Raw genomic sequence first — 144179 nt, forward strand, 5'->3', positions numbered from 1 at the left:
AGTGATGTTATCTACGAAGGAGATATATAGAAACCATCTGGACTTAGACTGGAAGAACGGGAAATTCACACAGGATTATTATATTTGCTTATCGGCTTAAGGAGACTAACAGAAGAGATCGTAAAAGAAAAAGAGAAATTATATGAACAAGATATGATGTGGAAACACCAAGATAAGACTGGATAGAATTATGAACTTTGTCTGGACTGATTGGGACTGATTTGGACACTAACGCAGTAATAAGAAGATGATTTGAATCCCCCTTTGGATCTTGAAGTATGGGTTCCCCCAACAAAATTTAAAAATTTGGCTTTGTAATTTGGAATTTATGTGATGTGATTTAATTTGATGTGATTGGCCAGTTAATAAAAATTATTTTTAAAAAAATAATAATTTCTGAATCAACATCGTTCTAACATTCAATAATTTTACAATGTTTCTTAAGATAGTCCTTAAATTTCTTCCAATCTTCTTCCGCCGTCTCTTTTCCCTGGTCTCGGATTCTGCCGGTCATTTCTGCCAGTCCCATATAATCTATAACCTTCATCTGCCATTCTTCCACGGTGGGTAGATCTTCTGTCTTCCAATACTTTGCGATGAGTATTCTTGCTGCTGTTGTAGCATACATAAAAAATGTTCTGTCCTTCTTTGACACCAATTAGCCGACCATGCCCAGGAGAAAGGCCTCTGGTTTCTTTAGGAAGGTATATTTAAATACCTTTTTCATTTCATTATAAATCACTTCCCAGAAAGCCTTAATCCTTGGGCATGTCCACCAAAGGTGAAAGAATGTACCTTCAGTCTCTTTACATTTCCAACACTTATTATCAGGCAAGTGGTAAATTTTTGCGAGCTTGACTGGAGTCATGTACCACCTATAAATCATTTTCATAATATTTTCTTTTAAGGCATTACATGCCGTAAATTTTATACCGGTGGTCCACAACCGTTCCCAGTCCTCAAACATAATGTTATGACCAATATCTTGTGCCCACTTGATCATAGCTGATTTAACTGTTTCATCCTTTGCATTCTGTTGCATCTTTGCATTCTGTTTGTGGGTTTCCAGGAAGCATCTGGCTAGCCAATGTTGGTAACAGAATCCTGGACTAAATGGACCCTTGGCCTAAACCACCAGGGTTTCTCATGTTCATATGTTTTATCCATTTCAATAGAACTGCATCTTTTTTTACAATTTCCTCCAGCTTTTACCCCAGTTTTTCTTAAATGTCAAGCCGCTGCAATAACGTCTGGCTGCTGAACCATACACTCCACTGAGTTGCCTTCTGTGGTTTTATTAATGCTTCCCATTTCTCATTCTGTTTGCCTGCAGATGAGTCTGGCAAAGCCCCTCAAGTTCTTTAAAAACACCCATCGGAAATCAGCTAAGGAATTTTCACGAATCAAGCTTCAATTGTCTTTTGAGTGCTGTGTGCGGGCAAAAAAAAAAAAAATCAATGAAGAAACCAAAACCAAAAATAAGATGTTATCACTTGAGGTGCCATACACAGAATGGGAATTTCCCTTTTTCTTTTTGGGTAGTACAGAGGAGACAGTCAATTGAAGGCAACTATAGATAATAAACCAGGCACTTTACACTTGGACTAGAACATCTCTGATTGGCTCAAGCACACAAAGTAAGTATAGGGTGATGAAGCAGGGAAAAGAGATAGGTACTTTGCTGGGAGGAAGCCTTTTACAGCAAGTGACTGCTGAAAAGAGCTCCAACCAGACTGTAGAAGCAAGCAAAGATTTCAGAGTTTTGGATGTGGCAAACCCCAAAAGCATCTTCCAGGCTGGGTGTCTGTGTGCTTTCCCCGTTCATTTTCTGCCAGTCTGAGCTTTCAGAGAAAAACAGAAGCCACACGTTTATGCATGATTACACCAGGGGTAAGATAACTTTTCAGTCAGAGGACCATATTCCTTTTCAAATAAAATTTCAGGAGCCACTTTTCAGTGGCGGGCAGGGGAGGGGTGATGGACAGGGATTTAACTCTTAGGCTACATTTCAACCATGAAAAAGTAATAGCATTCAACACATATACCCTCACCTCTCCATCCTCCAGACAACAGAACACAGTGTCATATATTCTGAAGATAGCATCAGTCTGAGTCTACAATATGGAGCTAGATTCACCAATGGCCTGATACAATGTGAGGCAGCTTCATATGTTCAGTTGTCCTAAATATGCCTACCTCCACGTTGGATTGTGGCCAGTAGGGTACATGCCCCAATGCCAGTGGTTTTGCCCCTCCCCCTGACTTTTTTTGTTTTGTTTTGCTCATCTGAAATCATGCAACCCAACAGAAATGTTCAATAGGACTTTGCCAAGATGAATGCCCTGAATGGCTGTCGTTTTCTGGTAGATGCCACTTTTCTCGCAAATTATATTTCTGGACAAATTGAGTTACCAATCAAGCCAGCAATAAATCAATATCAGACTAAATATTTAAAAATCCAATTGTTGCTTTGATTACACTGAAGTGACAAGGCATGTGATGCATTGTTTTGAAGAATGGGATGCATTTCACCAAAGAAAATTGAACCAAATTCAGTGCAGCCAACAATCTGAGACGAATAACTGCAGCTTTTATTAACTTGGTGTTTTTAATTTTGACTTGCATTTTATCATTACTTGAAACTTCCGAGCTGATTTTAGCTCTGGCTGAGTAATGAAGTTTGGGAAGAGACTTTCTTCAGGATTGCAGTTATGCTTGAATTGGCAAAACAATTCTGAACGAAAGGAGGAATATAGGCACAAACAAATCATTCATAATTTTTCTCCTTCAGCTGCGCAGTGACAATGAATAATACAGCCCACTTTTCAAGTCCCATTTTGTTAATGGAATCTTGTTCTTGATTTATTTGAATAACTGACTTTCTTTTTACTCCTGCTACTCAGTTTAAAAGGCAACAGATGTTGCAGCCCGGAGTCATTGGGCACAGTCTACAAAGCACTGTTGCTAGGCAGCCTCCATGAGCATTTAAGAGTGTTTCACCCAGTGTATGTTGAATATAAAGAGAATGTAGGGTTCTACCAGCTGCACATAATACATTCCTCCTTGGATAGGCTGATCCTATGGCCCAGTTCAGCATAGTCATGATCCAATGCACTCTCAAAGTTGAAAGCACAGGAACTGCGGTATGAGGAAAAGTGTTAGCCCAATAATGATGACAACATCTCCTACAAAGTCCTTGACAGTGCTTTCTGCGCAATCATTTGTTGGTTGGAAGCTGTCTTGCACTGAATCATACCATTGGTCCATCCAGCCCAGCACAATTTTTATAGTGACTGACAGCAGCCCTCCAGGATTTCACCTAGGAGTCTCTCCCAGTTCTATCTGGAGATGCCAAAGATTGAACCTGGGACCTTCTGTATGCAGAACCATTGTTCTTCCACTGCACTCTGCCCATTCTCCATCAACACGCAGCAATGATCAGAGTGATGACATCACAGAACCCATCCTCTACTCACTCTAAAAATGGATTCCCAGAGCAGCCTACAGACATTTCCAGTGTTCAGGAGGGCAGCAAGTGACATCTGTGACCAAAAGTTGAACCAAGAGAGTGTTTTTTCCAATTCTCCTGGCAGTCCAAACAAGTGTCGGCATCAGCAGCCTGCAAACAATTCTTCTGGCCAGGGAAACAGCAAGAGTTGGACAGGGAAGTTGGCAGTTGCAACTGTCAGTTGCAGTTGCAACATCCAGCCAACTCCATTGCCCAGTACTGAGAAGACCTGCACATGGAGCACACAAGTAACACCCCCTCACCAGGAGAAGGGTTCAAATCCCACTGTAGTATCAGGTGAGTCTATTTTTTGATGGAGACATGTCGCTTTGTGTGGAGAAAGGCTTTGACACATCCGCATTATAGTTTTGTGCAAACATGGACTGAATATGATGGCAATTCCTGCTATTTAGGCCGTTACCCAATTTCATCTAAAATGGGATGAACATTGGAGATCCACTAATGTGAATTTGGGTTCTATAATGTCGGAGAAGGGAGTGGGGAGAAAGAAGTATGACAATATGTATTTCTTCATCCAGTAAAAGCCCTATGATTGTGGAAGACTAATGAGTACATTGACATGATGTGTTGAACATATGTACAAAAACTTACTTATTAGTTTTAAGATTACAAATACAGTATTGCAGTGCAAGTGTGAGCTATATAGGTATATGTGAAAGGATTCAGGGTCTGCCAGCTGAATTGAGCAAGGCAACACTGGTGTGCAAGTCAAAACCTGTAAAGTTAGCAAATATATCAACCATTGCTCATTGGCAGAGCTTCTGCTTTGCATGCAGAAAGTCTAGGTTCAGTCTCCAGCATCTCCAGAGTCCCAGTCTGAAGCCCTGGAGAGATGCTGGCAGCCAGTACAGACAATGGGGAGATGAACCAATGATCTGACTCAGTATAAGGTAGCTTCCCTTGTGCCCATGTTCCTAACCACACACATCCTTTTGAATGTTTGAAGCAGGCTTATGTTTGATGCTATACTAGTAGACTTACATCAAACGGAATAATCTCCCATTATAGAACAAGTGGATCAACTTAAAGACACTCTTTCATGGATAACAACAGATCATCACAGGTCACCAGAATGCTCATGTTATATTCTATCATGCAGAGTTTCTGTTTCATTTTAGCAGGGCTGGTAAACTTTTGTAAAACTTACGCTATAGAGGAGCTGCAATTGAGCAAAGTACTCCTCAGCATTTGCATTGCAAAGCCTAGCTTATCTTGATAGCTTGCACAGCATTTTCAATTACAGTGATCTGGAACTTATAGAGAAAACACTGACAAAAGCTGACCAGAGGTTGAGGAAGCAGGTCATGGTGAGTATTATTAGTGAAATAGACTATCCCCTGCACTGAGCCGGAGAGAGCAGACAAATGTCAATCCAAATGTATTGTTTGTTTGGCATGACCCCTGAGTAGTTTATTTCCTGTGTGGAAGATAGAAAAGCACTGCAGATTTAAGAGGCATAAAACCTAATAGGAAACAGTGATATTTTGTGGATTTACTTTTATTATATATGCTATAAAAATCGAGGCACAAAATCCATCTCCATAAACACTCATGTTTAATTTACATTGCCCTGTACACTGTAGTTCAAATGCAACATCTGTTTTTAAACAACGTAGCCCCTGTTGCTTCTTGTCTACTTCAAAGTGCCTGCATCATAAGAGATTGAAGTATTTGAGTCTCTCTTTCTCTCTCTGTGTTGCTAATATTCTGCTTGCAATTCATCTCCCTGCAGGACACTGAAGGAGATGTATTGGCTCTTGAGTGTTATATTCATCTGAGCAATGCCATATATGAAGAGACAATTCGCATCAGGTCAGGCCCTCCCTTCTGTGCACAGGAAAATGTGCAAGCTGTGAATTTCCTAGGCAGAGGACAGGAATCACATTCCTTATCTCACTTTGCTCTGTTGTTTCGCTGCTGAAGCAAGAAGGCCACTCACACAAGCAGGTGTTTGCTGAGCTTACCTGGTCACAGTAACTTTGTTACTGTCTCATTAGCAATCCATATGCAGGTGACCCTGGGTGCTTCTGCCACTTGTGAGAAGTACCTATGTGAGTCAAGTGAGCCAGGTAATGTCACAAAATTTCAAGTGTTAATGAAGCTATGTAGGAGGCAGTACATAGTTAATTTTCTCCTATACAATAAGGTGATGCTCACTGATGTAGATGACTTTAAAAAGTGGATTAAACAATTTCATGGAGGTGGAAGAGGCTCCTAGTGTCTACTTATGCCCCCAAATTGTACATCCTGATTGAACCTGATTGTACATCCTGATTGAACCTGATCTGATCCAGACTCAATCTACCCTGGCGCAAATCTGAATCTGACTCATGATCCGGAAAAACAGATCTTCGGAAATCCTTCGCCTTTCTTGTTATACAATTTGGTTTAAACTGATTTTAATATTGTAGTTTTAAATTGCTGTAACCTGATTAGGTATTCTAGGGATTCCAGTGCTTACCTAGGGTTTGGTTTCCTTGGAATGTAGGTCAATGGAGATTGTGGTGTCTTTAGGTAATAAGCATAAAACCTGAGCATAGGGTGGATGGGCTCACCCCATTAACACTCCAACAGATTCTGCTTCCCCATTAGACTTCCAGGGGAAACCCCCTCCCCAAAGCCATAGCTTTGGATTCCAAGAAAAGTCAAGCCTATCTGTCCAGCTTCCAGCCCAGCCAAAAACCTCATACACCAAAAGTAGCCCCACCCCAGCCAATTGTTCTCCTTCCTAGGATGACTTGGCATCCAGTCAGGTGAGCCGGGAAAAGACCAACCCCCTCCTATTAGAGAGCATCACCACATAGTCGACACATGGTTCACTCTTTAAGATGCTGAGGAGAGCACTCAGTTGGCCAGCTAAGGCCATCACCTTACAAAGAGACAGGTTTGACCAGTTCAGCAGCTTCTCTTTTTACTAGATTCTTTTCTCACAGATACAGAATCACAGGTTTGGAGGGTACCCCTAAGTACCATCCAGACCAACCATACAATCCAATAATAAAAATACATTTTACAGCACGTTTAGTCATCTTGTGGTAAGTTAACTTAGCTTGTTGCACGTCAGAGTCTGTAGACTCTAAGCATGGAATCTGGAAGTTTATCCTTCATTCTTTCTACTTTTTTAATGAGAAGGTAATGAATTTCTTGAAATTGCCAGCAAATCTGTAGTGTGTTTATGTTGGCTCATTTCCGACACTGCACATATTATAAGCATACACCCATCCAGTTGATTATTATTTCTTGCAGAGTAAACAAGAATTCAGCTGTGGTCCATTTGCAGCAATGATCCAATATCAAGAAGGGAAATGACTTTCCTCACATCAATTTTCAATAATCCCTTTCAGCGAGTCCAGTGCAAGTGACAAGGATGCAAATAACCTCCTTGGCTTTGTTCCCTATCAAATATTAAGTGAAAAAGGCAAGCCTGAGAGGGAAGAGAGAGAAAAGCTCAATGGCACTTTAATTTGTGGAAATTCTATAATCAGGGCTATCATCAACCACTGAAGTAGTAGATGGAAGGATCATTTTGTAACTCAAGGTTAATTTGTAGATTGTAGCTGAAAATATACCTATAAAGTTGTTGGAAGTCAGATTTGAACACGATTAGTAAATTATGCACTATTATTAAGGGCAAACAAATAGCCTCGCCTCAGTGTGGCTGAATGGAAAAATGCCATTTCTCAGGGCACATTGTAAACAGAAATAAACCAATTGTGAAGTACTGCTTTTGCATGTAGGGTAAGTCTTCAAAACTCAGTCAGCTCCCCCGCATAATCCAGATAATCTGGCTTCTGACCTGCTCTTTCTACAGAATCAAGAAGTCCAGCTCATAACAGGCATTTGACCCATCTCTTAATTGCCTGATATATTTAGCAAAACAAAAACAAACACAAACAAACCTATGGTCATGTAAAGCATCCTCAATAAACACATGAGACGTAACCAGCTGTGTTCTTAGATAAATAAGGTATACTATTCATAGTATCAAATTGTAAATTTCAACAGAAGTAACTCATAAAGTCCAACAAACGAACAAAGCAGAAGACCCAGTGGATCAGATCATTCTCTAGTCAGTTCATGCATAAGGTCCATCTGTGTAATGGTGTCTATTCTACCTGTCTGTTCATAAAGTCCAAACAATCCACATGAAAGGTTGTTACAGTTCCACAAAATCCTTTCACAGAGTCTAGACAAGGATTACCGGAATATTGGGCTTGTTTCGCCATCCTGGGCTTCATCAGTAGTTAAAGCACATGTGTGATATTACAAGACAGTGGATCTTATAGCATAGTAGTAGCTGTCCCAAGGACAGTGTTTCTGGAACGATACTGTCCTTGAGACTTTTGGGACGTCTTCCATTGGAACTTTTGAAAAACATTTGAGAAAACCTTACTTTTTAGACTTTTGAGATGTCATTTGTTGAAACCTTTGAATAACCATTGTGAGACTAACCTTTGACGCTTATCTTCAACACATGGCTTGACGTTCTGCGCCACTAGTCTGTTACATTGTATATATGAACTCCAATAGATTTATTTCTAACTTTTGAATGATATCATTATTCTATTACATGTGATTTAACAGTTATTAGCCTATGTGTTGTGTCTATATTTCTGCGAAATATGTCTTGTCAACTCACGGGACACTCCTGCAGATACAGATACATAAAGCAATGCAACTTGATCCTTAAAAGGCTTCTGCTTTTATTTTCCCAGTCCCACAGGACATCTCCTGCCCTTTCTCTATACCTGTCCCCTGGAGCTTTGGCTCTGAGACAGGATGATATGCTGCATCTTAGAACTTCCAATTCTTTCACATCTTCATTGCACATATTTAAAAAGACCGCGGTCTCTACAGTGTTGCTGGCATCCATCTGTCATGGGAGACAATGGAGGAGTGTGCCTTGGTGGGGTCAAACAACTGGAGAGTTATGGCATCTGCTGTGGCTGTAGAGACCAATACGGGAAAGACATGTTTTGTTGCTGCTGGGGCAGATGAAGGCATCCGGTTGTGCTTCTGCAGATGCACCATGGCGTTTCTTTTCTCCATGGCTCCTCCCAGCAATCATTCCGCCTCTGGCCACTACTGTGGATATAAGATCCGACTGTCTCCAGGCACTGCAGTTGTCTGCAAGGGATTTCCACACCGTGGGGTTGATGTTGCCAGCCTTCGTGTCTTGGTTGCAGACACCTTTGTAATGCAGAGTTGGTCTGCCAATGAGCCGAAGAAACTGTGCGTAAGCTGCTGTTCCCTTCCCCAGCATGGCAAAAGCCTAATTTATTTGCCATGGTTGTTAAAATCAGAACAATTCTAATGGTTCTTTCCTCTGTGGCTCCCTTTCAAAGCAGAATGAAAAACCAAACGCAGTTGCAAGTTACACACCGCAAGCTGTCTGGTTAATGCATAGCTCCAGGAAATGAGCAGAATCATTTCAGTCACACTCCTCATTGGAACAGTAATAACCCATGAGTCCATTTTCCCTAAAAGCCTTGGAGGCAGGAAAAAAATATCCTGTCAAAATACATCAATGTAGTAGAACTTTTTTCTTTTTTTTTAAGTATATATGATCAACTGAAAATTCTCGGACGATATACTTTGTCACTCTCCCCACCTTCTGTCTCACTTATTAAGCATATTTTACTTATATGGGAGCTTTGTTCCTTGTATATTGTGTGTCAACTTAAACAGCATTAATTTCAGGACACTATCATGAGGACAAAATGAAAAAGAGGGGAGTTTTCTCAAACATGGGTTGAATACTTGGAACAGGTTGCTAATTTTTCTCCTCTGTTGCAGAAATCTATCCTAGTCTCCATTGCTCTTTAAATATGTGCTTTTATGTTTCCTGCTTCTCAGAAAGTAGTGGTGTTCAAAGCAAAAGTGCCCACAGGAATCTACGGACTGGGATCCTTGTTCGCTCTCTTGCTAGAACTGCCAATGAATTCTATGTTGCTGCACTGCTACTCTACTTTAACAACAACAAAAGCATCCAAAGCTCTTCTGTGGGCAGCATTTAGACAGTCTCACTTCTTCCAAATCCCATGGACCTAGAGTAGAATCTATAAAGAGATCAAAAAATACAGAAATATAGCATTCAGGGAAGTAGAGAATATAGTAAAACATGGTAAGACTAGGCTTTGGAGGGGTCCTGATCCAACTTAGGGGTGTTTTGCTGACATTATGGTTTGATTTTGGGAGGGGTAAATTCATTCTGAACCACCCTTGTTCACCTCATCATTTGGCCCCATCACAGAGTGGTGGTATACTCCTAGTATATACCATCACTTTCTTGGGTTCACTTTTGTCATATGGACAAGAAAAAGGGCTTCATGAGTAGGAGTGGAGGCTGGGCATTCTGTTTCTGGATTACCAAAAACTGGAAGATTTGACAAATACGGTCTTACAGTAGTAAGTAAATATTTCGACTAACATTCTACTGAGGGAGTTCCACAGTTGTAGAAAACACTTTATTTTTTTATTTTTAAGTCTGTCCTTGCAGTATTGATTTAGCATTCATCAATATAATCAAGAAATCACCTTATAAACATATGGATCTGCTTTTTATGGATTCAGGTCATCTACCCAAGATCCTATAACTACAGTTGTCAAGGACTGAAGTGAAGTGAAGTGAAGCTGGAACCTTAAGGACACAAAGCCTACAATTGGTACCGTAGGCGATGGCTTCAAGGGGGCTGAGGTTCTTTGGCTCCCCCTCTCTCTATATATATTTAGAGGAGGCCAGGTCCCCCATTGTTGAGGCCGAACACGGAGCTGGGCATGGGGTGACATCACAATGTCATGTCAGGACTCCTTAATGTTCTTTGGAGGATAACACCTCTGCTTGATACTGATCTATGGGCCCTTGCAGCAGAACATGAGGAGACCACATATAAGTTTAGCTTGGAGGAACCAAGAAAATCCCTGGATATTGCAGTGCCCTGAACAGGCTGCTTACTTTGCTTTTTCCTCTAGCCTTATGGCTTTATATAATTCCCATTTGTATCTTTCCCCTCTCTTTAGGCAAATCACTATGCAGTGGGCATATTATGCATTACCAGTAGGTGGACCTGCTGTAGCAAAGAAGAAGGAACTAACTCATTCTTTGAACTTTCCAATGGAGGCAGAAGCTTCATGAGTAACCAAAAAGTACCAGTAACCAAAAAGAAAAGCATACCAGGTTCTCTTAGTTCTTGCCACGAACAGCAACATATTGGTTTAGATATACTGTGTGCACTCACTTTGTTTACTGTGTGCAGACTTTTAATGTGCTTTACTCTGATCAATGTTAACTGGTTTTGTGTTGATCTTCAATTACCTCCTCTGCATGTGAGAGCTGCACTCCCTCAACAGACTGTGTTTCTTTGGATGAGTTTAAATGCAGATTTGTTACCAAACATCTGTCAAGGCCACTTGTGTATGCCGTGCATCTTTGAATTAAGTAAGCAGAGGCAGATGTGCAGCTCTTGTGGGCTTTTCTATTTTTCTTAATGAAAAGTAAATTTCCCCTTCTTACTTTAAATAGTAAGGTCAAGACATTCTGGTACCTGTGTGTTCTAGTCAATGCTGTTTAATTTTCAACACCATTGCTATACTTCTGAAAACCGTCTTGTGCTTGCCAGATGTTTATGGTATTCTTTGAATCAATGGAAGTAAGTACGGTTTCTGTTTCTTAAGTTCACATTTCAGCATTTACGATATATTTGAAATCTGCCTTTATCTGCATTTCCGTGGAGAAGTTTCTAATAGCTCACCAGTACCCTTAAAATAGGGTTTCAATTCACCTGCTGATTTGCCCCACACAACAAAGAAACTGTAGGTGACCTTTTACATAGAGCTTCACCTCTCCCTTCATGTTCTGCAAGGAAAAAAATAGAAAGAAGGTCACAGCATAGTGTAAGAAGCACTTTGATAATGACCACCTGTCCTTTGACCCCCAGTTTTCTTACAAGTAGTCCTGTGAAGTGAAGCCTCCAGATTGAACTTTGAGGAGTGAAGACTAAATTTCTAGACTTGTAACTCCAGCAACAGCGCAGTCCTTTTGTTCAAAAGATGCATGTGAGATCTTCACTTCCATACCTTCACATATGCATCGGACATTATATTTATTAATTCAGGAGAGGGGAAATATTAATTTCACATATACACTCATTTGGTCTGAACTGGTGGTGACTGACCAGGAACGAGATCTTGGGGTTGTAGTAAACAGCATTTGGGACTTTGTGATTTAGAGAAAAAGTCAGTAAGAGGTGGCACGATATACATTTATTAAAGTATGTATGGCATGGAGAAAGTACATAGAGAACTGTTCTTTCTCCCTCTCTCATAAAAGTAGAACTCGTGGACATTCATTGAAGTTAAATGTTGGAAGAATCAGGACAGATAAAAGGAAATATCTCTTCATGGAGCTTGTAGTTAAACTATGGAACTTGCTCCCACAAGAGAAAGGAGATTAAATTAATTCATGGAGGACAAGGCTATCAAGGGCTACTAGGTGTGATGATCATACTCTGTTTCCATGGTCACAGGAAGTTGCTGGACACTGCAGAAGGGGAGAATGCTGTTCCATTTAGGTTCTGCTTGAGGGTTTCCCATACATATCTGGTTGGCCACTGTGAGAACAGGAAGCTGGACTACAGTAGATGGGCCATTGCTCTTCCTTCAAGACGACAAGGTGGAGCACACTCCAAGAGACATTAGAATGGCAGAATATAATAGAGCAGGATTAAGGGAATTCCCTGATCCTGTATCACCTTGTGATTTTTTATTTATTTCTTTAGTTATTTTTAAATCATCCTCTCTTTCATTACCATTATCAGGACCTCAAGAGCTGCTTTAAACTAGGGTTTGGGAGGGTATTTTGTTTGCATTTTGATGAGAAACTACATCGTTTATGTTAAACGAAACACAATTATCCTACAAAATTAAATGAATTTTGCAGTGAAGTTCTCCAACAAAACAACGTGTACAAAAATGAATATATTAGTGGATAGTGTGCATTAAAATGCACATGTTTGTAAAAAATAACATACAAAAATATATTAGAAGAAATAGCTTTGCAGAAATGTGTATATTAGTTGGAACTGCATACAAAATTTGGATGTAAGAAGATATTTGCAAATAAAAGGATGAATTGTCATGGCATTTACCCATGTGAAAATGCAGAGCTGGTCAGTTTGAGAGAGTTAAAATGGTTTCAGGACTGTCTTCCTGTGCTGCGTCAGATCTTTAAAAGACACCTGAAGGCAGCCCCGTTTAGGGAAGTTTTTAATATTTAATGCTGTATTGTTTTTAACACTTGATTGGGAGCCACCCAGAGTGGCTGGGGAAACTCAGCCAGATGGGCGGGGTATAAATAATAAATTAATAAAAATAATAATTTAAGATGAGGAAAATAAGAAAGTGGGAGGAACAAAAACAAGATTAGATGTCTGTGGGTTGCAGTAGTGGTTCTAGATAAATATCTTAGATTTAACCCACCTCAGACACACTACAAGTTGGGACTTCAGTCACTACTTATGGAATAATGAATCAGTGGAACTCGAGGTGAGTGAGCTCCTCCTAGCACACCTCACCATGAGATTCAATTTATATGATTCCCAGGGGCAGTGGGCAAGGGAAAGAGAGATTAGGACCTTTCTAAGAGTTCTCATTGGAAAGACAATTCCTGGGGGAACTCACCTGTACCTTCCAACCTTCCCTACCCCTCTACTTTCCCCAAATAGCTTGGCAAAGCCATAGACACAGAGAGCAAATGCGCTTAATGATGGTGACAGTGATGGGGCACTTGAGAGAAGAGTGCAGTTGTGAGAAGCATTGAAAGGACACAAGATGGCACTTCAGAATCTATATATATCCATAGTTCTTCAACTTAAAATTATCACCTGAGGTGACTTGTAGGCATGAGGTCAGGAAATTATTTCCATTAAAATGGCACCAAAGAGTTCAGGTCCTCATTTTCATTTTGCTGCGTACCAACACTTTCCTGTGTTTATTTAATTACAATCACACGTGATTGGGAAGGGAGCACAGTCTCCTGTAGGAAGCTGTCAATGAGATGGATGAAATTAGATGGCAGGCCAGGCACAGTGGTGCATTGATAGCTAAGACAATAGCTTGCATATTTTTAAAATTGTATCAAGGCATACCTATTATTTAGCACTCCGCATTACTGTCACTGTCACAGCGGCTGACATTATTCAAACAAAGCATTGTTTCAATCCATCAGTCTCTCCTTCGCTGTCAAAGATGCAAATTATGATTCACGTTGCAAACTCATAATCAGGGGGAAAGGTACATTTCAGGGATGGCTAAACGATACAGGATACAAAGCCTTTGTAAATTTGCCTACCAACGCCTGATCTATGCTGTCAGCTGTCATATGACTGGCTTAGCCTTTGGCTGCACTGCTGAAAGGAAGGCCTGGAATCAAGTGATAACATCTTTTTTTCTGGATGAGACCATTTCAGACTTGAAGTGAGGTGGCTATACCGTAGTTAATGCCGTGCACCTATTATGTGTTTTAAATTCTGGTATTTTGTGGGTTGCCATTCATACGACTCATTCAGCTCCCGCTTAGAGGCCACTGTGTTGAACTTAAAAGCGCATCCCATGCTGCTTTCATGAGACTATATGACAATCCAGCCTATGCCTTTTATTTTCCCTGGCCAAAGCAAAATAGCTTAACTGCAAGCAATCCTGATTGATCTCTTCAACATGAACAAGTGTTAAAATAATTCGAGAAGTCACTGTGAATGGCAGCAAAATGAATTACATTACTGATACGTTTTCCAATGGCTCGCAGGCTGGCCTGCCTCAAGTTCCACCCACAATCATCTGTGGATCAATGAAATGTGTTATTTATGCTCACTCAGTGCTTTCACTTGTCAGTGATGATCTCTTGTTGCGCACCTTGGAGGGGAGATAAAACGGACACAATGTGGCACTCAATTAGGCATGCATGCCAGCCAAAAGGCACTGGTAGATAGAATTTGTCGGCCACATTGCTTTTAGCTATAGATAGAGGCCTTGCATCAAAGCTGTTTACTGTACGCTTGCTTTTTTAAGAGAAGCCTTTGTGATAATCCCAGAAGTATTAACTAAATACAGCAAGGAGAGAAACTCCAGTCTTCTTCCTTTCTCAAATCTCCACATTTTTCACTCTCACATTATAGCAGATTCCATTACCCATGCCGCCTTTCAGCTTTAAAGTTAGTGGAATGTAACTGTCATGCTAAATCCACAGAACAGGCAAAATAGGTATGATGCTCAACTTCTATTGAGCTGATGTTTGAGGGTTTACAAATACAGTCATACCTCATGTTACGTCCACTTCATGTTATGTTATTTCAGGTTACGTCCTGCAACGACCTGGAAGTACTGGAAAGGGTTACTTCCAGGTTTCGCTGCTCGCGCATGCACAGAAGCGCAAAATGATGTCATGTGCATGTGCAGAAGCGGCGAATCGCAACCCGCGCTTGCGCAGATGATCTGCTGCGGGTTGTGCTCTTTTCATGTTGCGAACGGGCCTCCGGAACGGATCCCATTCGCAACCAGAGGTACCACTGTATGTGTGGCTGAGATGACTGGCAGAATCCACGACCAAGGAAAAGAGACGGTGGAAGAAGATTGGAAGAAATTTAAAGTTTATCTTAAGAACTGTTGTAAAATCAATGAGTGCTAAAATGTCATGGGTAACGTAAAACAGAATTGCAGCGATAAATGATTGGGTAAGAGAAAAAGGATTAAAGAAAGTGAATCATAAGTAATTGAAATTAGGGGTTGCTGAAAAAGTTCAAAACAGGGATGCAGGAAAGGGAGGTATGGGGAAGTCGTTGAAATAAGGCTTAAGAAAAAAAGGTTATGAAATTATACGTGTTTATATGTTTGTTTGTCTATGTATTGTTAGTTGTAATGTGTTTTAATTCATGTTGAAAATCAATAAAAATTTATTAAAAAAACAACAACAGAGGTACCACTGTATGTGTTTCAGGAAACTGTTTTGAGTAAAGGCAATTGAATCTGCCCAGATAGGTTACCTGTATTTTGAGCATCTCAGCCAAATAGTAAAGGCATGTTTAGTTAAGCCTCTCCTCCTTCCAGAGGGGAGGAGTTGTGAGCGGAAGCCATTCCCGCCTTTTGCAGGGGGCATTCCAGCCCCTGCTTGGCCGTCCCTTCTGCTGTGCCACACCCCTGGGCAGCCAACCAATTGAGGGGAATCACAACACTTGGTTTGTTACTGATGTCTTGTGGTTGCCATGGCCTCAGAGATCATGATCTCCTAAATCATGTATCACAGAGGGAGAGACAGAAATCGATGGGTGGGTGGAAAAGGAAAATACAAACATTTTTTTTTTTAAGTAGAATTTAAGGAAATAATTGGCATGCACTTTTCTAACTTTCTGTATTTTAATGTTCTTACTAGGTAGAAACTGGAACCAGAGGAGTATGGTTTCTAAACTAGAAATCAAACTATGGGATCTAGCATGGAAACGAGGAAGCAGGAAAAGAATTGCAACTAATTACACAGGTCTTTTTTGAGGGCTTACCAAAGGCATCTGGTTAGCAATTGTGAGAAAAGGCTGCTGAGCTAGGTGGGCCCTTGGCCTGATCCAGAAGAGCTCTTCTTGCATTTGTAATGTGATTGGCTGGATCTATTACTAGTCTGTAGAGTCACTTTCACATGTGTTCACTGGCTTCACTCACCATAAACCTGTTCTGTCCTATTTCCGCATTAATCTGCAAATGCCTAAATCCATTCAAAAAGCCCTATTTAAACAGAGCCCTTCCCTCCATCCTGAAAATGATAACTCACGCAAGATATGTACTTGCTGCTGGTCTTTTTCAGAGGCAGAAGTATGAACACTCGCTGCTAAGTGCTCCTGGGCGCCTCCTTGACATTAAGGATTCTGCAGGCATCCTCTTTCTGCTTTTGCATCTGTGCAATTACACTCTAAAGCTTGTATCCTCACAGGCCTCAGGGGCTTTTGCTTCTATCACTCTAGATTCACTTCAAAGGGAGCCTGCAGTTTCTTTTGTTCAGGGCTTTCTTTGTTCTAGGAGTTTACAATCAATTAGTCAGAGTCTTCCAGCGTCCTATACAATACAGTGGTACCTCAGGTTCCATACGCTTCAGGTTCCATACGCTTCGGGTTACAGACTCCGCTAACCCAGAAATAGTGCTTCAGGTTAAGAACTTTGCTTCAGGATGAGAACAGAAATTGTGCTCCGGTGGGGCGGTGGCAGCGGGAGGCCCCATTAGCTGAAGTGGTGCTTCAGGTTAAGAACAGTTTCAGGTTAAGAACAGACTTCCGGAACGAATTAAGTACTTAACCCGAGGTACCACTGTAACAGGAACATTTTTCTCATTCATGAGAGGTATAAGAAGGAAGGTCTATATACCTAACATAACTAATGAAGGCCGACGTCCATTTATGCCAACCTGGTTCCTAACCTGGTTTTGGACTAGGATTCTCATCAGCCTCAGCCAGCACAGCTGACAAAGGCTAAGGTACAGCAATGGTGGCCATCTGCAATCTTTCACCACCACCACCATTCAGTATTTTTTCCTCTCATTCATCCCAAGATATACAGAATACACCTTTGCTAGAGGTGTTTAAAGAGAGGCTGGATGGCCACCTGCCAATACTTCCATCAGATCCTGCACCAAGAGAGGGGTTTGACTAGATGACATCCAATATTCCCTTTGACTCTAAAGTTTTGTTATTCTGACAGCATGGGAGGAGGTGCAGCTAGTATAGTGTCAATTTACTGTATTTCCCCATCTATAAGACACCCACCCCCATGTATAAGACGCCCCCTATTTGGGGGACTTCGATTTTAGAAAATGGGGATCAGCGCTATCCGTGTATAAGATGCCCCCAAATTTTTGACATTATTTTTAGGGAAAAAACCTAGTCTTTTACAGTGGTACCTTGGGTTAAGTACTTAATTCATTACGGGGGTCCGTTCTTAACCTGAAACTGTTCTTAACCTGAAACACCACTTTAGTTAATGGGGCCTCCTGCTGCCGCCGCGCCACCGGAGCCCGATTTCTGTTCTTATCCTGAAGCAAAGTTATTAACCTGAAGCACTATTTCTGGGTCAGCGGAGTGTATAACTTGAAGCATATGTAACCTGAAACGTATGTAACCCGAGGTACCACTGTACATGGAAAAATATGGTATTTGACTGGCATTTGAAACTTGGCTGGTCGGTTCTGTTTTCTTTTTCTAGCTAAGAGTCCTTAGTGTATTTTTTAGGATTGCTTGTGTTAATTTCAAGGTGCATATAAGGATGTAGTACATAAATATGTGAGCTTGTATTACTTTTAAGACCCCATTCCTGGTTTTACAAAATAGACACTTCAGTTTTATTTGAACCACAAGCACTCTTGCTAAACTGGAAATCTGAGTGGTGTGTCTCCACCCCTTGCTTTTTGTTGTCTTTTTATGGTATTGCTAAATGTGAGTTCCCATGTTACTGACATGACCAACAAACCAAGATATAATCACTCAGTATGCTTTTTGCTAGGGTTATAGCATCTGTTGGAGCGTCTATCTTCGCGTAAGCGGATTGCTATCCTTTGAATGTCAGTATGTGATTCATTTTGTCATTCCTCCTTTGCTAATGTAAACCATTAGATGCAGTAAATGTTATTTCAGATCAATTTGTGCAACCATATTATTATTAGGCTTCGGGTTAGTGGAGTAATATAATTTATTACATTTTCGAGGTCACTTCCATTCTCTGTCTGTTGCAATGTTGGTAGGATTTTTCACACGCCAGATGCTTTATAATCTCCATTACACTTTCCCATTTCTCATTGCATCATCTTCCTTCTTGACGATAGCAGAGTGGTGTCCAGCCAGGCTTATAATATTGGCTCAGTATCCTCTGCAAATATTGCAAACACTTTAATGTGCAGGTGCTCATAGGGTGATAAGGTGAGAGACATTACTGACCTGCAAGCACAGCCAGCTTTTAAAGTTCTATTTAATCTGCTACAAACGAAAGGGATTTTCACACATAACACTCGGTGTGTTTTCCCCACATCTGTGGGGAAACCAGAATTTATACTAAATGTGTGGTTGCCACTGAAAATGCCAGCTCCACTATCCCCGGACTCAGCTACATTGGCAAAGAAAAGGCACTTTATATACATTGTTTATGCATTCTAACACTGTGACACCAGATGGCGCTGTGGAATTCTGTTTTTTGCTAACCCGATTTTTCATACAAAGTTTGCAACACATTTAACTGAAATGCTTCTTTTATGTGTCTAGATCCAGCCCCCGTCTCCCACTGAAATTTATGCATATCATGACCCCTTGCATCCTGATGTTTCCTCATCTCCACCAGCTTTGCAACATCAATAATTGGGTAAGCTGCTTCAAGAGCCTGTTTTCAGGCTAGTCAGACAGGATATTAATGCATGCATGCCTTACTATATAAATTAATGAATGGCAGCTAAGCATGGGAGTCTCTCTCTCTCTTTTAGCAATAGTTGCTTTAGTTTAAAAATATGAAGGTTACTTTAAACATTAGAAACCTAGGAAGCAGTCTATGTTAGACCATTGGCCCATCAGACTCATTCTTGTCTGCACTGATTGCTGGGAGCTTTCCAGAGTTTCAAGGCTCTTTCCCAGTCATATGTGGAGATACTGGGGAATAATCCTAGGACCTTTTATAAGTAAAGCATGTACTAGCTCTACCACTGACCTGCGGCCCTTAGAGATATATCTAGGCTTGCCATACCTGAAATGTCCTGGTTTTGGGGTGTAAAAATGGCATCGGGGGGAATTTTGCCGAACTGGCTGGCAAAATGTTAGGGAAAACCTGGATGTATGGCAACGCAATGGAAAAAGAAGCGGAAACAGCTCAAAAAGCTTAAAATAGAGACCCAGCACAACATCAGGCTAAGCACAATATCAGGATCTCTAGGGTGTGTGCCTTAGAGCCCAGTGGATCTTATCGGCAGAAAAAGCAACTTTGTTTGCTTACTGGAATCTTTGTTCCTCAGCAGTGCTGTGGGATGGAGATTCCCATTAGCAAACACAGTTTCTTCTTCGTGACAAGATCCTTGTGGTTACGCTCCTGCTCCTGTTCAGGAAAGGAAGCAAACAATTTTGCAGTAAAGGGCTTTATGCATTTGGAAACAAAGGTGCAGACGATCCTGATGTCTGGGCTGCTGCCAGTTCGAATTTTAATTGCTGGTTTTAGATATATTGTGATGTATTTTAAGTATTGTTTTTAACCAGTTTGCTTTTATTATTTTTTATTCTATGACTGATGTTTTTAAATGTTGTAAGCTGCCTTGAATTTCGACTTGGCAGGATATAAATATATTACATTATAAATAAAGTAATATGAGAGGCAGCTGGGTGGAATCCATATGCATTATGAAATATACTGGGAGTCGAGAGTGGATATAATGCTCTTTATTCAGCTCATAGTGGTGAGGAGGAATGGAATGGATCCTATTCAACTCAGTACATAACACATTATTTTAAGTTTCTTGGTGGATAAACACTATACAGATTTAGCAATTAAAGTTTAGTAAGTTTGTTACAGGGCCAAGTTCAAGGTGTTACTTCTGGGTATATAAAGCCCTTAACAGAACAGTTATATATTCTCCAGAAATCTTTAATGGTTTAGTTAAGCATTTACAGATAGGTAGCCGTGTTGGTCTGCCATAGTCAAAACAAAAAAAAAAAAATTTTTTTTCCTTCCAGTAGCACCTTAAAGACCAACTAAGTTAGTTCTTGGTATGAGCTTTCGTGTGCATGCACACTTCTTCAGATACACTGAAACAGAAGTTGCCAGATCCTTCTATATAGTGAGAAGGTGGGGAGGGGTATTACTCAGAAGGGTGGTGGGAATGGGTGATTGGCAGATAGCTGTGATGAGCCTGTTGACGACTCTTAACGACTGCAATAGGTCTTACAGGAAAAAGCAAGGGGTGAGAAGGTGAAAAATGGCTTAGTCATGTATAATGAGATAAGAATCCAATGTCTTTGTTCAGACCAGGTCTCTCCATGGTTTTAAGTTTGGTAATGAGTTGCAATTCAGCAGCTTCTCTTTCCAGTCTATTTCTGAAATTCCTTTGTAGTAATACAGCTACTTTGAGATCTTGTATAGAATGTCCTGGGAGATTGAAGTGTTCTCCTACTGGTTTCTCTGTCTTGTGATTCTTGATGTCCAATTTATGTCCGTTTATTCTTTGGCGTAAGGTTTGGCCTGTTTGTCCAATATAGAGAGCTGAAGGACACTGTTGGCATTTGATGGCATATACAATGTTAGACGATGAGCAATTAAATAGTCCCGAGATGGTATGTGTGATGTTGTTGGGGCCAGTAATGGTGTTGTCCGGGTGTATGTGGCAGCAAAGTTGGCATCTGGGTTTATTGCAGGCTCTGGTGCCAGTGTCCGTGTTACGTCTGGTTGTAGTATTATTGTGGGTTAGGAGTTGTTTAAGATTGGGTGGCTGTCTGTAGGCAATGAAAGGTCTTCCTCCCAGAGCTTGAGAAAGAGAACTGTCATTGTCCAGGAGAGGTTGTAGATCTCTGATGATGCGTTGTACTGTTTTAACTTGGGAGCTGTATGTGATGACTAGAGGTGTTCTGTTATTTTCTTTTTTGGGTCTGTCTTGCAGCAAGTTCTCTCTGGGTATCTGTCTGGCTCTGTTGATCTGTTGTCTAACTTCATCTGCTGGGTATTTTAGTTCTAAAAAGGTTTGCTGTAGATCTCTTAGGTGAGAGTCTCTGTCTGTAGAATTGAAACAGATACGGCTGTAACGTAGTGCCTGGCTATATACAATGGACTGTTTGGTATGTTTGGGATGGTAGCTAGAGGCATCAAGAATCACAAGAGAGAGAAACCAGTAGGAGAACACTTCAATCTCCCAGGACATTCTATACAAGATCTCAAAGTAGCTGTATTACTACAAAGGAATTTCAGAAATAGACTGGAAAGAGAAGCTGCTGAATTGCAACTCATTACCAAACTTAAAACCATGGAGAGACCTGGTCTGAACAAAGACATTGGATTCTTATCTCATTATACATGACTAAGCCATTTTTCACCTTCTCACCCCTTGCTTTTTCCTGTAAGACCTATTGCAGTCGTTAAGAGTCGTCAACAGGCTCATCACAGCTATCTGCCAATCACCCATTCCCACCACCCTTCTGAGTAATACCCCTCCCCACCTTCTCACTATATAGAAGGATCTGGCAACTTCTGTTTCAGTGTATCTGAAGAAGTGTGCATGCACACGAAAGCTCATACCAAGAACTAACTTAGTTGGTCTTTAAGGTGCTACTGGAAGGAAAAATTTTTTTTTTGTTTTAGTTAAGCATGTTATCATTGAGTAAATTTTCACTTAATTAGACACATCAAATTTAGATCCCCCCCCAACATTTTCCCAGATTATTATAAGCTCCAGCCTTATTTCAGACATCATGGTATATCAAGACATCGCAGTGTTTAGCTGGTGATGTATCGTGATATTAAAAACTAGATACTGCCCAGCCCTAGCTGCAACCTTTCCTTGCAGGCATCACTCAAACCCCATGATCATTTTGATGCTCCATTTATGAACCTTTTCCAACTGTGCCCCCCAACATTAAAACTCTCTCTCTGTGTTAAAAATAAACTCTCTCTCTCTCTCTCTCTCTCTCTCTCTCTCTCTCTCTCTCTCTCTTAAAATAAAGCCTGTTCTGTTTGGCAGAAGATTGTAGCAGTCAATCCTATTGTATAAACCTGGATGAAGCTAAGCAGGATTTTAATTTCAGATGTCGTGTGTGTGTGTGTGTGTGTGTGTACAAAATCCTGTGTTCTCTTCCACTAACCCCCCCCCCAAATGTGTACTTGAGGCAAAGGAAATGAAGAGTCATCTTCCTCATCCCAAGGACATGGAAAGCATAGCCTATCAAATTGAGTATCAATAATTAAGGCCTTTGATGCTTTGAATCATTTAGATAATAAGATTGCTCTGAAGTAAATAAATAACAAATTAGAATTTGTGGCAGTCACAGGTGTTTGGCAAGGCCGGCTCATAATCAAAGGGAAAATGAATGCATTTTAACTCTGTGTAATTAGAAAAAGAAATGAAGTTTATATGCAAATCGTACAGCACTTTAGTAAGAGATAACCGGTCAGATGACTTTTTTTTTGTAACTTAAAATTTCATTCGAGGGGAGAATTTGCAAACTATCCATTTCCAATGCAATTTGACTACAGCTGGTTGAGCTGTCTTAGTTACCCTGGGAGAGAGATTCAGACATTGCTGGTAGGATGCCAAGCTTGTTATGGCACAGAAAAGACAACATATGCATTTTAAAACTCATCTCTCTTTTCTCCTCTCCCAGGCTGGTAGCAAACAGGCATCCCTGAAGGTTAGAGAGAATGCTCTATGCCAGGAATTATAGCAAAGATCTAGTGCAAAATAAATTGGCAACAAGGAAAAAACATAGACAATGCAATTTATCTAGAAAGCCAGTTTGCAGTGTAATGGCTAGAGGGGTTAGATTAGGACCTTAGCTGACCAGGGTTCAAATCCCTGCTCAGCCATGAAACTCAATGAGTAGGTCAGTCACTGTTTCTTACCATAACTTACCCCACAGGTTTGTTCTGAGGATAAAATGAAGAAGGGGAAACAGTGTACTCCCTGAGCTCCTTGGAGGAAATTCAACAATAAAAATTACAATATGCATGATTATTTATTTTACCTATAAAAATATTTATAGATGGCCATTGGTACAAAATCTCAAGGCAGTGTACAACAAAAGAGACAAAACACTGTTAAAAACAATACAGAATTATTATAAAAATGGTTCGCTCATCTTTAAAGCTTAAAGGACTGAATAGGCCTGTTGACACAGACATTCTGCAAGAGACACCTGAAGGTTAGAACTGAGGATGTCTGCCATATCTCTGCTGGAAGAACATTTCATATCCTAGGACTAGTGGCACTAAATACCCAACATCCAGTTGAGGTCAATCGTGTCTCTTGTGACAACCAACAGTTCTCTTTCATGGGATGTCAGTGATCAAGCTAGGATAGAAAGGCTCAGGTAGTCCTGAAGGTATCCTGCACTCAAGTTGTTCAGGGCTTTGTATATAAGCACAATAAAGTATCACCTGACACAGTAGTCTATGGACAGCCAGTGCAGAGCTGCTCCATACTGAAATGGAAGCAGGCTTCTAAAGGCATAATCCTAGCAGAACAAGAGCTCAGTGTGCAAAAAGGGCATGGCATATGCGATTCTTAGCCTCATTTAGCTCTCAGGGCTACATGAAAGTCACATTAAATTGAAAACCGGGGATATACCTAATCAACTCTTAGGATAATGCACTGTGTTCCCTCTTCCCCCTTCAAGAGATGATTGGTGCTGTTGTTAATTGTCTAGTTGGGCCTATGTATGTGTTGCTGGGCATTCATACACCTGGGTGGGAATGAGATTATTGGGATCGTGGCAAGAAATCATGGAACACAAATAGCTCATTTGGGGTCAGCGCCATTACCGTGCTCTCAAAGGACCATAGGTGCCTGGTACAAATTTGCATAAAATCTGCATATGCTGCACATATAGATGCTTCTGGGAAATTTAAATGGTGGGGTCTCAGCAGCAGTGCACTTTTGCAGTGACTCCAGAAGCCCTAGAAATATTTTTTGAAATGTTTTAAAAGTGGGGGGCAGGAGATCTGGGATCTACCTTTAAAGACCGGGGGCTCAGATCACTTGAACAACTCCCTAAGCACCCCCCTGATTGAATTCCATGTTGCCTATAAGCTGTGGGAGCAATTTAAAAGCACAAATCAAGTAGATCAACATGCTCTGTCATGTTCATCTGCCTGGCAACAAATCCACAAATCCACTGGAAAGCATGGGGTGGATGAATGAATGATGTATAAACAGCCCACAAACAGATCAGAGCCAGTGCAGTGGTTAAAGTGTTGGACTCAAACCCAGGAGACCAGGGTTCTAGTCCCCATGCAGCTGTAAAGCACACTGGCTGACCTTGGGCTAGTTGCTGTCTCTTAGCCTAACCTACTTCATAGGGTTGTTGTGGGGGTGATATATGGGAAGGGGGAGAACCATGGACACCACCTTGAGCTCACTGGAGGAAAGATGATGATGATGATGATATTTATATGTTTATTTGCTTGTTTGTCACCCATCTGACTGAGTTGCCCCAGCCACTCTGGACGGCTTCCAGCAAATGAAACACATTAAGCACAATAAAACATCAAACACCAAAAATTTCCAATTGATAAGTTATAAATGTAATAAATACTGTCTAAAATAAATGCTCACTGCAGCATATCTACTCCACCAACAAAACAGAGTGAATGCACAACAAAAGACAACAACAACAACCAGATTATAGTTTAACCTCCACAAAAGCTTTTTGCAAGCAAGTCTGGATTAATGCTCAATAAACCAGCAGTTTAGAGGGGCCCTAGGACTTTCACTGAAAAGTACTTAGTAGAAAAGCTTAGGGCTTTCTTTCTCTTGGGTCCCTTACCCGCCTTCAGTAGTAGCCAGCCCCTATTGTTTTCCTCATTGTTACTTCTCCCGTGTGTGTGTAGTGATGCATCACCATCGTGAACCATTCAGCTGCATGCGGCTCCTCTGATTTGTGCTGTTAACTGTTTTCCACAGCTATATTTCCCTCACCTCTGCTGATTTTCATGCTGGCCAGTCACCTTGCCTAGGCAAAAAGAGAAAGACAGCGAATGAGAAATGCAGTGTATGTACTGAGCTGTAATCTTTTGCTTAATTAATGCATGCATATTTCATAGGCAGGACACTTAGGTGATTATTTATATCGCAATAGGGGGTGGGATATCCAGAAAGACCTAGGTATTTTTCCTTCTAAATTCCACTTTGAATATTCATTGCTACTTTAAATCCTCTTTGTTGAATTTTAAATTGTCCGTGGCATTATTCCAGGGGTGAAAATCCTTTTTACAGAACTTGGTTGTTAGCTTGTACAAAATTCCTAAAGGCACCCAGGAACTCTTTTAGGGCATTTCACTTCTAGAGATGGGTATGTCCTCTGTCTAATTGGGAATGTGTCCAATTTTATTGAAGCTAATTCAGAAAATATCTACTGGACAGCTGAAATTAATTTAATATAAAATCTAATCAATTCCAAAGGGACCCCTAGGGACCAGCAGAGACAGTACTCAACCACCAGTTGACTTTGGGCATTGTGCTGCATCTCTCAGCCTAACCTACATAACAGGGCTGTTTTTGGGGTGGAATGGGTGCAAAAGAACCATTGCACTGCTCTGGCTTCACTGGAGGAACTGGGTGCATGGGAGGTAAAAATGGAATGAATGAAGGGGGGCACCACCTTAGCTAGCATTTGCCTCTTCCCAATAAAATATGGTGTTTGTGTGCCAGGACGATAGGGGTTCCTTACATACTGTGAAGTTCTCACAATTAACATTATTGTAGATATTAATGTTGCACAGCTTGAAGTGACTGGGTGCCTAAAAATGGACACCTTTTGGAATAAAAACTGTCTAGGCCCATTAGATTGATTCAAAACCTTACTTGCAGAACTTTCTCCAAAACAGAACAAAAACCAGTAAATGATAATAATAGTTCCATACAATATATTGTGCAAGTCCACCACAGGTTCTTCTTCTCATAAATAAAAGATAATTCCTAGAAGCAGAGGTCTCTCTCTTCCTGCAGCCTCCATTTTGCCTGAGGCTGTGTGTTCCTGGAGAACTTCATTACATCCTTATTTCTACAGAACCTGAGAACAAAGACTCAGCCGCCACCCTTCCAAGATGGTGAATTTGCAATTCAGTAGCCTCTCATGTGATCTAAGGTTAATCACTCATGTGTTAGCTTGCAGAGAATAACAGTTAATTATCAACTCAGAGTTCAGAATCCTATTCTTTGTTTCAGTATAGTCCCATGGAAAACCCCCACATTTAAACCTTTAGTAATACACATAGGCATTCTCCATTTCAGTGTGAATTAAATAATTATACTTAACAAACAATACATCTAGTTTGGCCCTTTCATGTGCGACCTACTCCTGTGTTCACAGGTCCATCCTTGGGATGGCCTGATAAAACCAATAAAACCAGAAAGACAATATGCCCATTAATATATGAAAAGCTGCTAGGCAAGGATATGTCTAGGTTAGACCCAGGTGCCTAGCCTCTGTCCAATAGGGACCTATAAAAATGGCCGGCATCATTGATCTTGCTGCAAGTGGCATGATGTTTCTGTTTTCCTGTCCAGTCCCTTCACCCAAGGGATATGGTGTCCTCTCCTAAGAAGTATGGAATTCTTTAGAGTGCATTTCATTACTCAGCCAAAGGTCACAGGTGACTTTGCAGGGAAACATCATTAAAGTGGTGTAGATGAATTCAGATAGTTTGCAGATAAGCTTGAGTCCCCCGTTCCCTGTCAAAATGGGCTGCATAGAATGCAGTGCCATGGCTACCTTTGCGTGCCTTCCCCAGGTCTGCTGAGGAGAAATGAATCTGGAGTGAAACTGCTTGATCAGCCCTGACTTTGAATTCATTGCCCAAATTACTCGTACGGCATCTTGAGATGAGAGATGGCGTCATTTATAAATAGCAGGCCAGCTGAGAGGAGGGAGGGAACCGTCTTGGCGGCTGTTGCAGCCTTATAGGTGCCGGGGAGAGAAATGTTGTGCACCCTTGACAGAGCTGGAGAGTGTAGGTGGAAGATAAAAAAGAACATGCTGATCGGAAACAATTAAGGTTAAAGGAAACTTATTAAAGAAGAGGAAGGGAGGGTAATTCTAAATAATGAATTTCATTAATTAAAGCAATGTGCTTGGCTTGCTCCATCCGCTGAATATTCTATCACCGCCCTTAATTTATCCACATTGTGCACGATCAGGTGCACTGACTAGCAGAGCACTTTCCTGTACCTCAGTTTCCCATTCATGTGGAATGGAGGCTGCTATCCTATCTAGTGCAGAGCCAAGAAGAATTCTTCCATGTTTATCCCCTTGACCTTCAATTCACAAGAAAAGAAATTGCATTTGAAAACTGTCAAAGGGGGCGAGGCGGCGTTGGTGAAAGGCTCATGGGTTGAATGTGGGATTTTTGTTGTTGCATTTAACAAACTTTTGGCAGAAATTGACAGAGAGTTCCAAGAATGGAAATGAGTCAAGCAAATGTGGCCAGTGTTCATTCATATCATTGTTTCTGCATGTGTTCTAAGTTTGCCAGTGATACATAATTAATAGTGCTCTTTATCATTTCTCTTCCATCCCTAATGTCGAAAGAGGACGGTAAGCTCAAGGTGAAGGCAGATTCCAAAATATGTTATCCTGCAGCTCAAAGAATTATGAACAGCTCCTGATGCTCGAAGGCAGCCTCAACACTGTTAAATCTCCCCATATACAGCAAGTCTTCTTTGTATATAGGTATTTTTAATATAAAAAATAAATGCTAGAATGGGAAATAATATGTCTCCAGTGGCTATGCAAATGTAAATGACTATATATCAATGCTATAATTATTGTGACCAAGCTTCAGTGCAGGAACGAAACCACAAGAAAGCTTAATTGAGTCAGTGGTTTCCGACAAAGATTTGTTTTCATCCAAATTGTGATGTAGTGTTGGGTAAACAAGCTTTTTGAAAACCTGCGACCAGCTGAAATGTTTCCATGACATTTTAAAATATCCAAATGAAACAGATTGTTAAGCAAACAAAAGAATTCCCTTGCTGCACTTGAAATGCAAATATTATGCATCATGGAAACGGGTACGGCAGGAAATAGGTAGAACTGGTTTTCTTCCTAATCAGTTTCTCATCAATTTCCGTGAGAGAAATGGGATATGAAAACCAACCACTCTGAATGAAAAGGGCATAATAAGGAATATGAAGCTTTCCCCCCAATATTTTTCCATGATTAAATTTAAAACTCTTTTTCTCTCTCTCTTGTCTCATCACCATTGAGGGAAATTTCACACTGAGAAATAAAATATCCTGAAAAGTTTGAGATGTTGTTGTTGTTGTTGTTATTGTTAACATTATGATTATCACAATGTGACCATCCTCTCAGCAATTGCTTGGCACTAAAATTAAAAACAGCAGATGTCCTACCTACAAGCTTATAATATAAAGAGGTTTAACTAAGGAACTGCAGTTCCTCAGCTTCAACAATAAGGATGTACTTACAAGCTCTGTAACTGAAATCCACACCAGAGAATAACTTAGGAGTCATTGGTGTTACGTACTGAAGTTCTCACCCTGGGCCAGCAGGGGGATACTGTAGATAGTTATGCAAATGAAGGATCGAAAGTGACGTTCAGTGATTGGATAGTTTTAGAAAGTTGTTACAGTAACAAGGTACTGGAGCTCTATATAAGCAGGCTGACTGAGCCCTTCAGTTCAGTTCTGTTCTGGCATCTGAATAAAGAAGAGCTGTTTGAAGAATCACTGTGTCGTCTGATATGTTCACCCACAACTTAACAATTACAAAAAAGGACTTAATAGTGATTCTAGGCCCTCTCCTATCATATTCTGCCCTGGATCTAGTCCCCCAAAAGGCCTGGTTATGCCAAAACCTCCTTGACCTCAGTCGATACTACGAGGACCAACTGGTCTTGAATAATGTCCTGCTGGTTCCCCATGTACTGCATGGTGTGAATGATTAAAGAGTATATTAATAAGCAGTGCATTCAAAAAAATAAACAATAACAGGAAGATGAGGCAGGTTTTTAAAAAATGAAAGAAATGCAAAAACTTTGAAAAGTAAAGCCAAAGATCGATCTGTTATAAAGTTTTCTCACCATCTTCTTCACAAGGTTTATGTTTTTTTGTCAATGAGGCGACAGCCTTGGCTTGTGTCAGCATCATCCAATGAGAAATTCAGCAGTCAGTTTATACTGAAAGATAAACGATCTCTAAACTGATGTGATTTCAACAAGAGAAAGCAGTGCAAATTATGAAATGTCGTGATTTTGAGTACATTTTTGAAAAAAGAGCCATGCAGCTTTTGGTGCCTGGATATGAGTTGATGTTTATCTCCCTCTTGGATTGATGGAGCAAGTGTCACGAATCCATAATGGAACCTTGTGAGATGTTGAATATATATATATATATATATATATATATATATATATATGAGAGATCAACCTTTTCAATACTTATCTCATGGGATTTTAATCAATCAATTTGTCACTGTAGTCTGATCTGTGTCAGGAGGTAGATTTCCAAGCAGGGGCTTTCTTCCAATGCAAGAAAACATTTTGCAAACTGCTGCTCCTTGTGCTACTGCTACTGCTGTGCCAAAAGAATTTCTCCAGCCTTCCACTGACAATTATCCATCAATTGGTGAGAAAGGAAATTGCATTGGAAACTATGAAAGGGGAGAGAAAATCATGGGTGGGGTGCATAGCTTTAGTTGCACTTACCTAAGTTTTGTGATGGCCAAGGATGTTTGTGAGTGTCCTTTCTTTCATTCTACATCTCCTCTCACCATTGGTCTGTGTTTTGCAGCCTCCCTGGGTGTCCATGCTTCAGTTAAAGCTCATGGGGAAGATATCATAAGATAACTTATCTCATTCAGTAAACATGGGCAGCCTGGGAGGCTGCAGAATACTTGGGGGGGGGGGGATACTGGAAAGAAAAAGGACATACCCTATCATCAGCCACCACACAATGATAAGGTAAGCTCAAAAACCTCAGACCCACAGAAATATGGAAGAATTCCTACAGGCTCTGAGAATGAGGCAGAAGAATGGAAGTTTCTTCCGCAGTGGAATTTTCTTTTCTTCTTCCTCTTCTTCTTTGAGAAAACAGAGGGCAGATTTTGGCATAGCAGTAGTTACTGCTAGAAGGTGTTAAAAGCTGTCAAATCCAGACTGATGGGTGCAGGGGGAGGGAATTGCAAAGACTTAGGAGGCAAACTACTTTCCTGGCTAATACTGAATAATAGGGCGTCACTGACACTGGGAGCAGCCAGCTAAAGAACAGGGGCTAGCAATTTTGTGCCACTACACTTGAAAACAAAGAAGCCAAGTGCCCTGTTTAATCTCTTTCCTCTTTGAAAACTTTGAAGTATTCTATGCGGTTCTTGTAATCTCCTCAGCCAGCAGGAATTCAAATGCCTTTAATTCGGTAACCTTTTACTCTCCATCTTCTAATTATATTTCCACCTCTGTTTATCAGCTCTACGCATCCCCTGATGTACACAGATCCTTTAGGAGGCTGCAAAAGGACCTTTCAAGAAAAGAAAAGAGGATGCTTTAAGTCTTTTTCAAGAGCTTTCCCTGTCTTTGCTTATTTGGCAAGCCATTCTTTCTAGCTTGCTTGTTCATTGTTATCTACAAAAATAAGGTTTTGAGGACAAAACAGGGGAAGTTCTTCTCTTTACTTTGCACTCAGACACATGAAAACGAGCTGCTTTATGTGGACCTCCAGAGGTATGATAGACCCTTCTGCATGGTGCTGTCTAGTGGGCTGTGATGAATGTTGGACCCACATGGCCAGGACCGATTGCACAAGGCTTCCACACTTGCATGTCATCTCAGGGAAAGGCTAACAATCTGATGAGAAAGGAAGGCAATGATTGGATCACTCCCCAAGGGTATGGAATTCATATACATACCACAACTATATGTGATTGTGCTATGTGGAAATGCAGTGGTGCACATGCCAATGTGAACCTAAATGGAGAGAGATTGGCCACTTGGGAGGCCTTGAGCATAGCTAAATTTTTGAAAAGCGATACCTTGGTTCTCAGGGGATGCAGGTGGCGCTGTGGGTTAAACCACAGAGCCTAGGACTTGCCAATCAGAAGGTCAGCGGTTTGAATCCCTGCAACGGGGTGAGCTCCCATTAATCAGTCCCTGCTCCTGCCAACCTAGCAGTTCAAAAGCACGTCAAAGTGCAAGTAGATAAATAGTTACCGCTACGGCGGGAAGGTAAATGGCGTTTCCATGTGCTGCTCTGGTTTGCCAGAAGCGGCTTAGTCATGCTGGCCACATGACCCGGAAGCTGTACGCCGAATCCCTATGCCAATAAAGCGAGATGAGCACCGCAACCCCACAGTCGGTCACGACTGGACCTAATGGTCAGGGGTCCCTTTACCTTTACTTTACCTTGGTTCTCAAATGCCTTGGTACTCAAACAACTTGGAACCCAAACACTGCAAACCCAGAAGTAAGTGTTCTAGTTTGTGAACATTTTTCGGAAGCCGAACATGCTCTGTTTTGAGTGTCGCACTTCCATTTTGAGTGCCACACTTCTGTTTTTAGTGTTACACTGATGTCTGTCTGTTTCTGCTATTTATTTTGCATTTTTGTTTTTGCGGCTTTTTTGTTTTGTTTTTGTGATTGTGTGGAACCCAGTTCAGCTACTGATTCATTGTGTGACTGCAGTACATTGTTTATTGTTTTCATTTTATGGATTAATGGTCTTGTTCGAGAGTAAAATTCATGTTAAATTGCTGTTTCAGGGGTTGTTTTAAAAGTCTGGAATGGATTAATCTATTTTGCATTATTTCTATGGGAAAGCGTACCTTGGTTTTGGAACTCTTTGCTTTTGGAACGGACTTCCGGAACAAATTAAGTTTGAGAACCAAGTTACCACTTTATCTTAACACAGTTTATACAGGTTGCAAAGCTCAGCTTTCTTTAATGTAGAATTTGGGTCACTTGCTGCAGAATGTTTCACATCCTTAAAACAATAACAACAGCAACAAACAACAACAACAGTCAGAACATTGGTCTCTATAGCTCACTTTTTTTCTATGTGCATGGCGGTGACTCACTAGGATTTAAGGCAGCAGTATTGCCCATCCCTTCCTGGTGATGCTAAGGACTGGAAAAAAGATGGAGCTTGGTTTAATCTACCTGGGACTACAAATCCTAGATATTAGCAAATCCACATTGCTGAAACAGATTTGTGTGCAGGAGTGGTGGATAATTTCTATTCTGTTATCATTTTAATGAAAAGCTGCTTAATTTGCACATTTCAAAACAATACGCAAACCAAAACACAATTATCATTGGAAATTCACACTTCCCTGAATGCAGTTCTCCAGCCAAACAATGTGTGCAAAAGTGCATATCTTAGTTTGTAAAAGAATGCATGCATTCATTAAAATAACAAAGAAAAATGCATTGCATTATGGAAAATTGCTTGCAGCAATGTGTTTGTTACTCAAAACTGCAAAAAAGAGCAGCATGTATAGGGAGAAATTTGCACTAAAATGCTGATGAATTTTCATGAGGATTTGATTTTTAAAATTGCAAATCATTGCAGAAAGGGGGAGAACTAGAGTTATGATTGGGAAAAGAAGAAACTGAGAGAAGCAAATTGGAAGATTCATCCATCCATAATCGTGAGCTAGCAGCATTCCATTGTTCCCCAAATAATATTATTTTTATATAAAGGTTTTATAGTTTTTCCTTCATCAATACTGAGGCTAGGTTGAGATGCAACATAAAATATATAAGGATTTACTTTGGAGAAGAAGGGTGGATCTCCTGAACAGTTAAAAAGCTTGACTGCCGGTTACTTTGCTCTTAATCCCTTTTCTGATTCTGTCAAATAAAACACCTGAACATCATCACTCCTCACTGTTCTGCAGGTAGCCATTACTTTTCTTTTCCAGCTGGCATGGAGAGTATTTGTTTTCCTGAATCTTTTCCTCTGTCTCTACAACTCTATGAGTTTATTCTGTATATTATTTTGCTAAGATCATGGCCACTGGTCCCATCACCTCCTGGCAAATAGAATGGGGAAGAAATGGAGGCAATGAGAGATTTTACTTTCTTGGGTTCCATGATCACTGCAGATGGTGACAGCAGTCACTAAATTAAAAGATGCCTGCTTCGTGGGAGAAAAGCAATGACAAACCTAGACGGCATCTTAAAAAGCAGAGACATCACCTTGCCAACAAATGTCCGTATAATTAAAGCTATGGTTTTCCCAGTAGTGATGTATGGAAGTGAGAGCTGGACCATAAAGAAGGCTGATCGCCGAATAATTGATGATTTTGAATTATGATGCTAGAGGAGACTCTTGAGAGTCCCATGGACTGCAAGAAGATCAAACCTATCCATTCTTAAGGAAATCAGCCCTGAGTGCTCACTGGAAGGACAGATCCTGAAGCTGAGGCTCTAGTACTTTGGCCACCTCAGGAGAAGAGAAGACTCCCTGGAAAAGACCCTGATGTTGGGAAAGATTGAGGGCACAAGAAGAAGGGGACAGCAGAGGATGAGATGGTTGGACAGTGCTCTCGAAGCTACCAACATGAGTTTGACCAAACTGCGGGAGGAAGGGGAAGACAGGAGTGCCTAGTGTGCTCTGGTCCATGGGGTCACGAAGAGTCGGACACGAGAAAACGACTAAACAACAACAACCTGAAGGAGTATCTCCACCCCCATTGTTCTGCCCTGATGCTGAGGTCCAGCACTGAGGGCCTTCTGGCGGTTCCCTCACTGTGAGAAGCAAAGCTACAGGGAACCAGGCAGAGGGCCTTCTTGGTAGTGGCGCCCGCCCTGTGGAACGCCCTTCTATCAGATGTCAAAGAGATAAACAACCATCTGACATTTAGAAGACATCTGAAGGCAGCCCTGTTCGGGGAAGTTTTTAATGTGTGACATTTTAATGTATTTTTAATCTTTGTTGGAAGCCGCCCAGAGTGGCTGGGGAAACCCAACCAGATGGGCACAGTACAAAAAATAAATTATTATTATTATTATTATTATTATTATTATTATTATTATTATAAAATGAGAAATGTAGGTATTCCTATTTGTTTTCTGCCTCAAGCAGGATATGTCTTTTTCTTTTTGGAAAGGTGGGATATATACCTCAATAATAAATAAGTGAAACATGCAATAACTCCACTTCTGCATGAGGGTGCCAGAAAGGAATATAAGAAGCTGCCTTATACTGGATAGCTCAGTTGGTTAGAGCCATGGTGCTGAGAATGCCAAGATTGCAGGTTTGATCCCTGTATGGGACATCTGAATATTCCTGCATTGCAGGGGGTTGGACTAGATGAACCTCAGGGTTCCTTCCAACTCTATGATTCTGTGAGTCTGACTATGGGTCCATGTAGCTGAATATTATCTATACTGACTGGCAGCAGCTCTGTAGGATTTTAGACAGGAGTCTCTTCCTGCCCTACCTTACATATGAAGGATAGAACCTGTGACCTTCTGCGTGCAAGACAGATTGTTCTACTGCTGAACTACAGCTCTTCCTATAGGGAAGAAACAGTTAGGATCCTTCCTGTCCTAGCCAAGCTGTGTTGTAATATGGCTGGAAACACAGCCATTTACCCGAGTTCAGTGCAAGTATGCATGTGCGTGCGCTCGCGTGCATAAAAAGCAAACACCATTGCAAGAATAGCAAATTGGCAGTAACCTGTGGCTGCCAAACTGCAATCTCAGTGAATTAATCTTTCATTTCATCTCTGGATTTACCGTAGCTGTTCAATCGGGAATAAAGTTATGATTGAATTGAGATCCGTTTACATTCATTCCTCATGCTGCCACATAATAAACACTTTTATTACCCAAGTTTCCTCAGTGTATATATTATTAGGAATCACACAATTTGTCTCTGTGTTGACTGTGGGAAATCAATAAGAAGGAGCTGTATTTTTTTACAAGCGCAGAGGGCCTGAAGGAGTTTGAGGAGAGAAACCAAAGTATACTTGGGAAGAGAATTTTGTTCAGACCACATTTCTGAGTGACCCAATCCAAACCTCACCAGGGCTGGGCCGCCCATGAGGCAGACTGAAGCAGCTGTCTCAAGCAGCAGAACCCCAATGGGGAGGTGCCCCATTCACCAAAAAAGTGAGGAGAACCAGCTGCAGCATTGGCTTCTAGGTTCCAGAGAGATCTCACTGGAACCTGGCACCCACTGCCACTCCTCTTGTGGTGAGGGGTTCCACTGTCGAAAACCATTGCTGCAACAGCATGACCCTAGTAAACAAGGCTTTGTCACTGCAGGAGGCGGGGAGGCAGCAGCTGCTGCTGGAGGAGGTGAAACATTAACATTTTGCCTCAGGCAGCAAAACAGGATGGGCCACCTCTGACCCTCAGCTTCCAGGTTAATGCATAGATCTGAACTGCAACCTTCTCCAAATTTTATGATCCATTTTTAGGCGAAAAAACTGCACAAGAAATTAATTTTTTAGTGGCCAATGAACACTAAAATGTGCATTTTAGGGGAGATTCACATTATTTAAATGCACATGGCTGGCCTCTGTATTCCATATCTGAAGGAGATTTGAAGTGTGGTTGCACAAGAAGGGGTCTTTTCAGTGGTGGCCCCCCATTTCTAAACTGTTCTCAAGGAATTTCATTTGCTGCTGCCACTGTAGATTTTAGGCAACAGGTGTAGGGAGCACCCTGTTGCAACAGCTTTAATAAAGATCAGGCTTACTAGCTGCCTTGCTTCTCAATATTCTCTGGTTGGCCTCTCTTATTTTTCTCCTACCGATAGAGAACCTAAAAAGAGGACTCTATATGGGTTCTTGGGTACCCCATAAGGGGAAAAGAGCAGTTTTTTTTTCTTCTAACAGTTACATGCTTGAATCATTCTTGGATTACAGCAAAAGAAACATACCAGATTCTTAGTTTTTATAAAAAAAATAGAAGCATCAAGTTAAAAAGTAGATTTTTTTAAAAAAAAAAAACATTAATGAAAACAGGCTGCTATAGGCACATCTAGTGTGAGATACTTGGTTTGGACTTATTTGCACTCATATCAAGCCTTGGGGGAAGACATGATCTTCTTGCATTTGAAAAATAAAATAAAAACAAACAAAGGATAAAGCTGTATTCTTTGCACAGAAAGAGTTAGGGTAAGATGAGCTGGAGAGAACGAGGTTATGTAAATAATTAACCTTTTGAAAATAACTCTTCCCATTCGAGTGTGCCTATCAATACAATATAATTACAAGATTTTATTCACTCTTTGCGGTAGGTGACAAAAGGTAATTTAAAATCCAAGCCTGTATTTGCATATTCGGTGGCCCTGCTCCTTCCTTGGATACCCTGACATGAGAAATGTGCCAGCTTTTCTTTCATTTACATGTTTTAAAATGGATGTTAAGCTGAAAACGAAGGCCAGTCTCTTCCAGAAGGTTTGCTGAGCTGCATCACCCCTGTCAGTTTGGTAATGCCACGATCATGCTGAGGTATGTATATAACTGAGCTGAAATGTTGATTGACTCGACTTTTAACGCTGAATATGATGGATGGAGGAAAAGGAAACTTCTATTGAGATGCTCAACCAAACTACAGAGATTCTGGCTATTTCCTGGTTCACTGTTTTAAGCACAATCCTGCTCTGATGTTTGTTTGTTTGTTTATTAATTAGCCAAAGGTCTGGGAGAAGAGGAATATTTTTGCATGGTAGCTAAAGATATGTAACAAAGGTATCAGGTGACCCTCCCTGAGGAGATCATTCCACAAACAGGGAGCCACTGCAGAAAAGGCCCGTTCTTGCATTACCACCCTGCAGGCCTCTCACGGAGGAGGCACATGAAGAAGGACTTCAGATGATGATCAAAGGATCCAAGGATCCAGGCTGGTTCATTTGGGAGAGAGGTGTCCTTGATGTACTGCAGTCCTGAGCCATATAAGGCTTTATAGGTTAAAACTGCAAGAAGATCAAACCTATCTGTTCTTAAGGAAATCAACCCTGGAAGGACAGATCCTGAAGCTGAGACTCTAATACTTTGGCCACCAGGGAGAAGACTCCCTGGAAAAGACCCTGATGTTGGGAAAGATTGAGGGCACAAGGAGAAGGGGACAACAGAGGACGAGATGGTTGGACAGTGTTCTCGAAGCTACCAACATCAGTTTGACCAAACTGTGGGAGGCAATGAAAGACAGGAGTGCCTGGCGTGCTCTGGTCCATGGGGTCACGAAGAGTCGGACACAACTAAATGACTAAACAACAGGTTAAAAACAACACTTTGAATTAGGCCTGGAACTAATTGGCAGCCAGTGCAGTTGGGCCAGGATCAGTGTGATGTGCTCAGACCATCTTGTCCAGTGAGCAACCTGGCTGCTGAAATCTACACTAGCTAAAGTTTTTGAACGCTCTTCAGAGACAGCATCACATATACTGTAACCTACAGGTTACCAGAGCATAGACAACACAAGTTAGGCTAATCCTGTCCAGATAGGGGAGCAGCTGGGCCACTAGCTGAATCTGATGGAAGGTACACTGTGCCACCGAGGCCAGTCAAGTGACAGCAATGGACAGCAATGGATCCAGAAGGACCCCAGAGCTACATACCTGCTTATGCAGAGGGAGTGTAATCCCATAAAGTGTGGGCTACCTCCCATTCATCTAGTCTAGGGAACCACCCAATAACAGTGCCTCAATCTTATCTGTATTGAATTTTAGATTATTGTCTCTCATCCAATTCATTATTGAGGCAAGACAATGGTCCAGCATATCCGCTGCCACACGTGCAGATCTAAAGGAGAAGAAGAGGTGTGTATCATCAGCATATTGCTGACAACGTACTACAAAACTCCAGATAAACCCACTCAGTGGTTTCATGTAGATGTTAAACAGCATGGGGGATAAAATTGAACTTTGAGAAAGCCCACAGTGAAGGCTCTACAGAGCCAAAGAGTGCTCCCCAAGCATCATCCTCTGAAAATGACCATCCAAGCAGGCCCTGAACCACTGCTTCCCCAACTGAGACAGCCAGAAGGATACCACGGTTGATGGTGTCAAAAGCTGCTGAAAGGTCAAGGAGCACTAACAAGGACACATTTCCCCTGTCCCCCTTCTGACAGAGGTCATCATACCAAAGCAGTTGCTGTGTCAAAACCAGGCCAAAACCCCAGTTGAAATGGATCTGGAAAATCAGTTTCCTCCAAGAGTGCCTGGATTTGGATCGAGACCTGGATCTAACAAGGACTACATTACAGCAGGAGTGGCCAACATGGTGGGGTGCTGCTGCTGATCCACTTTCCCAACACTGGTGTCACTGTCATGGACCAGTACAGTGCATTACAACAATGGTGAGGTTGGGGCTCCTCAGATACACCACCAGAACCAATCTGGTCCTCCTACTGGTGTCTGGGCATTTTCAACATATATATATATTTTCAACATATATAGTGTGGGGAAAATTAATTCCCCCCAGTCATGAATCCCACCCCCTTCGGTGAACCGGAAATTCCTCCTGAGGTGTCTTTTTTTCATTCTGCTTGGCCCTGGTTTACATTTGGGGAAAACACAAAATGCAGCTTTAGATGCTATTTGTGTTTTCCTCCAGATTTTGTGATTTAGGATTTGCCATCCTGTTTTAAGCAAAAGGTATGTTTATGCAACCCATGTGGCTTAATTAGGCTGCTTACTTTAAGGAGGTCAAAGACTTCAAGCTCTTGTGAGCAGACTGGGGAGGTGAGGAGGCTAGACATTGGCTTTATAGCCCTGGCAAACCAAACCAGGATCACCCCTTAATTTCTGAGCATGTCTATAGTTGCTTCTTTGCAGAGATGCCTACTGAGAACTAGGCAGCTCATTCACCGCCTGACAAGTAGCTTTTTGCTGCTGTTATTATTATAGATTTGACCAGTGACAGATATTTGGAGGTGCGGGGTGGGAGTGAGAGTGCAGAGATTTTTATTATTTTGTTGTGATCCCATTTTATGACATTTTAAAATGGTGCCTGATGAAGATAAGGGCTCTTGTTAAAATAGCACCCCAGCATTTTGCTCTGCTTTGAAGCCATGAAAAGGCCCATTGACTTGAAGAGACCATAAGGGCATGCATGCCCTTTATTTCAGAGGGGTTTCATTGGTGGTTCCAACGCCAATGTCTATGGCTTTTCCAGCCCTACTTCTGATATCCACGAGAGGAGTGTGGTTGGCTGAAGTCAGGAAGCCTGCACATCTAGAACTGCAGCTCCTATATGTGAAGGCCCCATTCACAAGACGAGCGAATGGATGAATGGATGAATGAAGGGGTCTCATACAATTAGAACTCAGGCACACTGGCCCTCCCACTCATGCCAAGTGACATCCCTTCATTCTCAACTCTCCCACCCTTAAACCCTAACAATCAGGCAACGACAGCATGTGAGAAATAGCCTAGTGGCACAGTGGCACTAGCTTTTTATTGCTTGCGAGCACGCAGAGCCATCAGTTGTATGATTGACACATAATAACACCCTTCTCGCCATAAAAGCAGCAGTTTTGCCTTATTTATGTAGGTTTTGAGCCAATAAGCTGGTTTCATAACACACTAATGTTTGCTTGTAAGCAATAAACCGAGTGCCTGTGCAATAATTCTGACTAGGAGGAAATTATTATGAGATTGGAGGCGAAGTTTTACCGTGAGCTCTTTGTAGCTGCACACCACCCCAAACAGCGAGTGAAAGATAACATTGCAGATCTCTTAAAATAATGTCAAACGTGCCTTCTCTTCTGAGCATAAAGAATTTAAAACTCTTATTCTATACGCTTATCAGGTGATTTTCACCCATTCCAGTAGCAAGCAATCTTGTGAGTGAATGACGTGTTACTGAAATAGGGATGTTTTGTATTCCAGATTCCAAATTGATGAAAAAGAATATATTAAAGGAAACATTTCTTCTAGCAATGTGTAGAATTTGTCCTTTACTACATTGATTCACCACCACCACCACCATGGTGTTATTCTTTCAGTTTCATAAAAACAATCTTCAAATGGGCACTTATATTCAGGTTCTTAGACTTTGAAAATAAATAATATCACCGAAAACTGGCTGCCTTCAGATGAAATATTGGCAAAAATGGTTTAACATAGATGTGTAGAAAAGCAACTGTTGAAAATGAAGGTGAAAATTGGGTTCCACTAGTGGAGAAACTAAGTGTACCTATGGATTCAATCACCCTCTTTAGTCGAAACCCCGAGGGCCAAACTAACCATTCATGTAATCAGCTATTGTGTTATCCCCCTCCCCACCAAAAAATTGCTTTCCATTGTTATGAATGGGAGTTCCTTTCCAGTGCAGATAGCAGGCTGGGGGAGCCATTCCAGTTCTGAAGGCAAAGGGTTAAAGTTGTTCCAGATTGTGGGTGGAGGGACACATCTGCTGTTTACATTTTCAGAACCCTTCATGCAGTTTCTAACATTGAAAATGGTATCATACTTAGTTTTCTACACATTACTGCACTGGGATGGGGGAAAATTCAGTTCTCATTTTAATGGGAACCTACCTAGCATGTCCTTTATGTGCAACTTTGTTGAATTTTGTGGTGCAGTTTTCCAACCCCCCAAAATGTGTATATTAGGGAGAAATATGTATAGAAAAGCAAAAAAAAAAAAGGGGAAATAGTATAAAAATGCAGTATATTAGGCAAAATTGCATTCAAAAATGTGTATATTAGGAAAAATGCACACTAAAATGCTGATGTTCATGGTTATTATTTTTTAATCAGTCAAAAATGGATGCAGATATGTGGCTGGCTGACCTTTGAGCTGTTTCCAGCAACCTCCAGTATTCATTCTGATTTGTTTGTGTGGAGGTTAGATGATGTTGCATCAAAGCAAAAGGTAACCTCCACTTCCATATTCATATTCCCATCGCTTTCCTTATTTCAACAAGTCCAATCTTTTGAAGAGGCAGGTTTGCTGCACAAGACATTACAATAAACTACTGTTGTGCAACCTGAAAACAGTAACATTCTTGAAGTTCCTTAAGAATGTGGGGTGGGGGGAATAATAGACTGGTTTGTCTACCCATAACTAGGTGTGCTGTCTGGTCCAAATGAGGCAGGCCCAGAATAATAATTACTTGTGCAAACATGCAACATAGCAGCTAATTCTTCAATGTGTTCTCACTCTCTGATTGAACAGTCCCTGCCAGTTTCATCCTATGGTCGGTGCTCTTTTGTAGCATTAAACTGATTGTGCAAAGGCATCTTCCTGCAAAGCACCTGAGAGTGCTTCTCATTCAGCTACTTTTTTTTTGGGGGGGGGGGTTTCGGCAAGCATATGGAAAAGTCAATAAAGTGCGAGAAGGAGATATAACTGCTGAATAATTACTTGGTTCTCTCCCACTAAGATAACAAGGGGTGGGGGAACAATCACACCCCTTATTCAAACGTATTTCTACCCTCTGCCTTATTTATTTTATGGTAATTTAGGAAACAATTTGCAAATGCTCACCTCCGAAACAACTGCTTTGGTGACAGCAAAGAGTTATTGACAAGCAATTTACTTTCCACTCCACTGGTTTAAAAATAGAAAGTAACCAGAAAGAAAGGACGAAAATCCCCGCCTCACATATTGCCTGGGGCGTATGGGAGATATTGTAGCTCAGGCCATCTTTTTCCAAAGCTAATTTAAATTAAGAGAATCGACATCCCACCTGTTATGCGGTACCTGAGTTTCAGCTGAAACCTGAGAGAGATGAACCTTAGGACTACCGATGTGTGACTCCTTCCATCCCTCGCATAAGTGGACTGTTATTACCAGCATGGTAGAATTTAATCAGCAATGTTTTCTATTGTCTTGGCTCCCGGAAGGTGTTTTGTGATGCAAGGAGAGAGCAGATTATAAGTTTATAGAGGAGACTTATTTAGATTAAGTTGCTGTTTAAGATCCAATAAAGCCAAACGAGGAGGGACCCATGAAAGTTTTATGAGTAAATAGAGGAATGGGGGCTCAGCGGAAGTTCATCCTCTGAGGTTAATTTCTTACTCTGCAGTCTTTTGAACTATAAAGGTGCAGCCCCTCCCTGCAGCTAAAAGAATCCTCAGTATCGTGGAAATGGGCTTTTAGAGGATATATGCTACAGTGTTCATGCACACCCATCTTCTGAACCCAATTCACTTCTCCCCTTTAGGTGCCTGTCAGGGACTGACTGAGGAGGAATGGTGGAGACCACCCCCCTCCTCCTGCAATTCCCAGAGAAGAGGGAGAAAGTGTACATTTACAACAGTGGTTTGCAGAAGGTCCCAGTTCAGAGGCTGCAGAGGGGAGAAACTGGGAGAGGAGCAGGAAGAAGAAGCAGCAGCACCAGGGGAGAGACAGCTGACAGACTCAGTATCTTTAGAAAGCATTCCAGATCCCCCCTCTTCCAGGACCCGGCGGGCATTGAAAGCAGGAGAACAGAAAGCTCTGAAGCAGACGGCACAGATCAGCCAATGTAGGGATGACGTATAATAGGAGAGATGGAGGGGGTGGGGCTTTACTCAGAGCAACAGAATTATCCAAGAGATGGCATTTCTATGTCTCTCTCTGTGAATATTGGATAAATAGCTTCTTGTCGTTTCATTACTGGCAGCCTGCTGTGCGGGAGGGGGGTCAGTTTCCCTGAAGCCTGACAGTGCCTGACAGAATGGAAGCAATAGGCAAGCTGTTGGCTTCCCTTTCACCTAAGAATGTTATGAGTATTGATGGGTAAGGCCAAAGACCCATTGAGTCCAGCATGTTGTTCTCACAGTGGCCAAACAAAATGCCTAGGGGAAGCACAAGTGCAGGACCTGAGTGAAACAACACTCTCCACACTTGTGATTTCCAGCAACTAATATTCAAAGGCAAGACAGCCACCAATAGTGGAGGTGGCCACCAATAGCATTAACCTCAGGTCCAGCCAGTGGTGGGCTTTACTGCTTACTGCTAAATAGTGCATTCAGCTTCTTGGGTTTTGGTGATTTGAAGAGAGGAGGTATAGGGTTGTTGTTGCTTTCTAATTTTCTGATACTTTTCTGCAACATGGCTTCCCATCCAATTAGGACTGCAGGGTATTTGCAACTGGACAGCCCTCATTACTGCTATAGTGCATGAGTTGAGCTGTAGGCAGTCGCCAAGTGCAAGTTGGGTACCATGTGCTAGGAGCTGGAGGCATCAGGCAAAAACGTTTCTCATTAACATGACCTTTGGCTGATTAACATTCTATGTCCTTTGAAATGTGTTTGCAGGAGGGGGTTATTGGTTTGTTTTTGTTCTTATTATTTTTGTGTTCCCATTTTGTATTTATATTTCATGAAGCACGCTATGATCTTCAGCGATATACAATTATTATTATTATTATTATTATTATTATTATTATTATTATTATTATTGCATGGGCTTGGACTAGAGGACCTTCAAAGTTCCTTCTAACACTATGATTCCTCCCCCCCCCCCATGTTTCATTACACAATAGCCCTTCTCTCATGGCACACTTTTGGAATTACAGGTGTATAAAAGTATGGTAGAATAAAGCAACTGAAGTGTACTGTACTTCAGCCCTTGGGAGCTAAAATAATGGCTCAAATTTGTCCTTTCCTTACCAATCTAATCATTTTGCAGGCATCGTGTTCCCTTAAAAACCTGCTTTTTGCAATGTTTAAAAGCCCATCGATCATTTTGCTCTTATGCCGCTTTGCAATTGAAATAAAGTACCGAACACCAGAGCGTCTGCATCACAGCATTTGAAAGGTACAACATTACATTCAAGTTATTGTATTTAATAAGCCATGCAACAGATTGAATGGCTGACATGCCAAATGGCAGCTTGCAGAGCTACTACATGCAGTTTTTTTAAAAGACCGTCTATATAATGCCTCTCGGAATGAGGGTTTTCGTGACAGCACCATCTCTGTTATTATTGCCATAGATTATCCCCAAAGCCATACATTTTCTCTGAAGCACCCTTGCAAAGTGACTTCTGTCTTCCACATTCAGCCGCTAAAAAACCAAAATGAAAATTTTGAAGGGCAATGTATGCATGCAAATAACTTCCTGCTCTTAAATATGAAAGAGAAAGCGAGAGAGACACACACAGAGAGAAATCCATCGGCCTAGTTGTTTTTCTACAGTAACACCCTCTACTTAAGGGAACTAATGAGAAAAAATATATTTCAATCAAGTTCAACTTGAAGGGAAATTTTACATTCTGATGGGACTGGTGGCAGCGGGGCTGGCTTGAGTTGAGAAAAAGCCTGTTGGCTATAACACGCCACATGTAATTTTCAAAGCATTATCAAAGACCTTGTAAGAACCTAGAAGATTTGTGCCTGCAAGCCTTCTTTTCGATTCCTCCAGGAAGCAATTTGACTGCGAGACTAATAAAGCACTTTGTATCCTGTCTATAAAAGCCCATTTTGAAGCTATGGCCTCTTTTTGTTGCTGTTGTGTATGCTTAACATACCTCTGCTCCATCCGGTCGCTGAGCCTTTGCATGTGGGTAGGAACGGCGCAGTTTAGACAGACCGAAAACAAGGAAGGCACAGGAAATTGGATATTACAACCATTGTTATTATTTTATTATTTATTATGATGGCCATAGCTGAAGGAAATTGTTTAATAGGTCTGAGAAGGGGGGGAGTAGCTGCGCCAATTTCCTCTCCATCTGCTTGACAGCCTTGAGGCCCGTTTAGACATTTGTCAGAATGCACCGCTAGCACTTTTCCTGGTTAGAACTTCTTCAGGCTGCCGTTCGAAACTGTGTGTGTGTGTGTGTGTGTGTGTGTGTGTGATGGTGGGACACTTTATCTTTGCTGTTGATACTACTGCTGTTGTGCAGTTTGGGGGCAGAGCACATATGCCATATAGTGCCCTGCCCCCTAAAGGGCTTACAGTCTAGAAATACGCACAAGAGACACAGAGGAAGTAGAGGGAAATGCAGAACTCGCTTTCCACAAGAAGCAGCTATGGCCTCCAACGTGGATGGCTTTAAAAGCTTATTTGACAAATTCATGGAGGATAAGGCTATTCATTGAGGGACGTGGGTGGCACTGTGGGTTAAACCACAGAGCCTAGGACTTGCCGATCAGAAGGTCGGTGGTTCGAATCCCCACGATGGGGTGAGCTCCCGTTGCTTGGTCCCTGCTCCTGCCAACCTAGCAGTTCGAAAGTACATCAAAGTGCAAGTAGATAAATAGGTACCGCTCTGGCGGGAAGGTAAACAGCGTTTCTGGTTCGCCAGAAGCAGCTTAGTCATGCTGGTCACATGACCTGGAAGCTGTACGCCGGCTCCCTCGGCCAATAAAGCAAGATGAGCGCTGCAACCCCAGAGTCAGCCACAACTGGACCTAATGGTCAGGGGTCCCTTTAACTTTTTAAGGCTATTCATGGCTACTAGCCATGATGGCTGTGGTCTGCCTTCATGGTCAGAGGCAAGTTGCTGGAATCCATAAGAGCAGAGAGGGCTCTTGTGTTCAGGTTCTGCTCCCTGGTTTCCCACAGGCATCTGGTTGGCCACTGTGAGAACAGGAGCCTGAACTAGATGTGTCATTGTCCTGATTCAGCAGGTTCTTCTTATGAGAATTTCTCCTCAATAGTCTCACCATTTTTTATTTCTTGGGTGGATGACACAATTTCCTTCCTATGTTGCTCCAGAACAATGCTAGGTTTATGGCATTGTGGAGGAAGCAAAACAGAGACCGGCCTGCTTCTGCCACGAGTTCCATGAGGGGCAGTCATGTTTTTTCTACACAATTCATGCTGAGAGCAATGGCACATCGTCAGGTATCATTGCAGCAAGCAAGAACCAAAGGCAGGAGCCCCATTGAGACCACCTATCATGGGATGATGGTGGGAAGTGGGAATGAGTGACAGCCCCTCCCCACAAAGAAAAAAGTCTCTGTCTGTAGAATTTGTTCATGGCTACTGAATCTGCACAGGTCAGGGGGAAGAGCCAGGCATCAAGATAACGACTCCTCTGTTTGCATTCTCTTGGCTTGCTGTTTGTCTGATCAGGTTCAGACCCTCCAAGTGTCCCTGTTTTCCAGGGACATCCCTGATTTAGAGAAGTCATACCAGTTTCTGATTTTATCTCAGAATGTCCCACTTTTCTGTAGGATGTCCCTATTTTCTTTGGAGAAATGTTGGAAGGTATGCAAGTTTTATGTAATCACTCTAGGGACACATTTATACCATATGTCACTATTCCCTTTATAGAAGAAGAAGAAGAGAAGAGTTTGGATTTGATATCCCGCTTTATCACTACCCGAAGGAGTCTCAAAGCGGCTAACATTCTCCTTTCCCTTCCTCCCCCACAACAAACACTCTGTGAGGTGAGTGGGGCTGAGAGACTTCAAAGAAGTGTGACTGGCCCAAGGTCACCCAGCAGCTGCATGTGGAGGAGCGGAGACGCGAACCCGGTTCCCCAGATTACGAGTCCACCGCTCTTAACCACTGCACCACACTGGCTCTCGCCAGTAGAAGTACAATTCTCAGTGTTTCATGTGAAGAGGGATTGACTATTAAACCATTCTGAGGAGGGTAGCTCTCTGAGGGGAATAGGGGTCTCCTAACAACTTCCAGCCCCTGTAACAAACTGCAGCTCCCAGAATTCTTCAGAAGAAGCCATGGCTGCTTAAAGTTGCACCATTGTCACTGCTAAGCTAACCCATTTTGCTGCCTGTTTTAAGTGGTGCCAAAATGCCCAAACTTAAAATTGCTGTATCATTCAGAAACCAATTATTGCCATAATATATTCTGCCCCCAATGGGACCTGATTATTGTTCTAATGTATATTTTTAGAATCAAAGGGACAATCCCATTAAAAATCCTTAGGCAGCCTGGACATTCTCAATACAGGTAAACAAACTATTCAAACCCTGGGCTGGCTATTTGAATATAAATATTTTCTTCTGGTTGGGGACAAAGTTCCACATTGAATCTTCAACATGAAGAAAGGAAGATTGTTTCCAAATGGGAGAAGAATACTAGTTGAAAAGCCATGTTTCCTTTTTTAGAGACTAAAGAACACTTTGAAATGTAAATGTTCAGTGTGGAGCTCAGGGAACCCAAGGTACCAGTGATTGCTATTAAATATAATAGGTTTTTTTTTCTCCACCTGACTCTATACTTATAAAGCCATAGTTCTGAAAATTTAATAAAGTCTTTAACCAGCAGGAATAAGCTGGTTCTGATGGGAAGGGCACAATCAATGAGATAATCATGCTTTTTACATCTTTTCCATTCTCTTAAATTTAATTCAGTCATGACTAGGGATGGGCAAATCTGTCAGTTTCAGTTTCTCATTTTGCCAACCTTAAATCCACTTCTCTATATTTCCACATCACTTTGCATTTTTATTAGTAAAAAAAAGTCATGAAAAAGCATCAACATTTTAGTGAGCATTTCTCCTAATATATATGTTTTTGTATGCAATTTTGCAAAACAATTTCCCCTAACATAATGCATTTTTGTATGGTATTTCCACAGGCATATGCGCATTTCAGTGCACACTTTACCCTAGTGTGTGTACACACACACACACACACACACACACACACACACACACTCTTGTGTAACATGGCTTGAGAACTACACTGCAACATACAGGGAAATATGTACAGTGGTACCTTGGGTTACAAACGCTTCAGGTTACAGACTCCGCTAACCCAGAAATAGTACCTAGGGTTAAGAACTTTGCTTCAGGATGAGAACAAATTGTGCTCTGGCGGCGCAGCCGCAGCAGGAGGCCCCATTAGCTAAAGTGGTGCTTCAGGTTAGGAACAGTTTCAGGTTAAGAATGGACCTCCGGAACGAATTAAGTACTTAACCCGAGGTACCACTGTATTTGAAGGATAGTTGTGCTTTGGTTCTTGGATTTTTTCGGGAAGTGTGATTTAGATAGGTTCACCTTTCAATGCAAAATTGGATGGAATTCCCTCCTCATGTCTAGCCATCACTTGATACTTAGGAGGCTACAGTCAAATCCTTCGTCAGGGCCAAAATTAGTTCTGAGACATCTGACATGACAATGAAGGTTTCATACACGTTCAAGACACACTTTTAGATACAAAATATCTAGTCTTTTGCCCAGCTACATTTTTACATTCAGAAATCAGGAGTGTTACAGTGTCAAAAAAGAAAAAGCTGAGTTGAGAATCAAATCAAGGACTATGTTTCTCTTTATACAACCAACAGGGAAGGGAGACGAAGTGGCTTTATTTATCTATTTTAAGTTCAGACTGGCAATGGCAGCCCCGGAGGGTTTATGGGGCTCCCTGCAGGCTTGGTTGTCAAGCCATTGTTCTCTTGTTACCTGGCTTTTGACTCACTGAATGTTCACCTGAGGCAGAGATACTGACTCCCCCCGCGCTATGGTCCTGACTTCATAAATAGAAAACTACTGCTCACCTGCAACATTTATAATGACTTTAGCAGCAGAAGCAGTGTTGAAGCTGTGGGTTGCAAGAACCTTTCTAAAACTGGTAGAAAGGTTGAGCTCCAAACAAGACTTTCTTTGAAAGGCGTTCATTTGCTCAGATTACCCTCTGGAGTGCAAGGGTTTGCTTAACACTGGTTGGAGAGGGCTTGGTGCAACCAAGACTTTCTTGGAAATTGGCTTCATTTGCTCAGATTAGCAGAACCTTGGCAGGGAAATCAGCATGTCATCTAATACAGTGGCCTCTCTGTGGCTACAACTGATGTTGTGTGACTCATTTCTGGCTAGGGAATCATGGGACTGCTAAAGGAATCATGATTCCCGAGCTGGAAAAAGTCATATTCTTCACTGGCTACTTTCAGACTTCATAAAATTCCACCTCTCCCCACTTCTCTCTGGTGAGTCTTTTCTGCTATTCTTGAGCAAAGAGAGAGTAGCAGGGAGAGGGGACTGACACCAGCAGGGAGGGCTCATACTAACTCATGGGGATTTTGCAAATCTGACTATAATTGAGCACTCACAAATCCCCGCAAGACTTTGTGCTGCTCAAGGACTACGCTCAACCTTGTTGGGTTCGTGAACTGAGGAGGGTGGTGAAGGGCTATAGTCCAATGGTGGAGCATCTGCTTTGCATACAGAAGCCTCCTGGTTCAATCCCCAAAAACTCCAGGTAGGAATAGGAATGTTTTCCTTCTGAAACCTTCAAGAGCTACTGTCATGAATGAGCCAGCTCCCAGGGAAGGGTTACAGAGAGAGTTAACTGCCATGCAAGATGAGCATCAGCCAGTGCCAACTCCCCTTGGAATGCCGGCTGATAAGGGAATGGCTGAGGGCAAGCCAAAACGAGGGCAAAGCTCACCCGAAGCACAAACAGGTGGGAAAGAGTTAAGCAACAGCCTCTCAGAGAATGGGGAAGAGGAGGGAGCTGACCCACTCAGTCTGAGGTCTTGATGAATGGGAGGGCTGCAAGATAGGAAGCAAAACAAAAGAAGCATGAAGTGAATGCTCAGTTGCTTCTGATCACACCGGAAGCAGTCCTCAGAAGGGTTATCTTGATTGATGATGGCGGAGGCTGTTTTAAAGCCATCCAGAGCTATCTGTTTGTTTGTTTTGACAATAAAGTATCTTCTTTAATTAACTACGCTCACTGTGTTATCAAGGGGGGAACTGGACTCCTGACAGCTACTGACAGTTAATATAGACAATCAGAGCTAGGTGGAACAGATGCCTATGTTTGTATGTGTTCTGTTACCCCTGCTGATATTGTGGTTGGGAAAGAGATGCAGATGAACTGAAGGAACTGAAAGCTTCAGCAAACTGTGTATGTTCTAATTCCAAAACTAATCTGATAAATTCTCCTAGTTAAACCAAAATATAGGAGAGAAGAGTTTAGAGCAGTGTGAAACCAATAGACGGAATAAAACAGAGCAAATTCTTTAATCTTTCATGCTAGCATTAAAGCAGACCTTCCACATGTTTTCTATCTGCTTTTTAGGGTGTCCACAGCACCCTAAACGCCTGATGAAAAATCCTTGCTAGCTGTCTAAGCTAATGTTGAGACTTGGACTGCTTAACCACCCAGGAGTTTTAAAGCAGGGGGCAAAATAAAGATGAGAGGCAAATAAATTAATAACACCCTCATACTGGAAGAAAACCAACTTATTCCAGTTGACACAGTGGCTAACTCCCTCTGCCTTCTCCTACAACGCTTTGATTTTTGACACAATAGTTGTCAAGAGGACAGGTATGCAACATTGTGAAGGTTGTGCCTTTTTGTGGTCTTCCCTTTGCAGGAATATACAGCCTCAATATAGAACCTGCCTTTTTCTCCTATCCCTGATAACCGTGGATCTTGACAGCTTGCTGATTCTCCTACATTTATTTTCAAAAGCATAACTACATTTTTTTTTTATTTGCTAGCTAAAGGACCAAATCTAAATACCTAGTAATTTATCTCAGAAGTGAAATCATATTATGAGTAGTGTTTCCTATAATTGCTTGCACTAGAGGGATTTATGCAGGTGTAAGGTGGGCAAAGAAAGCTATTAAGTATTCAATGATAGTGATTTCGTATCAGGCAGGTAAATTGTTGTATTTGCATTTCTTTTTCTTTCCTCTGAATACCCAGTTTCCCTAAAAATTCCTTAAAGTAAATTTGCAGTTGCAGATACTTGCAAGCAATACAACTGGAATACATTGGAAGGAGTTTTTCAGTGTATCCTTTGTCCTTTTAACACTAAGGGGTTATCTCCTTTTAATATAAGGTAGGAGAGGGAAACCTCAGGCCTGGGGTTTGAATATGCCCCCCCCAATGCCTCTCTATCTGGCCCTTAGGTTGCACCTCTTGCTACTACTGCTTTGCACCCCACACATTTCTTCATAGGGGAAATGTTTCCTTTAACCCTGAAAATGTATCTTGCTTGTTTAGATGGAGAATAGAGGGGGATGTATGAGTGTGTGTAGAAAATAATAAAATTAGCAGTCATAACATTAACATTCTATACTGTTCCACTTGCACTCATTCGGCAGAAAGCTGAGAAATGGGGAAAAGCTTACGTTTTAGTAAGCAATTGGGAAGAACACTACCAGCATCTGTTCTCACCACCCCATTTTTTCATGGAATACTAGAAAGATAAAAATTCAAAGGGACCTCAACTATTCCTAAGGGGGCCAACTCCCCACCCATTGCAATGCCCTAGAGTATTTTGGGGTTTTAGGTGAAACGCCATCCTTGTAAAATTTTGCAATGGCTCAACTAAGAATCAAATCACACATTGAATCATTCATTCCTATTAAATTCCTTCAAGGTCATGGTCTGAGATCAGACATGAAGAAGGACTCAGAATCTGCATCACACCTGAGAATCTTGGGCAGTTGCCAAGGCTCCTGTATCTGGCAGAGCCCAATGCTCCCTTCTGCTCTAGGCCAATGTTTGAATTTTCTTTTTGGCCTGCCAAACCACCATTTTAATTTTCCATAAAAGCTCTCAAGCACCCCCAGGACCAGCTGGTGGTGGAGGGGCTTAGCAGAGGGCATTTTCCCCAAGGAATGAGCATCTGGCTCTGTTACCTGCACTGAGGAAAGCCTGAGGGACGCATGGGGGAGGGAGTTTCAGTGTCTCTCACTTTCTCATTTTTCCAACCTAAGTTCAGTGCTCCAGCTTTCCACATCAGTTTGTACTTTTTCCCAAGTCCTCGTGAAAATCCACCAGCAGTTTAAAGTGAATTTCTCTTAATATACACATGTTTATATGCAATTTCTGCAAAGCATTTTGCCTCATATAATGCATTTTGGTGTTATTTTCGCTAATGTATGTCTTTGTATGTACACGTCCCCTTAGTAGATGCAACCTGGTACACAGGCTGAGACCCTACGTGCCCGCGGACTGTCTCGCCACAGTGGTGCATGCTCTAGTTATCTCCCGCTTGGACTACTGCAATGCGCTCTACGTGGGGCTACCTTTGAAGGTGACCCAGAAACTACAACTAATCCAGAATGCGGCAGCTAGACTGGTGATTGGGGGCGGCCGCCGAGACCACATAACACCGGTCTTGAAAGATCTACATTGGCTCCCAGTACGTTTCCGAGCACAATTCAAAGTGTTGGTGTTGACCTTTAAAGCCCTAAATGGCCTTGGCCCAGTATACCTGAAGGAGTGTCTCCACCCCCGTCGTTCTACCCGGACACTGAGGTCTAGCACCGAGGGCCTTCTGGCGGTTCCCTCATTGCAAGAAGCAAAGCTACAGGGAGAGGGCCTTCTCGGTAGTGGTGCCCGGCCTGTGGAACGCCCTCCCATCAGATGTCAAAGAGATAAACAACTACCTGACATTCAGAAGACATCTTAAGGCAGCCCTGTTCAGGGAAGTTTTTAATGTATGACATATTAGTGTATTTTTGGTATTTGTGGAAGCCTCCCAGAGTGGCTGGGGAAACCCAGCCAGATGGGCGGGGTACAAATAATAATTATTATTATTATTATTATTATTATTATTATTATTATTATTAATGGACGTACAATTTAATTGCTGAATGGGGAGAAGTGGAAATTCTGTCTCAAAGCTGTGGTTTGGGTCACGTGTTGTTTTGCAAAGCACAAATTAGGTGGATATGCTTTTAAATATGAACTGAAATGAATTTCTGCCCCAGCCCTCTGTGCACATAAGATCTACTGCAGCTCTAAAATAGTGCAGCATGGGGGTAATACTGCCTGTTATTCTTCCATGATTTGCCAGCTTTGAGTATGATACTGTCTGCAGAAATCTCTTCCAGTTTTGATAACTGACAGGTAGCAATGCCTAACCACCAGTCCTTCTTTCAGGGAGGCTCTGGAAGGTATTGTATTGTAGTCTATTCCTGGCTACTAGTTTTTAGTTTTAACTGTGAGAGATGGAAAGCCAGCCCCCTCCCTTCCTCCTGGTCGCTCCCTCTGAGACTGTAAACTGTTTCCTTTTAACTCACCTCTCCAAGATTTGAGATGGTGTTGAGTGAAGGGTGATTGAGCTCATTTATATGCTTGCTAACCCATTTTTGGTCGGCATGGGATTAATGCACTACCTGAGAAAGAACCGCATTTGTTATTGTAGGGAGAAAATGCAAACTTGGGGAGCCTCTACAAGCTGCTCTTTGAAGAACCTTTGTTACTCCCTTTCTTTGTAGTGTGGAGAAAGGCAAAGAGGGGAAAAAGCTTCGTGCATCATGATTGCTGGGTTGGGGAATATGTTACTGAAAGGCTGTCATATGTTTTAAAAAATGGGCTTAGAAACATTATCTAGGAAGAGGAAAGTGGACAGCTGAAAAGAAGAGAAAAGATAGCAATGGTATAAATGCACAAAGAGTATTCTACACCCTTTTTATACACCTGAGAAAAAGAGAGTTCTGCATGGAGCAAGAAAAAGGCATATTCAACAAGCTGCTTATTAAATGGGGAATAGTTTCAGCAGGTAAATGTTTCCATAGCTGGCAACAATAAAGTTTGAGACGAAAAACAATGTTTGTGTTAATTAGGAGGACTAGAATACTGCTTTCTGAACACCACCTTGCTAATCCATGTTCTTTAAACCCATCAACTTTTACACTCAAAGCATTTACTCTGGCACTGTTCTGAGTAGGTTTTACTCAGAGTAGACTCACTGAAATAAATTAACATGACTGAGTTAGGCCCATTAATTTCAAATGGTTGACTCTGATTAAAACTTAGTTGAATGCCACCCATTTTGTTGGAAGTGCAACAACAGAGTTCATTCAGATTGCAATTTAAGGGTTAACATCAATGAGCCAAGAGAGGGGACTGGTGGAAATGTTGCTTCGCAACTAGACTAAGTAGCATGATGTTTACTGAGGCAGCATGCATTCTAATTGGCTGTGAACTTCTGAAGGAGGTTTTCCCTGCTCTGAATATTTCATTCAGTATGACCCTGCTGTGTATGCGTGAAGGAAGACAAAACCTCTCCGTCACTTTCCCATCACATACTGTTCAGTTACCTTAAAGAATTGCTTACCCCATATATGCCAGCCCAACCACTTCAGTTTGTGGAACTAGCACTTTTACAAGTGCCACATAGTGTTCTTTCTTCACTTGTGAGCAATCACTATTTTAGTGTGGCAGCACCTATTGCTCCCTGCCTAATAATATGGGGCAAAGAACTTCATCGTACTGTTCTCAACGCCTACTAAAAACTTGTTTGCTTTGGCAAGCCTGCCCAGACATGTAATTTCATTATACTCATATATTTATTCTTTTTTAAAAAAAAATTAAAATCCCGTTGATTTTATCTATATTCCGACAATTTTATTGTGTCTACAGCTTTTAACATCCGTTTCTATTGCATTTTCATTTATATTCTATACTATTATGTAAACTGCTGAAAGATATAATGCTTAATAATATGTAAGTTGCTTTAAATGGTTTTTTTAATATTGTGCTTTAATACTGTAACCCACCCTGGGACCTTGGGGTGAAGGGTGGGTAATTAAGAAATAAACTAATAATAATTCATTGATTAAGCAGTATCTAAATGTTGCTAAATAAAACAAACAAAAAGATAGATAAATAGATTCTACAGGTCAGCGATTGCATTTTTTCTAAGTACACAGGGTAACGGCACCTTTGCAAAATACATGGGGTGTTTATCACTTACGCACTGTGTGTGCACTTGGTACTCAACAACCTCTACCCAATATAACACACACACAAAAACACATATATGCAACATGGGAAACAATCCTATCTCTCACTTTGTAAGTTTGACCTTCCATAAAACTCAGAGTCCCCCCCACCCCATTCATCTGTGATAAGAAACTTCCAATTTTATTTTTTTCGCTGTTGTCAACTAGCTGGTCTCTACCACGTGATGAAACATATTCGATATAGTTGTATGATAGGATCTAATCTTTAGATTAATATGGAACTTTCTATTTGTCAAGACGTTACACACCCTCCAATGGTGGTATTTGCTTTTTCTAATCCTATCCTCATTATTACAGTCACCTTCACAGCACCGTCCTCAAACAGCAGGCCTCAAACTTACCTGACCCGGCCAGCTTCTTTCTGGTCTTGTACGACCTTAGCTTGCACTACAAAGTTTCTTATTTTTAGAAATATTTTAAAACAGTATTTTTGATTTTTTTAGAAACAGTCAAAATAATAGTGTTTAAATGAAACAAACCCTGCTTTGGAGGGTAGGACTCGAACCAATGGCTTTTAGCTACACGAAAGGAGATTCTGACTAAAAATCAAGAGCAACTTCCTGACAGCAAGAGCTGTTCAAGAGTGGAATGGTCTCCTTCAGAAGGTTGTGGACTCTCCTTCCATGGAGGCTTTTAAGCAGAAGTTGGATGGCCATCTGTCATGGATGCTTTAGCTGAGATTTCTGCATTGTAGGGAGTTGGACTAGATTACCTTTGGGATCCCTTCCAACTCTACAATTCTATGATTCTATGAAACCAAGAAACAGATGCAGATAAAACAAGTTGAGAAGTTGACCACAATAGTACAGCAGCAACACAATATTCTGTTTTGGAGTTGGCTCATTAAGGCCACATTCACACCACAGATTTAAAGCACTATGCTACTATTTTAGAACCATCATGGCTTTCCACACACACACACAAAAATGGGAAGCTGAAAGTTGCTAGGACAACGCATTCCCCTCAGAGCCACACATCTCAGAGTACTTTAACATTCAATACTCCCCCCCCTCCAGGAAGTCCGGGAATTGCATCTCTGTAAGGGGATTAAGGGTCTCTCAGCACCCTTAACGAATAACAGCTCCCAGAAATCTTGGGGGTAAGCCATAGTTGTTTGAAAAAGCTCAACAACTTTGCCCAACTTTTGTGTCCGGATTTTCACTTTTTGAAATATGGCAACCCTAGTGAATGTGGCTGAAAACTACCATAAGCCTGGGGGAATGGAACTATTGCAAACTGGTGACAGGAGCTAATCAAAGAGGCAGCCCTCAATTTCTCCAAAGAAAGGGAGTTCCACAGCCAGGGTGCAACCACCAAGAAGGACCTAGTCTGTGTCCTCACATCGTAAGCAACACTCACCCTAGGGACAGTATGAAGAGCCCGCTTTTCCAGCTTCTATGCCTGAATATATGGGAAGAGGTGCTCTATCGGATACCTAAGTCCGATGTAATTCAGGCGGTTCTATGTTAACATCAATGTCTTAAACTGGGTAACATACAGCAGCCAGTGCAGATCCTGCAAGTCAAGTGTCATTGACTTTGACGTGCCAGTCAGGACTGTTGTAGAAGCATTCTTCCCTAGCTGCAGTTTCTGGAGCATTTTCAAATGTAGCCTTACATGAAGCACACTGCTGCAGTCAATATGGGAGCTTGCCTGATCAAATAATTCCGGACCACCTCTCCATGCTATTTCACTGAGGTACTTAATAAAACACTGTTGTTAAGCTTGAATATACTCTTCTGTCCCATTTCATGCTCTCCTTGGTGGCTTCTTGTTTTTGTTTCCCACTTTATAAATCAGTTGCCGATTAGTGCAAACAGAATTGACAATTATGCTCAGCCTGCCTCACCTCATTTATTCACTCAGAGCATTCGCTAAGACTTGTCTGGCCATGCATCATAACACTCACCTATTACATTGACAAATCTGCCACATAGACTTGCAGGATATCCACTGGTTGCACATAGAAAACAACAACCTAAGCAAGGTTTGGTCGTGTTAATTCTCCCGACAACCGCACTTGTGAAGCTATGACTATGAATGAGACAGTCAAGGTCCCCTTTGCTGCTCTGATGTGAGCTTAAAGCAGGCATCCCCAACCTTCGGCCCTCCAGGTGTTTTGGACTACAATTCCCATCATCCCTGACCACTGGTCCTGTTAGCTAGGGATCATGGGAGTTGTAGGCCAAAACATCTGGAGGGCTGTAGGTTGGGGATGCCTGGCTTAAAGCAACACCACTTGAAGTGTGATTGGGGGCCTGGGGGCCAAATGATGAAAAGGAGTTTGTGACTGTAACATGCATTGGATGAATGTGCATGTATGAATCAGGCCTAGGACCTGTGGTGGTTGGTGTCCATTGGGAGGGACAGGGTGGAAGGTTAGGAGCCCAAAAGCAGGAGAAGCCAGAGTAAATGGCATGCAGCGTCAAGAGGGTTGTGGCCAGAGGAGAGTGCTGAGAGTTGGATAGAGAGGCACAGGTCAGAGGATTACCATCTGGGTGCTATGAAACTAGTTGTAGAGCAACCTACACAAACATAAGAAGAGCCTGCTGAATCAGGCCAGTAGCCCATCAAGTTAAGCATCCTGTTCTCACAGCGGCCAATCAGGTGCCTGTGGAAAATCAGCAAACAGGACCTGAACAGAAAAACATTCTCCCCTCCTGTGGTTTCAAGGAACTGGTATTCAGGAGCATTTCTGCCTCTATGAGGGCAGTACACAGTCATTGTGGCTCATTGCCACTGACAGACCTATCCTCCAAGGATTGATCCAGTCCTCTTTTAAAGCCATCAAAGTTGCTGGCTATCACTGCTTCCTGTGGGAGCGAGTTCCATAGTTTAACTATGGGCTATGTGAATAAATTTTCTTTTAACTGTACTGAATTGTCCAACATTCCGCTTCATTGAATGTCTACTAAATTGGAAGGCACTATATTGTAGACACACTGGCTTAGGTGGTTCTCATGAGATGCTTTAACCTGTCCATCCAAGCAAAGGTAACATGTCTTACATTGTCTTTGCATTCACCTCTCCTTTTTCTCTCTACTTTTGCCTGCAACCTGTTGTATTAGTATGGCCGTCTTTAAGAATTTAAGCAGCTAAAGAGGAACTAGCACACTGACTGACACCTTTCTCCTGTTCATACAAGCCCACTGGTGGTTTGGTATAAATTTGGTTGCTGGCTCCAAACCATTGTTCTTCAAGTCAACACTTCTCCTCCAAAGGGGCAATTAATATTTGAACACTGGGTTAATAAACAATGTGAAATGCCAGAGAAGAACAAGACACAAATGACACTATGAGCAGTAACAGTGGAAGTTATGATCAATATCTGTTTTGCATTTTCTGCCTATATAAAACAGCAGCACTAGCTACAGAATCTTTCCAGTTGTATCCCCCAAAGTCCTCCCAGGACATGAATCTGTGTATTGCTAGAGGGAAAAGCAGGTGGTCCTTATGAATGATAAGTCTTTCGATCACTGGCACCGTGGTTCTCAAGTTGTGAGACTGGCCACACAGATGATTGCCAGATAATAAGATTTCCCCACCTCCCCACTACAATTGTATATTGCTTATACTAAAAATCAGTGTCAACCTTTGATTTTCTGTGTACTGTGGATTAATAGAGCAGCTATATAATTTGTGTCAGGAAGGAACCATAAGCGGTACGTTTAACTCATTCAAATCTTGCTCCATAGGTTCTATTCAGCTAGGAGGCCATTTATGGAGACCACAGGAATCCTCTTCCTTTGTCATCCTTAATTTACTCCTCTCTACAGAGCCATAGAATTGTAGAGTTGGAAGGGCCCATAACGGTCATCTAGTCCAACCCCTTGCAATGCAGGAATCTCAAAGAAAGCATCCATGACAAATGACCATCCAACCTTTGCTTAAAAACCTCCAAGGAAGGAAAGTCCATAACTTTCCTCTCTCACTACTCCCCACTAATGCTTCCTGCCTTTTCCTTTGATCCCCCATCTGGCTCTGCAATACTTCAGTGTTGTGACATAACTGTGTTGGGGGATGGTAATGGATAATTTCCTTCAGCCTCACTCCAGAATATTGTACAGTGCACAGATTGGAAATGAGAAACTTGGGCTTTTTGGGCCAGTGGGTACATTTGAATTTTGAGAAAATGCCTCAGGCACTTGTCACAAAATGGCTCCCATGGGGGCACATCCTAACACAAAATGGCTGCCACATCTAAAAAGTGTGCTACATCTAAAAGAGCAGAGAGAGCCAACCACAATATGGTGAAAGTATTGTTACGATATGGATGCAATGCAGCTGCGAACTGCTAGCTTGAAAACATCACATGATGGGAATGTTGGGACTGTCCGTGGGAAACAGAGGGACAGTCAATTCACAGGGCAATGCACCGGAATTAGCTCAGAGTGTAATATGAGCTCTTCCTCTTGCGTATGTACAGGAAGTACTGGAAGCCTTTGTCACTTGACTGCTGGAGCTTGAAGAGAGCAGTCATGTTTTCTGTAATGCTGCAAAGACAGAAATAAAAGCATGTAAAAACGTTTCTGTCTATCTCCTTTCCCTGTCGGGAGAGCAGGAGGGAGGGTGTGTGTTCTTCTCATGCTGAGAAGAATGGCCTATCGTTACCTAGCCTGGATCTTGCTGGGGAATGCAGCCAGGGAGGTCAACAGGAGATTGAGCCGGGTGCCTGGGAGTGCTGCCAGTAACTCCTGATATAGGCTTGATTTCCGACAGGTATCCCCCTCACCGCCCCTTCCCCAATAAAAAAGGCACTTACATGAGCCATCAACTACTATCTCCACGCTCTCTCACAGAGAGAAGCTGTTTGCACCTTTTTTCTGCTCAGAACAAAAGGGAGGATGAATGTCCAATCCTGGGAAACATTCAGTTTGATGGACAACTGAGCAGGAAGAGCAGTCTCATGTGTTGTGACTTTTTAGGGGATATTTGCTGAGATCTTTTGTGGGTGCCACCAAAGGTTACCCTGGCACCTGTAAATGTCTGGTTCAGTGCCTAAACAATAATCCATTGGTACATGAATGAGCCTTGGCTTTTGAGCACCCCGTCTTTTATCCCTCACCCTCTGGTTTGACCACAAGAAGGAGACTGACTCCTTCCATTTCCAATGAATCATATTTTGTTGTTTCATCTAAGCAAGACCATACTATGATCAGCTTAACCTGGGGTAGGAAGCACAGTGCCCTCCCGATGTTTTTTGACTATAAATCTCGCTATCTTGGACCATTGGCCATCTTAGCTGGGAATTTCCACGCATCACTATCTGGAGAGTATAAAGCTGACTACAGTTAGTTTAAGCCATGTTTTATACAAACAGCCTAAATCATACAATGTTTTCTGAGCCTGCATTATTTGGATAAAATATGGTTAAAATTAATCATGGTTCATAGTTTCGACAAAACAACTGATAGCTAGTTGATAACAGAATCAGAAATGTCTGAGCTTCTCATGCCCGAAGCCAATGTGATGTCCTTCAGATGCTGAACTGCAACTCCCATTATCCTTAAGCAGTGATCACACTGGCAAGGACTGATGGGAGTTACAGAGTTATCATTCAAGGCATCTAGAAGGCACTGTATTGGCTATCCATGCTGTTATATACTATCCTTAGATCCTAAAACAATAGGCAAGTAGGATCATAGAATGCAACAACTGATCGGCTTGCAGGAGAAGACCAATCAGGCTACAGGAAGAAGTTAATCAGCCTATTAGGCTGGTAGGATTGTAGAATGCAACAACTGATTGGCCTGCAGGAAAAGACCAACCAGGCTCTAGGAGGGAAGCAGAATCAGCCAATCAGACAGGACTCATTGTGTAAATAATGTATATAAAAGCCTGAGGTTTGGTGGGCAATTCAATCACTGTTTTACAAGCTGCAATAAAGAGCATTAAATCAGTACAGGACTCCGAGTATATTTCACATGCCCAAAGTGTTATATCCAAAAGTGGACTTACTCTCCTAAATTCAAAGTGGATATTCCCCTCCCCCTTTTTAAGAAGAATAAATTCATCTCCTGATCTGTAGCTATCTTGTACCTTTGTTCTTTATTTTCTCTACTGCAATTCTTTTCCTAAGAGAGCTTCACACCAACAGCCACAAGGATAGTGAGAACAATTCTGCTTTCTTCAAACAGTGTAACCCCCAGAGCATTTGAAGCAATCCATCCCATCCTGGCATGCTGTCTGTGCTAAAATATTCTGTACTCCCAACAGAAAGCATTTCCACATCCTCCTGTGTGGGCCATTAGCAATGGCAGAGAACAGAAAGCCGCCCCCCCCCAGCCATTCCCCATGAAACTGAAAATGCTCATGCATCTTGTGAATTGCGTAATTACACTTAGCACTGTAAATCTTGGAAACCCTGTCTGTCCAGGAAGTATTTCAAGATGTTTTCATATTTAATTGCTCGATCTCCCAATGCAACCATGGCCAAGAGCTTTGGAACTCTTGAAGAAATGCAGGAGTGCACGATCATTCTTTAAAAATTACTTAAATAAAGAATGCAATTTGGACAGGGTGACTATAGTGCTTACATTTAATGGATAATGCATCCATCATAAAATGCTTAAGGAGACAGAAATGAGGCACTTTTAAAACTCCCTTAAGACAATCTTATTCAACATGCCTCCATTAAGATGAACAATATCACAGTCCTGGAAGAAATGGATCTCAATTACAAGAGAACTGTTAAGCATGGGCCAGGCATCTACAAAAGGTGATGTTGTGCTAACTTTGTCAGTTCCTTTGGGAACATGGATGGTTACTGGTTTCAGCATTCCCTAGTGGTTCTACTCATGAGGATTAGCAGTAAAGAGTGCATATGCTAATGGACTTGTGGCTTTGCCTTTCACTCTTTTGAGCAACATGCAAAGATGGAAAAAGCAGCTCTCTCCAGTAACTGGAGATGCGTGAATCAATCAATTTTGGTTTGTCTCAGGTGGAATCTACATGCATATTTTAAAAAATGCTGTGAAAATGCATTTTTTTAAAAAAAAAAAAAGTTTTGAAAAATACATTGAATTTTTCATTGCCCACTGTCACCATCTAGTGTCCCGTTTGTATATTGCACTTTGCAATGCATTTAAAACGTTTTATTTGCAGCTGTGTAGCTGAGCCCTCAGTTTCTCATATTTTCTAATCTTAAATCAACTTCTCCCCATTTCCGAATCAATTTGTGGCTTTTTTTAAAAAAATTCTCATTGAAAATCACCCACATTTTAGTGTGAATTTCTTCTAATTGCATTTCTATATGCAATATGGCCTAATATATGTGTTACATTTTCCTCAATATAATGCATTTTGTATGTTATTTTCACTAATGTATGCATTTCACCAAGTATATGCATTTCTTACAAAATTCAGAGAAGCATTTTGAAGAATCGCTGTGTGGTTTTTGAAATTGTGAATAACATAGGTCCAGGGGGAATGAGCCCCTTGAGATGAAACAGGAAGTGCTGCCTTGTTCTGCCGTGCCACTCAGCTCAGCCACCAGCACTGCTGCCACACCACACACCTCTGCCAGCATCAGCACCCATTTATGGCATGATTTCCTGATATCTCTCATGGGGTCTTGCAAGATTTTGGTGAGATCTCAACACCAGTGCCAGCACCACTTATCCACCAGTGGCAGAAGTAGCAGGACAGGTGGGGCACCCATGGGAATGCTGGCTTGGGGGCTTCTGCTGCCTGAGGTGACTGCTTCATCCCACCTCATGAGTGGGCCAGGCCTCGATAGATCTACTTTTCAATATGAACCAAACTGGATTTCCTCCCCGTCCTTACCTGTGATGAGTTGTGTATTTGAACACCTTGCTTTTTGGTACAGAGCCACACAATTTCTCCCTCTACATGTTATGCAGAAACAAATGTCCCTTCCACACCCAGTTTTTATCTTCTGATAAAGTCATTCTGACACAAATAATGCTTCTATTGAGTTGGGTCAAACGTCCATGGAGAGAAGGCTTTCATGCAGTTCTCTGGTGTATGAGTAAGAGCTTTACATAAGTTCAGTCAAGGTTCAGTCTTAGCATTTTAACATTTGATAACAGGCCTATGAACAATACTGTTGATCTACTTCCAGTTAGGACTGACAGTTCTGAAAGAGATGATCCTTTGGATTGGATCACTATCACGAAGATAGGTGGATAGATTGTATAGCACTCTGACTGGCATTTGGGTTTCAACATCACATTATTTGCTATCTTTTCTTCCACCACATGAAAGTGACCTACTTGTTTACAGCATAACCACTCCCTAGATATGTATGAAGTTACCTTATTAAGGTAATGAACATTTTGCAGCTTAGAAAGAACAGCTCAAAACTGATAAATTATATATGTTTCATTTCTCTCTCTCTCTCTCCCTCTTTTTCCTTGGCTAATTGTAAGCTCTAGCTATAAGAAACATCTTTGGATAAGAGCTTCAATTAAGTAGAATGAAATATATATGTGGTCTACGAAAAGTGAAACAGAAATGTAGACTAGAAAAGGATATGCTTTTGTTGCAAAAGCACAGAATCATGTATGAATTTCTAAGCACTACATTTTTGCCCAAGTGGTTGTCAGACACAATGGGTTGTACTCATTGATGTGCAAGTGGAAGGAAGTGTCTGCAATGGATCCTTTTCTCCATCTTCTTCCCCTGTACCCTCTAAGGAAGCAACCTACACTGTAGCCAGTGTCTTACGAGTGTCCAGTGGGAGAGAGAAATCAACAACAATCGGGCAGAGAAATTATGTACTTTGTTGGATAAATCCCTACTCCCTCTTACTGCCAATCAGTTTGAGGAGGATGTTGGAAAGAAACTATCCTTGGGCCTGGGTGACTCCAGCCCATCAAATGTTGGTGCAGAGTAGCCTGGTTAGGATTAGGCCCCAGCACAAACTTTGAATGAGTGGATGAAGTAAGTAAAAACAGCCAGCTGGCTGGCCTGTGTGTTGCCCAATCAGGCTCCCAAGGGATGACGGTGGTGGTGGTGTTGATTTATTGAATTTTTGTTTAATTCCAAAGATTCCAATGAGTTTTGGATACCCCACATTTTCACTTTGGCTATGCTAGCCCATTTGGTCATTGAATATGTTTATAGTCAGTAAAGTTGTGACCCTTAATCCCATATTGTTGTCTTGTGTCTTTGTTCCAGTGGAGGAGAGGAGCAGCAGCAAGATGTAGATGTAGTGGAACTGGTATCTAAAGTCATAAGTGGAGAAAGGACCAATGAAATGTGAAAGGTCCACATCAAGGCTCATAGGATTGGAGTGGAGAGACAATACCTTAAAGTGGTCTTGGTCGACCTGATGTTCTCTAGATGTGTCACACTATATGTTCCATCAGCCCCTCTTCTCATTGTGCTTGTGAAACATCTTCAAAATATAGCAAAAAAGAATTCTAGCAATACTACTAATATCACACAGCAACATTTCAGAGGAGATTAGAAATGTCACATACATTTCTGTGCCACAGAGCTGAACTATCACCAAAAGAGTCAAATTTTGGTTGGGGAAAAAAATTCCAAAGCATTTCAAGACAAGCAAATAAAAATCGATAAGAGCTGTAGAATCTGGTGCTTGGTTCCATATCTTGCTAAGGTAGAATTCATCTCTACCTAAAGAGAATTTATGAGAGAAATTTGGAGGTTTCCATTCAGGCAAAACATCTGAAGAATATTGGGGTAAGCAAAGGGAATTTCAAGAAACTGGTGGAATTTCTTATTTTGGAGCGGAATGTCCACATATCCCTAACACTTGATATGTTGACAGCAGATCAACTTCTTGCTAAACCAATTTCAACTCAATATTTGCCCATAGTCACCCCTTAGTGTAGATCAGCCCACACTTTGATATGCCTATATTTTAGTGTTAAATCAGGATAGCCAACATGGTATCATCCATGGTGCCTTGGACTATAGTTCCCAGCAGGCCCAGGCAGCTTGGCTGAATCTCACAGGCGATTGGAAGTGTATCCACAATATATGGAGGTCTCAGTGTTAGCTATCCCTAAATCCTCTGCCAGCCCTTTAAGACTTTTTAACTGCTTTCAGAAAAAATATTTTTACATTCTTAATGCCAATGAACAGATATGGCTACCTCTAATTCAGGTTTTTTAACTGAGTTTAGCCATTTCAACAATCTCACTTCTTGCAATATTTATCTTAGCATCACGCCTATGTGTGTGCATGTGTTGCTATTTTTGGTATCTTTTCTGTTTCCTACTGGGACATATAATTGTTACTTGGCAGATGCATCCTGGCATGTGGAATCATTACTCTGAACTTTTCGTGAGCCCAATTAGCAAACAGCAGTGGCATTAGGGCTCTGCTCAGAGTGAAGCCTCTGATCCACTTCTCTTCACCTGAGCACAAAATTTGCGGGAACATGACATTGTAATAGATTTTGCATAATTATTAATAATTTTGCTTTGTGCATAATTTTTGTTTAATTCATTGCTGTGAGATCCCATTATCATGCCTAAGAAGTTACCTTTTCCAGTGGAAAGCAGACAAATGTTTATGAAGGCAAGTTGAAAAGGTTCAGTAAATATTTGCCAGAAGATTAATATGCACACTTCCCAAGGTGCCAGAGTGGTGCGTAGCTACAGTGACTAATCCATCTTAGCAATGAAATAGGACTAATGACATTTCATTCATGGCTGGGCGATGTCATCTTCAGAAGGAGATGCTACACAAATTGATGTTATTTAGCGTGCATTCAGAAAGCTTTTTTAGCTGGTGTAAACTTGTAATCCTGGTCTACACCAGCTGTGGATCTGATCCTATGATAGTTTTGGTTATGCTTCAGAGAGAGAAGACTTTCACGCAGTTCTCTGGTGTATGCTATCTAATTAGAGTTTGAATGCTGAGATGCTCTTCATATTTTCTTTTTTCCTCAATTTTAACAAGCTTCCCTCTCACAAAATAGCACCAACTTGGCAGGTTCCTTCGTACATACTCTCTGTTCTCTCATTCTGTTTCTCTCTCTGCCCCCCACTCTCATCCCCCCCCCTTCCCTCATTCAAGCTCTCTGTGCTCCTCTGCTTTTTGGACATGCTCTGTTGAACTTGCCCTCATCTTGTATTGCTACCAGCAATTCTAATTACTTATACTGAAAGCATCTTCAAGAGTTCCATGCAGAATAACCTACCCACCCTCAAACTGTGTGATTAACTCTAACCTCTTTCTAAAAAGACCGTCACTGGACTGAAAGAACAAGTTTGGGAAAAGGTTTAGAGGTTAATTGCCAGTTATTTTAAAAATGTTATTAAAAGAAAGGGGAGGGCAAAATGTAAGAATCAGTTTCACACAAACCCAGCAATTTCTGCTTTCAACCAATGAACGTGAGATATATATATATATATATATATATATATATATATATATATATGTGTGTGTGTGTGTGTGTGTTCATTTGGGTCAACATAATTTGACTTTGTATAGAACCCTCTGTGAAATGTGAAAATTGTCAGTCTTAATGGATTCAAAGGATTTCTGAATCAAGGTCCCATGTCAGGGGAAGACAATCTCCTCCGCTTAGCCAACATCCCTGCTTATTGCAGTAACTTCATCTCGGAAGAATTAAGATAATGCAATGGTTCATTTCCAAACTGGCTGCTGTTGCTTGGCACCTTCTTTTAGGTGTCAAAAGCATTCATCTTGACTGACACAATTTAATCATGCAAGTTTGGTTAAATTCATTAAAGCTGACATGGGCTATAGAAGAAGTGGACTGGGGCTTATGGGATGGGAGCAGGAATTATTCTAATGCACACAGATCTCTGATTGGATCACTCAATACATTTTTCCCCACAGAAAAGCCTTCCCTGAACAAGTTGAAACCAATGCTTTCATTGTGTTTGGATAAGACTGGGAAAGTGATTTGGTAGCACCAACGTAGCTTACAATACCAGTTCTATATTAACTTACTGGCTCCTGGACTTAATCCCTCACCTATAAAATGCAATCTTGTGAACAAGACTGAGGGCATTCGGAATTAATTTTTTTTTAATGTACCTTTGATTGATCTCCATACAGTTTAACTTGAGTTGGCCGAGCATCAGTGGTTGATGTCATTAGGCAACTTCTAGGTCCCATCATCAGTTGGATGGAGTTAATGAATAACCACCACAGTCAAAACAACAACCACAACACTTGGCTGGTACCAATTAATTGGTACAAGGTGGTATGATAGAAGTTTGTGCAATTATGCATGACATCTATAAAGTAGATAGAGAAAAGTATTTCTCCCTCGCTCCTAACACTCTAACTCACAGACTTCCAATGAATGCTGAAAGATTCAGGACAGATAAAAGGAAGTCCCTATTCACACAGTGCATGGTTATGGTGGTGGTCAGCAACTTGGATGGCTTTAAAAGAGGCTTAGACAAATTCATGGAAGACTAGGACCAAGGGCCATGATGGTTATGCTCTGCCGTCTGAATACCAGTTGCTGGAAACCACAAGAGGAGAGAGTGCTCTTGTGCTTGGGTCCTGCTTGTAGGTTTACCATAGGCCACTGTGAGAACAGGACGCTGGACTAAAATGGCCATTGGTCTGATCAAGCAGGCTCTTATGTTCCTAGGGGTGTCTTTTGGAATCTTCAACCCTATCTGGATCCTTGAGTTAAAAAGGGAAGTACACAGAAGGGATACAGGATGCACCAGATGCTATGATGTAGAAGTCAAGAAAGAGGAAGCGTGGTTGAATTGGGTTGTATTGTGACCCTCTCTGTTTACGCAAACCAGTCAATGTACAAATTGTGACTTAAATATGCCTTAAACCCACTGCTGCCTTTCATGGTGCCTTTTCATTCCAGTTCTTCTTTTCCTGCGTGGGCACTTACTTGCATGTACATCACACAAAGCGAAGGACCTCAGCCCTGACTTTATCAGCATGTGCTTACTCTCATAACAATTCATTGATGGTTTGTGCCTCAAGAACATATTTTCTGAACAATTACTCAACACATATGATAACAGTGTTTATCTCCAAGTACTCCCTTATCTACACAAGAGCAACTGTACAATTTATTTGCCGTTGATTGCTTCCCCTGCCCCCAGTTTCACACTTTAAACAATTTTAATTGTTCACTGAGATAGCTGTTATTTAAAGGAGATTATATTTGCAAAAGGTTTCTAGCAGTGGCACTCACTCAAGGTATTTCCACTCCATTTTAATTAACAGCTGATACTGTCTTATTCCAGGTCAGACTACGTATGCCTCTAACTTGGTGCTGTTAGGTTTCATTGGCAGTAGCATTCCAAGAACTCAGGCTGAGATTTTCCCATAGCCACTTGGGGCCGAAAGTATAGTGGCTGACTCATATGTTTAAACATGGGACTGTCCCATTCACGTGGAATTCAGAAGGTAGGGTGCAATTTAAAGTGCTATGGGTGTATTCAGGTGGGTGGTGTTGAATCCTTCCCACACTCCTATTCTTACCCCTGCAGGTCATCCCTTTTGATGCATTTGTGTCAATCAAACTCACCTGCAATACCGGAAGATAACATCCCTAGGAAATAAGTGCCACAAGGAGTGGCTTCACTGGTACTGTAAAAGTTATGGGGAGAAGAGAAGGTTCTTTGGCTCCACCCAGTGCATCCCTTTGCCTATTTTACAGTGAACTCAGAACCAGAACTCAGCTGTGGGTAAGCTCTTGGAGGGAACAACTATGGGGATTAATAATATAATTGGCTCAAGCCTGTTGGCAGCTTCTACAATTTATAGTTTAGGGCAGAAGTGGAGAACATGTGGCCTTGCACAGGTCAGATTCAAAGTCCTATCAGCCCCAGTCAGCATGGCCAATGAACTGGGGTTACAGTCCACCACCATCTGGAGGGCCAGAGTAAGGCTGGGAAGGGCACTTCTGAAAACCTAGAGGGTCACAGCCACTCAGCAGAGCCAACAGTGAGTTAGATGGACCAAAGACTTGACTTGATACAAGGTAGCTGACTGTGTCCTATTGGTCCCTTCAGATGATGTTACTTAAACATAACAACCTTCTGTTTGAGTCAGAAGGTAAGAAAAGCCTGCTGGATCAGACCAAAGGCCCATTTAGTTCAGCCTTCTCTTTTCATAGTGGCCAACCAGATGCCTATGGGCATAACATAGAGGAAAGGTTCGATTTTCTAAACATGAAGTCATCCCAGTAACACTTTTTTAAAAAAAAGATTCACACCTACAGTTTGTCAGCAATCACCACAGCTTGAGAGAAGAGCGGAAGCACATATGAGCAGGTGTTTTCAAGACACCATATGCTTCTTGTACAGAGTGAGTGACAAGTGACAGGGGAACTGAAAGAGGCATTGATTTATTAATAAAGGTAACTCAATCTTTACATGGACATGTTTAAGAGTGAGAGGAAACGCTTACAGGCACGTTGACATCACAATAAGAGCATTTGAAGAATACCAGGAAGAACTGAGTATGTATACCCGATCTTCCCTCTAGATCTGTTCTGGAGGGTTCCCCAGTCCACTGAAGCAGATATGGGGGTGGTGTAGGGCACCGATGGTGGAGAGAAGAGAGCAAAAGCCTGATTGTGCAAGTGGAATATTAGTTAGTTGAATACTGTCCCATTGGTTCATCTAGCTCAGCACAACCTACACTAACTGGCAGTGGCTTTGCATAGTTTTCAAAGAGAAGTCTCTCTGTTGGACCTGGAGATGTATGTGCTCTACCACTGAGCTATGGCCCTTTCCAACCACTGCCTCTTTCACTTGCTAAATACATCACAGAATCCCAAGTAGAGAAGATGATCTAGGGAGAGAAGGAAAGAGAGGGAAAGATTCAGCATTTCCTCCCACATGGCTTTTTTCTCCTACCATGGTGAATCTGCATTAAGGATCCCATGTTTGCTGTTACTTAATACTTAAACTTTACACTCTGCAACACTAAGGCTGTGTTTGATGTGATGCTAGCATAGCACTAGTGCTTTTTTCTGGGGGTGGGGGGATGCAGAGGTACACATACGCCTAAACATTTTGTGAATCTAAGTTTGGCCTCATTGAGAGGCAGTATTTCAATATGAGTAGGAAAATGAGAGTACCCTTAAACATTTTATTTTTTTTAAGAAAAAGGCACTGCATAGCACTATCTTTTGTGCTGGTTCCCCCCCACCCCTTGTCCAGTGTTCAGCATGCTTCAACAGAAACTCAGTCACGCAACCAGGGATAGTCATTCCTTAATAAGCAAATGGCAATAAAAGTTTGATTGATCCTTTAAACATCCTTTAAAATTGCTTGAGGCTCGTTATGTGTGAAACCACACCATCTCCCACAGGATGGAAAATTGTTATGAAACACTTGAAATTTTGGGTATTTTACCCAATTTACTGAAATCCTAAATACTATTGTGGATTACGGAAGGGTTAACAAACTCTGGTAATGATCCATGTAAATTAACTTTTGATCTTTGTATGAATTAGTAGCCAAGTGATATCTATTTGTACTGGCAAACGCAGCTACAACCAGCTCTGGCTCCCGACAGTAGGGTACCACCACTGCCCCCCTACACGTGCTGCTTGAGTCACTGCATTCTGCCTAATGGCAGAGCTGGCCATGTTCCTTAAAGGCAGTTCCCATCATATGAGTCAATGCTGAAACTGACTTATTTAAACCAGAGGGAGCAGGGCAAGTGGGCAGGGGGCAGAAGCAAGCCAGTCTTCTTTGTGACACAGAGTTAGAAGCAATTTCTACCCAGCCTCCCTTTGGCATTAAGAGCTCATTTTCATGCTTAGGATATGCTCTGATCACTGTTTTCACTTTATTTCTTTTTCTTCCAACTGCAATCATGGTCACACATCATTACGGCACGTTGGTTATTAAAAAAAACAAATCAAATAGTCTAGTTCTCCAGTGGCAGTTATAGGAGGTGTGCACAAGATTACGTCCCCCCTTCTATACCCATTGCGGTGACATTTCTTTTGATCCCTGAGCACACTCCAGTGCTACCGTAATTGTTTCCCACTTAAAAAAAAGCAAACTTCCTAGAATTAAACATTAGTGACAGCAACTAAACCAATTTAGCATTGTTCAATCAAATACTTGGGCACAAATGAGGAAAGGACAATTATATGTTAAACTGTGTTTTTATTCTCATTTCTACATAATTCTCGGGATAATTGACAATTAACCTTCAGTGCTTCTCACATTCTTTACCTCTATTAGGACAGCTCTCTCAATGGAAGTACGAATCTAAATGAATTCTTACATATATTAGTTTGTTGGCATGATTGGAGGTGGGGGGTTCATAATGGCTATGGCTCTGCCCTCCACAATTGGAAGGAGTAATGTTTCTGAATCCTAGTTGCTGGAAACCACAGGAAGGGAGGAAGCTCTTCTGCTTGAATCCTGCTTGCCCAAAGGCATCTGCTTGGCCTCTGTAGGAACAGGATCCTGGACTAGATGAGCCATTGGTCTGATCCATCCGGCTCTTATGTTCATAAGGCAGAAAAGGCTCTCTAATATTCTAGCAGATTTGCTAGTTTCCATTTTCTATGTAGGGGTGGATAAGTTTGTTTCTGTTTGCATTTTAGTGTGAACCCATCTAACGTGCACTTTTCAAACCAATACAAGGACCGAAACACAGCTATCCACTGAAATGAGCATTTATTCAACATTCATGCTGCAATTTGTCAACCCCAAAGTGCATACATATATTAGGGACTTTCTAAGCACATTGTGTACAATACACACTTGTGTATAAAATGTATATATTAGTGAAAACAACAAGCAGAAATTGGGGGAGATAACTTGCAAAGATGCACATGCAAATTGAAATAGTGGACAAAATTGTGCACCAAATTGCATATATAAGAAAGCATGTGCATGAAAACGTATCACACGCATGCGTAACATTTCAATGCAGAATTCTTAGAAGTTTAGTCTTTAAAATTGCAAACTGATGAGGTGAACTGAAGTGAAGATTTCACACAGCTTTCACTGAAGTTAAGATTTCATGGACTTCAGAACTGAGCTTCTCATTCTGAAGTCCAGTTGGGAAAGCAGCCCCAGGCCAATTCCCCAAACCCAACTTAAAATGAGAAGCTCAATTCTGAGGTCCATGAATACTTTGTGAAAACTCCTAATCTCCCACTCCCCCCCCCGCCACAAAAAGTCTGCTGATGAAAACAGCCAATAATAAGACTGTTCTGTGAGAAGAGCCCTGAAGAACCAGGCCAGTGACCCATCCAGTCTAGCATCCTGTTCTCCTTGTGGCTGACCAGATGCCTCGACAACAAGCCCACAAGCAAGATGGTGCAGATCAGCAGAGTAGACGACTCTTTGTGCTTATGGCACTAGAATCCAACAAGCTTAGGGTTTCAAAAAGTAAAATTCCTGAAACCCACAAAGTTGCCGAGCTTTTTTAGGAAGACCCCAAAATTGTTGAGCTTTTTAAAGAAAACCACAAAAATTGTTGAGCTTTCTTGGGGAAACCTACCTCCAAAACTGCTTTTACCATCGTGTTGCCATACATCTGGGTTTTCCCTGACATTTTGCCAATTTGCAAAATTCCCCCCAACACCATTTTTACACCTGAAATCTAGGACATGTCAGGAATTTTCCTGATGTATGGCAAGCCTAACCAAGCTACTTGAGATGAACTTGGTCAAAACAGCAATTGACACTTTGTGACTAAAGAGCCCTGCCTCCAATGGCTCTCCCTCTCTTTGTAATTAACCTTTAGGGGAAAAAGAAGTCGTCATGCAACTTTTAAAAATAACAGAATCTTTTTAATTGACTCTTCCCCTCCTCTTCCTTTGCACACACACACACACACACACAGTGACTCTCTAATGCCACTTCATTGTTCACTGTCTTGCTGATTGCTAACTTCATTCAGGGGACTGACTGAAATAACACTGAAGCTAATCTGTAATCAGGCTTTTCACCCTCTTTTCTTAGGCATTTGCTCTGGCTGGTGTCAGGAGGACGGTAGTGCCGTGACCCAGAGACTGTTCTCAGCAGATTTTTGGTCTTTTTATGAACTCGTACAGGCTGTTCAGAATGAACAAGATTGAATTGCTTGAACTACCATGCCACTCCTTGCTACTTCCAGAATCTTAATAAACTTGGCGCACTTCAGAAATCTCCCTATTTACACCTCCGCTTGTAGGGCAGGACCCTGAACATGTTTTAGATTGGGAACAGGATAATTTAGTTTCAAATCATCTAGTCCAGCGGTGAGCAAAAGTTAGATTGCGATCTACTGGTAATGTCTCTGGGTGCCTTGCAGGAGATCAGCAAGCCACACAGGGATTTTTGACTTTCAGATGTTTAACAATTGCAGGACTCTCCCCAAAGCATACGATTATACATTTCATGGTGGCTGCTCAACTTACTATAGCAAGATAGTTGCAGATCCCTAAAGATTGATTTGATGGACATTTGGAAATGCGTACTACATTGCATGGGGATTTATGGAAGGACACTTATTGAATGCTGTTATTGCTGTAGTATTGCCCTGGTTTTTTACTTTCACTTCAAAGGAATGTAGCTCTCTCTCTTGGCATTACATGCATTTTGTTATACAGTGGTACCTCGGGTTACATACGCTTCAGGTTACATATGCTTCAGGTTACAGACTCTGCTAACCCAGAAATAGTGCTTCAGGTTAAGAACTTTGCTTCAGGATGAGAACAGAAATCATGCTCCGGCAGTGCGGCGGCAGCAGGAGGCCCCATTAGCTAAAGTGGTGCTTCAGGTTAAGAACAGTTTCAGGTTAAGAATGGACCTCCAGAACGAATTAAGTACTTAACCTGAGGTACCACTGTATGTCATTGGATTCTATATGGAAAACATTTTGAAACATTAAACAAACAAAAGAGAAGGGCTCCTCAGTCTTCTGAGGCCTGTAGGCACACTTGCAACCCAGATAACCTGTCATAGCTATAACTCAAACACAATGCAAACAATCATACGCTGCCACCTATTCAGAGCTACAACAGAATTTCAGGTGGGAAGGGGGCCCTGTGGGTGCTTGGGAAGGACTCTGCAGGCCATGGGTCCATGGCTACCACACTCGCAATAACCCCAACAAGAGCAGCAATTCACTCTCTCTCCATTTCATGAGAAGAGCCCTGCAGATGAGTTGAAAGGCCCATCAAGTAGTGCTAGCCAGATGGGTGGGGTATAAACAATAAAAATTATTTAAAAATATTATTATTATGTTTTGGATTGCGACTCCCATCGTTCCCATCCACTGGCAATGCTGGCTAGGGCTGATGGGACTTGCAGTCCAAAAAATATTAAGGCTACCACAGTGGAGGCTCCTGAGCTAAGGGGAAGGCCTATAGCTCAGTGGCAGAGCAACTGCTTTAAATGCAGACGGTCCCTCACCCACTCCACAGCATCTCCAGGTAGGGCTGGGAAGGACTTCAGCATGGAATCCTGGAGAGGTGTGCTAGTCAGCAGAGAGGCAATACTGAACCAGATAGACCAGGGATGTCCAACCAATCAACCTATTTTTGTCCCTGAGGGAGAAATGAACCGTAGAATGAATGTATCCCCCCATCGTTCTGCCCGGACGCTGAGGTCCAGCGCCGAGGGCCTTCTGCCGGTTCCCTCATTGCAAGAAGCAAAGCTACAGGGAACCAGGCAGAGGGCCTTCTCGGTAGTGGCGCCCGCCCTGTGGAATGCCCTCCCATCATATGTCAAAGCGATAAATAACTACCTGACATTCAGAAGACATCTTAAGGCAGCCCTGTTCAGGGAAGTTTTTAATGTGTGATATTTTAGTGTATTTTTGGTTTCTGTGGAAGCCGCCAAGAGTGGCTGGGGAAACCCAGCCAGATGGGTGGGGTACAAATAATAAATTATTATTATTATTATTATTATTATTATTATTATTATTATGCCCCGCCCCCTTGCTCTGTCCTTCATTCGCGCACAATTGTTAAAACAGAAGACGGAGTTCTCACTGCCTGGTTTATTTTTGGGTGAGCGATTTACTCAGTAATTTTGGCCTGGCCTGAACTTAACTCTGAACTCTGAACTCTCTCTCCCCCCATGGGTAGACCACTGCCAGTTTTTTTTTTAATTCTGAGAGTAGATCACAGTGTCTTGGGAGTTGGACATCCCTGAGATAGACTATTCGGTTTCCAGTGGCATATGTCCCTTCAGCACTCTGCTGTCTCCCTGGCTGCCTGCACTTCCTGATCCGATAAATGTCCCATGGCAAGAGCTATTTCACAATATCTCCTTCTGAGCTTTAGAGAGACTGGCTGTGAAGTGCCTGAGATCAATGCACTTGCTGATTCTATTTTTAATGGAAGTCCTTTCTGTTAACTTGTTTTGTTTTGTTTTGTTTTTTTGTTTAAACAACCTGGTTTCTTTAAAAATTAAAAACCTCAACTAAAAATACCAAAAACAAACAAATATCTGGTGCACGGTAGACAAGCTCCCTGTATCCTGTGCTTATAGGACTTTCAGCTGAGGATGCAATGAGATTTTCAGGAAATATAAGCGAGCACCCAGGAAGGCTGCAAAGTGCTTGCAACACTGTGTATAGAATGAATGAAGATGTATAGAATGAATTACATGAAACATGTAAAGCCCATTTGACCACCTGGAAAGTAGGGTAAACACAACAAAACCCTCCATCCCATTCATGAGAATTTCACCATTTTTTCTCTCTCCTTTGATTTTTTAAAAAATCGATTTATTTTCACATTAATTAATGGAGAATGATAAAGAAAAATGACATTTTTTCCCCTGTACAGCATAGGTGCTGTGAGGAGGACAGATTACTGATCCCTGGGAACTTGGTACACCTGTTACACACAGACACACACACACACACACACACAGAGAGAGAGAGAGAGAGAGAGAGAGAGAGAGAGAGAGTTATTCATTTAAAAAATCAGAGTAATTTACAACAATCACAAGTTAAAACCATACAATAAAAATAATACAAAATTTTAAAATCAGAGATTAACTAACTACTACAGAAGGGTGTTTTCTTTATTGCCAGTGTATGCTTGGCAGCAAAGAAAGGTTTTCAACAGCGATTTAAAACTGAAAACAGAAGGTGTTTGCTGAATCTGTATTGGCAGAGCATTCCACAGGACTGGGCTGATGACACTAAAGCCTAAGTTTCTTGCTGCTGTCAAATGAGCCTTGCCAGCTCATGGGCCTTCAGCCGGATCCAACAGAGCTCTTCTTACGTTCAAGTACTTTTATATTAACCTCTTCCTATATTACTAGAATTCAACCCTTTAATGAAAACTGCCTCCTCCAGCTTTGTTTGTGCCTCTGAAATATACATTTCATGTTTTGGACTACAGCCTATTCATGGGTGTTGGCAGCGAACTTACCTGCTCTTTACAATGAAATCCACAGTCCTATTAATGTGCTAATGAACTGATTAATATTGACCTTAGTCCTCCTCCTCCTTCCCAGAGGTCAGCGTTTAAAAAACATTGTTAGCTCATTTGCAAAATGAACATTGACGAATTTCCTCTACTGAAGAAAAAAAATAAGCAAAAAAATCAATTAAAAACCTAATTACTTTAATACCTCTAGTCTTGAAATTATGCTGATGACACTGGATCAAAACCAAAAAAATATTGATACTGTGCAAATTACTTGTCAGCAATGTATGATCAGCACAAAGACATGTTAGCTAAGTATCAAACCTATTTATCGTTTCCACTGCAAATAGAAAACAGAAAGACTGCTTTATTACTCAGCGTGCCTTTTACCATTGTTTGTTCACCATGCATATTTCTTATTAAAGTTCCCATGTGTGGCAACTCTGAGATTTAATTCTCCCTTGAGATCCATTGGAAGTTAAGCTTAATCTCAGTCTAATGAATTTTCAAGTTTATTATTTCTCCCCCTCAGTTGATTCAGTCACCACTCAATAGTACTAACATAGCACTGGGTTGTCTGACAGGATCCATTGTGTCATGTGCCATTTTCCAGTAGTAATAATAATAATAATAATAATTGTTGGAAGCCACCCAGATTGGCTGGGGAAACCCAGCCAGATGGGTGGGGTAATAATAATAATAATAATAATAATAATAATAATAATAATATATTATTATTTATACCACAGCCATCTGGCTGGGTTTCCTCAGCCAATCTGGGTGGCTTCCAACAGAATATTAAAATACAATAACATATTAAACATTAAAAGCTTCCCTAAAGAGGGCTGCCTTCAGATGTCTTCTAAAAGTCTGGTAGTTGTTTTTCTCTTCGACATCTGTTGGGAGGGCGTTCCACAGGGTGGGTGCCACTACTGAGAAGGCCCTCTGCCTGGTTCGCTGTAACTTGGCTTCTCACAGCGAGGGAACCACCAGAAGGCCCTCGGCACTGGACCTCAGTGTCCGGGCAGTAGACTTCCCATAAGCAGTTTCACACACACACACACACACACACACACACACACACACACTTTATCAAATATGTGATTGCATTGAAGTCCAGCGTACAGGGAAATTTTGTAGATAAAACTCTTCCACATAGATTTGACCACCAAAAGTTACTGGATGTGGTAAAGAGTCACATGAATACCCAGGAATATACACAGGCATTTCCAGCCACCTTCTGCTTCAGCCGTCATCAAATGACACCTGCTGCTAAGGGCATCAGTCAACCAATAAGCTGAAATGACAATGCAATACAGTATCTATATGGTGCCATCAAGGAATGTGGGGTAATTAAGGGCAGATCCCTGCCCCAATGGGCTTACAATGTAAAATTTGACATAGGGGAAACAAGAACATAGGGAAGGGAAGTGGAGACAGGGATAAATAGGGAAAGAATACAGTCAAACCTCCGTTTACGTAACCTTCTGGTTACATAAACTTTGGGATGCAAGTGCAGCAAACCTGGAAGTATTTTACCAGGTTTCACCGTGCACACATGCACAGAAGCAGTCCTCAGGTTGCTGAAACCTCGGGATCCGACTGGACCTCCGGAACGGATCCTGTCCACAACCATAGGTACCACTGTATGCTATTGTTCCAGTTACATGTGGTTATATGAGCCAATGCGGTTAGAGCATTGGACTAGGACCCAAGAGACCAGAGTTTTGAATCCCTAATTGGCCACAAAGCTCACTGGGTGAAATTGGGCCAGTTACTCTGTCTCAGTCTAAACTACCTCACAAGCTTATTGTGGACATTAAACAAGGAGGGGGAGAACCCTTGAGCTCCATGGAGGAAAAGGGGATAAATGCAATAAATAAAATTGGTTACCGTACCTTAAGTACTTATTCACCCTATCACCCACCCACTTATCATCACTGTCATAAGTAGATAGCCATATCCAAAGTCTTTCTGTTTGTGCCAGGGCAGCAGTGTGTGTGTGTGTGTGTGTGTGTGTGTGTGTGTGTGTGTGTGTGTGTGTCTTTTAAAAAACAACCACCAGACAAACAAAAAACACTTGCTCCACCAGATTCAGGTTGGTGTGGGTGAGGGGCCTAATGGGTCAGGATCCATGAAGATCCCTGGAGGTTTGTTTTCAGAGGTTCCAAAGTGTGCATTTGCCCACCCAACCATGAATACTCCATTTCAGGGCTCAATGCTGGCTACTGCTAGTGAGAAAACTATCAGTGGCTTGCTGCTCCCCATCCACTCTGGACAGCTCACAGCATATATCAGAACACACTAAAACATCAAACATTTAAAACTTCTCTAAACAGAGCTGCCTTCAGATGTATTCTGAAAGTCAGATAGTTGTTTATTTCCTTGACATCTGAAGGGAGGGCGTTCCACAGGGCGGGCAACACTATCGAAAAGGTGCTCTGCCTGGTTCCCTCGCTTCTTGCAGTGAGGGAACCAGCAGAAGACCCTCGGAGGAGGACCTCAGTGTCTAGGCTGAATGTTGGGAGAGAAGATGCTCCTTCAGGTATACTGGGGCGAGGCAAAGTTTGGGACTCTGCGACAGTAAAATCCATCACTGCTGGCAGTGTTTCTCTCTATCCGCACTCCTAACAACACACACACACACCAGATATTAACATAGGATCCTGCAAATGTTGTGCTGTAAAAAAAACCCAACAACAAAAATCAATATGATCTGAAAAAAATAAAATTCAACATAGAGTTAAGGAGATTGCTCCCAGAGCACAAGCATCTCTGCTTGCCTGATACAATCATCCCCTTCCCCCTAGGCATTTTCTGGGGGGTGTCTTGATCTCCCAACCTAATCCAGCGTTGGAGGAAGCCGCTTGGGTGACTGAGGTGGCGCGCCTAGGAGCAGGGCTCACCGTGAGGCCTCCAGAGTCTGCCTGCCTCCTCCCACTCAGCTGCCCTACAGCTGGGGGGGAGGCAGTGGGCTGACAGTTTGGGCAGCGTGGAGCCTGCACGCGCCCATGGCACCGCGTCTCTCCCAGGCAAGACGTGTGGCTTGGGCACGCTGCAGGCCCCGCGGTGAGTGCCACCCGGCATTTTGTCACCCCCTCAGTGGTGACACCCGGGGTGGCCCACACCCACTGCACCCCCTTCCTCTGCCCCTGACCTAATTTGGGGGCATGCACAGGGGAGAAGAGGGAGGAAAGCCCGGTTGAGCTAACAGAAGTCCTTGCATGGTCTTCTGCTAGCAGGGCCAGTTAGTTGAATGCAGCCCATTATTTTGATCAACATCTGATGTATCCTTAAAAATATATATGAAAATATACTAATGATTGCAGGCTTTTCTTCAAAGTCATAAGGGCTAGAAACATTTTTAAAAAGCATTTCTTATTCCAAGGATTATGTAGAAAATAAAAAAAGTTCTTTGTTAGCCATATTATACTTTCAGCAATGCAATCATCAAGCCATGCCTTATTAATATATCTTAAAAGTCAGGGGGTGAACTAATCTCTACCTTCTTCTTGTGAAAAATTTGCATGCTATGCAGTTTGTACTTTTTCAGTTTGAACATTCAGTGCTGGTGATATTTGAAACTGGTAGGCGCTTCATTAAAAGGATTATTTTTAAATGTAAATAAAATTTTGATTAGCATGAGAAAGTGTTGCAGTGACTTTATAGAGGAATGTCTGACATACTTTGCAAGATTGTAACATTTACATTTCAAGGGTAAATTTCGTTTTCCATTACATTGATTGCCATTAACTCCACTCTTAACCAACAGTTAAGCCACATTAACTGAACAGAGGAATTTGGCCTTATTTCTTTACAAATTTCTCTTTAATACTCAACTACATAGCAATGTCGTTCATTTCAGTACTTTCCAAGTAATAGCTGGATATTGGGGGCAATTCCCTGAAAGGTATTAAACAGTGTGATTATTGTGGAGCTGGAGGAAATAAATCTGGAATCAGATAAGAAATTAATGCATATAGAATGGTTTCTCTGTTCTCACATACATTGATCTCCGTCTATAATTCTGTAGGCCTCCTGGTGTGTTAATGGAGCTCTCAGCAGACTTCCCCCATTCATTCCAATATTGAGGGAAGTCTAAGCATGCAACAGTGATGCATGCAGAGAACTTCCCCAAAGACTGGACCCAATATAGGATCTCTTTATCAGGTAAGAGCTCAATGAATGCATCTGTCAAGGGCTGGACTGAGGAGGAAGATTCCTGAGAAAAGGAGGGCAGTATAGATTTAGAACAGTGGTTTGCAGAGTGGCATAGTTCAGAGGCTGCAGAGGGGAAGCTGGGAAATATTGGAAGAGGAACAGCAGGAAGAAGAAGCACCAGGGGAGAGACAGCTGACAGACTCAGTGTCCTTGGACAGCATTCCTGACACACACACACCCCCCCCTCAGGATCAGGTGTGCATTGAGAGTAGTGGAACAGAAAACTCAGAGGCAGAAAGCGCAGATTAGCCAACACAGGGGTGATGTAGAATAGGAGAGATGGAGGGGGTGGGACTTTACTCGGAGCAACGCCATTATCATAGGTAGACTGCATTCCTTCGTCTCTCTCTGTGCATAGTGAATAAATTACTTGGTAAGACCTGGTTTTTGTTTATCTGCTTCTTGGCTGCCGCTGTGGGAGGGACTGGATTCCCTGAAGCCTGACAGCATCAAAGGATGGACACACACAAGGATAAGTCTCATAGTTTTGGTGGTGGATTCCAACAAAACTTTGTACATTTGCCTTAGTCAGAGTGGTTGTCATGAAGGCGCAGCATGCAAATTAGCCCTTCTGTTATCCTTTGAGACACAGCCCTTTTGTTGCCCTTTGTACATAAGCAACAGAGTATTCCCACTTGTTTTCATAGGTTATAGACTTATAATTAAACTGTTGTGCTGAGTGGAAGTTTCATGAGGTTGCTCATTTGACCTCGGTGGAGGTCAAAATTCCATTTTTAATTGCTAAACATTTTGCTACTGCACGCTTCTACTTGGTTTTTAAGGACACTGGTTAAGCCATTCCATGCAACTTTGAAAACTCATTAATTTTGTGTTGTCTTGTTATTTAAGTCTGTTATCAAAGTTGGTCCAGACTTTTGGAGAATTATATTCCTTGTATAGCTGATGCAGAGCAATGATTAAGATTATGAGCTGGACAACCCTCAGTTCAAATCTCTCATCTTAGTCATGAATTTGTGAGGTCATGGGAAGTGTGTGCTGTCACAAGTCAATCCGAAAAGTATGTGCTCTAGTGCTCTGTGCTGTACTTATTTCTAGTCTGCTGTCTGGGTTAGGCCATGGGCAGCACTCTGAAGTAAAAAGCCAAGTAACAAAACAGGTCAACGCTCTGAACTGATAAGTGTAATGAGTCAAGCCAGAAGTCAGAACAAAAGAGCAAGAAAGGGCTGGAGGACAAGTCAAGAAGCAAGAATAAGCCCAGCAGCCAGGACTGAAGAGCAAGTCAAAACCAGAGGATAAACCAAGAAGAACAAGCCAGGAGTCAAGACTGAAGAACAACCAACAATACAGGAACATTCCAAAGCTCATGAAAAAATAGTTGCTCAAAGAAGGTTCAGCGAGAGAAGTAAGCTGTTTATAATCCTCCCAGCCTGGAAAGATCTAGTGGTCAGCCTGGGTGGGTCAGTACAGAACATACTTCACTATGGAGGCTGCAACACTGCATTATGGGAGTAAAATTGACATTTTTTACTGTAAGGATGATTGAAATCATATAAAATGATGTGGGCACTGTACATATCTAAATGTTTTCAGAAGGAGTCTACCACTAGCAGTCTGATTGAATTCAAGCACTGCTTCAACTGCCGTGCCCCAACACCCACCCTTGATTAAGACCATTCTGGTAGAATTTGAAATTCCATTCATATGCAAGATTATTTGTTGCATGTGCATTTCACATATTGATGTGCCTATTGTATTTGGAGGTTTGCATAATTTCGGGTGAAGTTAGGGTTGCCATATGTCAAGGAAAACCTGGACATGTCCTCTTTTGTGGGGTTAACATGCCCATTGGGAAGGATTTTTACATTTTTAAGGAAATGTCCGGTTTGGGTTTTTTTAAAAAAAAAATGTTTTATGGGGGTTGGGGGTTGGAGGGGCACACGCAACCTCCGGAGGGCGCTGTGCCGCAGAACCAGCAGCGCCACAGTGGAGTGATCGGGTAGGAGCTTGGGTCCAGCCTCTGCTCGGGCTGGCAATGGCTCAGGCTGTCCTCTTCAAGTACTGGTTAAATGTAAGGGATATTGGCAGAAAATGTGGCATTGCATAATTTGATGAGTCACAGGAAATATTTTAGCCTTCTTCTACACAACTTCAGAAATAATGAGAACTACCTCATTTTGGGAGAAGCATGTATCATAAATTTCCTTACAGATGTCAGAATGATCAGAGTCAAGTTTTGTATTGTTCGAACTGTTAACATTCCATCAAAATTTCACTTTGAGTCGTTGAATAGAGAAGCGCCACCAATAGGTGAGCAGTGCAGAACAATTCTTCTGCATGAAGCACAACATCTTCATTCTCAGACAAAATAGGTTATTAGTTCCCAGAAAGTATAGTCTCCAAAGCAGTTGTACACGTCCAACTGGCTACGTGGGTGGTCCACCCTGTGAACAAACAGTTTCTTGATTCCTACAAACACTTAAGGGACAATGTGTATCCCATTTCCTTGTTGTACCAGTCTTTAGGATAAAAAAACACCAGCACCTTAAAAGCCACAGCTTCTCTTTTAGATTTCTGTTCAGGCTGCACAATATGGCTGTAAGTTCCACAGAGGCTGCAGGTAATGCAAGAGTAGCAGAGAGATCCAATAATATATATGCCTTTTCTGATGGGCGTGGGCATAATCGTTAAATGTTCTGGCATTTATTAAGTATGTAAATTGATATCTAATTAACTAGCTGCAGCTACCTAGTTAAATGCCAATTAAATGTATTAACATTTCCACACAATTTTAATGTGTCAATAAGAATTTAACTGTACCTTTATTGCCATTGTAATTTTGAGTTAATTACATGACCAATATGATTTATCTCTTGGGGGGGATTATTAAGTCTTTCTCTTGGCTCTCTTTAAACAAAGTCCTTTTCCCCCTTCCCATTGAATAGAAAATATATTTTATATCTTATCATGAATAAGCCTTGTTAAATGTTGCTGGAAGTGTTTAGTGATGAAATAATTTCAATATCTTAGGAGAATTGTAGCACATATTTGTTACACATGCAGAGAGAGAGAGAGAGAGAGAGAGAGAGAGAGAGAGAGAGATATTATTTTTAACACAGAGAGTTTTAATGTTGGGGGCACAGTTGGAAAAGGTTCAGAAATGGAGCATCAAAATGATCGTGGGGTATTATGAATGGGCCAATCTGTCATTTTTGGTTTTTCATTCTTTCCAATTATAAGTTCAGTTTCCATTTCCATATCAGTTTGTATTTTTTTTAAAGTCATTGTCAGCATTAAAATGTGCACTGGGAACACACACATTTTTGTATGCAATTTTCCCAAATATACACATATTTTCAATTTTTAAATGTGCAATGTGCATGGAAGCCTCCTCATGGTGGAGAATCAAGATGTAGCAGAGCCTACAGGTAGAGCTGGTCATCCATAGGTCAGAGAGAGAGAGAAATGAGGCTAACATGCAGTTAGTTTCTTTATTAAGGAAAGAAAAAAAATGCAAGGACGCTCGTAAAGGCAAGCCCTTTTATGAAACAGTTGTTCGAACTGTTGTACAACCCCTCATTTGCTCTCTAACCCTCTGAGTCAGGGCCTCTCCCTCTGTGATCCTCTGCTACGGCAAACCCCAGGAGCCTCCCTCTGTACCTACCTAGCTAGTTGCTTGGCAACATGTAACATTTGTCACATTCTAGGAATAAGTGGAGCAGGAGATCCATGGGAGAATTGCAGGGTCTGGCTCCCCTCTGTCGTCACTGTCGGTGCCTGCATCCAAACAGCAAACCTCATAACCCTGGCCTGTGCTGGGTTACTTGCCTGTTTCTGCCTCTTCACTATCCCTCAAGCTCTCTGCTTCTAGTATCTCCCAGCTCATCCCCACTTCTGAGGTGTGGCCAGTGTCCCACCACCAGGCTCCTGGATCTAAGTCATCTTCTTCTGTGTCTTCCCTTGGGTGGCTCTTGGGTGCGTGGCTTCCACCACTCTTCCTCATCCAGCCAGTCCCTGACACAAGATAATGCAGAGTTCTTGGGAGTCTTAAGAACATAAGAAGATCCAACTGGTCCAATGACTATTTTAATCTAGCATCCTATTCTCACAATATCCTTCGCTCCTTTATCTGAGGCCTCTGTGTATGCTCAGAGTGGTAGAATGCATTTCTGGAAGAGTGAAATGACTCCATTCAGCTTTCCACCAAAACAATTACAGGACTGAATCCTTCCCATCCTCAGGTGCCAATATATAGCAATGTAATATCATTTCTGTAAAAAAACAAACCACAAACTCTGCAGCAGATGTAAACAGGCCAGAGTACATGGTATGTGTAGCCTGCCTTAGCTAATATTTGTATTTTTGCTTCACATACACTAATTTATACAGCTCAATTGGGCATTGAAGAAGGCAGCATGATGTGTAACTAACTATATTTTTCTGAAGATCTCAATTTTAGCTTCTCTCAACAAATAACGGTAGGCGTTTACCCCCAAATGTGCCTTCAGTTCCCCTGGGTTTAGATTTATTAATGACCATTGGATTCAGAATAAATATGCCAGATGGAAAAATCATTATGTTAGTTCCATTTTCTGAATAACAATTTGGTTTCTCAGCGCTTCAATAATGCATCCTTAATTTTCAACTCGGAGCATCTCTGAAAATACTTGAAATTTGGGGCATCATTTCCTTCTCTCCTCTTATAAATAATGTGTTGCCTGAGTTTATTGAATTTGACATTATAGGTTGAATAATCTCTCTAAAAGCATTTTTGTTTGTATTGGATTTCAGTCTTTGAGGACTACCAAAGAAAGTATTGCAAAAATTAGGAGAAAGGGGAAATTAAACTGAGAAGGCATATGAATAGCTCTCTTCATCTCCATGGCAGCCTAATTTAAGATAGGCACATGGGTGCATGGTAACAAATATATTTGAAGGAATAGAAATCGCAACGAGCTTCTGTGCTAAAGATATGGCCTGCACCAAATAACACCTCTTTGGGCATGTGTAATATTTGCTGTAGTTAAGTGTGTCTTACTATTATTTGAGAGTGAAAGCCTGTCCTTGTGTTTAGTTATGATACCAATGGCTATATGAAATGTGAGACCGGGCTGGGGATATTAAATGACGTAGCTTTTCGCTCTGCCCTACATTTGTTGCAAGCAGCACTGTTCCATTTCCGCTGTAGTTTACCCTCCTCTGAAAACGGCATTATTCATCTCACTGTCCACTGTGGCAAAATTATGTCACCTACATAATTTCTGCAACTGATTATGTAAATTGCACTGCCATTACTCTACCCCACTCCCATTCATTCCAGTGAAAAGGAAACACAATGCTAACGGGCAACAAATGTAATCCATTATGCATTTTTTTTGCAGACTGAAAGCAGCAGCAGCAAATATTGATGTATTTGCAGGATTGTTTTCTGTTCCAGACTTAGGACGAATAAGTGAACATCAGGAATTTCTACACCTGTTTCTACCAGAGTCCTCCAAAATCCCTGGCCTGGCATTTAGTGCATGGAATCGCATGGGCACTGTTCCAGAGTATTTTTCATTCTCATGTATATTATATCATTCTCATGTATATTGGTCCTGGAGGAGACTCTTGAGGGGACTCTTATTTCATTCTCATGTATATTGGTGCTGGAGGAGCCTCTTGAGAGTCCCATGGACTGCAAGAAGATCAAACCTATCCATTCTTTAGGAAATCAGCCCTGAGTGCTCACTGGAAGGACAGATCGTGAAGCTGAGGCTCCAGTACTTTGGCCACCTCATGAGAAGAGAAGACTCCCTGGAAAAGACCCTGATGTTGGGACCAAGATGGAGGGCACAAGGAGAAGGGGACGACAGAGGACAAGATGGTTGGATAGTGTTCTCGAAGCTACCAGTATGAGTTTAACCAAACTGCAGGAGGCAGTGGAAGACAGAAGTGCCTGGCGTGCTCTGGTCCATGGGGTCAGGAAGAGTCGGACACGACTAAATGACTAAACAACAACAACATATTATATCTATTCGAAAAAAGATTGGTTAATGAAGAAATTACATATCTTTCTACTCACGAGTGTTGAACTAATTGGCTGATGAAGAATTCAATGAAACAGTAGTTGTTATCCGGAAACACTGTTCAGCAGAGTTCAGAGTTGGACATCAGAATCGGACATTTGCTGATTATACAAAGCTTCACAGCTTGCTCTTCGCTGGGTAAAGTCTGGCACTGTGATTCATTTAAGGACTTTCAGAGACTTTCAGAGACTTCAGTTTGTTAGTTTTGATGTTTTGAATTAGTCCATAAAGTTTTTCTCATTGTACGTACAGTGGTACCTCGGGTTACATACGCTTCAAGTTACATACACTTCAGGTTACAGACTCCGCTAACCCAGAAATAGTACCTCGGGTTAAGAACTTTGCTTCAGGATGAGAACAGAAAACGTGCAGCAGCGGCACGGAGGCAGCAGGAGGTCCCATTAGCTAACGTGGTGCTTCAGGTTAAGAACATTTTCAGGTTAAGAATGGACCTCCGGAACGAATTAAGTTATTAACCTGAGGTACTACTGCAATTGTTTCTGGCCATCGTATTGCTTTTGATACTGCTGATGATGGCAAATCTAGCAAGATCATACATCTGACGACCACCATAACCATGAGTGGGACAATCTACAAAAGTATATACTATTTGACACTTACCTGAGTCACCTCCATAGCTGAAGGCAGTAAGTAATGCTTCTGAATGCCAGTTCCTGGAAGCCACAGGGAGGGAGAGTGTCATTGCACCCAGGTCCTGCATGCAGGCTTCAAATAGCTGTTGGCAGCTATGAGAACAGGATACTGACCTAGGTGGGCCTGATCCAGAAGGCTCCTCTTACATTCTTATTCAACAGAAAGTTGGAATTAATATGAAGTAATGGCTAAAGAATAACAGCTCTTTAAGAAATAGGAAAACAAAGGACTCTTATTAGGCTTCTTCCTTTGCTAAAAATGGGTGATACATCTAAATTTGTGTTATAATAGTAATCTTGGTCTGAGGCTGAAAACAATATGAAAGTAATCAGAAGCTGAACGACAGGTTGGGGAGATGAAATAGTTCAGCAAAGACAAAAGAGATGGGTGTGTATAATTATTTCAAGCTATGTAGCAACAGCAACAGCAAATCATGTAAATTGATAATAAAAAAACCTTAGGTGATTAAATTTAATTTTGTACTTAGGGTACTCCCAAGAGGACGGTCTGCTTGTCAGCATATAAAATTTACAGCAATAAGGCAGTGTAAACATTGGGAGTCATTACCCAGAGTGTGGCAGATATTTAAGGCTGAAAATGTTAAACCTAAGAAAGGTTATCTTGCAAAGTCTGTATGTAGAAAACTGCATTTTTTTTATGGGAAGGTGCTTGCAAAAATGCCTAGATTAGGAAAATAAGGTGAAATTATGTCCCTAGGGATGCGGGTGGCACTGTGGGTTAAACCACAGAGCCTAGGACTTGCCGATCAGAAGGTCAGCAGTTCGAATCCCCAAGATGGGGTTAGCTCCCATTGCTCGGTCCCTGCTCCTGCCAACTTAGCAGTTCGAAAGCATGTCAAAGTGCAAGTAGATAAATAGGTACCGCTCTGGCGGGAAGGTAAACGGCCTTTCCGTGCACTGCTCTGGTTCGCCAGAAGTGGCTTAGTCATGCTGGCCACATGACCCGGAAGCTGTACGCCGGCTCCCTCGGCCAATAAAGCAAGATGAGTGCCGCAACCCCACAGTCGGCCACAACTGGACCTAATGGTCAGGGGTCCCTTTACCTTTACCTATGTCCCTAGTACATAGAGATGGGGATGGAATTCAGCTCTGTTTGCATTTAATGGTGTGCTTACCTAATGCACTCTTTTGGAAACACTACACCAGGGGTGGGGGAGCTTTGAGGCACCAGAGGCCAGATCCCTATCAGAATCTGCTTGGGCCAAATCTAGCATGTGGGAGGGGCTGGATACCTGTCAAGCATGTGATATCATTCCCCCCCCCCAAAGTTGGCATCCAGCCACTTTTAAATCTCACTGATTTCATTGGAAGTGACAGCCATGTCCTCTAACTTTCTTCCAGTGAAATCAAGCAGACTTAAGCCTACTCAATTTTTATAAATAATAACAATTTTGATAAATTGGTATCTGAAGAAGTGTGCATGCACACGAAAGCTTATACCAAGAACAAACTTAGTTGGTCTCTAAGGTGCTACTCGATTTATTTATTTTTAAAATATTTTTGATAAATAACACGGGTGGTGCTGTGGTCTAAACCACTGAGCCTCTTGGGCTTGCCAATCATAAGGTCAGCGGTTTGAATCCCCGCAACGGGATGAGCTCCTGTCACTCTGCCCCAGCTCCTGCCAACCTAGCAGTTCAAAAGCATACCAGTGCAAGTAGATAAATAGGTACCACTCCGGCAGGAAGGTAAACGGTGTTTCCGTGTGCTGCTCTGGTTCGCCAGAAGCGGCTTAGTCATGCTGGCCACATGACCTGGAAAGCTGTCTGTGGACAAACGCTGGCTCCCTTGGCCTGAAAGCGAGATGAGTGCCGCAAACCCATAATTACCTTTGACTGGACTTAACCATCCAAGGGTCCTTTACCTTGTTACCTTAAATTATTTACCATGGTTTGAAAACACAGCAGTAGGGGAAACCTGCTAACAAACTCCATGAAGTATGCATTTCTTCATTCTATCTCCGAATTATGCTATGAGACTCTCTCTATTTTTAACAAGCATCTACTATACTGCTGGCACACGTGGACCATACTCTGTGACACACTCATTTAATTGTCCTTGTCCTTCCCTTGTGCTAATATACTCTAATTCCACAGTGCACTGCTGCCCTTAATGGATTAGTCACACACGTCCTCTTTTAAAACAAACTATTAATACATTAGGCACGGAAACAATGGCAAGTTGCAACCAAACAACTCCTCCATGCAGTGTACTGGGAAGGATACAGAATGTCACTTCCAGTCACACAAAAGAACACCACTTGGCACAATATGAAGGTTTCACCCATAAATGACACCAGGGACTCCATGATCCTTTTTATTATTAGATTTTTTATTGTTGTTATTTATTAAATTTGTATGCCACCCTTCATCTGCAAATCTATTAAATACGTGGATTTTTTTGAATAAAGTTATCACTCTAATATGCGGCGTTCAAGATCATGTATACTTTGAAATTATTGGGCTTTAATGCCAATTCTCAATTGGAATTAGAATTTTACCTCCAGATTGAAATATCTTGTAGTGCAGAATTATATATATATATATATATATATATATATATATATATATATATATACTCTCCCTTTAGTGAAATGATTGCTAAGAATATGTACTCTGAACACCCCAACATTCTCCCTCCCTCCCTCTCCCTTGTCCAAACTAAACTTCCACCAAAGAACTAATATCTCTAACATCTACTGATGGCCACCTTAAACAAGGGTGCCATGTTGTAAACACACTGGTTACAAACAAGTAGAAAACAATTCCAGAGAATGACATCAAACTCACCCCTTCTGCCCCTTTTGGAGCATGGAAAGTCATGCTTAGCATGACTGAGGTCCTCCTCCAAGGTTCTGCTAGTGGTTCCCTCACTGAGAGAAGGGAACTTACAGGGAACCAGGCCGAGGGCCTTCTCAGCAGTGGCCCAGAATATTTTGTTGCACCATTTGGTTAATGACCAGTTTATGACCAGTTTGAGCGGGTAGCCCCATTTGTGCTGTATGACTGCTTTCTGAGGCCCAGAGGTATATAGGTGGAAACCTGTCCGCTGTGGAGGGTGTCAAGTCAGAGATCTTGAAAAAATGCTGGCTAAGGATTCTGCATACAGTGGTACCTCAGGTTAAGATCTTAACCTGAAACTGTTCTTAACCTAGGTACACTTTTGCTAATGGGGCCTCCTGCTGCCGCCATGCCATTAGTGCATGATTTCCATTCTCATCCAGAGGTAAAGTTCTCAACCCAAGGTACTACTTCCAGGTTAGTGGAGTTTGTAAACTGAAGTGTTTGTAACCCAAGGTGTTTGTAACCCGAGGTACCACTGTATTCAATATCTTTCAGTGGTCAGGGATCCTTCATGCACATATGTTCAGATCATGATGATGGTTCTGCATGTCTTCAAGATGCAGTTTAAATTCAGCTTGGGAATGCTTTAGCATTTTTACAGAGGTTTTTTCTTTTAAGATGAGGTCCACAGCTTCTTTAGCTGCTGCTGTGATTTCTGCCATGCTTTTGGTAAGTTTAGAGATATCCTTTCTCCATCATAGGCAAATTTGAGCAACAAGTCCTCTTACGGCATTGGTGTCAGCCTGCTTCTCCAACTCTTGCCTATCCCTTCTTGGGGGTGGGGGGTTAGCGGCTCTATTGGGCTCACATGAGCCTAATCTAGCCACAGATTGAGAATCCCAAGCAAATCCCAAGCATCTAAAGTTCATTTTTTAAGTCTTGTGTATGCTGTGAGACATGTCCCATTGGATGCAGCTGAAAAGGAGACTGAGTGTATCTTCTTTTGCCAAGCATTTTGCTAAAAATCTTCAGGTAGGAAGGAAAAATGAGTCAAGGCACCTTAATTCAAAAATGTTACCATTCACAAGTTGATTGCTTTCATTAACATCTGTAGTAGGGAAAGAAACCATTGTCCCTGTGTAGACTGAAGTGCCTCATGTAACTTTCTTGACAAATGGCAGTCAATTAGTTTCATGCTGGAGGCTCCCTTGAACTAAGCCAGAACTGAGCCAAGTTGAACCATGCTATAACTGAAACAACCACATGAGCACTGCTCTCCAAGTCAAGCAATCCCAGTTGCACATGCTCAAAACACACTTTCTAACAAGATCAGCTTTGGTCCTAATTAACCTGAGTTATTTCTCAGCTTGTGGTGGGCTAATGAGTGGGTTTCATTTTAAGGAAAACAACAACCTGCCAAAAATCTTTAGACTATTCCTTCCCCTTGCCTCATTTATCAGCTGTAAAAGAATCAGGAAGATGGCTATTAGTAAACAAAGCCCTGCCTGTGCAGCAAGCAAGTTCTTTTTAGCAAACACCAGATTGCACCTGTAAATTACTTTGAATAATAGTTAACACCTCCCAAGAACATTGCAAACATTTACTAATTAATAAAAGTCTCCAACAGAAACAAAGCCTGAGAGGCAAGCAGATGTTTAGCATCCCTAGTTTCCAAATGATATAGAAAATGAAAGCACACCTTCTGTTATCAGGATGCCTTCACAACCGCTTTGGTTTTCTCACTTGGTTCATTTAGTTTCCTCCCATTCCACACCTATGTATATACAGAAGTTAGAACTGGAGATGGAACAACTGATTGGTTCAAAATTGGGAAAGGAGTACGACAAGGCTGTATATTGTCTCCCTGCTTATTTAACTTATATGCAGAATTCATCACACGAAAGGCTGAACTGGATGAATCCCAAGCCAGAATTAAGATTGCTGGAAGAAATATCAACAACTTCAGATATTCAGATGACACAGCCTTGATGGCAGAAAGTGAGGAGGAATTTTTAATGAGGGTGAAAGAGGAGAGTGCAAAATATGGTCTGAAGCTCAACATCAAAAAAACTAAGATCATGGCCACTGGTCCCATCGCCTCCTGGCAAATAGAAGGGGAAGAAATGGAGGCAGTGATAGATTTTACTTTCTTGGGTTCCATGATCACTGCAGATGGTGCCAGCAGTCATGAAATTAAAAGATGCCTGCTTCTTGGGAGAAAAGCAATGACAAACTTAGACAGCATCTTAAAAAGCAGAGACATCACCTTGCCAACAAAGGTCCATATAGTAAAAGCTATGGTTTTCCCAGTAGTGATGTATGGAAGTGAAAGCTGGACCATAAAGAAGGCTGCTTGCCAAAGAATTGATGCTTTTAAATTATGGTGCTGGAGGAGACTCTTGAGAGTCCCATGGACTGCAAGAAGATCAAACCTATCAATTCTGAAGGAAATCAGCCCTAAGTGCTCACTGGAAGGACAGATCCTGAAGCTGAGGCTCCAGTACTTTGGCTACCTCATGAGAAAAGAAGACTCCCTGGAAAAGACCCTGATGTTGGGAAAGATTGAGGGCACAAGGAGAAGGGGACGACAGAGGACAAGATTCTTGGACAGTGTTGCGTGTCGAGGTCCCCAAGCCACCCCCCAAATAACTCACAACGCACACTTAATTTTTGTTTAAGGTTTTTGGCATAATTTTGGCCACAACTTTATTTAAATACAAAACCGTGAGTGGTTGTTTAGGCATTGGTTAAGACTATCTGTCCCCCCGCCTGGGGACAGAACTGACTTCCGGGCACCACCGAAAGACAGTGCGGGGGAAAGCAAGTCGGGGAGAAATGGAGCTGAGTCACAGACCCTCACTTCTCATCCGCATGCTCCCCGAAGGCTTGCCGGCCCTAGTCCCATTCCAGGGATTGGACGAAAAGATGGCAAGCCCCAGGATTCCTTTAACGGAATTCCCTTTCCGCAGCAACCATGGAGGGGCAGGCCCAGCCTATCCTAACCCCTCCTCCACCAATTTATAACCAATGCCTAACCGCCAATCGAGCCCTTTACGCTCGCCGCCAACCACTCACAATCCCAACCCAACCTTCAACCTTGCAGTTACCGCATCCAACCAAACATCATTCCCCAGTACAGAGAGATGTAGTCCATCATTGCAGTAAAGGGCCAGAGCCTTGAAGGTAATATCCAGGTGGGAAATAACCAATCCACCCAAATCCGCCACCTTCTTACACACTGCGGAATTAATGCGCTTCCTGGCCCTTTCAGCAGCCTCAGGTCGAGAAATGCCGTGCCAATTGCGCCTTTGCAGCAATTTTGACCAAAATATTTTAACTGTGGGTATTAAGGTCACCAATTCCCCCAAGTCTCTCTGAATCGTGGAGCGCAAAGTAAAGCAATCATAAGTTGCCACATCGTTCTCCCCCAGCTGAACCACAATTGCCCTGGGGGGGCCATCTGAAAGCCCCCTCTGCTTACTTAGTGGGATGAATTCGCTCCACTGCATTCTGCACCTGGGCATCCACAACACCTGCACATGCTGCGGGAGGCCAAGACCCAGTCCCCTTCCAGACTGCCTAGCTCTGATGCCAGCCCAGTAAACGATGCTGTGCCCCACAATCCAGATGCAGACTGGAGCTAGAAACATGGGCAGGAAGGCCGAGATGGCGCCCCCAGTCCAGACTCGTCAGGGTGCTTGCCAGCTCAGTGCATGATGCTGTGGCCGACAATCCAAATGCGCACAGCTGCTCCTATGAAAAAAGGAATAACAGACAGGCATCAGCACAGGCATCATTGGCGATGCTTCCTGACATAACCTTTGTCAGCGCCAGACTTCCAATGACCCGTATTCACAATCCTGTCTACTAACAGGCCCCAGTGCGCAGCCTTTGCAGCAGCACCTATTTGGAAGGAATGAGGCGTGTTCAGCGGTAGGCAAGCCGCAGGCTGCAATAACTGGCGCACAACGTGAGCAATTAGATGCCTGTCGAACCAGAACCCATTTCTGTGCACTAGGATCGAGCCAGCCCCCAGGGGAACGAAAAGCCAAATATTTCCGGCATCCAATAACAGGGCAAGGGCCCACCTCACCTGTGACTGGAAGCCTGATGGTGGCAACCCTGCTCACTAGGTCTGACTTAGAGCTCCAGACACTTATGACAAGCTCCAAAGCAGATAAGGAAAAGTCCTGAAGCAATAAGCCTCCAAACTCAGCCCCATGCTGGCTCCAACACAATTTCCCCAACCCTCAGTACACCAAAATTACAATGGAATACTGAAATAAGTCTCGTCTTGATCTTGAACCAGCCGACAAGTCTTAACTTGTTGCGGATACTGCATAGGTCAAAGGTTGACCGGCTTCCTGCCTGCTGCCCTGTGAAGGTTGGAGCCTATTCCAACCTTCCGAGACCCTGCACACGACACACTTTTAGAAGGGTCTCTGAAAAATTAAAGCTTTACTCTAGCAGACATTGCAGCGGACTGAATTCTGATAGTTTTAACACTGCATCCGATCTGCAGCAGGAGGGTGAATTACTGCAGGTCCTGCTCAGAGGATGGGGGCAGGTTCCTCTGAATGGCCGAGGACTGCCAGCTAAATTTAAGAAATCAGTCCAGGCCTTCTCATAAGACCTGAAAGCGGATGGGGAAACGTAAGCTACTACTCCTCATAATTATTAATTGTTGCCAAGTGCCACAGGAGCTCCAGAAAATCCGGCTATAGCTGGGCGTCCAGAGCCCAGGATCTGAAGCTCTCCAACTGAAAAAACGGGATAGAGCAACAGCAAAAACATTAGATGATCCTGAAATAAAGCGAGCAGAAACGCAATATTGAACCTTAAGCAGTGCGAAGACTCTGCCAGAGCATGAGGACCATTTTGCCAGGACTCTCACACTGCCTGGTTATCAGACCAAGACAGACCCGACGGCCCCTAAACTCCTCAGTCCAGATGTGAGCTGACACTACAATGGGGAAAACTCGAGAAAAGTTAGGTTACATGTGATTGCCTTGCCCTGCCAGGCTCAAGGCCACTGTACATGATGATGAAGGGACCCCGGGCCATGAGACCACCTGGCCAAGCAGGAATGGAAGGGGCAGCCTGGAGCAATCACCCTGCATGCAAAATTTAACTGACCTAGGAATGATAGGATCTGACAAAGCAACACTTGCTTCAGAGGAAGTATTACAAGAATGACATCCTTCAAGGCAAACAGCTTTTCCACAGGCAAGCAGATGTTTGAGCAACAGTATCCAGCTAGCCCCCAAATACGTTAAAAGGGGCAGTAGGACCCACTGTCCTCCACTGCCAACAGAACACCCAGCTCCTCAGGGAATAAAGGGGCATCTAGTAAGCTAAGCAGAGGCTGGTGTCACATGAACCAGCCAGTAAAATAATCCACATAACGATACCCCCAGTTAAACGAGTCTTGACTCGCAATGTTCAATCCAGAAAGGCGCTAAAGGACTCAAGTGCTGCACAGCCTATTGAGCAACCCACTGGCATCGCCTTATCAATATAAGGACCATCTAATTAAAGCCTAACTACTTAAAATCTTGAGGATGAACCGGCAGCAGCCTAACAGCCGATTCAATATCGCATAATGCCAACAAGGCACCTCCTCCAATTTGTTGGTAAGCTCAACTGTCTGATCCAAAGATGCATATTTCACGGAACAATTCCGGAGGGATAGCACCATTCACTGAGGTGCCTTTGGGATACGATAAATATGGATCAGATGGAATTATATGGGGCTTTCTTAGGGACGATCCCCAAAGGGGATAAATGAAAATCGGGACTAGAAGGAGTATCAAGGGGATCCCACCATACGTCCCAATGCAAGCTGCTTCCTAACCTTCTTTCTGGCTACCACAGGTAGCTCTCTAACTGGCTTTTGAGTTGCTGTATTCTGAGCCACTGGCTGAAAAGCCAGAGGAATCCCAAACCTTGGGAAAAACCCTTCCCACAAGCACAAAGCTACTGACCCATCTAGATAACCTTTTAGCCAGACTTTCAAGGGAGATATTTTTATGGAAATATGGGCGAGAGGTATTGAGTTATTGCTTGCCAGCCCCCGCTTGGGCAAGATGCCCTGCCTTGTGTTGCCACCATGATGTGTAAATTTACAGGGCCAACACTGGCCAGAAACCCTAAAGAAGTCCCAACAAAGCTGCCACCGGGCCAGCTTCCTGCATACCAGCTTCAGGTTCTATTGCTCAGGGAATTTCCATTTGAAATGTGGAGCTGCGCAAGTGGTCCACATGTCCCCGTCCCTGCGATCCTAGCGAGCTAAGGGGATGATGGCAGCCCTGCGTCTAACATTCCCATCATAGTGAATTACCACTTATAGAATAGTGGGGTTGGAATGGACTCCGAGGATCATCTAGTCCACTCTCCCACAATATAAATAATAATAATAATAATAATAATAATAATAATAATAATAATAATAATAATCTATTTGTACCCCGCCCATCTGGCTGGGCTCCCCCAGCCACTCTGGGCAGCTTCCAACAAAATATTAAAATACAGTAATGCATCAAACAGTAAAAGCTTCCCTAAACAGGGCTGCCTTAGATGTCTTCTAAAAGTCTGGCAGTAGACATCTGGTGGGAGGGTGTACCACAGGGCAGGTGCCACTTCCGAGAAGGCCCTCCACCTGGTTCCCTCTAACTTGGCTTCTCACAGTGAGGGAACCACCAGAAAAGCCCTCGGCGCTGGACCTCAGTGTCCGGGTAGAGTGATGAGGGAGCATGCAGCTGTCCCATACAGGGACCAATCCTGCAACCTAGGCATTACCGGCACCGTACGCTGACCAGCTGAGGTATTCGGATGATCCCTAAAGACCTGGAACAGCCTCACCCTGACCCCTGGAGAGGTCCAAGGTGATGTCTGAATCATCATCAGAGCCCAGTGATGATTTACCTGCAAGGAGGTGTAAGCATCATCCCTGCTCCGCTTTTTCCTGCCTCTGAAGACGCTTCCTTCTGGAAGAAGGCACCTGGGGCATCAACAAGTCATCCTCTGCAGGAGAGGCAAGCTCTGGAGGCATCTGCAAAGGCCCTGTCATAGTCTGCAAAAAGAAAAAACCTAAACAATGTGAGGAACAGGTGAAACCAATGCCTTGTGCACCACATGGGGACGCTATTCAGTCCAGAAACGCTGCCAGAGGCCATCAAATTCTAGGGCCAAGCGGGCCAAGCCCTAGGATCACCTGCTAGGCCAGACATAAATGTTTCCAATGAGATAACAAACTCGAGGCAGCCCACCGCCTGTCCAGGTACCCCTGCTTGCCCTTTAGAGGGAAGCACCTCCTCAAGAAACCCAAAGTTCTTTTTGGGAGCAATATCACAAATGGGCCAAACTACCCAGCAACAAAATAGTCCAAAAGGAGCAGCTTGTTTTGCTTTGTTATAACAATGGCTAAGTGGGGGATATGAACCCTGTCTCCCAGGTCCTAGGCCTGTACTCTAGCCACTAAGTCACAATGGCTCGTCTCTAAAATGGCAGTCGCCACTATCAGGGAAAAACAAACTTTAAGAAAATAAACTTGTTCAGAAACAGCATAGTTAAAGAGCATACACAGAGTGCTCATTGGAGGCACAGAGAGCGTCTGGCTCCACTCTGTCTGCCTAAGATATACATTAGCAACAAGTGAGCCTGCAAACAAACAGATACATTCTTATAGAGAGAATGAGTCACACGTCACAGAAACTTAACAATTTACTGTACTGCTAACTGTAGCAGGCTTAGGCTTGAATGATATGTGCAGGCCAAGCAGGCCTCCCTGCTTCTGCTCTCTGCCTTTTTGTCTCATTGCAATATTAAAGGAACTCAAAATACTGCTCCCGGCCAAGGCTAGATTAAAATTCAGCCAACAGCACTGCAATCACCCAAAATAAAGCCAACCTATGAGGATACTATAAACGAAAGTGATTCCAGGCAAGCTGGCAATTTACTGTACTGCTAACTGTAGCAGGCTTAGGCTTGAATGATATGTGCAGGCCATGCAGGCCTTCCTGCTTCTGCTCTCTGCCTTTTTTTGTCTCATTGCAATATTAAAGGAATTCAAAATAGTGCTCCTGCCCAAGGCTAGATTAAAATTTGGCCAACAGCACTGCACACACCCAAAATAAAGCCAACCTATGGGGATACTATAAATGAAAGTGATTCCAGGTAAGCTGGGAACAGCCCTGACTAGCCCCACAATTAAACAGGCGAAAATGGGGAAAATCTTTTTGCAAAAGAAAGCCCTGAATGGGGGCTCTCTCCCTATTGGGAAAAGCAAGCAAAGGAGGATTATGCCCAGGCAGCGCTCACAGGTACAGGGAGAATCTTCCCAAAGGGCAGGGTAAGGGGTGGGGTGGGAAATCAAACAGAAAAAAGGGGGGAATTAAATTAATTAAGGGACTAGAGAAGATTAAAAAGAAGGGGAAAATAAAGAAATGTAACCAGACAATGAGACAATGAGAAGATCGCTCCACTGCCCTCCAGACGGTCCAAGTGCTCCAGGTGATCCGTTGCACGCAGCAAAGAGAAAGCTCCAGGCTGCCTGCACAGTATTTAAACATTTTACCCCTCCCACCAAAATTGCAACATAACTTTTACCCCAGCAACCCAGTGAACCAATCACTGCCCCAGGCCATCTTTAGAGACCCTGCCTGGTAACAGAGGGGTGGCTCAGCAGACCCCACCACAACACGTGCTCTCCATGAAGGAGAACCCGCTTTCTCGAAACTACAAACATGAGTTTTACCAAGCTATGGGAGGCAGTGGAAGAGTGCCTGGCGTGCTCTGGCCCATGTGGGTCACAAAGAGTCGGACACGACTAAACGACTAAACAACAACAAAACACAGCAGTAGATGTTGTGCATTGCAGGCAAAGGTCCAGGGCCGGCCCCTGGCATTTTCAGGTAGGTCTGAGGAAGTCAGTGTAGACAATGCTGAGCTAGATGGACCTGGCATTCAAAATGGAGCTGGCGTTTGTGTCTCTTAACCTGGTTTCCTGAGAGGCACTGGTGAGTGGATAGAAAGGTGCCATTTTGACTCCCCCAATGCCATTATGTCAAAATGCTGACTGGCCCATAGATGCTACCCTCAGTAGCACTGTTGCTGAATACTGCGGTGCTGCTGCCAGTAAGCCCAGTAGGTGAGGCGCCCACACCAATGGCGGTTGGTGACCCATGGATGGCACTTTCTTTGGGCATCCATGAATTTGGAGGCAGTGCTGGACCTTAGTCACTGGCATTCATGCTTCTCATAAAATGCTTAACATCTAGACAACGGTCCCTTTGTCCAAGGTGGGGGGGGGGCAGCTCTGAGTAATATACCAGTGAAGGAGAGAGGAGGGAAATGAAGTGCTGAAATCTACTGAGCAGCCACTCTAGTGCATCAATGTGCTGGCCCAATTTTTTTTGTTTAACCCACAGTTTTTACATGAATCACAGCACCTGTCAGCATGGTCAGACATCATTGCCTCACATGGTTGAACTAAGCCATTGTCAAAATAAGAAAGCTAATAATATTATATGGCTTCTCGCTGCATTCAGGCTTGGTTAGTCCCTGCCTGGAATCTTTCTTCACAAAGTTGGTTAATTCACAAGGTAGAGACTGGCTGGTCGCTTGATTGAAGTATAATGTGAATTTCTTTCCCATGGAACCATCTTGCAATCCCAGCATTTCCTGCCTGGTGCAGAACTTGCTTCAAGCTTTATTTCACAGGTTAGTTCTCATTCATTCATAAGAGATCCATGAGTGTAAACTTGACCCATTGCTTTGCATGGATTATCCATAGCAAACAATTGTAATGAGAGGAATTGAACGTGGCTCTGTATTTATTAAAGAAATTACAAGCTGTCGCTTTTTTCAAGTACCTTGTGTGTACTCAAAATTAATATGTTGATGTTAACACAGATTTTCAGTATCAAGGACTGCTTCTCATAATTGCCCTATTCCAAATATATACTTTCATGGCTTTGCATGATGACTTTAGAATCACCAGTATTATGCATGTTCAACAATGTTTTCTTTATCTTAGAAATACCTTCCGAGGTTTCAACCTGCTCTTAAAATTGTATTGCTTCCAAAGACAATAGAATATATTCCAATGACATTGTACTACAATGAAGGGTAGGCTGAAAATATTCTAAATAAATAAATAAGCAAATCCATTCTGTCCTGTTTCTGCATTTGTAATCTGCATTTTTTTAAATTTTTTTTTAACATTCACGCAAAACTTCACGTCCAATTGCATATCTGAATACATATTTTGTCTGGGTGTATGCATTTTTAAATGATTTTCATCCCTTCATCCATCCAACCCCCAAATTCAAATTTTAGGCTATTTAAGATGAGCTTTCTCTCACCTTAAAATCTGAAAGGAGATGTTGACTTGCACTGCTCAACTAGGTATTATATTAGCTGTGTAGTCAACTTAAAGGTAAAGGGACCCCTGACCGTTAGGTCCAGTCATGGACGACTCTGGGGTTGCGGCACTCATCTTGCTTTATTGGCCGAGGGAGCCGGCGTACAGCTTCCGGGTCATGTCTGGCGAATCAGAGCAGAAACACCATTTACCTTCCCACCGGAATGGTACCTATTTATCTACTTGCACTTTGACGTGCTTTTGAACTGCTAGGTTGGCAGGAGCTGGGACCGAGCAACGGGAGCTCACCCCATCGTGGGGATTCGAACCGCTGGCCTTCTGATCGGCAAGCCTGAGGGGCTCAGTGGTTTAGACCACAGCGCCACCTGCGTCCCTTATCCATTTGGAATGCAAGGTTTATGGAAATCATGGGGTTAAGCCCAGATGACAGTGACCTGTGGAACCTAGGAAGCTGTTCTATACTGAGTACGACTCATTTGTCCCTCTAGCTGAGTATTGTCTAAACTGACTGGCAGTGGGTCTTCTGGGTTTCAGACAGGGTTTTCTTCCAGCCGTACCTGGAGATGCCAAGGATTTAAGCTGGGACCTTCTGAATGCCAAGCAGATGTTCTGCCCCTGAGATGCAGCCCTTCCCATGTAGAGGGAGGAGTGTATTCTTAAACTTAATACATAACATTGAAGTGGCTTCACCGACAAAACGAAATAAAGGTCAAGGGAGTGCCAGTGCATCTACCCATAGTTTCTCCCATGTGCATCATAGTTACATAATGTCATCATGCTAATCATGTGGTCACTGACTGTCTGGGAGCATGACGTGAAGGAGGAACCATCAGAGGATTCCACAGGAAAAGTTCATATCCACCTCTTATATCTAGTAAAAGACACAACCACGGCAACTAGATTCTTTCTTCATTTGATTTGCAATTAAAATGCACTATATTAATTTTATATTGTATGTCCGTCATTGTAACTCACCCATGGGCGTACAAAAGTCATTCTTTCAATAGGGAAGATCATTGTTTCTCTCATGATCTCTTCCTGGAGAACATCACTTTCTTAACACTATTAATATCTCTAGCAAGGAAGGTGGCTGGCAAAATTGGCTTGTCAGTTCCAAAATCATGTCCTTTAATAACACTAATCACAAGAAAGCATGGAATATTCAGGACATTTTATTTATTTATTGCTCAGGGCTTTGTGTATGGGGTCACTTATTAAAGTTCTCTGGAATAAGCCCAGGGATCAATGAGGACTGGAATAAAACTCACAGCTGTGAGTCATACAAGAAGATGTGAGTCATATCATATATCGGGTCGATGAGGCCCCACCTGACTAGAGCACGAGGAAGCGTCCTGATCTAGGTACAGACCCATGAATGCATTGTTTGGTGATCACTTTAACAATACACAGCATCTTTCAGTTTCTGCATCTGCCTTCCTGTGAACTGCTCTGCAAAGTCTGACAAGAGTCGGATGCCTCCTGCAGAGCAAGCCGTGAAGCAGTGGAAATTCCCCGAGAGATAGCATAGTTGCTACTTCACTTCCCCCAACTCGAGACATAGGCTCTGTGCCATTAGTGACTTCATGACGCGACGCACAGGAATGTATTTCATGCAGAATTTCCTGTCCAGGAAACACAGTGCAGAAAGTTGCACCTGTTTAATTTCTGTCGTGCAAGCGTTAAAGACAAATTGATTCTGTCAAAGAAAAACCAGAAAGTCAATGCTATGTGTGCAGCGTAGAGCTAGCGAGGGAGGAGGAAAAGCTCTGATTAAAACTTGGCAGCTGTGTCAGGTAGCTCAGGGTGTAGCAAGCAATCTATGCCCCCTTTAAGTCCATTCTTCTTTGACTTGGGGGGCATGTTGGATGAGAAGGAATTCACCAGCTTCCACTGAAATGGCCCTTCCAGTCCAAATAAGATTCAAACCCTGATGCATGGCAAGTTGACTTCAATAAAACCTAGTTTGCCGTTTTACCTCCACAGTCGGAGGCAGTATGCTGGGATACACTGCATGTTGTCCCTGCTTTCATGCTTCCTACAGCCATCTAGATCAGGCATAGGCAAACTCGGCACTCCAGATGTTTTGGGACTACAACTCCCATCATCCCTAGCTAACAGGACCAGTGGTCAGGGATGATGGGAGTTGTAGTCCCAAAACATCTGGAGTGCCGAGTTTGCCTATGCCTGATCTAGATGGGCCACTGCTGAGAATAGGATGCTGACTAAAGTGTTTTGATGCAGTAGGGCTTTGCTTTGGTTTCTATATATTTAACAAAAACAAGGTTCCTTACTGTTCACTAAAAAAATAGGAAACTGAACCCCCCCCTCCAGTAAAAGAGGGAACAAATTTGTACAAAAATTGCCCATGCAAATTTGTGTGCATAGATATAAAACTCAAATTGGTAGGATTTAAATTTTGATGGCTGAAAGGTCTTGCCTCCCTCCAAGCCTGCAATACCAATAACTTCTCCTTATACAGAAGGCCAATAGGCATATTCATAGGATTGCCCACCCCAAAAGAATCTCTTCTCCTTCATCTGATTTGCAGTCTGCAGCACAAAGGAAATTGCAACTATCTTAATCGTTGTAAATGGAACCACTCTTTAATGTCTTAGGCAGAAGAACAGCCTGTTATGCATTGCAGGCTGAAGTCAGGCTATATACATGCAATGCAGACCTAGGCCTTCAGGCCTCCTGAAGCTCAGGAGCTTCATCTGCATAACAAAAGACAGAGAGGATTCAAAAACCCTCCAGTTACGTTGCTAGTAGCTGGCAGGCTGCCAATCCCTGCTGAGATAGGGCCAGTGTTGTGATTCGCTAATTGCAGCATTAAGGTGACCTATCACAGGCAGTGTGTGTGTTTTTGCCTGGGCTGGCTTAATAATAATAATAATAATAATAATAATAATAATAATAATAATAATAAATTTTAATTATACCCCACCCTCCCCAGCTAAGACTGGGCTCAGGGTGGCTAACATCAGGTATAAAAACAATTGATTAAAATACAACTTAAAATGCAGCCTCGTTTTAGTGGAAGCCCAGATCAAAAACTGTTTGGGGGGAGAAAATGTCAGATCTTCACCAAGGCCAACTATCCAGACTGGTCCTACATGGGCCAGAAAAAAGCCAGGGAAGTCCCCAAATAGGGGTTCCATCACAGAAGGAAAAGGAAAGAGGAGGGGAGGATCAGGTTGATTATATATATAAGGTATATATATATTGGGCCAAGTGTCCCTGTTTGTCATTCTTGTTCCTCATGTTCCAATAAATCCGTTTTGAGCTGAATCTCAGTCTTGGGTCTTGCTCGAAACCACCTACACTTCACAGCCCATCTTAAAATGCTGGTCGTAGTGGTGGGAATTATCTGTGCTGCAGCAATGAGAATGGGAAAGCCCACAAGATTGCAGGAGACTGCAGCCAGCACGCTCTGCAACTTTTATTGCCAGTGGTCACCTCTGTGTCTTATTTTCACTTATATACCACTTAATTGCCAAAGTAACTTAAGAACGTAAGAAAACCAGAAGACCCTGCTTATTCAGGGCAATGGCCCATCTAAGTCCAGCATCCTGTTCTCACAGAGGCCACCCGGATGCCTGCCAGAAGCATTCAAGAGGACCACATACAAGAGCAATCTCCTCTTTTGTGGTTTCTAGCAGCTGATACTCAGAACCCCATTACTACCTCCACGTCTAAGGCCATATCCATGCAACACATTTAAATCACCCTTATACCACTTTAAGGGTCATGACTTCCCCCAAAGAATCCTGGAAAGTGTAGTTTATTAAAAATGCTGGGAACTGTAGGTCTGTGGGGTCAGCATCCTTAATAAACTACACTTCCCAGAATTCTCTGGTAAAGTAATAACATGTCAAAGTGACAGCCAAGCTGAGCCTTTCTCTTTGGCATACACAAGCCCAACACACAAGGAGTTCGTTTCACAAGGGAGCATTGAAGCAATTTCCCCTCTCTTTGCAACTTGAAGTCCTGCAGACTAGGAAAAGCTTGGTCTTAGGCTGCCCAAAAAGAAAGCATTTGGAAAATGTGAATAGATTCTGCCTGGATACCAGAATTCATGTGCTTTGACAAGAGAGGGTTTTGCCTAAGCCAAGCTATAGCTAGACAGTGAGTCTTCTAACCAACCGATTCCCTGAACAACATCAGGCAAAGGGTTTTATGAAAGATGATGCAATTTGCGGGATATTAGCTAATTTATTCTGGTAACTCACACAAAATTAAAGTTTGATGGCTGTCTCCTGTCTAGAAACCCACAATAAACAAACCATTAAATAATTCTTTAATATCAACTTACCGTGCACACTATAAAGTGGCACATTATTTTTTGTAAAATGGATCATTTATAATTTTAATCCAATGTGTTACCTCTGTAGTTTGCTATAAAATGGAAAGTAATGCAATTATGTCTAATCAGCTAGAGCAAAGGGTGGCATTGATAACAACATTAGCACAGGTTTTTTTTATTATAAATATTGCTTTCAAGCTGAGATCAAGAAGTTACTTTTTCAGTGTGTTCTGCTATGATTCATAATTTGTTTTATTGACTTAGCTTTGGATCCTGAAGCAGTTTTGTCTCTAGCTAAAAAGGTGAAAACCTTAAAAATGCTTTCTTGTTGATTAAAATTAACATTTAACAGCTGTTTTGTTCCAGTACACATACTTTTTGACCTCTGTGTTAAAATAAGCAGGTGGTTCAACACTATTGTCAATATTATTATAAGTATAAAGAAGCTACTGCTATTTAAAGCTGGGAAATGTGCATTCATTATCAAACCTATTATTAGCTTTTATACTTGTTTTAAAAAAAAATTGCTGGAATGATTTCTGTGTCAGTGTAAATACAGTTTCTCCCCTGCATGTGTTTAAGAACATTCTTTGCTACATAGTGAGAGAGAAAATGAAGTAAAATCTGCTTGTAAATATGGATCAGCTGAGGTGGTGGGAGAAGGATGTTAATGCAATAGTAGATATTTAAAACTCAACATTTCCATAGATCAGAAGCAGCTGCATGTTGCTTTTGTACTTCTGGGGTTCAAATGAGAACAGGTCTTAGAACTATGTAAAAAGCCCAAAATATATTAGCGCAATATTATTGTTATAAATATTGCTTTCAAGCTGAGATCAAGAAGTTACTTTTTCAGTGTGTTCTGCTATGATTCATAATTTATGTTTTATTGACTTAGCTTTGGATCCTGAAGCAGTTTTGTCTTTAGCTAAAAAGGCGAAAACCTTAAAAATGCTTTCTTCTTGATTAAAATTAACATTTAACAGCTGTTTTGTTCCAGTACACATACTTTTGGACCTCTGTGTTAAAATAAGCAGGTGGTTCAACACTACAGTGGTACCTCTGGTTACGTACTTAATTCGTTCCGGAGGTCCGTTCTTAACCTGAAACTGTTCTTAACCTCAAGCACCACTTTAGCTAATGGGGACTCCTGCTGCCGCCGCGTCCCCAGAGCATGATTTCTGTTCTCACCCTGAAGCAAAGTTCTTAACCCGAGGTACTATTTCTGGGTTAGCGGAGTCTGTAACCTGAAGCGTATGTAACCTGAGGTACCACTGTATTGTCCTTATCAGTGTTTTCCCACCTAAAGAAAAGGTTGATTTGTGTTAGCACTAGTAGCAGTGCAAAGTGAAATGCTTTTCTGAACGATGTAATAGAAAAGGGACAGGAGCTTTTAGAAGGTCTAAGGCAGCCACCATGTTCATTTTCTTGTTCTGCCTCAACTTTTCACACAAAGTTTATTTTTTTATGCAGCAAATCGCCTCCTAGAAAATGCTTTCAGAAGCTGTTCCTATCAAAGTGGAGCCAAATAACAATATTCATGCAAATTTCACTTTGGTGAGAATATTGCATATTCAAACAATTGCCAAGCGGAACTGAGAATCAAGCACTGCAGATTTGCATCGAGTGTGACCTTTGTCACTTTGAACATGATTTGTAACAAGAATTTAAGTGGCAAGTGGATGAAACAGCTGTAGTTCATAGTTTAGCATGCTATCAATATTTTACAGTGAAATGGTGTCATGTCTGTTGTTCTTAAAGTGGAAAAAAGGGACAAAAGTGGGTTGGAAATGGCAAAGTTACAACGATGGGAGCTGTGTACGAATCCACAATTTTGGATATTCTTGCTGGGAAGCTGACTTGCTTTCACAGGTTTCTTTCACAGCCTCTTGCAAGAGATAGTGGTGACCAACCATTTGGACAGCTTTAAAAGAGGATAATAGATTAGACAAATTCATGAAATATAAGGCTATCAGTAGCTACTAACCACAATGGCTACGCTCTGCCTCTACTGTTGGATGCCACATGCCTCTGCATGCCAGGTTCTGGTAGTCACAAGTGGGGAGACCAGCAGACTTGTCTCCAAAAAATTTTACACATCACTTGGGAAGACAGGTGAACTAATACCAGTGTACTGGAAGAAGCAAAGATCACCAGTGTTAAAGCAATGATTCTTCAACATCTACTTCGTTGGACTGGTCATGTTGTTTGGATGCCTCATTATCATCTTCCAAAGCAACTATTCTATTCTGAACTTAAAAATGGAAAGTGTAATGCTGGTGGTCAACAAAAGAGGTTTAAAGACTGTCTCAAGGCAAATCTAATAAAAAAGTAGTATAAACAACAACAATTGGGAAACACTTGCCTGCGAGTGCTCCAGTTGGAGAACAGCCATTACCAAAGGTGTCATGGGCTTTGAAGACGCTTGAACTCAGGGCACAAGAGAGAAATGTGCTAAGAGGAAGGCACGCTTGGCAAATCCACACCGTGATCAGCTCCCGCCCGGAAACCAATGTTCCCACTGTGGAAGGACATGCGGATCCAGAAGTGGCCTCCACAGTCATTTACGGACTCATTGTAAAAACTGTGTTTATAGAAGACAATCTTACTCGGCTATGAGTGATCACCAAAGAAGAAAAGCAGGCTTTCCATGAACATCTGTTTGCCCACTATGAGAACAAGATGTTGGACTAGATAAGGCCTGATCCAGCAGACTCTTCTAATGTTCTTATTATCTCTGCAGCAGCTATGCATGATAGTAAGAAATACCACAATTCCACATATGTCTACTCAGAAGTAAGCCCTGTTGACTTCAGAAGAACTTACACCCTGGGAAGTGGTTGTAAGTGGACAGTCTGACAGTGCTATCCTAACCATGTCTTTTTCAAAGTAAGTCCCATTGAATTTAATGGGTCTTAGGTAAGTGGGGTTAGGATTGCAGCCTAAGTAAATGAAGATTTCTTCAGCTAAAGGGTTTACAGGATGATAAAAGCTGATGGTTAAATTCCCACTGGCTTGTTCTGTAACTCAATAACCATTCTAAAAAAAGCAAAGGAATTATTCTTTCTTTCTTACTTTTAAGAAGATGGGCTCTCTATTAACCTTTCAGGAGCAGAAAGCTCTGGAGTTCAAAACAGCTATTGCTAATTTCCGCTTATACTCTCAAAGGCTCTCATAGCCAGCAGATGCCAGTTTGGGTCATAAAATTTAAAGGATGAAAAAGCCATTTCCCAGCTTTTTTGATTGTTAGTTATTTAACACCATTCGTGTCTATGGATCTTTCTGTGAGTGGACTTTCATACCCTTTCCTGATTGTTCTTTCTAATCACAATAATCAATGAAGGAGCCTTAGTCTTTGCCCTGAGCCTATTGCAATGCAGTTATCAGAATACCATAGGACTACCACCCTCTCAATAAGACAATTGTGTGAACATCTCACAATGATTTATTTATAATGAAATATATATATAGCTGTGGTCCCCGGACATTTAATGGTCTATTGATCCCTGTGCCACCACTGTGCTCGCTTCCTGGCTGCCACCAACCAGTTACTCTCTGGTAAAACACGGAGTCCAGGCAGTTGTTAAAAGTGAACCCAAAAAACCAAGTTTATTTAATAGACATTAACAAGGTTATGGTTTCTCCGATAATATTCCTGTCAGAATCTTAACTTTAGTTTCTTTTCCGGCCTATACCTTCCTAATACCTTCTGACTGATTATCTCAACTGTTTGACTGACTCCTCTTAACAAATTCTCTCACTCTCTCATACCAGACTAGCCCAACCCACAGACTTATCTTATCTTCTAACTCCACCCTAACCCTAACTCTAACCCTAACTCTAACTCTCCCCCTGGGTTCCCATTGGTTGGTCATTTTACAATTAGTTAACCCTTTCCCTATGAACCCAGTATGATGTCACACGCCACATCAGCCTACCCCACAAGTGTACTGACAACAGGGATGGACAACACCATAAAAGTGAAATATTTAGAAATATAATATGAAATATTTAGATATATATTTAGAAATATAAGCTGGCTTGCAATTAAACCTTGCAGTTCTCTTCTTTGCTTTCACTAGGGGTGGGGTCTTGAGAAAACCTTGCAATCTTCAGACAGCCCTGCATTCCTCTTCATAATTGACAGGTGTGGTCTTATTATTGAGAATACCTTGCTGCCTTCAGACATTCATAATTGTTGTTTTTTCAATATTTTTTATTAAATTTTGTTTTTCATTTTAGAATATTCATTTAAACAACCTTAAAATATCAATGACTTCCCTTCTTCTCTTTCCATGGTTTATTTTGCCTAACATAAATCCCTGCATGTTTTACATAAACTAAACCATTCAGTATTCCATTATTACATCCATCAAAACTTACACTGTTGAATTTATCTTAATGTTGTCAGTGTTTTCAAGTGTACACAATTTCCCCCCACATAATCAACAAACATTTTCCAATCTTCATTAAAAATATGTGCTTCTTCTTCTCTTATTCTATTTGTTAGGTCTGCAAGCTGCACATTTTCTATCAGTTTAAGTTGCCATTCTTCTTTAGTTGGTACCTCACTCGTTTTCCATTTTGGGGCTAACAAAACACAGGCCGCAGTAGTGGGATACATAAATAACCTTTTTTGACATGTGGGAATTTCTGTCTGAATTATCCCTAACAAAAAGGACTCTGGTGTTTTTTTTTTGGAAAAGTACTTTTAAACATTTTTTTTCAATTCATTATGAATTATTTTCCAATATTCCTTTTATCCTTTTACAGGTCCACCACATATGATAGAATGTACCCTCAGGGTACTGAGGGAATGTTGCAGAAAAGAAACTTCAGGGACAATGAGTGGAATTGGCTACCATCCAACAGCATCACCCAGGCACCTCCACTAGCTTCTGTCTCATGACTTCATCAGCTAGCTTCATCCTGCCATCTCCCATGGCTTTCATCTATTCATCTACATATCCACCGGTTTTCTTTCACACGGGACATTCACATGCATGCACACAGCATTTGCACTGACCGCATTAGAAACCTCCCACCCATCCACCCACATGCAGCAGACATCCATGAAAAACATTCATTCATTCATCCATTCATCATTTTATTTGTATCCCACCTTTCCCTAGTTGAAACAGTGTTCAAGGCAGCTTACAACATGACAAGATTTACGTAATTACCAACATCAAAAAGTCATAAGCAATAAATAAAACACATCAAAAAGTACACAACCAAATGGAAAACCATTTCCACATAAATCGTAAAATCTAAAACTAAGAATACAGCATTAATATCAATCACAATTTAAAATGACATAGATAAAAAATAAAAGCAATTAAAAAATAAAAATGGAGCCCTCTCTGCCCAGCAGCAGCAGCAGCAGTCCTTTATGGAGCCTGTCAGGCCCCACCCCAAGCCAGGTGGAGAGAAGCAGGGCGGGGCTTCAGGCTCCCAACAGACACATTCACTCACCATTCACTCTCCATTCATTCACATTCATGCTCCAGCTTCAACTTACAAAAATCCACCGGCTTCTGCTGGCCAATTTCAAAAGATGAAAATGATCAGCCTGCTTCAGCCTTACAGCATCCGCCAACTTCCAAATACAAGCTCCACTAGGTCCATCAGAAGATACCGGCAAGCTTCTGACCATGGGTAAAGCTATAATCCCACTCAGCAAGTGAGCTTACCTTGTTATTACTCCATAACATTCTGCTTCCAGAAGATCACCTCTTTCCATCTGCCAATTTGCCTGCTGCAGGTGGAAGAAGATAGGAGAATGCTTTATGCCACAGTCATTGTCCTCTGTGTTCTGTGGGGAAGAGAAAAGTGCTTCCCCTTTAGCCTACCAGCTTTTCTCATGGCCCATCTTTGTATCCGCTGTGTTGCCATCTGCTTTTGTGACATCACAGACAGTACTCAGCCAATGGCAACAGAGGGAGATGCACCATCACAATCTCTTCAGGTCTCACAATTGCAGGCACACCTCAGCAGTCAGGCCATTGGTCCACTTAGCTCAGTAACATCCACAAAAGCAGTGGCTTTTCCAGCCCCATCTGGAGATGCCGGGGTTTGAACCTGGGACCTTCTGCATTCAAAGCTGGTGTTCTACCACTGAGCTATTGTGCTTCCCCATTAATTGTATAGAAATTGTGTAGGAAGGAAGAATACAGACAGGGTGATCATTGCTGTTCTTCTGCCACTTGAAGCAATGGCAATAGGTTTTTTTCCCCATTAAAAAAAGAGAGAGAGAAAGAAAGACTCCAACCTTCTCACCTGCTGTTTTTTACATTGTAGAACAATTCTAGGGACTTGTTTTTCTGGCCCACTTTGTCCTGACGGGAAGCCTGTTGGCAAAGGACCAGTCATGCCATTTGACAATGTCATTTTCATAACACTGAACAAATCTTCCTAACAAATGCGTAAAGTGCTTTGTCTAGGTTATTAAGTTAGTCTTCCCTAAAGGATCAATAAACAGAAATATAAGTGCATAATCATAATTTATAAAACTTCTAATCTTTTTAACTGCTATAATAATCTTTTAGGAGCCATGGTGGGCAAGAGATTGGCTGTGGGGCACTTCTGTGGTGCGTGTTCTGGTTTATGTGACTTGAATATTTACAAAATGTTGATTCCTTCCTCCCGCTGCAAGTTGGAGAAGAAGAAAAAGCAAACTCGGAGACTGGTAACTATCAGAAACCCAGGTCTGACTGTGTAACACATATAACACACATATATGACTCCTTTATGAATACTATATATGAATATGATAGTATATGAATATATATGAAGATTATGGTATTAATTCATATTATAATATGAATATAACTGTATACATACAAAGACAGTCTGGTTTTCTCATCTGTTTTAGGTAATTTGAATTTGTTGTTGTTTAGTCATTTAGTCGTGTCCAACTCTTCGTGACCCCATGGACCAGAGCACGCCAGGCACTCCTGTCTTCCACTGCCTCCCACAGTTTGGACAAGCTCATGCTGGTAGCTTCGAGAACACTGTCCAACACTATCCAACCATCTTGTCCTCTGTCGTCCCCTTCTCCTTCTGCCCTCCATCTTTCCCAACCTCAGGGTCTTTTCCAGGGAGTCTTCTCTTCTCATGAGGTGGCCAAAGTATTGGAGCCTCAGCTTCAGGATCTGTCCTTCCAGTGAGCACTCAGGGCTGATTTCCTTAAGAATGGAGAGGTTTGATCTTCTTGCAGTCCATGGGACTCTCAAGAGTCTCCTCCCGCACCATAATTCAGAAGCATCGATTCTTTGGCGATCAGCCTTCTTTATGGTCCAGCTCTCACTTCCATACATCACTACTGGGAAAACCATAGCTTTAACTATACATATTTAATTTTAATTATGGACTCCAAAAACAGCTGTATAGTTACTTAACATATTTATATTTTTCTTTTTAGCATTATTCTGTTATAGTACCTGGGAATTAGAGTGACCATATAATCAAGAAGATCTGTTTAATCAGCCTGGAATCTGCCTGGTATGGGTTATAAGAGGGCCAGTGTGGAGATCAAACAGGGTCCGCGGACGTTTGATGGTCTATCGATCCCTGTGCCACCACTGTGATCGCTTCCCCGCTGCCACCAACCCATTACTCTTGGGTACACACTGAGTCCAGACAGTTGTTAACATTAAACCAAATAAACAAGTTTATTTTATAAGCATTAACAAGTTTATGGTTTCAGATAATTTTTCTTGTCAGTTTCTTAACCTTAGTTTCTTTACCGGCCTATACCTTCCTAATAACTTCTGACTGATTATCTCAACTGTTTGACTGACTCCTCTTAACAGATTCTCTCACTCTCTCACATCAGACTAGCCCAACCCACAGACTTATCCTCCCTCTCTCTCCTCTAACTCCAAACTGACTTCTTCAACAACTCTAACTCTAACTCTAACTCCTCCCCTTGGGTTCATATAGGTTAGTCATTTTACAATTAGTTAATCCTTTCCTTATGAACCCAGTATGATGCCACACACCACAAACGCCACAGCCAGTTTCAGAAAAATGCAATGAATAATGCCAGAGAAGGCCTTCTCAGTTGTGGCCCACTGCCAACAGAATGCTCTCCCAAGTGAGGCCTGCCTGGTGCCGACACTGATCTTTTCAATGCTAGACATATTAGTGAGAGCTGCAGTGCCACATTTAAATGGGAGTCAGCCTTGGCTCCCCTTCATGATGGACTGCCCACCATTTCAATTTACCCCAAATGCAGTACCCCATCTCATAGAATTTGGGGTAAATTAAAATGTTGGGTGGCCGCTGTAGGTGGTAAGAATTGAGCTGGAGTCCCATTCAAAAGGGGCACTGACACCTGCCCTACTGCTAAAATGCCATGGGGAGCCCAGCGAGGATGATGGGAAGTTTGCACAGCTAGGCTTGGCCAGCGAGTGGCCCTTCTGAGCTTTGGGGACCTTGGCTAATGCCAAGCCTGGCTCCCAGTGCTGCAGGAAAAGGAGCAAGGCAGGTGGAAACAGCCACACTCAGATGGCAAATACAGTCTTTCTCAGCTCTCACAGTTCTTTTGGAAGTACCATATTTTTCGCTCTATAAGACGCACCAGACCACAAGACGCACCTAGTTTTTGGAGGTGGAAAACAAGAAAAAAAATATTCTGAATCTCAGAAGCCAGAACAGCAAGAGGGATCGCTGCACAGTGAAAGCAGCAATCCCTCTTGCTGTTCTGGCTTCTGGGATAACTGCGCAGCCTGCATTTGCTCCATAAGATGCACACACATTTCCCCTTACTTTTTAGGAGGGAAAAAGTGAGTCTTATAGAGCAAAAAATACGGTAGTTCCTTATACTCATACTGGGCGGGACATTCAACTTTTGCCAAACTCCAGCAACTACTGTGACTCTCTGCTATACTGTCCCAAAAGGTTATTTAATGCTCAAGAGCAGCAATCAGGGGCCAAGTGGGGTCCAGTGGGCAGAGGTACATCAGTGGAAATCTGGAGCCCCACCCTGGATTTGTGGGAGGTGCTTTCTGATAGTCCGGAGCTACCACTCGATACAATCCAATACATTCAAATTAATTTAGTGTTAACTTTAATCAGCAGTAAAATAAGCCAGAACTGAAAATTAGCAAAGAAACCATTAATATAGAAACATAAAATTACAACACATTATTATTTTTTAAAAAAATGTAATTAAAATCCAGTAGTTAAGAGCAGTGAGTAAACCATTAATACAGGAAAGTATAAAATTGCATTTCCTTGGTTGGATGCATCATTAAAGCTCACAAAAAAATCTTTCATTATCCAACTATATAATAAATATGACTAATGTTAGAATTTCTAATGCCATTGTTAGATGAGGGGAAAAATAGAGCCAGCAGCCTGAATAGCGTGTTCTGTTTTGTTGCCTAGTAATCAAAGAGGGAAAGAATTAGAATGTGGTTTGTGTGAATTAGAATGTGGCTTTCAAATCCTGGTAACTTCAGGGGAACTCCTTAAGGGAAGCCATAAAACTGTCTGAGAGCTGCCATCTTCTCCAACCTTGACAAGCTCACAGACTGTATATACTGAGTGATTGTTGCAGGCCTATGTGTTAGGTGTATGCATGCCCCAAACTCACATCCAGTGGTGGCTGGTACCCATTGGGACTGGTAAGGAAGAAGACATGGAGGACAGCAGTGATGGGCCGAGCAAACTAATTCCCCCCCTTCCTCCTCCCTGCTGACTTCTATAGGGACAACCCCGAAAGCTGACGGCCAGGGTTATCTCCTGGACTGGCTGTTAAGTAAGAAGGCAGGCAGGTAGGGTTGTCTGAGGTTGGTGAGGCATGGCTCCATTCACCCTAATGGAGATTCACCTCCACTGCTTGAATCTCTTTGCTTAAAAAGGACACGTGAGATTGTATGGTTGGTGTTGCGACCACAGCTATAGTAACAGTGACCAGACTTAACAAAAACAGGGCTTTGAATGTGTTATAAACATGCAACACCAGGTGGTGCTGGAGAGCAAAAAAAAAGTTCTTTGCGATTTTACATCACAGTTTTTTTCTTTTGTTATAACATTTAATTTCTAACTTATTTATAGCGGCTTTTTTTCTCTGTGTAGATCCACCCCCCCCCTTGAGAAAGCCACCAGAGCTTTAGGAAGGATTCAGTCCCTCTCAGGTACAGTAAGTGGGCAAATGTTGTGTGTGTAAACAGAAATTTTGTGGCCCTTTTTGCTTCCTCTCAAATCCAAATGTCCCTGCATGTCTAAAAGCAGTTGGTGACCTGTCAGGGAACTGTCATCTGAGACGAAGGAGGTGAAAGGGCTCATGGAGGGTGAGAGAGACCACTCAGCGGAGGAGGGGACCAGCAGGGGGAGAAGTGGAGTTACAAGGGAAAGTGAGTCGGAGGGAGAGCTCAGAGATACTTCAAGCGGGAACAGTGGAGAGGTTTCAGGACCTCCCGTAGGCACACCCACTCCTCGGCGGAAACTGTCACGCCGAGAGTCCAGAAGACGTGTTTCCGTCAAGGAGCTTTTATGCTGGAAGAAGTTCCGTAAACGCCCACTGTCCGATTCAACGAGCGATTGATGGAGCCATGCTTAAGGAGCTCCATCACAGACAGAGGTTTGGGAACTTAGCCAAACTCTGAGGGATCAGGATTTTACGCACAAGCAGCTCACCATCCCATCACAGCAATCGGACAGTCCCTGAAAGCAGCTTGTGCAGAGAGGCATCATGAGCAACCCAGCTGGAGCCGGAGGAGCAGCAGGAGCTGGAGAAGGTCCAACTCTGGAAGAAAGGTACAGAGTTTTGGAACTCCAGCTAGCAATGCAAACGGCGAGGCTAGAAGAAAGGAGGGCGCAGGATGCAGAAAAGGCAAAAGGCGCTACACTAGCAAGAAAGATGCCAGGAATGGTGCAGAAGTTTGGGGGGGACCCCAGGAACTACCAAGCCTTTAGGACAGAGATGCAGTATGCTCTTGAACTGCAGTTTAACGACTTTCCCGATGAGGCATCGCGAGTGGCGTTTGTGATTGGCCATCTCGAAGGGGGGGCGAGAGACTGGGTCCGGCCCCTGATGGCAGGGAATAGTGACATGCTGAAGGACGCGAGGAAGTTTTTTCACGCCGTGGATTTGATGTTTTCCAGCGAGATTGAACAGGGACTGGTGCGCAGACAATTGATGGCTTGCAAACAGGGGAGCCGATCGGTTCGTGAGTACTGGACTGAGTTTACAATGTTGATACATAAATTGGGGTGGGACCTATCGGCGGAACCCATTCAAATGCTCTTTGAAGAGGGGCTTTCTTCGGCGGTGAAAGACGAACTTTCCCGGGCGCCCAGGGCGGAGTCTATGGACCAGCTGACCAAATCAGCGCTGACCATTGGAGCGCGCCAGGAGGCAAGAGCCTTGGAGAAGCGGGAGGGGAAAGGAGAGCGTTGGAGGGATTTCCGCATTCCAGAGATTCCAGAACCCAGTTTCCCGCCCGGAGAGCCGATGGAAGTTGGAACAGCGCGCGCGCGCGCAGTTTCAAATCCCAGTGAAGGGAGGAAGAAGGAGGGAAAGAGCGCCAAGAAATGTTACCTCTGCCAGCAGCCAGGTCACTTTGCCAGAGTCTGCCCACAAAGAAAGGAATGGCAAGGGATGGCGGGAGCTGTTGGGGGGAAGGAGGAGGAAGTCCAGGAGCCAGTAAAAGCCAACGCCTGTCTGCCGCTGTCAGGGCACTGCAGACAGGCCAAGGAGCAGTAAAAGTGCCCACTCCGGAACCTCCAAGACCAGCTCTAGTAATAGAGGTGCTGCTAGAGCTGGCAAACGGATACCCACTAAAGACCAAGGCGCTGTTGGACTCAGGCAGCTCCTGTAATTTTATGAGCAAGGAGTTTGCAGCTGAACACCAGATACAGACACTCCCTTTAAGCAACCCCCTGCAGGTCACCACGATCGATGGGAGGGAGCTGTTGGGGGGAGAAGTTAGCCTACAGACCGTCCCAATGGTTATGAGGGTGGCAAGGCACACTGAAAGGATAGCGTTCAATGTAGCCACCCTGGGAGGGGCGCCAGTCATTTTGGGAATGAGCTGGCTAGCGTTGCATGACCCGCTAGTGGGCTGGCATCAGAGAGTGGTCTCCTTTGGGTCAGCACATTGCCTGGAACACTGCAAAGAGGGAAAGGTGCCAGAAGGGGCAAAAGCCTCCCTAGCAGGGATGGAAGTGGCGGACAAAGGGAAGGTGCCCAAACAATACGCTGACCTGAGCAAGGTCTTCAGCGAAAGGGAAGCAGATAAACTACCACCGCATAGAGACTTTGACTGCCAAATTAACCTGGTCCCTGGGGCCCAGCTCCCCATGGGCAAGCTGTACGCCATGTCAGACAGGGAAATGCAGGAGTTGAGGGAGTTTATTGACAAAAACCTGAAGAGAGGTTTCATCAGAGAGTCCAGAGCGGTGGGGGGCAGCCCAGTGTTTTTTGTGGACAAAAAAAACACGGATAAACCGAGATTGATCGTGGACTACCGGCGGCTAAATGCCGTGTCAGAACCAGTGACTTTCCCCATGCCCAGGATTGATGACATTTTGACCAGGGTGAGGAAGGGAAAGATATTCACGAAACTGGACCTGAGAGGAGCGTACAACCTGATACGAATAAAGAAGGGGGATGAATGGAAGACAACGATGTTCACCCCCCTAGGGGCTTTCGAATATCTCGTTATGCCCTTTGGATTACAAGCAGGCTCCGCCTGTTTTCAATCGCTCATGAACCATGTACTGGGACCTTTGCTCTACAAGAATTGCGTGGCCTTTCTCGATGACGTGCTGATATATTCAGAGAATGAGGAGCAGCATGTAAAGGATGTCAGGGAAGTGCTGAGCCAGCTGCAAGCAAACCAGTTGTGGGTGAAATTGGAGAAGTGTCAGTTCCACGCCAAGGAGGTGGAATTCCTGGGGTACCGCCTATCAGACAAGGGATTAGCCATGGATCCAGGCAAGGTACAGGCGGTGCTGGAATGGAAGACACCGAAAACGAAAAAAGATGTGCAAAGGTTCTTAGGGTTTGGGAACTTTTACCGTAAATTCATCAAGAACTTTGCCCACTTAACGGCTCCCATCACGGACTGTCTGAGCAGCAAGAAGAAATTCGTTTGGACGGCGGAGGCGGAGCACGCTTTTGAGGAATTGAAAAAGGCATTCGCTTCGGAAGAACAGCTCCTGCATGTGGATTTACAAAAACCCATGAGAGTGGAAACTGATGCCTCAGACCGCGCGGTGGGGGCGGTGCTGCTTCAGCCAGGGAGCAATAAGTCGGAATGGAGACCGTGTGCCTTCTTTTCGCGTAAGCTGAACAAATCCGAGAGGAACTACACGGTATATGACCGAGAACTACTCGCCATTCACGAAGCGTTCCGGAGATGGAGACACTTACTAATTGGTGCACAGCATAAGGTACAAGTATGTACGGACCACAAGAATTTGGAGTATTGGAGAACGGCACGAGTGCTCAACCAACGACAAGTGAGATGGGCCCAGGAGTTCTCCAAATTCCATTTTGAAATCTGCTATGTGCCAGGTCCAGAAAACATCAGAGCGGACGCTCTCTCTCGCAAACCTGAATATTTGGAGGGGGAGGGAGCGCCAGAAGAGAGACATATTATCCCAGAGGACCACTGGGTGTGTGGTGCGGCCTGGGTGGGGCAAAGAGAACTGGTAGAGGGAACGGTAAATGATGAGTACGCCCAGGATAAGCTCAGAGGTTTAAGGGGAGAGGGAGAAGACCCCGGAGGTTTTGAAGAAAGAAACGGGGCATTGTATTACAAAGGGGCGCTATATATACCCGAAGGGGAATTGAGGGGAAGAGTACTCAAACAGCTGCACGACAATCCCACAGCGGGGCATTTTGGGCAACACAAGACCATGTGGTTGGTGACCAGGGAGTTTTGGTGGCCCAAGGTGAGGGAGGATGTACGGGAGTATGTGAGAAGGTGTGACCAATGCCAGAGAGCCAAAGGAGAAAGGCGGGCACCAGCGGGGTATTTAGAACCGTTACCCACACCAGAACGACCGTGGGAGGCGGTGTCGATAGATTTTATGACTGATCTGCCCAAATCCCAGGGGAAAACCGCCATACTAGTCGTAGTAGACCAGTTAACTAAGATGGGTCACTTTGTAGCTTGCTCACATGCAGTCACGGCGGAAGAGACAGCAAAATTGTTTGTAGAACATATTTTTAGGCTGCATGGCGCCCCCTTGAGGCTGGTTTCCGACAGAGGGAAACAGTTCACGTCCAGATTCTGGAGGAAGCTTATGAGCTTGTTGCACGTAGAGGTCAACTTTTCGACTGCCAGGCACCCTGAGACCAATGGGCAGGCGGAGAGGGCAAACGGTATCCTTCAACAATACCTGAGGTGTTATGTCAATGACAGAGAAAACGATTGGGTCGAAAAGTTGGCACTAGCGGAATTTGCTTACAATAATGCAGAGAATGTGTCCACCGGGATGAGCCCCTTTTTGGCTAATTATGGGTGCCACCCCAGGGCGTTTCCAGGGGAAGGAGGAGAGAGATGGAGTGTTCCGGCCGCTGAACTTTTTGTAGAAGAAATGGAAGCGATCCATCGTCAACTCCAACACAACTTAGAAAGGGCCAAAGAAGAATATAAGAGGCAGGCAGACAAGAGCAGAAGGGAAGGTGAAACAATTAGGGTGGGGAGTCGGGTCTGGCTATCAACCCAAGGGTTGCCGTTCAAGGGTAGTTGCAAGAAATTGAGACCCAAAAGATTGGGACCATTTGAGGTCATCCAACAGGTCAACCCAGTGGCTTTCAGACTCCGGTTACCGAACCACATGAAACTGCACCCAGTATTCCACAGGTCATTACTGTCACCATACAGGGGGGAAGGTGAAGGGGTATCCACACGGGGGCCAGCCATAGAAGAAAGGGAAAGCCGCAACTATGTGGCGGAAATCATCGACTCCAGGTGGAAGGGTAATCAGGTGGAGTATTTGGTCGCGTGGGAAGGGGAACCGGAGTCGGAAAACACCTGGGTGAAGGCAGAGGAGGTCCATGACGAGGTCTTGATCGAAACGTTCCACCAAAGGTTCCCCAGGAAACCTCAACCAGTAGCGAGGTTCCGGAGGGAGTACTTTGGCACCACCGACGATGAGGAGGAACTGGAGGGATTCAGGGAATCGGAGTTGGAAGAGGGTACAGACTCCGAGGAGGAGGAGTACTTGGAAACCGGGAACAGCAAAAGGTGGAGGGAAGTGTTCGAAACTTCGGAAGATGAGGGAGGTTCCTTCAGGGGTTTTGCTCCCTCGCCTCCCGCAGAGGAGGGGAGGGAAGGGGGTGAAGGGGGCCCTAGAGGGGAGGTGGATGTGAGGGAACTGTCATCTGAGACGAAGGAGGTGAAAGGGCTCATGGAGGGTGAGAGAGACCACTCAGCGGAGGAGGGGACCAGCAGGGGGAGAAGTGGAGTTACAAGGGAAAGTGAGTCGGAGGGAGAGCTCAGAGATACTTCAAGCGGGAACAGTGGAGAGGTTTCAGGACCTCCCGTAGGCACACCCACTCCTCGGCGGAAACTGTCACGCCGAGAGTCCAGAAGACGCGTTTCCGTCAAGGAGCTTTTATGCTGGAAGAAGTTCCGTAAACGCCCACTGTCCGATTCAACGAGCGATTGATGGAGCCATGCTTAAGGAGCTCCATCACAGACAGAGGTTTGGGAACTTAGCCAAACTCTGAGGGATCAGGATTTTACGCACAAGCAGCTCACCATCCCATCACATGACCCCTAGCCGAACCACATTATATGTTTAACAATAACTGTGCATGCTTCTTCTTTTTTAAGTACACCAAATTATGTGTTGGGAGAGGATATTGTTCTCAAGATCACAGTGTGCAGAGTGTAGAGGTTAAAAGCTTCATTCCCCAGCAACAATCTCAGTGAACTTCACCCCCACATGTGACAATTAACATGAGGAAAAAGGCTTCCATTTTCTCAGTGTGACTTTCTCTCCCCCCCCCCCCAATACTAACTGGCACAGTGGGGAACTGTGGTGGGAAGACTGAATGTTCCCCTCCCTGTGTGCTATGATCCTGATAACATTTGGGTGGGTAGGGGTAAGATGCCTGATATTTATTTTTCAAACACTCAAAACATAACTGCTTATCACACCATTAACATTCCTTGTAGTTAGGTCCCTGAAACACCTCTCTACCCAAGAAAGTTGGAAGCAAAGATCTGTAGCATAATGTTTGCAGAGCCATGCAGATAGACTAATTTGTGTGTAATACATAATGGCTCCAAGGCTTGTTGTTGATGAGCATCCCACACATGTCAACTGTGAGTGCAACATTTCGTTGGACTGGGGCGACACAACTTTTTAAAAAGATACATCACACAGTTAACTGCGTCTCACTTGCTTCTCAAAATGCCAATATATTTAATGAAACATTTCATGTGCAGCAGGGTTTGGGGTGCCCTCACTGCTAAATGTGAAGCTGTTCTGAATCTCATTTTCTAATAATTTCTAATTCCTACATATATATTTTTTCTAGAAACCAACAGAAAACCCAACACCTCCAATTCTGTATGCAGCAACAGACCAGCTTTAGAAAATGTCACATTTGGGAGAGGCAATTAAGCTGTTTCTGGGAGCCGAGAAAGCTCTTTAATAATTCTAACAAGGGCATTTTAACAAGGGCATTCTTGGAGATACCCAGAAAGCCTGTGGCTACAGAAAATATAAGCTGAGGTTGCAGCCTGCGTCCCTCCATGTGGTGGGGGCTGTGCTGGTTCCCTGCTGAATTAAGTCTTTTTTTAAAGTGTTGTACGATATGTGTCCTTTGCCAGTACAGGTGCAAAAGCACTTTGTTTATTTTTATCACAGTGACAAGGAACAGAATCAGCTTAAGTGCTATGTCTAGTAACTATCCATTCCTAGATTGCTCCAAATCTGTTTCCTCTATATCTGTACACCAGTATCCACTGGAACAATGGATATTCTAATGAAGACTGCCGCATTCTCCAATGAAAATAGGGACGTCCCATTCCATAATGATATTTTTACCATTTATAGCCCACACATCTTACTGGGCTGCCCCAGCCACTCTGGGCAGCTTCCAACATATATAAAAACATAATGAAACATGAAACTTTAAAAAAACTCCCCATACAGGATTGTCTTCAGATGGCTCAGGGGCTGGATAATTCCATACCCTCCAACATTTCTCCAATGAAAATAGGGCATCCTAAGGAAAAGGGACACATTCTGGGATCAAATCAGAAACCAGGATGGCTTCTCTAAATCAGGGTCATCCATGGAAAATAGGGAGACTTGGAGGGTCTGTAGAAATGACTGCTCCCCACATCAAATGGGGGGTGCCTTTTGTGAATCCTTTCATCTCACTTCCTAAATGGGAGGGGGGCGTGAAGCGATCACCCACGCCCCCCTTGCAGTGGTGATCCCAAGGTTCCCTGTTAAAGGGGTCTTGAGGGGAGGCATTGGCCATACGCCGAGAGGTTGTCATTGCTCTCCCCTCCAACAGCGGCAAAACGGGGGGTGGGCTCTCTGCTTGAACATATGTTCTCCAGAGCCAGCCCAATCCCCACACATTCTGGATAACCCTGATGTCTCTGGGATCTGGGAAGGATAAACGCCCAATGCCTGAGCCAAGGTCTCCCTACATCTGAAACTTAATAAAGTTGTGGCCAATTTTAATCCCATAGCACGTTGTCTTGAGTCATTATTCCACTCGGGGGTCACCTGGGGTTGGGGGGACTCCGCCTACCCAAGCAATAGACAAAAAGTAATGTGCATGCAGTCACAGTTGAGGGCCAGGCTAGTGTTGTTGTTGTTGTTGTTTAGTCGTTTAGTCGTGTCCGACTCTTCGTGACCCCATGGACCAGAGCACGCCAGGCACTCCTGTCTTCCACTGCCTCCCGCAGTTTGGTCAAACTCATGCTGGTAGCTTCAAGAACACTGTCCAACCATCTCGTCCTCTGTTGTCCCCTTCTCCTTGTGCCCTCCATCTTTCTCAACATCATGGTCTTTCCCAGGGAGTCTTCTCTTCTCATGAGGTGGCCAAAGTATTGGAGCCTCAGCTTCACAATCTGTCCTTCCAGTGAGCACTCAGGGCTGATTTCCTTAAGAATGGAGAGGTTTGATCTTCTTGCAGTCCATGGGACTCTCAAGAGTCTCCTCCAGCACCATAATTCAAAAGCATCAAGGCCAGGCTAGACATGACGGCTATTCTCTACCTTTGACATTGGAAGCAGTAATCCCAGTTGCTGGAAACCATAGAAGGGAAGAGTGTTCGCATGCTCGGAGCTTTCTTGCAGATGCGTTTCTTTGATTATTTTTTTAATACCCTGCCTTTCTCCCCTGTTCCATAAGCATCTGGTTGACCACTATGAGAACAGAATGTTGGACTAGATGAATCATGGGCCAGATCCAGCAGACACTTCTTATGTTATTATTCACCTTTGCATTTAGGGTGCACCTTTGGGGGGGGGAATAACAGTACTGGGAGGAGGTGCTAATGATAATTGTCAGGACTGAAGCGGATGGAAAATGGCAAATTTAACCCTTTCCTGCTGCTAGTGAAAATTGCTCTTCTTTAGCTTCTGCTAAGGAAAACTGCTATTGGTGCTAGGATATTCACTCAGTGGCCCAGTACACACATCACGTGCAACCCCAGATCCATTATTGACTCCAGCCTAGGCATCTGAAGTTCAAGAGCTGGCAATCCTAAAGATTAGAATTGTATTGGGGAGATGTGTTCTGTACCAGATCTTAGCTGCTGCACTACATTGCCTTGCTGCTAATTCAGCGCAGGTCCCTTGTTGGGTAATTGGTTTTTAACATGAGTCATACCTTGAACCATCCAAGTTCTGAATGGTCGGCAACATTGGCTGCATGCATTTGAAGGCAAATACATGTGAGCTGAAGGTGAACTGGGAGAATGCAAGCAAGTCCTAACCTCCAAGCGAGCTGGCGACACTTCAGACCTACTCCAATTCAGTGCAAAGGTTTAAAAGGGGATTCCAAGTGCATTTGGGTGGTAATGCAGGACTAGAGATGGGAAGTCCTGGAAAAACCTGGAATTTTGGGGGGGGGGGCTCTGTCCCCTACCCTGTTTTTTTCCAAAGCCATTTTTTTTCCAGAAAAAATGAAAAAAATTGTTTGATATAGTCTGAATATTCCACACATTTACTTTTTAAAAAAAGTTCTTGAAAAAAAATGGCTTTGGAAAAAACAGGGGGAAAACCCTGGTGCCCCCCCACATTTTTTCTGCCCTTCAGGCCTTCCAGCACCCACACTTTGGAGCTCCCTGCTGACTGACACCAGGCAGGTGCTCTCACTGTACTCTTTCCGGCAACTGCTCAAAACATTTTTGTTAGGGCCAGCCCATCTGAACATGTAGAAGCTGGATGTGATTTACTTCCTTTTAACCACTGCTGACTTTAATAATCTTTTGAATACTCTTAAATACCTGCTTTTAACTGTGTTTTATCAATCATTTTAATGTTCTGTTGTATATTTTTGTAAACTGTTTAGAAGCTCTCTTACCATCATGCGGTTTATAATATATAATAACAAATTTAATTTAAAAAACCACACACACTCCTTTTCCTTTCAAACAGAGTTTGAGCCATAGTGCAACATACTATTCAGTAACTGGATGTTGGCTACTTCTGGGCCTGGCATGCAAAAAAATTGCCTTACACTTTGCCCTGGCTGTCCTCAAGTAGAGATGGGAAGGCCTGGGGGGGGGGAATGGAAAAATTGCGGGGGGGGCAGGTTTTCCCCTGAAGCCATTTTTTAGAAGTCCATGAGAAAAATGACAAAGAGGAAGAAGAAATGGAAAATGATAGCAGTAGTTCAGAAAATGAGATAGAATAAACTTCATGTATATGTTGTATCTTCTGTTTCTTTTTTTCTAAAGCACTACTCAAAGAGTAGACCTTCTATGGAGCTTAAATATTGAGGTGGACCTTAACTTTATTTGCTGTTGGTGCTAAGGGGCAAATCTGGTTATTTTTTTATTTTGATGGTTTCTTCTTTTTCTTTTTTGCTTTTGAGGGAAAGGGGGGTGGTTACCTGTTTTATTGCAAGCACAATACTTTTATATACACTGCATTTCATGCAATTTGTAAAACTACTCCACACTGAACTTTTTTTTCAGTTTTTCCAAAGTTTCTATTTTTTCCAGGGGGAAACAGAGGGCAAAATGTTGTTTTTTTCTCATGGCTTCAAAATATTTGGAAATTTTACATCTCTATGCAGGACTACTGACTGTGGAATGCACTTAGAATTCGGGCCGCCATACTGATTACAAAGTGGAGCCAGTCCACGCAGAGATAACGGCCAATCAGATTTCTCATGATTCCTGTGTTGGAAATCATTCACATATTCATTCCTTGAAACATTGGTGGCTCTTGAGGTTGTCAATGAAATAAATGTTGCTTCAGGCTTATTACAGGAAATGCCAGAAGAAGGCTTGAATCTTCTCTTTTTGATACAGCTTCCAGAGAGTGATTCTGAACAAGGACAGTCTCTCTCTCTCTCTGTCTCCATCTCCATAAGCATTCAATAGATGTGCAAGCTCCAGATACTAGCAGTTTGCTAGTGGTTATGATTTATGCCACTCCTTTCCCTCTCCCCTATTTTTGACAAACACTATTGATTAAGGTGTCATAGGGATGCTCTGAAAATGCTTCATTATCGCTTCAACAGAAAATCCAATAAAATTAGAATTTACAACCATACTACAAATTTTCCTAATTTCAAATTAAAATTGCACTCCCATGTTTTCCCCTCATCTCACATGAAACATGTTTTGACTGTAATATAGGGGAGTCAGTTGCAATTTTATGAAACTCAGGTTTGTGCCTTTAGAACAACTTTCTTATTTTCTGCTAAAAATAGAAGATCTCAAGGACACTGGAGCTTAAGTCATGGAATAAGTAAATTAACAAAAAGTTTCACTTTAACATGGTGCGTTAAGGGCTTTCCATGTTCACTCAAGCTCCAAAATACCAGGGAATTGCTGCTGCTAAGGGCTCCACCCATAACAGATACAATATTGAGGACATTTTAATATGGTATTGTATTCTATCCTGTGGATAATTCCAGCTTCACCATTACCCGGGAACTAGATGGCTGTCTGTGGCAGATTGGTGGACATAAATCCCAGATTTGTCTGTTACTATAATAGACATATGGAGTCTCTGGACTGTATTTATGAATGAACACATGTGAAATTGACAAAACACAGCAAAAACAGACTTGTGACACATCAAATCACATCCTTCAGATCCAATTAGTTACAATTTTTGTTGTTACTGTAATTATTATTGGTCTCATCTAGCAGGGCTCTTCTTAAATTCACATGAAATCCAGTGTGGTTAGAGTGGCTAGAAATATGAAGACCCAGGTTCAAATTCCACTCAATTGTGAAGCTCACTGGGTGACCTTGGGATGGTCACTACAGACTTAGCCTAACCTACCTCACAGGATTGTTGTGAGGGTAAAAATGAGGATGAAAAGGGGAATCGTGTACACTGCCTTCAGCTTCTTGAAAGGAAAGTGGGATAGAAACATAATGAATGAAGGAATGTTACTAATGCTAAGCTTCTTGAAAGAATAGTTGCAATAGTGTTCTATACAGATATATTACTCAAGCTTTACTATCAGAAGCATTTGCAGTAAAATCTGGGTGCAAGATGAAAAATCTGGGCAACTGAATCAATTAGATTATATGCCACAAACCTAGCACAGTGAGATTTGGCATATATAGAATCATAGAATCATATGCCCCTGACCACTGTAGTTTGGTGTGGTGGTAATGACAATGACTATAAATCCAATCCAGCCAGAACCATACTCCAGCTAGAAAAATATTTGGGCCTGCTGTGTTCCATACCCATTTGACAATAGGAATCAATCAACATTTGGTATTTGCAAAGGAGGAAGGGCTTTCTTATTCACCGCACACAGGTCCTGCTCCCTCAGTAATATATATTTGCTGTAGGATCTGCCAGTGCAAAGTGAATTTACCTGGGGAAATCTAATCACAAACCCTATGACCACTGTCTGTGTGTGAAATTGACATTGGAGAGATTAGTGGGATAGTTCATAGCCATCATTACCGACAGGAACACGGCATTAGGCAAATTAAAATGAAGTCCCTGGTGTTTAAGTTTCCAGGAAGCACCAGATGTACAGAAAGGATTTCTTGTACAGGGGCAGCTTAAATGTCTCAATTACGATTATGTTTCTATTACAGCAACCCTCTGCCAAATACAATTCCCAGATATTAGCACACTTCGGAGGACATCTTTATCTTGGCAGCTAAGATGCAATTTTAAATGTCCAGTTTGACATGTGCAGTGGAGGCATGAGCCTAACAAACAGCAATGTTTTCATCCACCAGAAAGAATTTTATTTTTTTGATGGGCCTGTTTTAAAATTAATATTAATGGGTAAAGAGTAATACAAAAGAAGTTTAGTCTCATGCAAAAATCTTATGAATTTTAAACATCATTATGGAAATATCCTGACCTGTTTTCCCCCCAATGTCCCCTAATTCTACATAGGTACAATTAATCATAAGGGGTGAGGTGATTGTGTGATTACAAGTAATGCAGGTTTTTTAAAAATATAGATTTTTATTTTTCCTTCTCTATTTTTTTTTCTGTTGGCCTTCCCTTTAAATGATTTTGACCTGGATGTTCTGAATGCAGACTTCCTACTTGTGTTCCTGTTTTCATTTTGGGATCACAGTCTGGGATCTCAAGCAGGGTGATCATTTCAATGATGCTCTGTTTTAGAGTATCAGTCATTCTCTTACTTTGTTATAGTTTTCTGCTTCATTTAAACCATTTCTGTCAGCAAGTTTTGTGTCTACTTGTTCAGATATAGTGATGCCACCCATTTTTATTTTTGAAAAATGAAAACAGAGACATTTGTGCAGGTTACTGCTGAGACATAACATTTTTGGATGTTTAATGGATTTTAAAATAAAGAAGAAAACATGAGCATGTGCTGTGATAAGGTTTCTTTCAAAGATGAATGGCAGTGGGAAGCAATGGACCTTTTCATCATTGTGTGGTTGTTTTGAGTTATAAAATGCTTGATCTTGGTGTGGAGGCTATACTTGGTGTATGTGTGTGTGTGTATTTGTAAAAATAATAGATCGGGGTGGTCAATCCTTTTTTACCATTGGGCACATTTGGAATCTTGAGAAAGTGATGGGCATCAGTCACAAAATGTCTGCCATGGGTTGTGACATAATAACACAAAATGGCTGCTGTAGGGGCACTGTGGATTTTTGAGGGGCTATTTACTGAAAACAGCCACATTTGTTTTAGGTACTATTGGTGGGCACACTTTGGCAAACTCTAAAGGTACTACAGATTAGTCCAGGAAACTGAAATGAACATGGGTATGAAGTCCTCTAGTTACTATGGAAATTCTACTGCCCTTCTGTTTGGCTGCATGGCTGGGCAAGGTAATTGAAATAATGTATGTATGTGAAGCTGGCAGGCAAGCAAGGGAAAGCGAGAAATGAGGGTTAGACACATGCACATGTACACACACACACACACACACAGAGAGAGAGAGAGAGAATGGAAGAAACATAGGAAGAAATAAGCCAGAAAATAGTGCAGAGGACCCAGACTCCAGGGACAAAAGAGACTGAGCTTGAAAGTAGAAGAGCAGAGGATTGGAAGCTGGACTGCAAATGGAGAAGAATGAGCAGAGAGAAATGGTTCTTTTCACTATAACTTGGCTAAAGTACAGAAATGGTGCAAGCAAGGTTTAGATGGATGTGTTTTCCTCTGCTATTTTCATATCCAAATTGCTTGTATGATAAACTGTTAAAACCATTTTAAAATAAGGAGAGAAATCAATAATGTTGCGGCTTTTCAAAACCTTTAATAAAAGCTAGATTTATTGTTGGCTTAACCTTGATCTGAAGCCTTAATTTTCACCCACCACATAACTACTGGATCCACTCTACCCGGTACAATGAGTTGGCTGGGATAAGACGGAAACCTATAGCAGATGACAAAATCATAGACAATAATGGGCTGGAGGACAACCTAGTGACGGCAACCAGGGAAACTAATGGCATTAACTTGATAGCAGTACTGAGGACCACAGGAGGGGCTAAGTAACATCCCATGCTGTCACGGACAATTTGGTAGGCAGACAGGCAGGTCTGGTGGGAACTCTGTGGCAGTGAGTCATCAAATATAAAGATATTTTGTTTGTAATGGGGAAGAGGAATGACCACTCCTCACATCAAATGGGGGGGGGGCACGCCTTTTGCATGGTCGTGCACAGCCCCCTGGATCCCAGAGTGGCTCCCGGTAGTTTGGGCTGGCTTGTCCGTCCCCAGGCTGGATACCTGGAGGTCTCCACCTACCTCAGTCAATCGCCCAATCCCGCCTGGGGAGGCGTTGCCAGGGGATTGGCCAGGTAAGGGGAGGGACCGCCCTGCCCACACATCAGAAGGAGAATCTTACCTGCGAAGCGTCAGTCAGCTCCATACCTTCTACCACCCTGCCCTCCCTCAGTTAAGTCTTCTTTTGCAGGTTAACCTCTTCTCCACAGGTACACAGGCACTGCTATGTCAGGGTCACTGTTGAAGGGTCAGAAAGGAATTTTCCTGCATTGGCAGGTTTTGCCTTTCCCATAGCAAAACGTCACAACTTTGCCGGTTTCAGGCCTTGGGCAGAATCCTTTAGTATATCTTCCTAAAGGTGTGTGTGTGAAGCAGTGACCCACACCCCCTTGTGGCGGTGATCCCAGGGTTCCCCATTAAAGGGGTCTTGAGGGGAGGCATTGGCCATACGCCAAGAGGTTATCATTGCTTTCCCCTCCAACGGTGGCGAAATGGGGGGCAGGCTCTCTGCTTGAACATAGGTTCTCCTGAGCCAGCCCAATCACCACACATTCTGGATAACCCTGATGTCTTCCAAATCCCTGGCTGGGGACTGGGAATGATAAACGCCCAATGCCTGAGCCAAGGTCTCCCTATATCCAAAACTTAATAAAGTTGTGGCCAATTTTAATCCCATAGCATGTTGTCCTGAGTCATTATTCCACTCAGGGGTCACCTGGGGTTGGGGGACCTCGCCTGTCCACACAATGGCAGGGCCGGCCATTGTCATTTTTTTATGAGCACCTGATTTTGAAAGAAGAACAGAACAGAACAAAATAGAATAGAATACACCTATTCCTAATTGAAATATGATCGATCCCTCGCATCTAGAATGCTACAACTCAAATAACTGATGCATGCTCATATATTTTTGCACCTGGTCCCTTCAGCTTTGTTTTCACTCAAGAAGAAAGGAACTTTATTTTCTTTTTACTGCTGCCGTTTTAAGGAATAACTAAACTGGGGCTTTACTGAAATATTCTAAGCCAGGGGGAGGTGGGGCACTAGAAAGGATTAGAAGGGGGAGATAGATATAGATATATATAGATATAGATGATATAGATATACAAATTTAAAAATATACAGTTTGAGACATCTTTTTTTGTTTCTTTAAGGCTCTTGTGTAATGCCTTACTGATGATCCCAAAGCAGTTTTCATATAAAAACATCAAGAAAACCTTATAAGTTGTCCGCTTCTGTCTGTCTTGGGAGACCATTGAAGAGTGACAGTGCCTGCTGTGGCTGTAGAGACCAATATAGGAGAGGCATGTTTTGTTGCAGCTGGGGCAGATGAAGGCATCAGGTTTTGCTGTTACAGGTGTACCATGACATTTCTTCTTTCTGCGCTCTTCCCAGCGGCCATTCCTCCTCTGGTCACTGCTGTGGATGCATGACCTGATGGCAAAGGATTCCTATACAGTGGGGTTAATGTCACAGCCCTCATGTCACCTTTGCAGACATCTTTGTGACACAGAGTTGGTCTTCCAAAAGGTTTATCACTGAAGACAGCTTCCCATAGAGCACCAAATACAGAAGGAGATCCTGGCAAAGACAGATAGGAGTTTCATCCTTTCCCCATCTTTGAAAGGCTTCAGAAGACTGATGGGTAGCTAACAAATGTTAAAAACATTTTCTTATTGATGATGAAAACAGTAATTTATTTCATTTATCACCTCCCACCAGGCTTTCTGCAGCAATATAAAAACAAAAATAAAATTTCATATGTAAAAACAGTTAAAACAATTGCAGATATGAAAACATTTAAATATATATATACATATAAAAACAGTTTAAAACAACAACAGCATATACATAAAACCAACGTGTTAAGGGGAGAAGTATTCCATGACACAGTAAGCTCTCCTTCAGGTCCCTATAGAGCATCTCAGGCTTTGGGGTGGTTTATATAGGGAAAGCCACTCTATCAAATTGAACACTACCATTTACATCCAAATTATAATGGCTTCTCATAAAAAAAAAACCCCAATACACCATCAGAGAACAGACTTCGTCCTTGGATGTTCACTAATTATTTCTCTTGGTGGAAGCAGTTCAAATGAGAAAAAGGAGGGAGTAGAGCTTTATTGTTCTGCAGCACTGCTTTGAAAGAGACAGCCTTGCCCCATTGACTCCTAACACTGGTATGTAACAAGCACAGGGATTGTCTTTCTGATTCCTGTTCCAGTCAGGACTCAAGACACCATAATGGGATGGGGTTAGGGAGGAGTTTCCCCATTAGCTCTCCTTAGTAAAAACCTATTTCACAGTTTGAAATCCATCCACCTCAATTGCTGTGGAAGTAATTAAAGTTTCCAGCAGAGAAAGTTGCACTGAGAAGAGGATCTACTTTGAAAAGCTTCTGTGCTGCTCTGACAGACCGCAGAGGACAAAGACAAACCCTCACGGAATCCTTATCCCCAGTTTCTAACACTTGGGCAAGTTTATACTTCCTCAGCATTTGTATTACTGATTGTCCCTCTCTCTCCCCCCCCCCCCCAGTTCCTCAAAGGACACGAGAATATGAAGCTTACGTAGCTCCTCATCTCCTCGCTCAGTTTTTAGAGATCACTTTGATGTTTCAAAATAAATCTCATTATACCACAGATCAAAGGGGACAATTACTTTCTCCAAAGCTGTACAATAAGCCAATTAGCATTTCATCTATTTGCATGGAACGTCAGCATATTAAAACCGAACATAACTTCTGTGGCTGGGCTTGTCCCCAGTGAAAGCCAGAGGCGATCGAGGTCATATGGTCCCTGAGATATGCCAGCTCTTTAATAATTTTTCCGATACAATCCTTTCAGAATATAGTTAATATGCAGATTTCATTTCAGAGATCTAAGTGTAACGTCCCAGAAAGTTGCCAGTGCAGTTTTAATAATATGTTCTGAACTATAAGATTCTGGTGGATTCAAGCTGGCAGGAACTCTTTTGGACATGGGAAATGTTGTGATTGTTTTCCTGATAATGATGCTAACACTTATTTTCTTACATTCCTTTCACACTGCAGTACCTGCTGTGTTGTGGAACAGTAGCTTTTGGACCGATATACCTGCACATCCGAGAGACGTTTGCAAATGACACAGTCTCGGCAACAAATGTACTCTACGGGGAGCTGGCTTCTGGCACCAGGCCAATTGGCAGACCAACTCCGCATTACAAAGATGTCTGCAAACATGTTATGAAGGCTGGCAAGAGGCAACATCAACTTTGTCATGTGGGGTTCCTGACATGTGGGAATCCCTTGCAGATGACCGCAGTGCTTGGAGACAGGCAGTCAAGTTGTGTATCCATAGCAGTGGCCAGAGGAGAAATGACCACCGGGAGGAGTGCAGAGAGAAGAAATGTCATGATACACCTGTAACAGCAAAACCTGATGCCTTCATCTGCCCCAGCTGCAACAAAACATGTCTCTCCCATATTTGTTTCTATAGCCACAGCAGGTGCTGCAACCTGCCATCAGTTTGACCTCTCCTCCAAAGGCGTACTCCTCCATTGTCTCCTGAGACAGACTTATAGCAACAACTGGTGGGTGTGGGTGTGACACAACAGCAAATATAATAGAACGAACAAACATCATTGGACAATGTCATTACTCTCTCTGCACACGTGTGCTTCTGTTCCTCCATGTTTCACCCAAGAAAATGGCAGGGAAGAATCGTATTCCTGGTATACTGCCCCCAGATTTCATCACTTTACTTCTGGAATTTTGTGGGTCAATGGGATTGCAAACATATTATTTTCCGGAAGCAGCTAACACGGAAATGAGTGCTAAACTTTTAGCGTATTCCACTAGTTTTTCCAGAAGCGTTTTTTTAAAATGTCATATGAAATCTCAAATGTAATGCAGAAATTAAGAGTTAGGGCAATGAGGAAATGGAACAAACTGCTGTGTAAATGCATCATTTGTATTTATGGGTGCCTTAGTATTCTATGATAAAGTTTCTATTGGTTGCACGTGGCGAAGATTTGGAATCCTGTGTACTGTTCTGACTGCCTCAACTGAAAAAGGATATTGTAGAGCTGGATAGGTTCCGAAAATAGCAACCAAAATGATCGAGGGTTAGAACAATTCCCCTACGAGTAAAGGTTACAACCTTTGTGGCTTTTAATTCAGAAAAAGGGGAAATATGACTGAGGTGTGATAAAATGTATAAATTTTTCAAGGTGGCTGGGTTTTCTTCAGTACTGTTAACAAAGTCATTTGAATAATGCAGACTCAGTCCTGAGAGAAAAGAAACAGATAATAATTTATGAAGTAAACTGAACAAAACCAGTGTATAATTTGAGGAGAAAGGAACAGAGTGCTTTTACCTTTCTTGGCTCGGTCCTTGTTCATCACAGGGAAAGATTCAACAACTATTCATAGGAAAACTTCCTCAGAACTACATAGCCAGTCAGAACTCAGATTACTTCAGAAAGGATGATGCCAGTCTGATTGGATGCTAGGCAACACCAGCATTCTCCTTTTGGGTAGCTGACAACACTGAGAACAGAATAAACCCATGAACTGTGCACTGAATGATGCCTGCGTTTGAACCTTTCTCTCCTTCCTAGGAATGTTGGATACTTGTAGAGAACTTGAGTGGATGATCATCACAGCCTCATTTTTTTAAAGCTATTACTTCATGAATGTAAATAATGTGAAGAATGAATATTGAGATTTTTGGTTGGTGGGATTACATTTTTAGTGTTCTTTTTATTTCATACTCATGAAAGAGACAAATAATTAGCAATACAGAAATTCACCTTAACCAGCAGCAAATGGTGAGTGATGAGATGTGTTATGACAGGGCTGAGCGTGGATCCTGGGACTTGTGTCTGAGTAGAAGCGCCTTGGATGGGGCGTCGGGGGGTGCAAAACGGAGCCACAACCCCCAGGGCGCACATTTTCCCTTGGGGAGCCTCTGCTGTGGGTGGGGAGGGCGCAGCAGTCTGCACATGCTCAGAGGTGCGCTGCCGCTTTGGTGAGCTGCTGAGAGTTCTGGATGGGCCTTTTCTGTGGGGGGTTGTGTTATTTGGTTATATGTTATGTATTTTTTCTTCTCATTTTGTGTCTTTATGCTGTGAACTGCCCTGCGATCTTTAAACCAAGGATGGGATCACGGTGGACTGAAGGTCTTTCAATGACTCCTTGCCCACAGAGATAGCAGCCTGGTGTTGGATGATAGCCAGACACAAGCTTGGCTGTCAGATTTCACTTCTGAAAAGAAGTTGAAATGAAGCAATTAACAAGAAAGAAGATTCCACCTAAACATTAGGAAGAACTTCCTGACTGTAAGAGCTGTTCGACAGTGGAATTTGCTGCCAAGGAGTGTGGTGGAGTCTCCTTCTTTGGAGGTCTTTAAGCAGAGGCTTGACAACCATATGTCAGGAGTGCTCTGATGGTGTTTCCTGCTTGGCAGGGGGTTGGACTCGATGGCCCTTGTGGTCTCTTCCAACTCTATGGTTCTATGATTCTAGGAATTCACTGGGGGAAATGGTCAGACTAAGTCCTGGAAGCAAACTCATGATCCCACATCATTCTTTCAGATAAAATATTGTCTATTTACATTGCTAAAGGAGTTTATACACTGTTGTACACCACCACAATCTCCAAGCAGTGCAAGATTCCAGGTGCACTTGCCAGAGTCTGTGTTTCTTTCTGGAAATGAGGCACACTGGAGAGTGTGGTGTCTTTATGATATAGGTATGTCTTATTTACACATTGACCTCATCCTGGGAATGGCTTTGACTGGCTGGCTAAACCAGGTGAGGGTAGCCAATGGGTCTCAAACCCTTGGTGAGTTAGGGACTTTACCTCCATCCAAAGACAGGCTCTGGTGGATTGAGCAGACGAGACCAATAGCTCACTATGGTTGAGAAGGTGGTTTCTGCATGTGCTGTAGAGGAAAGTGAGGGGCAGATGGGGCTCATTAACCTGGAAAGGTAGCCCATCTAGAAGAAGGAAAACTCTGATCCTAAACCTCTACTGCCTTGTGGGACATATTCAGCTGAAGAAAAGGCTTGTGTAAACCTTACAAAAATCCAGAGTGGAGTCTCCAAGATTGTTGGGTGGTGTCTTGTATACCTCCTTCCAAGAACTCCTGCAACCAAGTTGTGTCCTATCTTCTGGGCATCCCAGGACCTCCATACACACTGCCCAGGCTTGTGCCCCAGAGAGGTCACTTTGGTGCTACTAATGCGACAGTTTTACTTCACCTGCAAACTCCATTGTCTCTCGAGACAATTGGTGCTAACAATACAACCAGAGCCTATGATGGAGGGGTTCACAGCAACCCACACCAAAAGAGTACTGCTTCTTCCATAGCTGCAGGAAATATACTAGTGAAGCAGCATCAGGTACGATTCAAACTTCCTGCCCTCTTCAGTGCAGCTGGGAGTAGGAGGAGAGGCAATTATTTCCTTTCCCCTGCCTGCCTCCTGCCTATATGGGGTTTTAAGAATACCTTGATTAAGCATTATCCTTCCCACCCCCAATTTAGGTTCAGATCCAGGTCAGGTGTTCCCTAAATCAGGAGATGAAGACAGGAGTGCCTGGCATGCTCTGGTCCATGGGGTCACGAAGAGTCGGACACGACTAAACGACTAAACAACAACAACAACAACAAATCAGGAGGTTGGAGTGGTCATGTGCTGTGAACATCCCTAAAACTAACAAATTATGCTATCAATTCAATAATCTCACCTTTCTTTCTTTCTTTCTTTCTTTCTTTCTTTCTTTCTTTCTTTCTTTCTTTCTTAGAATTCCAGGGTAAAGCCAGATACTTTTTGCTAGAATTATATAAAATGTATACAGGTGCTGTCCCCCATAAACAATAGTACCTAGCAGTTTCCACACAGAATTACTCAGAAGTGAAAGTGATATCCCCTTTCCTACCACCACATTCTTCTGATTTCTCCTTCTTGTTCTGCTGAAGCAAATTATTGTGCTGTTTATTTGACACAGCAGAGAGAAAAGAACATAAAAGACCACAAGTAGCTTGTAAATTCTAACCATAAAGCCAGGAATGTTAAAATGGAATTGATCAGATTAGCAGAATAGCTTCTTTTGTGTCTTGCGCCGTCGGGAAGAGATACCAGTATCATCTCCCGAGCACTGCCAATGGAGAACAGAAACTTGGCTTCCTACCAGAGCCCCATAAAGTATTTACGAATGTAGTAATTAAAATTAATGAATAAAATGTCGAATAGGCTTGACAGAAGAAAGCAATCAAAAGGAAGATTTAGTTTCTTATCAGACCTACTACTTTAGAAGGGATTCCACCAACATACTGCTCCATCTACAGCAGAGGACAATGAAGATATGAACATCAAGCCCAGAACGTCATTCCTATGTGTTTATATTAATACATGGGAATTATCTTTTTTCTTTTTCAATAGATACATGAAAGCAGAATACGGGACAAATTTTCAAATGACTCCTGCCAAGAGAAGGCTGGTGGGAGTAGGGAAGTGATTTCTTCCCCCCCCCCCCCAGAGTTCTCTAAAATCTCACAAGAACATAGGAAGAGTCTGCTGGATCAGACCAATGGCCCATTTGAAATATATTATGATCCTGTTTCTGAGTGTTAGAATCTGTGGATTATGGACCCTTTTCAGTAGTTTACGTTTAGGATAAAGGACAAAACTTCCCCTATTTATTTTTCAGTGTTGGCTCTGATGATCAACTGTAGTTAAACAAACAATATGTCAGAATAATGGTTAGGAAGATGGTCTCATAAAAACCAAGTGGGATGATGTATGCAATTATTCTACAGTTCACGTTTTGTATTGTTAATGAGCTAATTATTAATAGCTTATGTGAGAGCTGATGGTTGTGGAATGAGTCGCAGTTCAGTGTGGTTTATGCAAAGATATTCTGATACTGTGTGATTCCTGGTTTCAGCATCATGCTGATTTACTAACAAATCTGCACATTTATCTCTCCTGTCTATACTTAATCCTATGTATGCTCAGTTGGGAGTGAACCCTAGTTGGGACTTGCATTCAAGGAAATGTGTATATGGCTGGGCAGGACTTTGAATGTGAAAATGTACTTTCTAAATGCTAAAATATGAAGCCAGGTGTTCTCAACTGGGGAGACGCAGTTTGGCGCTCTCTGTCCATTACCCTGTGTCCCTTGCTATCCTTTTCTGCCATGACTCTGGAGCATGGGTAGGCAAACTAAGGCCCAGATCCGGGGGCCAGATCCGGCCCAATCGCCTTCTAAATCTGGCCCGCGGATGGTCTGGGAATCAGTGTGTTTTTACATGAGTAGAATGTGTTCTTTTATTTAAAATGGGTTATTTGTGGGGCATATGCATTCATTCATTTTTTTTTCTTTCAAAATATAGTCCGGCCCCCTGCTGAAAAAGTTTGCTGACCCTTGCTCTGGAGTCTAGTCATGACCATGTCTGCTCAGAATTGGAGACCACAGGGCTTTTCTAAATGTTGTCTCCTATCCTGAGTCCTTGGGCCACCTGCAATTTTCTGGGCCTCCTAGTTCCACTTCTCCTTGCTGATGCTTCCTGCCACCTAACCCCTACTCCTACCCTTTCCCAAGCACACAAGCAGTGAGAAGAGCAAGGGGAAAGAGCAGTCATCTCTATATACCCTTCCACTGCCCCTCTCTGTGTCTCTGGGTAGTGATGCAGATTGGCTCTTGAGGGAGTAGCAAGCATATGAGCAGTGCTAATATTGGAGATGTGATGGCGTAGGTAAGCTCACTAGGAGCATTCTGCCCAAGGACTCTGAAACCAGGAACCAGCACTGTTCCAAACCCAAATACGTAATTAGATTATCAAATTAGATTACAATTCAGATTACAATGATTCAAATTCTGACTAAACAGCAGGAAGAGATTTCTGACACTAAGAGCTGTTCAATAGTGGAACAGCTCCCTTGGGAGGTGGTAGACTCTCCTTCACTGAAGGTTTTTAAGCAGAGGTTGGGTAGCCACCTGTCAGGTATGCTTTAGTTGAAATTCCTGCATTGCAGGGGAGTGGACTGGATGACCCTTGGGGTCCCTTCCAATTCTACAATTATATCATTCTAAAAGAGGCATCTCATCAACTGCCTGGAAGAGCAGTCTGATGAAGCACGAGACACACTGCAATGAAAGATTGGCTGTGTGCAAATGGGAGGAGGAGAAGAGAGTGTTTATCCAGTTTTAGCAGGAGAAACATATACCAGTTTAAAGATATCATGGTGCTATGTGCAAGTCTCAATTAATAAAAAACAGCTTTTGTTCTCATCTGTTTATTATCTATTTCAGCCCGTTGACACATAGTGATTAGGTTTCATTTAAAGTCGCTTGGGGTTTAGAGTTCTCAGTGCCATTCCGAAAATGGCCTCTTCTCCATACCTGGAGTATAAGGCAGGTCTCTCCCCTCTCTGTCTCAGTTGCTATTGCCACATTAGAAAGAGCATCTGTTTACGTGCACAATAAATAACCAGCAACTGCTGAGTTGGGGATACATTGATGCATAACCAAACTTTATGCCTTTCCTCCTTGCATTTGATCTTTATAATGTGAGCATGCTGATACGATCCAATTAATCTGAAGCGAGATACCAGGCAGGCTGACGGGCTGGTTTTAATTTACTGAGTTATAAGTAGCTGTATTCTCTGCCCTGTGTGTAGCATTTTGCACCCATAAATTATTCGGTAGCAATTATCTCTTAAAACGTAACGAAAGCTTGTTTTTGCTGTGTCCTGAATTCAGAACAATGTAAAGAGCTGAGAGAAGAGATGTATGAACACAGCTTCACATTCTGTGGGGTTTTCCCCACGGGGAAACTTGCACCGGTGACTTTTGTTTAGGAAGTTTCAGTGTTGACGACTCTCTTTTGTGCTCAGAGATAAGTAAAACTGAAGATGTGCTCCTTTACTTTATATGCAAGGCTGACCCAGGTCTTAGGATGCATACCTTGCAAAACAACAACAGCCCTATTCATTGCAGCAGCTTTGGATCAGGCATCACATTATTTTCTTAGTTTTACTGCCTATACTGTCAGCATTACTTAGTTGTTAGCGGTCAAGTGGAAGAACCTGGCTCTTAGTAGAACATATGGTGAAAATGAACTAAGACACTAGTAAAATTTCTCCTGTTTTCAGGAGGAAGTGAAATATATTACAAGAACCCTGAAGACATTGTGAGTGCCAGGGCTGTTTTCCTGCCTGATCCATCCTCTGGTATCAGATAGCAGGGGACACGGGTGGCGCTGTGGTCTAAACCACTGAGCCTCTTGGGCTTGCCGATCGGAAGGTCAGCGGTTCGAATCCCTGTGACTGAGTGAGCTGCCATTGCTCTGTCCCAACTCCTGGCAACCTAGCAGTTTGAAAGCATGCTATAGACAAATAGGTACCACTGTGGCAGGAAGGCAAATGGCATTTCTGTGTGCTCTGGCTTATGTCATGGTGCTCCATTGTGCCATAAGCAGTTTAGTCATGCTGGCTACTTGACCTGGAAAGCAGTGTGTGGACAAACACCAGCTCCCTCATCTTGAAAGCAAGATGAGCACTGCAACCTCATAGTCACCTTTAACTGGACTTAACCACCCAGAGGTCCTTTACTTTTACCTTTTACCTATCAGATAGAATCATAGAATCATAGAATCATAGAGTTGGAAGAGACCACAAGGGCCATCGAGTCCAACCCCCTGCCAAGCAGGAAACACCATCAGAGCACTCCTGACATATGGTTGTCAAGCCTCTGCTTAAAGACCTCCAAAGAAGGAGACTCCACCACACTCCTTGGCAGCAAATTCCACTGTTGAACAGCTCTTACAGTCAGGAAGTTCTTCCTAATGTTTAGGTGGAATCTTCTTTCTTGTAGTTTGGATCCATTGCTCCATGTCCGCTTCTCTGGAGCAGCAGAAAACAACCTTTCTCCCTCCTCTATGTGACATCCTTTTATATATTTGAACATGGCTATCAGATAGTAGGGTGTGGTTGTGAGTCAGAAGATGGCACATGCTGGATTTGATGTGTGAAGGCATGCTGAACCTTGCACACAGAGTGGTGCAGAAGCCAAGGCCTTTTAAGTGTGTCCCATTCCTTTATCCACCCTCCTCTAGTTTCCAGCATTCATGGAGAGTGGATGTCAGAGGAGGAAGGGCAGCACAGACCTAGTGGCATGGCTCAGGGATAAATTCAAGGTTGTTTTCATTTTATTCATTCATTTATTAAATCCATATCCCATATTTCCTCCAAAGAGCCCAAGGTGATGTACATAGTCCTCCTCCCCATTTTATTCCCACAACAAAGAACTGTGTCCCTGCAAAGAACTGACCTTCATGGCTGAGTGGGTATTGTAACACTGGTTTTCCAGATCCTAATTGAACACTCTAGCCACTGCATCATACAGGTTGAGAAGCTATCTAATGAGAAGCTACCTAATTCACAGTTCTCAGACCAATATGCAAGCTGAAATAACATCAGGAGGTTGTGGACTCTCCTTCCTTGAAGGTTTTTATGCCAGAGGTTGGATGGCCATCTGTCACGGATGCTTTAGCTAAGATTCCTGCATTGCAGAGGGTTGGATTAGATGGCGTCCCTTCCAACTCTACATTTCTATGATTCTATTTACCTAACCCACCTCACAAGATTGTTGTCAGGATAACATGACAGAGGAGAACCATATATGCCACCTTTAGCTCCTTGGAAAGAAAGTGAAATATAAATGTCAACAACAAAAGAATATGAGATGAAAGCACAATGAAAACAATTAAATTAACGTTATCAGTCAACTGATCACCTGCATCATGGCTTTCGATTTGTTGTGTCTATTTACCCCACCCCAGCATGCTACAGAACAGCTGCAATACTCTTAATGGATCAGCCTGCTCTCAGTGTTGGCCCATTATCCAAACTCTCTGAAATTTCAAATGCATCCAAGTATACAGGCTTAGAATTAATCTATTCTGGAGGGGGTGGATTTTTTATTTTTTTTAAGGGAGGAGATGTTTACATGCATTTGCCAAAGCTATCAGAAAAGGCAAATCATAAAAATGGTCTTTCATCTCTGGAAAGCAGCTGGAAAAAAACCCACGATGCTTCGAGAGTTTCCTTGTGTTAGCAGCAAAATAACAGGCAGAAAGAACTGGAATATATTCAGAGAAAAACATATACACTGAATTATTCAGCTATGTACTCTTTGCTATAAATAAACTGAATCGGGGGGGGGGGGAGTTTTGTGCTTGGCTTTAGAGGTTCCCAAGGAAAGAGTGATGAGTTCACAATGCCCTATATAAAGCAAACTCCAAAGTATGGATGGGAATTGTCACTACTGCATTTTATGGGCATTCATTTATCTATGCCATTAGCATAGTATGGAGGAGGATATAGTGAGAGCATGCTCACCTTCACCCATCTGATTGACAGCTATCTGCAGCCACCACACTGCCTTACCCCTGTAAGTGCCCAACACATTTTAGAACCCTGGAAACTCAGAGTAGTCACTGACCCTCTGATCTATGGAGGTTAATGTGGCAGAGCATGCTCACTAGCTCGTCTTCCTCCACACAGTGCTAAACAAATGGATTCAAGGAATACCCAGAGAGGGTTAGAATGTCTGTCATGCTGAATATAATAGTCAATTGTAATAAATTAATCCCCTCAGATAAAATATTATGGTTTTTGAAGCTGCCTGATAATGAGCCAGATCATTCTTCCTTTTAACCGAGAGTTGTCAACGCTATGAATGGCAACTCATGGAAGAGGATCTCAGAAAGGAGAGGCTACAAAGGAAAGCAGACAAACAGGATAGCAGAAGAAAGGGTGAGGGAAAGAGAAGCCGAGTGTGTGTGCAAGAGGAATGGAAGTCTCAGAGCAGATGGAAGAATGAGAGAGAAGTTGAAGGCAGGGGAGGAGATGAATGGGCGAGTGAATGGAATGGCTTATGTTGGTGCAGAGCGGATGAAGTGTGACTGTGAAGGGGTGCAGGAGACAGATGTCGGGCAGAGAAGCCAAGAAAGGAGAGAAGTAGCAGACAGGCCACGGAACAGTTATGGCGAGGAAACTTTAATTAGGAAAAAAGCTACTAGCATGACAGGTTGGCAGCCTGGCCTGGAAGAGTTAAGAAGGAAAGTTGCAGGGAAAGAAAGCAGTATGCTCTAGGAGGGTCATTTCCCAAGTGACAGACCAAACAGCAACAGTGGTGTCATTATAGAGAAACACTGACTGCACTCGTAAGGACAGGGTGACAGGAACCCTGAATCTGAATGCAGTATTCATAAAGCATGTCCAAGGCTGAGAGGAACCCTGGGCATGCCAAACTGAAGTGCTTACCTGTTGTCTCTGAGAAAGAAGAGACATTGCTCTGAAGGCACTTAGGACCCTCTGTGTGGGAGAAAGGGGAGAGGGAAAGAAAAACCCTCACACCCAACAAAATCATTTTATTGGAGAGTGGTATCCATTCATAACATAAAGATGTAGAGGCTCTGTATGTCATAGCATCACATGCATCAATATGGTAAGATACATTGCTATGAATGGCCTTATCTTCATTATTCTTGGCAGGAGATACTGTACATTAATGATATGGATATGCTAATTGTAATCAGATTTCCCTTTTACAGTATGTGCATGATGGACAAGTGTCAGATAACTGATACTGTGCTTTTAATTTTTTTTGTTTATTGCGGTTTAATGTTTGGGGGCACACAGTGGGGGGAATCTGGAGGTGAATAGATCACATTTCTTGCATACATATCCTACACTCGGTGCTACACTGAATTCCACCCATAATATCCAATATTGGGTGGAAATAAATCAGTGCTGATTCTGAATGAGGCTTACTGAGTCAAGCTTTAAGTGGAAATACTTCAGTCAGCTGAAATAAATGGCATTGGTGGAGACTGCCCAAAATATATAGGACAGTATCGGTCATTACATCTATGGGATAATCACTCATTCTTAATGCCAACAAGTCAAAGTTGGCAATGGCAAACAATTGCTTTCCACTTAACGACGCACCAAGAAAATTAAAGTCTCACTTCAAATGTAGCCAGCACAATTAATTTGCCAAAATGCATGGTGTGAATTATAAAGGAATTACAAGTTGCAAAACAAGAGCCGATAGCAAGTACTACGCTAAGATTCAATGATTTAAAGATTTTTATTTTACTTTATCTATGGGCTGCTGCCATTTACATCCTACTATACCTGAGAATTGGATTTCTATGATGTATGGTAGCTATTAAACTGTAGATAGCAGAGCTTTGCTGTGGTCCCAATGGAGTCACTAATTGAGTTGTTTCTATAATAATGGATAAATGTTGAATATAGCTGGAGAGACTTTTCAAAAACCCTGTAGCCTTCCAATGCCAACCACGAACAGAGGGCCTTCATAACCAATTTAGCATTTATTCAGCTCCTTATGGTCGCTTCCTCCAGGTAACATTTCAACCCTTTTCTAAATGATGATAGATGCAGGAAGCTGTGATATCCAGGTAATGGAATTATTTTCTCTTAAGTTAATTCCCATAGAATCACCACTTTAAAGGTTGCTGTCAAAGGCAACTGGATTGACTTATGTTACCTACTGAGAGGGATGAAGGCAGAGGAGGTAATGTGAAATATAGCCCATGTTCTCTCTATCCCACACAGGGACAGTTAAAATATATTTGGTAAGAATGCATTGTAGAGTGGTTTAATTCATGCACTTTGACTGGGGATGTAAAAAGGACTGGGGCTCCACATTTGTATGACTTGGATGTTCCTTCTGAACTTCTTAAGCCATCACTGGCTTTAAAGTCTCACCAGAATAAGGAGTTAGATTCATTGTAATAATGAATAGTGTTGCTTCTTGGTCTTGGTCCTCCTGACCTTTGGAAGGAATGGTACAAGGGGAGCACAACCCTGTTGATTCTCCTCAATCTTTAGGCTGCTTTTGATACAATCAGCTGCTGTATCCTTCTGGTGTGGGGCTGCAGATAGAGAATTGGAGTTATGATTTAATTGTAATTCTACTCCTACCTGCAAATGATTTCGGGGTGGGGTGGGGTTTATGCTCAACCCCAGGGCATTGTGGAGTCCCACAAAGTTCTATCTTGAAGCTTTTGGAAGAGGTAATGGGGGGGGGGTTGCTGAAGTGAGGTGTCACCAATATACAAACGACATGTATCTCTGTTTCTCCCTGTCATTTAGATCAGGTAAGACTGTGCAGGTGCTGAACCTGGAGGCAGTAATGGGCTGGATGAGAGCTGATAGATTAAGGCTGCAACTCAACACAATGGAGGTATTATGAAATAATAATAATAATAATAATAAT

The 144179-nt window shown here is 42.5% G+C and overlaps 2 long non-coding RNA genes across 4 annotated transcripts; both read right to left on the reverse strand.

The window, feature by feature from the left end:
* Positions 1-18226: 18226 nt before the first annotated feature.
* LOC310766362 lies at positions 18227-110390 on the reverse strand. 3 transcript variants are annotated; one of them, XR_014550096.1, is made up of 4 exons: positions 110205-110390; positions 25054-25239; positions 23142-23200; positions 18227-18421 (listed from the first exon to the last, which is right to left on the reverse strand). It is a non-coding gene; the product is annotated as an uncharacterized lncRNA (long non-coding RNA). The 3 variants fall into 3 exon arrangements; XR_014550095.1 differs by lacking the exon at positions 23142-23200; XR_014550097.1 differs by lacking the exons at positions 18227-18421; positions 23142-23200 and having other exon boundaries at positions 24670-25239.
* On the reverse strand, positions 83772-86622 carry LOC310766836. The gene is made up of 2 exons (XR_014550431.1): positions 86364-86622; positions 83772-84570 (listed from the first exon to the last, which is right to left on the reverse strand). It is a non-coding gene; the product is annotated as an uncharacterized lncRNA (long non-coding RNA).
* Positions 110391-144179: the final 33789 nt, after the last annotated feature.

The sequence above is a fragment of the Podarcis filfolensis genome (assembly GCF_964270895.1).
Source record: "Podarcis filfolensis genome assembly, chromosome: 1".
Lineage (NCBI taxonomy): Eukaryota > Metazoa > Chordata > Lepidosauria > Squamata > Lacertidae > Podarcis > Podarcis filfolensis.